General features: G+C 38.2%; 3 protein-coding genes across 4 annotated transcripts in view; 1 reads left to right on the top strand and 2 right to left on the bottom strand.

Annotated features, from left to right (window-relative positions):
- Nucleotides 1-25,870: 25,870 nt before the first annotated feature.
- LARP7 (La ribonucleoprotein 7, transcriptional regulator) lies at nucleotides 25,871-44,665 on the bottom strand. Of its 2 annotated transcripts, none has more exons than XM_046657038.1 (13): nucleotides 44,537-44,665; nucleotides 38,806-39,009; nucleotides 38,120-38,220; nucleotides 37,960-38,043; nucleotides 37,375-37,539; nucleotides 37,200-37,293; nucleotides 36,778-37,131; nucleotides 36,550-36,694; nucleotides 34,748-34,899; nucleotides 33,824-33,942; nucleotides 30,585-30,744; nucleotides 30,273-30,364; nucleotides 25,871-26,495 (listed from the first exon to the last, which is right to left on the bottom strand). In XM_046657038.1, the coding sequence occupies exons 2-13, from the start codon at nucleotides 39,005-39,007 to the stop codon at nucleotides 26,415-26,417; spliced, it is 1,749 nt and encodes a 582-aa protein (XP_046512994.1). In that variant the 5' UTR covers nucleotides 39,008-39,009; nucleotides 44,537-44,665; the 3' UTR covers nucleotides 25,871-26,414. The 2 variants fall into 2 exon arrangements, with proteins under 2 accessions (XP_046512994.1, XP_046512995.1); XM_046657039.1 differs by having other exon boundaries at nucleotides 36,778-37,128.
- A 287-nt stretch (nucleotides 44,666-44,952) lies between these two features.
- On the top strand, nucleotides 44,953-115,709 carry ZGRF1 (zinc finger GRF-type containing 1). The gene is made up of 28 exons (XM_046655824.1): nucleotides 44,953-45,051; nucleotides 48,296-48,386; nucleotides 50,020-50,100; nucleotides 53,711-53,770; nucleotides 55,235-55,420; nucleotides 55,984-58,258; nucleotides 62,596-62,669; nucleotides 65,102-65,152; nucleotides 67,511-67,594; nucleotides 69,180-69,365; nucleotides 78,433-78,553; nucleotides 79,948-80,000; nucleotides 81,522-81,660; nucleotides 82,163-82,347; nucleotides 83,581-83,777; nucleotides 84,875-85,014; nucleotides 89,718-89,861; nucleotides 91,419-91,533; nucleotides 92,884-93,146; nucleotides 94,940-95,099; nucleotides 102,045-102,122; nucleotides 102,317-102,464; nucleotides 105,070-105,197; nucleotides 106,865-106,988; nucleotides 113,814-113,990; nucleotides 114,126-114,260; nucleotides 114,970-115,231; nucleotides 115,407-115,709. The coding sequence occupies exons 2-28, from the start codon at nucleotides 48,363-48,365 to the stop codon at nucleotides 115,562-115,564; spliced, it is 5,748 nt and encodes a 1,915-aa protein (XP_046511780.1). The 5' UTR covers nucleotides 44,953-45,051; nucleotides 48,296-48,362; the 3' UTR covers nucleotides 115,565-115,709.
- Nucleotides 115,710-136,280: 20,571 nt separating this feature from the next.
- The window catches only part of LOC124237255 (potassium/sodium hyperpolarization-activated cyclic nucleotide-gated channel 4-like), an 8,432-nt gene continuing 533 nt past the window's right edge, over nucleotides 136,281-144,179 (bottom strand). The window contains exons 2-6 of the mRNA XM_046656716.1: nucleotides 143,653-144,154; nucleotides 142,210-142,384; nucleotides 141,173-141,801; nucleotides 138,378-138,496; nucleotides 136,281-136,525 (exon numbers count right to left, since the gene is read on the bottom strand). Of these exons, the coding sequence (XP_046512672.1) occupies nucleotides 136,518-136,525; nucleotides 138,378-138,496; nucleotides 141,173-141,801; nucleotides 142,210-142,384; nucleotides 143,653-144,154 (1,433 nt within the window). The 3' untranslated portion in view covers nucleotides 136,281-136,517. The remainder of the gene's footprint in view (nucleotides 136,526-138,377; nucleotides 138,497-141,172; nucleotides 141,802-142,209; nucleotides 142,385-143,652; nucleotides 144,155-144,179) is intronic.

Genomic DNA, 144,179 nt, shown 5'->3' with positions numbered 1-144,179 from the left:
GGACTTTCTATTTCATTTTGACCGACACTGAAAGTCCTTGGAGGTTTTAGAGCAGTGGAGTGATCAGTTCTGAGGCACTCTCTTACTGCTTAATGGACAATAGATTGTCGGCAACAAGAATGAAAGTAGGGGGCCAGTTAAGAGGCTATTGCAATTGCCCAGCTGTGCAGGTCTGGCAGCTCAGACTAGGATGGTGTCTGTGTGGGTGAGGAGAGAGGTCAGATTTGGGTTATTTATGAAGGCAAGGCTGACAAAATTTGAGAATGGATTGGATGTGAGATGTGGGGAAAGATAGCAGTTAAGATAGCAAAGTGGCCTGAAAACATAGGACTTTGTCTTGTTTCATTTATTTGTTCTTTCATTCATCCTTTCATATATATATTTTTTTAAAGCTGGCACCCGAGCTAACATCTGTTGCCAATCTTCTTTTCTTCTTCTTCTCCCCAAATCCCCCCAGTACATAGTTGTATATTTTAGTTGTAGGTCCTTCTGGTTGTGCTATGTGTGATGCCGCCACAGCATGGCCTGATGAGCAGTGCTAGGTCCGCGCCCAGGATCAGAACCAGCGAAACCCCAGGCCCCAAAGCGGAGCATGCGAACTTAACCACTTGGCCCCTGGGCTGGCCCCTCATATACATTTTTATCCAGCATTTCTGCAAGCTGACAGAATGCCGTAAATGTGCTGGATGCTGGAAAGGCAAGGGAGAGAAACCTTTCTGTCTAGTGGATTTGAGAAGCACATTTTTCAACAACTTTTTTTCCTAATTATAAAACTAATATTTGCTGAATATATTTTCAGAGGAAAAATTAAAATCCCCACCAAGGTATTAAAGTCTTGAAATTTTAGCATATATTCTTCCTTGAACTATTTAACATACTTAGTAAGGTTTCTTCCTGTGTTTTGATTTCTAATTTATATATTGTCTAAGATATACGTAACATAACATCCCTGGGATCATATTCTATACAGTGTTTCACACTCAATATTTCTTCACTCAACACAGTTCCCTTAGCATGTCATTTAAAGTTTTTAAAAAGAAAATACTTTTTTTGAGGAAGATTAGCCCTGAGCTAACATCTGTGCCCATCTTCCTCTATTATATATGTGGGATGCCTGCCACAGAATGGCTTGATAAGCGATGTGTGGGTCTGTGCCCGGGAACCGAACCAGCAAACCCTGGGCTGCCGAAGTGGAGCGCAGGAACTTAAAGGCTATGCCACTAGGCTGGCCCCACAGAAATATTATTTTTAATAGCTACACATTACTTCATTTTATGAATATACCAGACTTTTCTTGACCATTCCCATGTATTTGATTTATTTTCTTTGGGAGGAAAAAACCCTGGAAATGGAGTTTCTAGGTCGAAGGATAGAAATTTCTTGAAAGCTCTTCAAGAAATTGTTAAGTAGCTCTCTTGAAAATATCAATTCTGTACCTACCAGCAGATCATGAGCACTATCTTCTCATTGGACCCTTGTCCACATTGAGTGGTAATTGTTTACTAAACTGCCAATTTTCAAAGCAAAAAACCAAGAAAATGATTTTAGAATATTGCTTTAATTTGCATTTCTTTGAATACTTAAAAGTTTAAATATTATGTCACACTTCCATGTCGTAGTTTGTCTGTCATTTGTTTTTGTGTTCACATCCTTCCTGGGGGTTTCCATTGGGGTGCGCAGGAGCAATTATGAGACAAAGAGAGCCAGAGATTAAGAAGATGGGGGACCCGTCGGGCTAAGGATGCTTTGGCAAGGGCAATGCAGGTTAAAGTCAGCTCTCTCTTCAGTTTCTCTATCTGGGACCTTGATAGCTTATCCAAGGACGGCTCAAGCTACCCAAACTCACTGCTGTAAATATGATTTATTTATATAAATAAGGTATATAGCTCACCAGCAACTGAATATATGTGTCCCATTGGCAGGTGGCTATATGTCTAGATAATCCCATTGACTATATGTCTAGATAATCAGTATAATAATAAATTCAACAAGTACCTATTAAGTGCCTATTATCTGCCAGCCAATATGGGTAAGTGATGAGTGTTACACAGATTACCCCCTCAAGGCCTTGACAGTCACATGAAGAACAATGGACTCCCAGACCGCTAACTGTAACACACACACAGAATGAAGGAGCCACAAAGACAAGGCTGTGAGAAAGTGGCTTGCTGAGAACAGACGGGAAAGGGGAAGTAGCTGGTGTTTGGCTAAACCATTGTGGAGTATCCTCCACAGAGTATGACTCTCTGATGCGCCTCAAACACCCTGTGCTTCCTCTTTGAGGTCTGTAGGGTAAACCTAAAATTCTGGCCTTTCCATAGGCTTCCTGGTAATACCACTATAGCTAATGCACTGCGATATCACTATTTCTCATTTCAATGTCCTTTTTACAGCATCGTGTTTTATGTTTAGAGCTTTGAGTGCATTGTCAGAGTGCTGGCCACATCTAGAGGGGCAGGGCCACATCATGACTTTCATGGGGTCGAGGCACTTTTACTGTCATGAGCTCCTTCCACATATTGAAACTATATTTTACAACTGTGTTGGGATAAAAAAAATATTAATATTATATGCTAAAATATTTTCTTCAATCTGAGTCATTTTTTCTTTTGATTTTTAAATAAATTAAAACATTTTTTCAGGCCCCGAAGAATAGCATGGGCACTAGATATTGTGCCAGCCATCCCTAAGGGAAAAGTCAGCCCTGGGCCAGCCCTGGTGGCCCAGTGGTCAAGTTTGGCACTCTCTGCTTCAGCGGCTTGGGTTTGGTTCCTAGGTGTGGACCTACACTACTTGTCTGTCTGGGACCATGCTGTGACAGCAGCTCACGTACAAAAAGAGAAACATTGGAAGCAGATGTTAGTTCAGGGTGAATCTTCCTCAGGAAAAAAAAAAAGAAGAAAGAAGAAAGAAAAGTACCTTTACCAAGTCACTAATCTCATCAATAGCCAGTTTCTACTCAGGGCACCTTCTTTTTTTTAAAGATTTTATTTTTTTCCTTTTTCTCCCCAAAGCCCCCAGGTACATAGTTGTGGATTCTTAGTTGTGGGTCCTTCTAGTTGTGGTATGTAGGATGCCACCTCAGTGTGACTCAATGAGCGGTGCCATGTCCGAGCCCAGGATTCGAACTGATGAAACCCTAGGCCGCCTGCAGCAGAGCGCTGGAACTTAACCACTCAGCCACGGGGCCAGCCCCCAGGGCACTTTCTTATACACAGCCAATCCCACTTGCAGGTGTAGACCCCCCAGTAGTCTTTTTTTTTTTTTTTTTGAGAAAGATTAGCCCTGAGCTAACTGCTGCCAATCCTCCACTTTTTGCTAAGGAAGACTGGCCCTGAGCTCACATCCGTGCCCATCTTCCTCCACTTTATATGTGAGATGCCTGCCACGGCATGGCGTGCCAAGCAGTGCCATGTCCACACCCGGGATCTGAACTGGCAAAACCCAGGCCGCCAAAGCAGAATGTGCGCACTTAACAGCTGTGCCATGGGGCCGGCCCCTCCCCCAGCAGTCTTAATCAAAGAGAGTGACTCCTCTCCCCCTTCAGAATGCCAAGTGCCTGGTCACTCAAAGAGGGTTTGATGAATAAATGAACAGGTGAAAGAAATGAGGTAAGATGAATAAATGAACAGGTGAAAGAAATGAGGTAAGAGAGTAAAAAGAGCTCTCGTTTGTTGGTACCTATTTATGTCAGATGCTGTGCTAAGCACTCCATTACTAATCCTTAAATAATCGTACCAGACAGGTACTGTTATCGCCCCCTAGCCCCCCTCATCCTCCTTTTACAGATGAGGAAACTGAGGCAGAGAGAGGGGAAGCAACTCACCCACATTCCTGCAGGGATCAAGCGGCAGAGCTGGACTCTGAACTCTGCCACTGGTTACCTGTGCCCAAACCCAAACTCATTCTCATATAAAGTAACCCCTCTGGCTCCACCATTATTTTTTGAGTGGTAACTTTTTAGGCAATTTTTCCCTTTAAAAAACAAATTACGGGGCCGGCCTGGTGACGCAGCAGTTAAGTGCGAGAGTTCTGCTTTAGTGGCCCGGGGTTCTCCAGTTCAGATCCCAGGTGTGGACATGGCACCTCTTGGCAAGCCATGCTGTGGTAGGCGTCCCACGTATAAAGTAGAGGAAGATGGGCACAGATGTATAAATTACATTTATAAAAAACTTTCTCAGTATTTTTTTGAAAATAGGAGGAAAATCATCCCTAATCACACCCCCTAAGTCTAATGTCGGTATTTTGTATATTCTTTTCCTTGTACTTTGCAAGATGCCTGCATATTTTTGCATAATGAAATTATTAGGCATAATCTATTGTCTATCTTGCATATTCAGTTTTGCCTTTTGTCTACATGGTATTCAAAAGGAACGTTTATAACGATTGTATAGCAAAGTGTGTGCATCTCAGTTTCAATAACTATTCCTCTTGCAGGTTCTTCCAATTCTTCCTTATAAATAGCACTGAAAGTGTGTTCCTTTTTTTGGGTTGTAATATTATGTCAAAATTTCAGATTTGAACGGTTGCATCAAAAATGATGAACAAGGGGCTGGCCCTGCAGCCAAGTGGTTGGATTCACGTGCTCCACTTTGGTGGCCCGGGGTTTCGCTGGTTGGGATCCTGGGTGTGGACATGGTACCACTCGTCAGGCCATGCTGAGGACCTACAGCTAGAGTACCCAACTGTGTACTGGGGGGCTTTGCGGAGAAGAAGAAGAAGAAAAAAGGAGGAATGTTTTGTATAGCATCTTGAAATTCATCTTCATTACATCTCTCTATTCAATATCTGTGTAACATAACTTGAACTTGGTGAACATAATAATTTTATGGAGGCTTTAGCTTCTAAATTTTCAGTCAAAAATCCCACAAAAAAAATCTTTCTCAAATTATTTGATTGACATGTAAAAAGATATCTCTTCAAAAATTTTTATGAGTATGGCTTTATTATTTATTTTATTTCAAAAGTAACACACGTGACTTTTAAATGTGTATTTGACATTTTTAGAAATAGAAAGATAGAAGTAGGAAAAACGGTTTACTCATTTTCCACATCCCCATCACAGTCACTGATAGGCTCTTAGTGGATGTTTTCCAGTCTTTTTTTTATTGCTTAGATTATTCTTACTTATTTTTTTTAAAACTTATTTGTATTCCTACTATAAACACAATTTTACATCATGACTTATTCACTTAACATTTTTCCACATAAACAGTCCTCATAAACACAGTTTTTTAAGGACTGTAATGTTGTGTGGAATGTTCTTGGCCATTTACATGATCTACCTTGACTCCTGGTAAGCCGTCCATCAGAGCTGATCAGGTTGATCCATCAAGTTAAGTGGTTGTCTTGGTCCTCGCTTAGCAGCCCCTGGGGCTCCACTGAACAGCCTTGTCCAAAGAGCGGAGGCAGGCTTGCGGAAGCTCCCATGATGGACCCTCTACAGATTTTCCTCAACTATTCGCCTATGCTTTTGAGTTTCTTTAATTCCATATTGGTGCTGCGTCTGTCTTTACATAGCCTTTCCAATTTATATGTTAGTAAATCATCATATATGCATATTTTAAAATTAAACGTAACCTTCATCTTCTTTATTAAAGAAGCAATACCTGTTCACTTAAGAACGTTATAAAATAGACAAGAAGAAAAAGGTAAAAGAAATCCAAGAGCTGTAATCCCAGCAACAAGGCTAACTCCTGGCAGACACCATTCTACATCTTCCCTTTTTTTCATATGCATATGTATGTATATATGTCCTTTGCAGTTCCTCTGCACACGTCTGTATTATTTGTCATCAACAATGGAGAAAAAAACCTAATTTTTCATCTTGGAAAAAATACAAAAGCTGCACCCTTGAACTGAAGTTTCGTATTCCTGCGATGTTTTTCTCAAAGGGACTTAGGAAGCCTTACCTATTCAGTTCAGGGAACAGAAAACAAAGTGAGAGAAGGTTGGCGCTGGATGTAAAAGAAAGTAGGGAAAAGTAAGTCAAGGTCAAGGTCGGAGAGGAAGGCTGGGTCTCGGAGTCCCTGGGTCCTCAGCTGCTGTTGCTTCTCATCTTGCACCTGGCCCCCTGCCGAACCGAGTGCCTGCCCTTTACCCGCCTCCTCCATCCTGCCCTTGAGGAGACAACACGGAGACGGGGAAGCCTAAACTCGTGCTTGCCTGTGCTAACCCTGCAGTGCGAATGCCCACGCCGTTCCCCTGGTACTGAGTGCAGTCTTAGAGCTTTTGGTGATCAACATTGCCTTAGGAGACTGCCTTGTGTTTGGGCAACATTCTCACCTCCATAAAAGAAAACCATGGGAAAACACAATTTAAATAGTTTAACTATGTAGAATGTTCCAGAGAATAATGAAACTATATACAGACTGTGTGCTTGATATTTACATTCTATTTTACAAAATGTCACCATTTGTGCTGGTAAAACACGGACTGTAATGTCAAATAAACTCAAAATCTTACTCTGACTTCGTCACTTATTAGTTGTGGGAACTTCATCAAGCAATTTTAATTCTCTATGCTTCAATCCCTTTAGACAAAATGGAGCTAATAATCCCTAACTGCAGATTTAAGTGTTGAATGAAATATTATATTCAAAAAGACTAATACAGTGCCACGCAGACAGTTTTTTAAACCTTTATTTCTTATCATAGCTAGAATGGTGTCTCGTGTATCTTTTGCAACTGAATTAAATAAATGAGCGTATATAAACATGTGTTCATTCTTTGCCAGGCATCTGAGAATTTTTGCAAGGGAGAGAGAAAGCTCCTTAGTCTTTTAATGCTGCAAAGTGGTGCCCAGCACTGCCATTCACTCATGCATATCCCCAGGTATGGAGTCTACTTGGGTGCATGCCAAAGAAAAGTAAGGGATTAAGAATCTGAAAGAGTGGCCAGTAGGACGCAGACTCAGGAATTTTCCAGCATGTTGCCATAGAGCCTGAATTACTGAATTGACAGCAAAATTACACAGGACTTTACATTAGCCATGAGCTTCAGAGACTCTCAGTATAAATCTGACTGAAGCAGAAAATTTAGGAAGGAAAGAGAAGAGAAATAATTGCCCCGCATCATCCTAGAATGAACGAACTTAGGATCCAAGAGGAAAGAGCCACTCCATGCACATAGCGGTGAATGAATACGAAGGGCTAAGAGTTGGTCAGCACTTTTTTTAATGATGAGTTAGCAATGATGGGTTCCCCTCTAATGATGGGTTTACAGTAAGAATAATATTTTTAGAACAAAGTAATCTGAAACTTTTCTTTTTATTTCTTATTTTACCTCTTGTCACTAAAAGAATAGTTTCATTCTCACACGACCAGCAAAATTCAGGGCATTACACGGCTGGTCTTGTCTGTAGACAGGGGAACAGAGGAAAGGAGGAGGTTTCAAAAAGACATTCCCTGTCTAAAAATATCTTCCTCTCCCTGAAATTCTATTTCAGAATCTGCTTGTAAAATGCTTGTCACAGTGCCTGCACATATTAATTGTATAATGTGTGATGGCCATCTCTATTCCCATTATAATATACATAATATTACTTATTGTCATTCCTTTATTTTCTCTCTACAATTTTGTAGTCCTGGAAAGGACAGTACTTTAGGATGTTTTAGACCATACTGTCCCACTCAAAACCCTCCAGTGGCGTCTCCTCTCCCTCAGAATCACAACAAAATTTTTTTACAGTGACCCCCAAAGTCCTATATCCTCTCACCTCCAGCTCCATGCTCAGCCTCATCTCCTACCTCTCTCCCCCTCAGTCACTCCATACCAGCCATGTTGGCTTCGTACTTTTCCTGAGAATTGGAGGGATCCTCGTACTTTAGGGCCTTTGCATCTGCTGTTTCAGGGCTTGAAAGCTGGATTGCTCCCTACTTCATATCCTCCAACTCTTTACTCAAATGTCATTCCCTCAATAAGACTAATCCTGAGTCCCCTATTTAAAATGGTAATATCCGCACAAGCACCCCCCCCCCCCCCCCGAACTCCCTATCTCCCTTCCTGGCTCTACTTTTCTCCATAGCATAATCGCAATCCAATAGAGTGTATACATATTTTTGTATTTATTGTCATCTCCCTCTACTAGAGTGTAAGCTCAACAAGGGCAGATAGATTATTTTGTTGCTGAGGCTTAGCCTTAATAACTGCACAATAAATATTTGCTGAATGAATAAATGAATGAATCATATACATTGCCATTTTTTAGTGGAAGATCTAAGAAAATTTTTTTTTTTTTTGTGAGGTAGATTGGTTCTGAGGTAACATCTGCACCAATCTTCCTCTACTTTATATGTGGGATGCGGCCACAACAAGGCTTGATGAGTGGCATGTAGGTCCATGCCCGGGATCCAAACCCACAAACCCCAGGCTGCCAAAGCAGAGCATGTGAACTTAACTGCTACACCACTGGGCCAGCCCCAAGAAAATATTTTAATAAAAGTACAATCATGAGAAGAGGCCTAAAAATCAGGTGGGACACCACCAGGGAGATGAAGGCACAGAGTGGAGAAGTTTTGGAGGTCTGCAGATAAACTTGTCTACTCAATCATTGTGCAGAAGGCCAACCCTCTTCAACGGGCCAGAAACAACACTGCATTGATCCTGGCAATTGAGGAAAACCTAAACCTCATCTTAGAAATTCCACTGTGTATCAAAACCCTTTGGTGGCCATTTCTCATTCATATTAATAGACCTCTCCTTTTCCTCTAAGGTCAGTGGAGCCAAAAAAAATGACTTCAAGGGCCCAGAAGGGAATGACTGACTAAATATAGTCACATCGTACTGTAAAAAATAGACTGTAAGTCTGCCAAAATTAGATCCCATAAACAGGGAACACATTATGTTCTTCCTGATTTCAATCTTGAGATAGGAAAGTTTAAGCAACTAAGATGCCCAAGTCTCTATTTTTCATATAATAATCAAAAATTTCTAATGAACTGATATTTGCACCATCCTTTCAAAGTGCAACCTGGATATTTAAAGGCAGGGACTACGTGACTCCAGACAAAAATATACTGTATCACACTGGAAGCTATGTATGCTTCCCAGCTGCTGCAAGAACATTTGTCATGTGGTGACAGCATTCTTCTCACTTCTGATAGCACGCACGCTCTCGAACCAGTGCCCACGGCCTCTGCTAGAGTTTCCGTGTCTTTGTGAAGTCAACTTTCAAGAAGCATTTGAGAACAGAACAACATAAGGAAAGTCTGAAGTCTACTCCTACTTTTTCAAACCATTCCAAAGTTAAGTAGACTCTGATCCACAGAGACTACACTTCAATGATGTGCAGTGTGTGGCCAGAGGTGTGGTGAAACCAGACACTTCTTCAGGCCTGCACGGGATCTCACCCCTGTGGGATTAAACATCAGCTTCGGATGCCAAGCGAATCAGAGTCATCAAAACTTGCTCTGGAAAACTTTTAATTATAGCTCTCTCTTTCTTGGCATAGGCAAGTTAGACAGGAAGCAGGGATGGAGGGAAATTCTGTTTTAAAAGATGGTGGTCTTTTTTACATAGAGGCCTTCAGGAAAGGAAAATTAAGTATAATCAGAGAGGGGTATGTTGGAAGCTGACAATAGGTTAGTTCACAAGGGAATATGATGTGAGGCTTAAGCAAATCAAAGAAGAGGCCAAATGATAGGCAAAAAATTTGTTGTATGAGATAATAATATCCTTCCATGTAGTTAGCATCAGATAATCACAGAAACAGTGGTCCTCAAAACAAACCGTGGTCCCTGGACCAGCAGCATCAGCATCACCTGGGAACTTGAGATGCAAATTCTCAGGCTCACCCCAGATCTCCTGAGTCACAAGCTCTGTGGGCGGAGCCCAGCAAGCTCAACAAGCCCTCCAAGTGACTCTGATGCCCATTAAAGTTTGAGAAGCACTAACCAGTGGATCTCCCGCCCCAGTGCGGTAGCTCTCCAAACTAACAAGCATCCAAATCATCACCTGGTGAGAGATCGCTCCCTCCAATGCCCTGCGCAGAGCAGGCTCCTCATCAATTCTTGTGGACTTGCGGAGGAAAGGAAAGGCCGGGAGAGGAGGGGCCTACTCGTAAACTATACCAAAGAAGCTGAACTCCTCAACTTCCATCACTCATCTCCTATATCTTCATTTTTATTATACGCAAATAAGTTTACAGAAAAACATTAATCTCTCACATTATCTGCATTGTATGAAGCAAATGTACATAACATTTTACCAAGTTGAAATCAGAGTATATGTAATATTTTGCGGTACAAGTTTTTTGTTTGTTTGTTTATGCTTTACGTTTACCTATAAAGGATTTGAGGCTACTACTTTTTTCACTTGGTTTATGTACACACTTGTATGTATCAGTTTAACCCATACACTTGTCATTTTTATGCTTTACAAGCTTTCTGTGAGTTTCCTTTTCAGAATAAATATAAAACAACTAATTCTGATTTTTATGACAAGCAGTGGTAATAGCATTTGAATCTGCTACAAAAGACATCATTGAGCGCTATCATGTGCTAAGTTCAGCTCAAATAGAAAAACAAAGATTCAGGGGCCGGCCCGGTGGCGCAGTGGTTAAGTGCGCACGTTCTGCTTCTCGGCAGCCTGGGGTTCGCTAGTTCAGATCCCAGGTGCGGACATGGCACTGCTTGGCACACCATGCTGTGGTAGGCGTCCCACACATAAAGTGGAGGAAGATGGGCGCAAATGTTAGCTCAGGGCAACCTTCCTCAGCAAAAAGAGGAGGGTTGGCAGCAGATGTTAGCTCAGGGCTAATCTTCCTCCAAAAAAAAAAGAAAAAGAAAGAAAGAAAGAAGTGATCAGGATCGGAAGGCTCCTGGAAGAAAATTAATTTTTGGATCAGCATCAAGAGGAAGTGATGGTATGGACTGACAAGAGAGTAGAAAAGCCATTCCAGGTTTGGGGACTGGCTTTGAGAGGAAGTGATGGTATGGATTGACAGAGAGTAGAAAGGCCATTCCAGGTTTGGGGACTGGCTTTTCTAAGGACCGAAAGAAAGAAAGCAGCAGGTCATGTGCTGGGTGCTATCTGCCAATTAACTTGGCTCAAGAAGAAGGTCGTGTTAGGGAATCACAAAAGATGAGGCTGGAGAGTTGACAGTGAGCCCAGGAGGCTAAGCTAAGAGATACGGTAACCAGTAAACAGGGAATTTTGAAAGATTCACAGGTGAGACAGTGATGTGATAAAACCAATCAAAAAGGTTGACATCCAAAGTGAATACTGATGTAGAAGTAAAATCTGTGGGTTTATATGGTTGGCAATACAAACCATTTAAAGCAAGAATTGTTGTGCATAAGACGTGTAAGTTATCCACACTGTTATGTCTTTCTTCCATTGTTTGGCTACCTAATGTGCTTTAACAACTCTCTACCCTATTTCCCCCGGCATCACAGTATAAAACAATTCTAATGTAAATTCATGCTGGAAAAAATATTCTCTGACTGACATACCAAATTCTATCATGCACGAGTAGTTCAGGTTTTCTAGAACCAATGCCAGCACTGTATTTCTGAAGCCCCTCTGCTTGCATTGAGCTGTAAAGGCTGTGCTACTGAACCTTAGTAAAACCAGCAAAGTCCCTGCTTGCAACGTCCTTTGCACAGGCTGTCAGCTTCATTTAAGGCAACTGCCTCTATACTCACATTTCACTGTCTTTAACTGGAGCAGTAACAAGGCTGAAAATAGCTCTTAAAAATCTTGATAATTTACATATGCCAAAGATATTGAATAAAAGGGGAAAAGTGATGCTATACTGCCCAGTACTAATCTTTTTTTTTTTTTTTTGAGGAAGATTAGCCCTGAGCTAACCGCTGCCAATCCTCCTCTTTTTGCTGAGGAAGACTGGCCCTGAGCTAACATCCATGCCCACCTTCCTCTGCTTTATATGTGGGACGCCTACCACAGCATGGCTTGCCAAGCAGTGCCATGTCCACACCTGGGATCAGAACCGGTGAACCCCGGGCTGCCAAAGCAGAATGTGTGAACTTAACCACTGCGCCACCGGGCCAGCCCCAGTACTAATGTTAAATTCTATTTTTTTCTTTTTAATTTTAATATTCCACACGTATAAGAAGCTATCTATAATTGAGCTATAATTGTTTACTTTGGGGTCCGCATAACACAAGGATATTGTGATGGATTTAAGTCGAGAGCAGAGTTGATGCATAACAAACCAGTGTGGGAAATTTGCCGAGGCTTGATGGCACAGGAAGTGATGATTTTGAAGCAAAACTTTCCCCAACCTGTCAAGGACTCTAAGAGCTAGGGAAAGCAAGGTATTGAAAAGCTGAACCCACGGATTTAGTTCAAGTTGTTTCAGGGTCAACACTAACCTTTTGGCCAAGGTTGTGTGAAGTATTGAGAAGTGAGTCTGCGGTTTGGGAGAGTTAGTCAACAGGACAGTGAGAAAAGAAGCGTAAGGATTCCCCACTTGATATAAACCAAAGACTACCTCCAGGTGCGCTCCTCACTGGCGGATGCTTGTCGCTCTTGCATTTTCCCCCTATTCCAGTTCCTCGTGTGCTCCCGTGGTCCCCTCAACTGTGGTGGAGTCACAAAATACGTACATTTACCTTCAATAACAAACATGACAAGCTCGGAAAGGAGAGAGGGAGAAGAGGGAGAGAAGCCAAGAAAAGGAAGGAGGGGGAGGGGAAGAAGGAGCGTGTGATCATTCAATTAGTGTGGGAAAGTCCGCTTATTTGGGAAGTGCGAGGATGCTCTCCCTGACTTATTTTCCCACATTCTTCTCTGAGTGTGAACATCGAGGTACACTCGAGTGTGATCTAGCATTTAAAGATTCATTTGTCATGTGACACGACCCTCATATACATTGTTGTCCGCCTGAGGGAACAGGGACTACTTCTAACAGTGGTGGGAAAATTGTCTCTGTTGAGCTTAAAGAATGAATTTTTCCAATGAGACATATTCCTGGGGGATTTTTTTTTCCCCCTAGATAAATTTGGCTATTAGTGGTGTTTCTCTTAGTCGTTGGCTTTAGCACCTAACCCCAGCATCCAGGGCAGTCCACTTGTCCGGTGGCTTTGGGTACATAATTGAACACTCTAGGCTTCTGTTTCTCATCTGTAACATAAGAAACGCTTACCAGATGACGGTTGTGTGTCTTTCTTGCACATGAAACTTTCATCTGTGATCATTTCGAGTGCAGCCTCCCTTCTCAGACCTGTGATGCCTGCCTCCGAAAGAAGCTGAACTTTTGGAACCCTCTGTAGAAATGTTCAACCCATTCAGCCCATCCTCGGGTTCCCCAAGCTTATGGGAGGAGAAGAGTGGTTTTTAGTTGCTTCTTAGATCACAATGGCAAGTATATAGGGGGAAAATTATTTAGTATTGCAAACCTGTATTACAGAGATTAAAGAACTTTTCTAAATTAATTCTCAGCGTAGATTTGTGACTGAGTTTTTTGTGTTTCCATTATTGATTGTCAATGGAAACTGTTTTGTAAGGAAAACATAAGAAAAAACTTAAGTAAAATAAGAAAAATAAGGAACTTATACAAAGAACTAGATAAGAAGAGATTAAAGACATAAGAATGAGAAAAGAAAAATGAATTTAAAAAATAGGTCAAAGAAATGTGCAAAATATCTCAGAGAAGAAAGATTACACCTTTTTGCTTACAGGGCTATCAACAAGCATCTATTGCTGTTTTTCACTGTGCACTTCAAAATGATACTGATTACTGTGGGACCTAAACATTCTTTAAAAATGTTAAATAAATTTTACAAGTACTGTGGCATAGAAAGATCACTCTTCTCATATCCCTTTCTAAGAGACTGTTGTCTTTTTAATATAAATACTAGTTAGTATCTGTTAGTTACTGGTAATTGCAATATAAAAATAATATCTTTAATATAGATTAAATATGTTAAAAGGAAAGACTAAGGATTCTATTCTGATTCTGAGAGCAATGAACAATCATAAAGCCCTTGCTCCATGCCAGGCATTGACCCAAACACATCACGCCACTTAACTCACTGAATCCTCCCCACATTCTCCAAAAATAGATCCTATCCAAACCCTCATTCTACAGCGGAGGAAACTGAGGCATAAAGAGGTAAAGTAACTTACCAAAAACATGTAGCTACTGAATAGCACGATAGAGTTTTGAGTTCAGAATCATAAACATCATGTAAAATTCCCTAATTATTCTACCAAGATTGCTGTCTATAGTAAGAAATAGTAGGAGAACCCAGGTATACGGTTAATACACTTCACCCATGTGACTTCATACAGCTCGGCCTCTCAAACTAACAGAGAAAGATGCTGAATTAGATAAAACCTCACAACGAATAATTGAAAGTATTACGTTCTCTATTTTGACACATATTGTTTGGTAGTACTTTAAGACAGACTAACAAAGTACAAGAAAGTGTCACTAAATGGGAATAATTTGAAATCAGTAGCATAATTATATGTAAATGGATATTTTTTTTAAGTAATCAAAAGTAGTTTATTCTCTTATGATGATTAAAATAAGCTTAGTCTATTTATAGTCTTTTATTAAAGGTATACAACGTGACTATTGATTACATGTATACATTGTGAAATGATCAACTACTATATATATATATATATTTTTTTTTATGGTTTTTCTCCCCAAATCCCCCAAGTACATAGTTGTATATTTTTGTTGTGGGTCCTTCTAGTTGTGGCATGTGGGATGCTCCCTCAGCATGGCTTGATGAGTGGTGCCATGTCCGCCCCCAAGATCCAAACTGGTGAAACCCTGGGCCACTGAAGCACAAATTTAACCCCTCGACAACAAGGCCAGCCCCTAAATGATCAACAATATTAATCAACAACAAGATCCTCAGAACCTGCCACCATGTAACTAAAAGTATATATCCTTTGACCAACCTCTCCCCATTTCCCCCACCCCCAGCCCCTGGCAGCCACCATTCTGCTCTCTGTTTCTATGAGTTTGACTTGTTTATATTCCACATATAAGTGAGATCATACAGTATTTGTCTTTCTCTGTCAGGTTTATTTCACTTAGCATAATGTCCTCCAGGATCATTCATGTTGTTACAAATGGCAGGATTTCCTTCTTTGTGACTGAGTAATGTTCCATTGCATATGTATGCTACATTTTCTTTATCCATTTGTTCATCAACGGACACTTAGGTTGTTTCCGTATTTTGGCTATTGTGAATAATGCTCTAATGAACTTGGGAGTGCAGATATCTCTTCGAGTTACTCATTCCATTTCCTTTGTATATATACCTAGAAGTGGGATTACTGGATCACATGGTAATTCTATTTCTAATTTTTTGAGGACTCTCCATACTGTTTTCCATAATGGTTGTACCAATTTACGTTCCCGCCAGGAGCACTTGAGGGTTCCCTTTTCTTCACACCCTCCTTTTGATAATAGCCATGCTAACATGTGTGAAGGGATATGTCATTGTGGTATTGATTTGCATTTCCCTAGTGATGTTGATCTTTTTATGTACCTGTTGGCTATCTGTATGTCCTCTTTGGAAAAATGTCTATTCAGATCCTCTGCTCATTTTTTAAGTGAGTTTTTTTTTTTTTTGCTATTAAGTTGTATGAATTTCTTATATATTTTGGATATTAACAGCTTATCGGATTTGTGATTTGCAAAACTTTCTCTCATTCCATACGTTGCTTTTTCATTTTGTTTATTGTTTCCTTTGCTGTACAGAAGCTTATTAGTTTGACATAGTCCCACTATATGTTGATTTTTGCTTTTGTTGCCTGTACTTTTGGTGTCCTATTTAAAAAGATCATTGTCAAGACCAATGTCAAGGAGCTTTTCCCTGTGTATTCTTCTAGGAGTTTTAAGATTCCAGGTCTTACATTTAAGTCTTTAATCTATTTCAAGTTAATTTTTGTGTATGGTGTAAGATAAGGGTCAATTTTGTCCTCTTGCATGTGGCTGTCCAGTTTTCCCAACACCATTTGTTGAAAAGATTATCTGTTACCCATGTGTGTTCTTGGGACCCTTGTCAAAGATTACTTGACGGTATGTGCATGGGTTTATTTCTGGGCTCTCTATTCTGTTCCATTGATCTATGTGTCTGTTTCTATGCCATTTCTATACTGTTTTGAACACCATAGCTTGTAATATAGTTTGAAATCAGGGAGCATGATGCCTCCAGCTTTGTTCTTTCTCAGGATTCCTTTGACTATTCAGGGTCCTTTGTGGTTCCACATAAATTTTATGACTTTTTTTCTATTTCTGTGAAAAAGGCCATTGGAATTTTGATAGGTGTTTCATTGAATCTGCAGGTTGCTTTGGGTAGTATGGACACTTTAACAATATTAATTTTTCCAGTTCGTGAACATAGGGTATCTTTCCATTTATTTGTGTCTTCAATTTCTTTTATCAATGTGTTATAGCTTTCAGTGTACAGGTCTTTCACTTCTTTGGTTAAATTTATTCCTAAGTATTTTATTCTTTTTGATGCCATTGTAAAGGAGATTGTTTTCTTAATTTCTTTTTCAGATAGTTTGTTGATGGAGTACAGAAATGCAATTGATTTTTGTGCATTGATTCTGTATCCTACAACGTTGCTGAATTCATTTATTAGTTCTAACGGTTTTTGATGGAGTCTGTAGGGCTTTCTGTATACAACAGCATGCCATCTGCAAACAGAGATAATTTTCTTCTTCCTTTTCTATTTGGATGCTTTTTATTTCTTTTCATTGCCTGATAGCACTGCCAGTGCTATGTCGAATAGAAGTGGCAAGAGTGGGCAACTTTGTTTTGTTTCTGATCTTGGAGGAAAATCTTTCAGCTTTTCACTGTTGAGTATGATGTTAACTGTGGGATTATCATATATGGCCTTTATTATGTTGATACCTGTTCCCTCTATACCTAACTTGTTGAGAGTTGTATCATGAAACGATGTTGAATTTTGTCAGATGCTTTTTCTGCGTCTATTGAGATCTCAGACCGATGTTTCCTTTTGGATGCTTACCATGCACCAGGCACTGATCTAGGCACTGGGAGGACCTGGTTTGAAATCCTAGCTCTATTTACTCGCTATGTGGCCTTGGATAAGTTTCTCAACCTCTCTGATGCGCAGTTTCCTCGTATGTAAAATGTATCTACCTCATAGGATTATTACAAAAAGTCTGAGCTAGTAAATGCATAGTGCTTGTCACAGGGCCTTGCACAGTCAGCACCTGTGAGGATTAGCTTTTATTGTTAATTAATACAGAGATGGATAAAGTAGAAAGTGAAAATCCACACCCCAGCCTACTCTGCAGACACAACCATGTGAACAGTTTGGTTTATATTTGTCCATCTTTTCATATGCATATACAAATTTTATATCCATATGTATGCATATAACTATTTTATATAAGTGGGACCATTCTGCTCTTCAACTTGCTTTTTTTTTTAAGATTTTATTTTTCCTTTTTCTCCCCAAAGCCCCCCGGTACACAGCTGCATATTCTAGTTGTGAGTCCCTCTAGTTGCAGCATGTAGGACGCCACATCATCGTGACCTTACAAGGGAGCCGTGTCCGCACCCAGGATCTGAACTGCGGAAACCCTGAGCCGCCGCAGCGGAGCGGGTGAACTTAACCACTCAGCCACGGGGCTGGCACATCAACTTGCTTTTTCACTTAACTATATTTATTTTATACTCGGAAAGAAATGGATATCCACTATATATTCTACAGAAATAAATAGGCTATCTATAAATTAAGCAGCTCCCCATCCACGCTCATAATCAAATATGGATAGGGAAATGACTTCCAGGCCACCTGGAAGACTGAGCTAGATAGTTTCTGGTTACAGAGGTAAATGTGTAATAGAGAATATGGTCCATTGTTAAGCTGGTAAATCTGTTTTTTTACTGACATTAATTGAGGTCAGCTTTTCTTCTTTAAAAGTAATCTAAGAGAATTTGATCTATGATATGTTAAAGCTGAGACTAATGCCAGATCCATCCAAACCAAAATATGTCCATAGTGGGCCTGGCTCGGTGGCATAGTGGGTAAGTGCGGACCTACACACAGCTCATTAAGCCATGCTGTGGCAGTGTGCCACATACAAAACAGAGGAAGATTGGCACAGATGTTAGCTCAGTGACAATCTTCCTCACCAAAAAACAACAACAAAAACAAAATACGTCCATAGAAGCAGAGAACAGTCCTCAGGACTAGAATCCTGGGTAGGATCTGTGGGGAGTGCCAGTGAATAGCACGATGTGATCAGAAGATTACAGACAGTTTATTCTTAGAAAGACAGTGTTTTTAATCAGATTGCTAAAACACTGAACACACAATTGGGAAGGACCAGCATGTCTGAGTACTCATGCTGGCGTGGATAGAGAGCAACAGTCCAGCTGGTGTGCAGAAGGATCACAGGTGTATTCAGAACTAAGAAAAATTTATAGTGCCTTAGAAATGTCTAATAAGTTGTCCCTTCCTTCCAGTTTCTCCTATTTCATGTTGAAGGTGGAAAGTTAGGTTCTTGAAGGTGGTAGGAGGGAGACATGCCCAGATGACTTCAGTAGAAGACACAGATGCCAGCTCCTCAGCCACTCGGCCAATCCTGCCATGAAGGCACCCTCTGTTGAACCAGCGCAGGGGCTCAGCTTGCTGTGAGAGATCTACCCCCTGACAGAGAAGAGGGTGCTGAGTCCAGTCGCACACTGACTGGATGGGATTTGATTCCCAGCCTCCCTAGAACCTCTTGGCCTCCCCCAGGTCCGACCCACACGTCTGCCTTTGGCTCTGGTCTAGTCAGTCCTGGTCACGGTTGCGAGGTAGGTTCTTGACATGCATGGCACAAAGCATGTCAACTTTTAAAGATTTTTTAATTTTTTCCTTTTTCTCCCCAAAGCCCCCCGGTACATAGTTGTATATTCTTCACTGTGGGTCCTTCTAGTTGTGGCATGTGGGACGCTGCCTCAGCGTGGTGTGATGAGCAGTGCCATGTCCGCGCCCAGGATTCGACCAATGAAACACTGGGCCGCCTGCAGCGGAGCGCGCGAACTTAACCACTCGGCCACGGGGCCAGCCCCACAAAGCATGTCAACTTTACAGGAAGGGCAAAAACAGATTTTAGAAGTATGTAGCAGGCCCTTATTAGGAATTCACGGGCCACCTCCTTTGTCCTCTACCCTTTGCCTGCTATGAACACTTCCAGGAATTTATCCTAAGCACACATAAATAATTATAACAATCAACAAATAGAAAACTAACTGTCAAGCAATAATGGATTGATTAACAAGTTCTGGTAGATAACATCGTGGCACACCAATAGCTATTAAGAATAATGATGCTATTTTTGAGAGACGGACGGTTGATGAATGGTTACCATATGCCAAGCACATGCTGGATGGTAGAGCATATCACCACCTCTATACTGCTGATTAAAATCCTGACTGGGGGAACGTAATATTTATTGACAGAAAAATTTTTACAATACACTATTCAGTAAACAGGAAGTGATGAAACAGTGTAATAATATGCATAGAATTTTGGTGACTTTCTTTTCTTTTCTGTTCTTATGTATTTCCTAATTTTTCCCTCAATGAATTTGTGTTATTTATGTAACTGAAGTATAACACCAGGGGAAGAAATTTTTTAATTAAAAATTTTATATATTTTTTCATTTCTTGAGATAATTCAAAAATAAATCTTCATTCCTTTATTTAGTCTTTCCTTCTTACTCTTTATCAAATTTTTTGGCTTTTTTTTCCCTTAATCTAGAGACATGGCAAATAGTTGGTTTCCTTAGTAATAGCAACTAAAGCTCCCAAACATTCTTTTCTTTTTGTTTTTTCCATTACTTTCTTTTAAAACTGTTTGGATTTCCTGAGCAATAGATATGCATACTAATTATTGGTCCAATTTTATTCTAGGGGCTTGAAAATGATGACTGTGAAAATGGCCCGATTCAAAGTTTAAACCAACAATTTTAACAGCTTAAATCAACAATTTTAAGTGGGTCACCAGTTCCTCCTAGAATTTTCAGACACTTTAACACTGCAATTTAAGTCCAAGGGCCGATGTCTTATTGCACAGATGTCAACAAGGGTTCTCATATTAAACATGAAGATTGTATTGGAAGGATTCTTCAACTTTCTATTCATATTTTTTTAAATTAAAGTAACGCACGTTTGTTAAAAAATGCAAACAGGACAGAAAGACAAAGTAAAAAAGTCTCTGTCTTTACTTCAGTTCTTCACCAGAGGGATGAATGTGATCAATTTCCTGTGTATTATTCTAAAATGTGTTTAATGTATATAATGGCACATATATGATACATACTTTTTAAAAGGAGATGTATTCTCTTTAATATGTTTACCGGAGGGGCTCATGCTGTATCACTGACTTGTAACCTCTTTTCTCCCTTCCAATTGTTAACTGCTGCAGAGTATTCAATTGTATAAATGTACCACAATATAAACAACTAGTCTCTTTTTGATGATTTAGGGTTTTTCTTTTAGAAACAATCCTGGAATGAGCAAACCAATGACAGAAAAGAACATCTGAATGTTTGATTCTGTTTATGTAAAGCACAAAATTGGGTGAAACTGAACTATGCTGTTGAGAGTCCTCCCTAGGTGGAGGGGATGGGAGGGACTGGAAGAGGTTCCCAGGGTGCTTATGATAATCTGTTTCTTGAGTTTGGTGCTGGTTACCCACGTGTGTTCCTTCTGGAAAATTTCCTCAACCTTTAAACTCTAAAGTACAGTTTTCAGTATGCATGTTGTACTTCCATAAGAAGTTGGAAAGATGGTTGTTAGTGCAATTGCTATTGGTAGGAATTAACACTGTTGCTTTATGCAACATGAAGTGATGTTATGTTACTTTTATGGAGTTTTAGCTCGCGTGCTTTTGCATATTTCAATGGATAAATATATAAGAGTTTCAAATATATGACTGACACATTATAACATCACACTCTTCTCCAGAGTACAGCTCTAGCATCACAGTTTCAACAGCACAGCAATTTGGGGGAAACCCAAGTCCCGGTATTCAGCCTCTTGCTATTATTTCATTATGGTTCTCATTTGTCCAACAATCTGTAGGACATTTCCACTTAGAACTCCACCCCAAAATTAACATAGATTAAAAATTTACAATCACACTCCCACCCCATCAGCCTACCTTCTGAAAATCAACACTCATCTTAACCTTTTTTTTAAATCAACTGCTGTTTTCTGCCATCTAGCCCAAAATCTTAGAGATAGCTTTGGCTCTTCCATTTCCATTGACATTTATATCTGATCAATCACTGAGGATTGTCAGCTCTTCCTCTGACCCAGGCCTGGCATCCATAACATCCTTTTCATTTTCACTGGACTCCATTTCTCTATGACTGAAATATTCTAGTGGTTTTCTAATCTTATTTCACTGATACCTGTTTCTTCTTCACTTTGAATAGTTGACACATTGATGTTGGTTTTATTAGACTGATATTTCATGGTACCTTTCCCTTGGTTAAAGTCTTCAACAGCCTATAGGGCAAGCCTTGGGTCTGACGTTTGAAAATGTCTGTAGATGGGTCCTTATCAACCTATCCCATTTTTTATCTTTTCTACTTCCTTTTTACCAATCTTCTTCAGCTGCTGAGTTTCTTGGCTGTGCTTCAAACACACCAGGCAAGTTCCTCCTTCAGTATTTTTACATGTGCCGTTCACTCAATGCTACTTCTATAAGAGAATTAGTGGGGTACATGCTCAGCTCACAACCTTTGCCCTCTTTAAGAAATTACTCCCCAAACTGTAGCCCTAGTGTGAGTATTCAATCTACTCCTCTTGCCACAAGTGATTGATCCAAGTATGCACCTGACTCAAGCCTGGTCCATCAGATTCTGTCTCCTGGGAATTGGGAATTTTGAACTGAGAGTTCATGAGCCTGGAGAGCATTGTTGCTGAACCAACTGAACAGTTACTTGAGTAGCCTCTCTAAAAAGTCCTGTTGTCGGGAGGTCAAGAGCTGTCCAGGCTCCTGCACTTCCTAAGGCTTTATTATACATCTATTTCTTCCTCGGATTTCATGAGTCTCCTTTGTATTCTTACAATGATTTTTTCCTTTGCTTAATCTAATGCAGTTATTTCCTGCAACCAAAATAGTACTATTTCTTCCTCATTTGCTCTCGCACACTTATTCTGTAAATATGTTGCTGGGTCCCGTATTGACCTATTCTTACTCTGATTAACAGGTGAAGAGAAGTGAATCAACTATCACTGAGTGTTTACTTCACGAGCCAGGCAAGTCACAGCACAGCACAGCACAGCACAAAAGTTCTGGAGTTATTCTTGCATCCTGTGTGTGGCCCAGTAGCATGAGAACTATTGCCCCAAGTATGCAGGACAAGGGATACCTACGCACCTGGAGGGAATTCATGACTTGGGACTAATTAAGACAGTGGCCTTCTCAGATATATGACTGGAGATAAATGGGTCCCCACAACCTGGTATTGCATAAGCCTGCAGAATTCTGACTCAACTCTAAGAGAAAGGGAGAGAACCCTAAATTGACTGAGATTAAGAAGCTTTGTGGGATGTGAGGCTTGAAACAGAGATTAAGTTGAATTATAGAAAAATAAGGCTATATTTCTTGCACACCTTAGTCTGTGAGTTGAGATTTATATTGCTGCAGAAATAATGTATTTTGTTACTTCAGGTAAAGTACTATAAGATGTACATTATTTGACCATACCTATTTGGTTCAAAATCGAATTTATCAATTGCATAATGAATTCACTAGTTAACCCACAAGATAGTTGGGTAAGATAATATTTTTAAACATCCATCCTCTTTTTGTACTTATCACTTTATATTAAAGTAAGGATTAGGCAGATATGTGTTTGAATGGTTACTTTGTAATTAATTACACAAAATGTTCTTCCAGTATAGAAAAAAAACACTCCTTAAATCTTGACAATTTTTATTTAGTCACACCACTAGAGACTGATGGAAATACAAATCCAGACCTATTCCAGTCAAAAGATAACACAGCAAGCTTATCGAATGGATTCAAGACGTAACTTCTATTTTCCTGGCATCAGCTACACCTTTGGTAGCCATATAAATGTTGTGATATTCTCAGTCATTCTTTCAGTAACTGGGAGTCAGTATAAGCTATTTCCATAAATACTACCATGAATTCCAGTTGCACTGTGCTTCCTCCAAGTCAGTGCTGTCCAACTGAAATATAATGAGCCACCTAAGTAATTTTTAATTTTCTAGTAGCCACATCAAAAAAGTAAAAAGGGGCTGGCGCAGTGGTAGAGCAGTTAAGTTCGTGTGCTCTGCTTCGGCAGCCCGGGGTTCGCCAGTTCAGAGCTGGGTGCAGACCTATGCACCACTCAAGCCATGCTGTGGCAGGCGTCTCACACATAAAAGAGGAAATGGGCACAGACGTTAGCTCAGGGCCAGTCTTCCTCAAAAAGAAAAGAAAAAAAAAAACAGTAAAAAGAAATAAGTGAAACTAATTTTAGTAAATTTTATTTAACCCAATAAATAAAAAATACAGACATACTTTGTTTTATTGTGCTTAGCTTTATTGTGTTCGCAGATACTTTTTTTTTACAAGGCCCTCCACCAACAAAAAGATTATGACTCCCTGAAGGTTCAGATGATTGTTAGCACTTTTTAGCAATAAAATATTTTTAAATTAAGGTATGAATATTGTTGTTGTAGACATGCTATTGTACACTTAATAGACTACAGTAGAGCATAAACATAACTTTTATATACACTGGGAAAACAAAAAATTCGTGTAACTTACTTATTGCAACATTCACTTTATTGCAATGGTCTGGAACCGAACTCACAATATCTCCGAGGTGGGCCTGTATTACCATTTCAATATGTATTCAATACGAGAAGATTATTAAAGACATAATTGTTTCACCAAGTCTTCAAAAACGTTGATATATATTCCACACTTACAGCATATCTCAACTCAAACAAGCCACACGTGTACTGGATGGTGCAGAGCCAAGTAATTACAAATTACGTTGTTCAAGAGAAAATCTATATAATCTTTGGGACGTCATCATTCTAAAGAGGTATCCATACTTGCTTCTATATCAACCCCTACAGATAATTCCAAGAATGAAACTCATACAGAAATCTGATTATAATATTGTTTATATTATTATAATACTGCCAGTACATGCTTGGCTTACTTCTACGCACATGAAAGGACTGGCTTTGTTTCTTTAAACACATCTTATCTCTTCCTATGAGGACAGTAGAATTCCTTTCTTATATAAACATATATATGCTGAAATCATACTTGTCAGATTCCAGATTTTGTTCACTTCAAAACAACTGAAATTATATTTTTAACAGACTTTTATCAAGTAAGGAGCATTCACCGAAGACTGAGCCTGCTTCCTGCATCTTCAACATTCTATGTTATCAAAGTTTGAGATCTTTGCCAATTTAATAAATGAAAAATAGTATCTTCGTGCAGTTTTGACTTGTTTCTCCTACTGTGAATGCAGTTTGAGAATGTTCTCGCATGTCTGAGAGTCATTTGCAGTTCATTTTCTGTAAACTGTTTGTAGTACATATTCTTTTATTTTGATATTTGCCAAATTTCCTTTCAATAAAGTTGTATCCATTCACAAAGCAGTATATCATGTAACCCCTTCATCCCATGCCTGAACACACTCCATAATATCAATCTTTTCTATATTTGTCAATCTAATGAACCAAAAAAAGGGAAGGGTGCTTCATTTTATTATTTCCATTTCCTTGATTATTAGTGAGTACGCGCCTGTTCCTCGTGTTTATTGGCCATCTGTACCTCCTAATCCTTGCCCATTTTTCTATTAAGTTGCTTAACCTTTCCTCATTGATTTGTAGAATTAAAACAAAACACATCACTTTTCTTAAGAATAAGCCCTGTTTACTCAAGAGAGAGCAAATCTAAAACCTTTTTCAGTAGACACTTGGAATATAGTTATGATTATAGCTGTCAACTATTGCTACTACTGCCCTATAATAGGAGTTGAAAAATGGCAGGGAGACAGACATTGAGAGACTCCTGTTATAATTCTTGTCCCTGAAGTCCCTCTGGTCTATATTAGGGATCATGCCCCTAGGTTTGGCTCACCTCAGACCTGGACTACTTGTGATAATTACAGGAAGGTTAGTTGTTTTGTTTTGTTTCCTTCAGCAGTGCAAGGAATGCCTCCAGTACAAAACACAAAAAGCTAAAGATCCTTGTGGGCTGGGCTGCCACATATGGCGTGCAGATTGTGCACCGCACAACTCCAAAACACCATTCCCACTGTAGCCCATGCAAATTCTGCCGCAGCACAAGCTTGTGTGGCCGTGTGAACGAGGCAGCCTCATGTGTGGGTATGCTAGCTTTACTTCACGGAGAGAGAAAAATAAGGGAGCGAGTCGGTGGCAACTTGCCAAGATACCTATTTTTGGTAGTAATAAGCTGTTGTCACCCCAACCAGTGAGGCAGCCCACTCCTCAAATCTCTGGCCCACAGAAGTGAATAGATTCCTGATTGTAAGCCTCCCACAGGCATAGAAGGGGCAGCCAAATCATGCCCTGATTCCTGGACAAGGCTGACAGAATTAGGAATGGGTTTGGAGACCAAGAAAATGGACCCCATGGCTGTCCGGAGTACTTTCTTGACATTCCGATGAGAGATTAAGATGCCAGGCATGTACATAAAGGCCCCGTAGGGTCAGTTCTGGGAAGACTTTAAAGGCTACAGTTTGTGATTTTCTCGAATAAAATGAGAGACCTCAGTCATATCTCAGGCTGACTTCTAGAAGATCTGTTTTCTTTTTCTTGTGTTCACAGCATCTGCTTCATTTTATTTTGTTAAATCGAAATAAAATGTTTTAACTTCATTTATGAAAAACAAACTCAATACTTTTAAAATTTAACATTTTAATTGGAAACAGTTCATATGGAATGGTCTGTTCAATGGAAGCTCAGAGAGGCAAAGTACAATAAACAGAATGAAATATCACACATACGTTTCTGTAGAAATCAACATGAAATGATATCCAAGATACCTAAAATGGAAAAAGCAAGCTACAAAATAATAAGTACAGTGAGAGCCCACTGCTAAACATTTTTTTCTAAACTATATATTTATATTTTTGCAAATGACATTGTTTTTGCAATATAAAAACAGCAAAATTAATGGTAACATTTATTTACTAAATCACTTTGAGGGTGATTTACGTAAGATAATATCAACAAAATGAAAAAAAATGAAAAATTGTGGTATACACTGTACTTGTTTCTAGACAAAAGTCTTATTTACAAGTTAAGAGAAAAAGGTACGTCTTTTAATTAAATGCAGGTTTTAGAAATACATTCATTACACATTACGACCATAACAAAAATGGACTTCCTAAGAATGGCTCAAGTATCCAGTGACACCTTAAGATATGAACCAAAATTGTTTCTCAATCGTATTCAGAAAACCTAATGTGTTTACTTGCTTGTTGAGTCTTTTCGAGTCTAATCTTTTCAGCTTTGGTGATTAACTATAGAAAAAGAAATCAGAAATTAGAATGCATTGGATATCTAAACACAAAAATATTAACTACGACTAGAAAAATTTCACAACTATCAGCTTGAATAAAATTTTTTAAAAAGGGGGAGAGGTAGACAAATGAGATAATTAAGTTGAGGTCAAATCAATCACAGAGAGAACTGTCTACATTACAGCTTATTAAGTACAATACATATTAAATCTTCGCATTATCAAAACCCCTCCTACTGTAGTTCCAGATTACTAAAAATTTTTCAATTAAAAATAGCCACTCCGTGCCGGCAATTTTTTTAACCTTTTAGGAGGGTTCAGGACCCACATTTGTTAGTTGTTTCACATCCCCATGGGCTTGAGCATTAATTACCAAGACACTTCTTAAACGATATGTGGTCCTTAGTAATTACATTGTGCTTGAGCATTCATGCGTTATTTAAAGAAGACACCATATTTTGGGCTGAATGCTACACAAAGTTTTGCTTATAAATTTGAAAATTAAAATATTCCAAATAAGGATCTGCTACTAAGAGTACTTATTTTTTATTACATCTTTACATAAATACTTGAATAGTTTTAAAGGAGGCAAATGAAATTATATGGAATGCAGAAGACCATTTAAAATGTCTAAATTTCCCAAAAGCTTTCTTGATGGAAAAATCGAAAATATCTTCTTTAGTTTTGGAAGAAATGAAAACTGGGGCTGGCCCCGTGGCCGAGTGGTTAAGTTCGCACACTCTGCTGCAGGCGGCCCAGTGTTTCGTCAGTTCGAATCCTGGGCGCAGACTTGCCACTGCTCATCCAACCACGCTGAGGCAGCGTCCCACATGCCACAACTAGAAGGACCCACAACTTGGAATATACAACTACGTACTGGGGGGCGCTTTGGGGAGAAAAAGGAAAAAAAAAATGAAATCTTAAAAAAAAAAGAAATGAAAATCTTTTTCTCTTAAAAATACAGATTCTAAAGAGCATTCATTAAAATAGTTTCTCTTTTTTTCCCCAATTATTTTCTTGAGGTTATAATGGTTTATAACATTGTGTAATTTCAGGTGTATATTATTTAAAATAGTTTCTTCAGGGGCTGGCCCACTGGCTGAGTGGTTAAGTTTGCGTGCTCCACTTCGATGGCCCAGGGTTTCGAAGGTCCAGGGTTTCGCCGGTTCGGATCCTGGGCACAGACATGGCATGGCTCATTAAGCCATGCTGAGGTGGCGTCCCACATGCCATAACTAGAAGGACCCACAACTAAAAATATACAACTATGTACCGGGGTGCTTTGGGGAGAAAAAGGAAAAAAGTAAAATCTTAAAAAAAAAAAAGTTTCTTCAAAGTGTTTGCTGACATGTGACCATTGGCAGGAAGTCACTTTTGGATTAAACTAAAAGATATTCATCAGTGAGGTGAGTCAAAATGTATTTAAAACTCTGTCACACACATGTGCTGTTCACAAATTTTAGAATTCTGCCTTTACCCGCTGAATATTGACATATCAGTAATTTGTAAAGAAAAGACCATTTTGATAAACAAAAAATTCAAATATGCCTTAAAAGCTAAAGAGAAATGAGAAAAGCCTCATTCTGTCTCCAGCAGCTGTTATCTAATTTTACCAGGGTACTCAAAGTGAAGGATACACTACAAAGATTTGGCAGATCTTTCCTTTTGTTTTATTGATCTTTTGTGAGAGTCTTAATTTATCTATACTTGATTTTTATATGTAAAAATATCATATCTAGAAAATAAAATTTTCCTTTATCCCTTCCTTTTTTGTCTTGTAATTCTGCATAAACTGACCGGGGCTTAGGAAACTGTCCCCAGTATCCTTCTACTCTGTAATGTGAAAATTAAGAAACAGGGTTTTTTATTAGTGCTTTTCCTTTACTCCATTATGGACCAAATACAATACTACTGTGGAAACGTTGGACTGTCAAGTCAATAAAGTATTTATTACAAACTTTTGGCTGCTAACTTTTTCCTAATCCTTAACTTCCAGTACTAAGAGCCTGTTTCTAGTACTGCAGCGACACCAGCCTCCTTGTCGACACTCTCCCCTGCAGCCCTGCGCCTTCTGCTTACTCTGCCGGGAGAGCTGTGCATTGGAGCTCTCCTGGGTGGCTTGCTCCCTTCCCTGAGGTCTGCTCTAACGTCCCTCCACAGAGGGGACTTCCCAGACCACCTCGTGGATTTAAAGCTATCCCGCAATACCCTTTCATTTGATTTTTCTGCACAGCACTTGCCATCGCCTGATCTATAGTTTATCTGTAAGCTGCATGACAGCAGGGGACTTTGTGTCCCATGCCTGTATCCCCAGTCCCTGGGACAGTGGCTAACACAAAAGGGCATTCAAAAAACATTAATTAAATGAATTAACAAAAAAGTAGGTCGACAAACTAACTAGGGTCTACCCTCTCCTCTGAGGCTGTACAGTACCTACTTGGTGTGGTTTCCATTTTTTCATTTTGTGAGATGAGCCAACTAGCTACCTCCACAGGTTCCCTAGGATCCTATACTTTCAGATGTTTCTGTTTATCAAACAAATCTGATGGCAGAAGTAACTGACATCAGGATAAGAACGCTCAAAGACAGACCTACTCACTGTATCCCAGCCCAGTTTATGAAATTTCCCAGGCAATGTTTATTTCCTTGCCTCAAATTTAACTTACAGAGACGGGATCTTTCTGAAAAACAAAATGACTAATTCCTAGTTTTAAAAATATATACAATTTAAATGAAATTCCACACCAATTAGAAGGATAAGTATTAACAAGGTGACTGCATTTCCACTGAGTTTTGGATTAACGATTTTAACATTTAAATCAACCCAAGCGGACTTTTAAATTAACACCTCATCGACCTGAAAGAGTCCTTAGGAGGGAGGGAGGCCTCCCCACCACAGCAAATTGGGTCTGTACTCACAGAGAGTTAACAAAAGACCAGTAGGAAACCTCCCGCTAAATCACCCTAAATCCCAATGAATCCTGGGTGATGCAGGGCTGATGTAAAACACTTGATTTTTAAGTTAAAAAAAATTTATAAATATGACCCCAAATCAACAGACAGGAAGTATGTCTTTTCAAGTGCTAACCAATCATTAAAAAAATGCATATTTTTTAGATTTTTCTGATTTTATAATATGTATTTTAAATTTTGGTAACTAATATTGGTTATTATGTGCCCTATTTTGTTCTAAGCACTTTAAGACATACTAATCTTTACATAATTTGCTTTTAAAAGAATAAACGTGATAGCTTACTGTCAACAATTATTTGATAAATTACTCAATATAATTTAAAATAAAATTATGGAAAGAGAGGCTTGCTTTAAATTATTTAAGGTATTTAAGCTTGTTTATATCACTTGTTGACTACCATAGAGAAAACGGAATAAAGCTTATCATTGCCATAGGGAACATTAGCATAGTCTCTCCATCTTATCTGTGGAGACTTATATCTTTAAAAACTACACTCTAAATACATTGTGTTTTTACTACTAACACAATCTTTAAATAATCATTTACAATCAAACTACAAAACACAGCAGCCAGAAATGATTGTTTAAATTATATCACTAGTCAAAAAAGGGAGAAACTCTTAAATTAAAATAAGTATTCCCTCTTGATCTAAAATGCAGTATAGTATATACCATGTAAACCTTTGTCATGTATAGCAAAACCAACGTTATTTTAGGACTACCCATTACTGACTTTCAGAAGATATTCAACCTCCAAAAGAAGTTTAGGCTGCAAAACAAAACAAAACAGATACGAATTGATTACCTTCTCAGTGCCTCTTTTCTTTTCACGAGGCTGATTAAGTTTGGCCTGCCTATCTACCAAGATCTTCTGCCAATACCTCTGTTCGTGATCACCTTAAAAACAAACACAAACAGATCACTGAACACCAGGATACATATGAAGAAACATATTCAAGGAATTACACTCTTAATAAGAAAACTAGAATAGTTGTCTGATTAGATTTAATGCTACCAGGTAATGAAAAAAATACTAGTTTCATAAGCCAAACTCAGAAAATATAATACAATCACTGCACAACAAGAATTGTTAAAAAAAGATCCTATGAAGTTTTACCAGACAGGATCTCGAGCTTCCAGCACTGTTTCTTTTTCATTTCCGTATATGCCTTTATTACCGCTTGGGCGTCCGCAGGAGTTTTAAACCTAGCATGGCATTCTGTGTCTCCTTCCAGCAAATCAACATAAACAACTTCTGAGACTGCGGCCAAAGTATCCTGCATGAGAGTTTAGAAAGACTGAAAATAAATAACAAAAATCTTTTGTAATAATTCTAAAACTATTCTAATGGCTGTGTCAGAATGTATTATATAAATAAGTCATATGTAGCTTAAAATGAGGAGTAACTATTCTACATCAACAATTTCTTCTGAAATAAGCACAAATGCTCTTAAGAATCGACTTGGAGAAAGCTGAGAACCAATTTACCACCAGCTCTAATCATCATGTACTTTCTTTTATTCAAGCGCATCCTCGCGATCCTAACTGGAATGGGAACATTGCACAATGAGACCAGATCTGTAGGGCAGAATGTGCAAACACTTCCCCCAACCCCAAATCAAGAAGAGGAGTTCCAAGTCTGGGCGTAGTTGGAATAAGGAATACAATTAAAAACAAATGAACAAACCCATGACGAATTGGGGGAGGTGTGCTTCTACTCACCTGTAAAAAATCACATATGTAAAAAACAGTCAACTTTCTATAACAACTCATGGAAAAAAAAGCTTCATGGAACTTACAAAAATCCTAGGTTGGGAGTGGATCTATGGACTATAGCTCAGGAGCTCTGACTTTCTGATAAAATACCTAAGCAACCTGTTCTACACAAGTTGTGGTCACCCAGCAAAGAAAAGTTTTATCTAGAATGCCTGCTGTGAGGGCAAATTAACGAGATTCCTGCATTCCTAATCATTTTTTTGGTCACAGCAGGTTCTACAGTATATACAATGCAATTATGCAGGAATGTTACACTAATTCTTAACTCATCAACTGCCATTCATAAAGCTTAAGAAATAATTGGAGATTCCCAATGAAAAAACAGCGTTTTATCCATCTCATTCCCTTTAGTTTTAACCCCAAATTTCAAACCACAACTAATTTAGATTACTTTCAGGTGTTCGATTTTTAAAGTCTGAATTACAGAAAGAACTGAGCAAGATCTGGAAATATTATTTCGTCACAGAATAAGAAAAGTTTATTAGTTAATAATACAGAATAAGTAGTAAAATAAGTAGTAAAAACACGTGAGTCTGTAGAAGCCAGGGACTAAGTCTTATGTCATCCCAACACTCAGCATACTGCCTTTCACAAAATAGGCACTTAATGAATGAAAAAATTACAAAAGAAATGGAGAGAAACATACTTGCCAATTTGTTCCATTTCCCTAATTAATTAGTACTAAGTTTAGACGCAAAGTGAGAAAAATAATCGGTATCAAGTTGATGAAATTTGAATGTATTAGTCACTGGTAGTAGTGAGCTTTGTAATTGATTTATCAGACAGATTAGATGACTACAATTCAGAAGATATTTACTACATATCCATTATAATGTCAGGCTAATCTCCAGATTTAAAACCCTTCTTAGAATGACAAATTAGCCTGGTAATGACATGGCCAAGCCACAGGCAGCCCCTGACCATCATCATAGCTCAGTTTTTGTTCCAGCAAAATGTAAGTAACTACTAACTTGGTTAATGCAATTATCTTATGATTTTGATGATCATAAATGAAGAATTTGTAATTGTGATAATAAAAGCTTTACTTAGATAATAAAAGCTCTTTATAAATATAATTAAATCCCTACCAGTCACTCCAAATAACAAGCTTTGAGCAATTCTTCTATTAAAGCTTGCAATCTGACTAACCACAGCAGCACTTACATCCTCAGTGTTTTGTCCTTCTTATCTGAAATTGTATATTGCTACCAGACTCTGAAATGCAAGCTGGTAATACCAATTTGGGATAGACCAAACCTCTTATCAATATCGTAAAGAGAACCTAAATTTATGTGTGAGTGACAGCTACATGATTTTCGGATAGGGTTTCAAATAAAGAGTGCCCACAGATGATTACAGGGGGCAACTTCAATGGGTACGCAAGTTAAAAATGTAACTGGTTTGAGTCTGTGCAAGACAAAAAGAACATACTGCATGGTGCTGAGTGTCAGCATAAGAATTTTAAATAGATTTGCTTTGTTACAGAACATCCTACATAGTTTTTAAAAAAGCACCTCACCTAAATGGGTGACGGGAAGGGTAAATAAGATAGGTACTTAACACAAACGACTATGTCAGTGAGAAAGAAATATTGCTGCATTGGTACAAAATGCTGTAGAAGATAAACCATGAAGTGGAAAAGAACAGTATGTATAGCAACTTGTAGCAAAAATTATGGAGAACCGTGAACTTATTTTTGCACATGCATGTAGATTTTTGTAGCTTTTCAAAATACTTTACACTTTCCTGTAACTGTTCCAGTTTTTTTAAATAATTGGCATGGTTTGAAAAATACCAAAATTTTTAAAAATAAAAACTAAAAAGACTCTTTTCTCCAAAAAACTCTACATTTCTGAGAAAACAGTTTCAATTCCCAAGAGAATTCATTAACCAACAAAAATAAACTAAATCCATGGTAAGCGAAAAATATGCATACTATCCCTTTTATTCCATTAATAGTTCTGACCTTTTTTTAGGTCAGAAAATCTTTTACAAATCTACTGAGAGCTAAAAGCTCTAATGAAAACAAATTACAAATTCTGCAGCTTGCTCCTAAACCAGACAACAGCACATGACTACAATTTTAAAATAATTTCAGACCAACTCTAATGTTCATTAAATCTTTTAAAAAGTTCAGGCTCTAAGTAGTTTTCCAAAATCCATGTTTTTCTCAAAACAGAAAAAGTCGTCTAAGAAATTGTAGGGGAGGTGAACACTGGCAAAGCATTTTACTGTATCTACTCCTTTCGTTATAGTGACTACAGTATGGTTTCCTCATTCAGCTACACACCAACCAATCCTTAGGGGCAGAAATAAAAAAAGCACAAATGGCAGTTTTTCTATAGAAGGACTTTTAAGCTGTGCTCACTGTAAATCTGCTCCAGTGAGGAATTTCAGCGTTTACATTTTGCTTCAGGGCAAACGAAAGAGTCCCTACGGAATCAAACCTTACAAGCAGTTTGCCACAGAGGAACGGACTCTAATTTGATTTACTTCCTTCTCCATATTCAAAACATTTTCACACGGGGAAGTTTTGAAGAGGAAAGAGGGACAACCACCCTGGGGACTCAAAAGCATTACCTTGACTTGCTTCCTGCCAGGCAGAGGCTCCGTGCTGACGATCTTCACGATGACGCCGCTCACAAACTGCGGTCCCGTGGCAGGAACCTTCTCCTGGGGACAGGGCGCTTCACTGTCTGCTGTTGATTTGAAAAGGAAAAGACCAGAAATAAATCTCTTACACTTAATAATTTAACACTCAGCAGGCTCACTTTAGAATAACAACGATTTCTTAGGCTGATTTAAATAATTAATTTAGATTTACTTAATCTAAAATTTAATTGTAAAATAATTAAGTAATTAAGAAAGTTGTGTTGTAAGTCATATGCTTATTGCAGATTACCATGAAACAAAATGTCAATTACGCTAAATGCAAACTGTTACTGTTCCGTAGAGCATTTGTAAAACCTTAAAAAAAGAGGCCCCCTTTCCCCAAACCAACCAGCAAAGTACTTTACTTTCTAAAGTGAAGAAATAAGATAAACAGGCATAGGATAATATAAGAATATTCTGTACTCATTATGTTTCAAATGAGAAAATTTTTATTTTCAATTCATAAGAATTTAAGATATATCCTAGTATTGAAGATTTCATAAGAACTTTGTTTTATTTGTTCCTGCTTGTAATACTATGGAATAAAAGTAGAGGTGAGAAATTACAATCTCTGTTTCTACAAATTTGCTCAATTCATAAACTAGGCACTCGTTACCAAATTGAATTAATAGAGAAAACTTACGTGATTAAAAAAGATACTGTTTAAAATAAGCCCTGCAAATATTCTTATATCAAGAATAAATCACACATCTGGACTTGATAAGTCAATAATTGTTCTAATAATGACCACTGTATAGAAAGTTTTTTAAAATTAAAGTTTATCCTGTCATAACTCAAACTGCTTTTAGTATATAAGCATAATGTTACAAAAACTATCATAGTGATGTTTACTTTTTCCATTTTTCATTCCAGACTTATCAGGTACTCCATGGTCTGTTTCCATTTCTGACTCCAATTTTATTTGGGATATTGTTTTTTTTAAAGAAGCCATGCTGGCTTTTTGCAATGCTAAATACTCTTTTTTCAAATCCATCCATTCGCTCCTGTAATGAAAAAAATGTACTTTTGAAATAGTGACAAATTACTAAGTAAAAAGTAAGTATCTGAACATAGACATTCACAGTGACTTGCAAGCTCTCCTCCCCACTCTTCTCCCTTTAAACACACACATTCACACACACATTCCTGAGTTCTAAGTCCATCTAGCAAACAAGCAAAGTTACCCCAGCCCCAACATTCAGATTAAGTGTTTTAAATTTGCCAACTTGATTCTTGAGTATGCTTCAAATATCTGAATTTATAAAAATAAAAGCTTTGAATTAATTAACTAGGAACATTTACTAGAACAGCCAGCCATCTCTGGGTGAAAGAAAGGAGAGACTAAAATTTAAAGATTATTTGTTAAACTGCTTCCAATTTGAGAGAACATTCCTCAGTATTTACTTGAGTCAAAAGGAATTTCTAAGAAGAAAAAAACACCCCATGGAAGCGATTTATTTATTTACATACATTTAACATGTAGATGTTTCTTCAAATAGCTAGAGCTCCTCCAGATAGAAACACAATGCCTCTCTTAGCTCCCCAGGAGCACTCATTGTTACCCTAATCTATGCCATCAAACAAGCAGATGGGGGATTTTTTTTTAAAGAGGAGGATATCTTGTGGTAATGGTTTTAGCTGTTAACATTGACATCTGTATACTTCAAAAAAAAAAAAAAGTATCCAGACCCACCCAGGATCATACACTCCCTGGGAGCTGATACATTAGAATAACAAAAGGCTCTTGTAATGATTCTCTGAGATAAAAAGGCAAAAGGAATTCAGGGGTTAAGATTAGTATAAATACAAGTGCCTGAGGTCCTTGCCTTTTAACCTTCAAGAGGAGAACAGGACTCTTTGGAAAATATGATCCAGGAAGGTTAAGAAAATCTCTTCCAAAGGTATGCGATTTTGCCTTTTCTCCACCTTGTTCTCACCCCTCGAGTGGATGGACTCTCTTTAACTTTAACATGGACGTGCTTTCTGTGACTTGCAAAATAGTAAGTGCTTCCATGTTTTAGTAGAAGTGAATCCAAATTATTCCTCTGGATGCAACATGGCAATCCGGCTAACAGAGGTCAAGGGGATCCCCTTTGCTTTAACATGGGGGTACCTGCTGTGTAAAGCAAAAGTAAGTGCTTCCATGTTTCAGTGGAGGTGTCTCCAAACCGTCACAGTTATTTTGACCCAAGATTATTTTCTAAACTTATTTTACAGGTTAAAGAATGTTTCTCATTACAAGTTTTTCTAAGATTGGGCTCCCCACCACTTAAACGTGGATGTACTTGCTTTGAAACTATAAAAGTAAGTGCTTCCATGTTTTAGTGATGGTAGGTCTTCCTTTTACAAGACTTCAAGAGTACTTTATGTAACTGCTGTCTCTGGTGTAGTGACTGTGCCTTTTAAATCTGTTAAGGAACACCCTCTACTTTAACATGGAGGCACTTGCTGTGACTTGAGAAAAATAAGTGCTTCCATGTTTTAGTGTGGTGGTTCCTTTTTAATCCTCAACCGTGTTATACCCGCACTGTGCAGAGACCTTGGGCATATGCCATCACTGTTGCTAATATGCAACTCTGTTCAATACAAACTGGAATTGCACTTTAGCAATGGTGACGGAGTGTGTCAACTGCCAACAATTACCACTGACTTACTTCGATAGCACTCTTAGTGGTATAACTTCTTCTCCCATCTTATGCCTCTCTTTATGCTTTTTCTTATGCTTCCTTTTTGCTTTTAAGAGGGATCCATCTTTTATATCCCCAGTATCCTTTTCCTCTTCAGTAGAGACTTCTAAATCTTAAATATAAAGTTAAGAAAAGACAAGTTAAGGAATAAAAGCCTTAATTATGTAAGCCTAACCTTAAAGTTATATAAAATACCTTTGCTTTCTTTGGAAACTTCTGACGCTTCTTTTTGAACGTCACCTTTCTGAGCCATTTTCTTTACTTTTGCTCTGGGAGTTAGGCATTCCGCATCTTCGGAGCTACTTCTCTTCCTCTTCCCTGTTCTGATTGAAGGTAAGCTGGATGTTTCAGCTTTTTCCCGTTTTTTCTTCTTCTTTGAGGGTGGCTTTTGGGGTTCAGTAATCTCTACTTCGGAGCCCTCAGATGTGGTCCTGGATCTTTTCATTTTACAGGCGGCCTCCTTGCTTGTGTCCATATCTGACTCCTTGGTCTGCATGTTGTCTTCCTTCTTCACTCGGCCTTTTTTCTTCTTTTTCTTTTTCTTTTCTTCTGTAACAATGTTATCATTAATTTTAATTTTACTTCCACTACATCTACTTAAATATTAAGCTACTCACCTGATACTCTAAGGGCAGGAATGGGCTTATTTTTCACTGTCTTAGGAAATACACCAGGTTTTCTTGGTGCTTCTTCTGGTGGGTTGTTAAGAAACTGAAAAGAAATCAGCAAAATTTTGTTACTATTTCAAACACTTGCTAATTTTCTTTTTTTCTTTTTAGGTTCTGGACCTACCTCAATAGCTTTTGCTGCTTGTTCTTTTGTTTCAAATTCCACAAAGGCAAATCCCTTTGGATCTCCAGTAGACTTATAATGTGGTATACTTATATAAACAACATTGCCACATTTCCCAAAAACTCTCTCAATCCAGCTGTGATTAACATTTTTGGGAAGCAACTCCTATAAATTGATAAACTGGATTAGAAGCAGTATTAAATACATTAAGATTCTTGTTCAGAAGGCCATTAAAATGTTTGTCTTTTTTTTGTATGTGAGAGAAAGGGGTGTGAACAAGCATGTGAGAAAGAAATGCATGAGACAAAAGAGGTTGAGAGATATGTGAATCTGAGTGTGAGGGGGAGAGGCTGCATGTGAGACAGGGCTGTGTGTGTGAGCACGGGAGACAAAAAGGCAGGTGGAAGGGAGCCATCTGAGAGATGTTGGTGTGAAACTGAGAGTGGGTGTGCAGATGGAGACTGAGAAAGGAGTGTAAGACAGGTATGGTGTGTAAACAGCCCTGTTGATGAGACAGAAGTATCAAAATGTCCGTCATTCTTTACCGGGGACGTGGCTGTAAGGTTTTTGTAGGAAAAGGCTTACCACATACACTGTGCGCTCATCCTCATCCTTCGGTCTCTCACCCAGAGGCTTCTTTCTCCTGATTCTGGTGCCTTCTAAATCCAGCTTTAAAATGGTATATTAGATTAAGAAACTAAATTATGTAGTTACATGATATATAATACAGTCTAATAATTCTTACCTCTACAACAGCTGAACTTTTCAGGGCTCTGGCTATTAGCTTTCCATCAGTAGTCAATTTTTTCATTTTGTTGAAAGACACAAGAAGTGATATGTCAACGTCTAATGGAAATGCCAAAGGGAATAAATATAAATAGAAGCCAAATCAGTGGTACAAATGGAAATTGGGATGAATTTAATCTGCCCTTATATGTAGGTGTAGTCCATTAAGTTATTTGGTAAAAAATTCACTCATATTTAAGTCTTAGCACAATTTAACACATTACACTTAAACTATTAAAGGGGTTTTTGGACTAGGTAAAATGTCTTGTCTGAAATAACTGCCTAACACACATAACACGTGCTTATCTCCTCATCTCTGAAATACACAATACACTTCAGAATAAATTTGGCATAACTGCTTTGGTCTGCAGTTGCTAGAGTCCTACTATGAGTCTCTAGAAAAAATAGTGTCATAAAGGGCACAACAGTTTATCTGGAAAATACTTAATATCTAACGGATGTATCATAAAATTCTATATGTACATATATAAAATAGTGTATATTATATATTTCTAAATGTACTATATAATACTATATAATGTACTATAACATACTGTATATACTACATAGGATTTTACTTTATATTTTAGAAGTTAAAAGGCAACACACAAAAATTGGTTCCGTTACATACTGAAGCAAACTTACATCCATCTCTAGATTTTTCTATCTGCTCTCGAAGAAATCTATCCTTGTGAAGATTTGCATCTCCAAACCAGAAGTCCACTTGCTTAGCAATATCTGCAAGCACCTGTTTAACTCGAGACCGTTTCTTTTTTTCTACGTCTTTTTTCTTTTCAGTGCTTTCTTCTTCCATTGCCTTTTCCTGATTTCCACTTTCAGTTTCCATTCCTATGAAATGAAAAATGGGTGAATATTTAAGTCACCACGACATTGGTGGTAATATTAGCACTAATTTTTAAAAGAAAAATATTTAGATGAGCCTTAAATCTAAAGGGATAACGGACTCAAATTTGGCTGCCAGAAGATAAACTTTTCAGAGGAACTCTTCCCAGACGTTTTCTACAATCAGCTGAGGAAACTTTCATTGGCCTTGTGGTTTTAAAATTTTTTTAGCTTTTCCCTGTTCACTTTTCATTGGTCTTGTTTTCACTTTTAAAATAATTTACCTCCTATGCCATGGGTCATAGCTTTAGTTTTTTATGCCTTTTTAAACTGCAGGACCAGATTATCCTAGTACAGTATAAAATCTATAACTACATCTATAGCTCACCAAACTACACCTTCAAATCATGCGTCAAAATGTAAGATTCAGGGACTCAGACATTCTTCATCTCAAAAAAAACCTGAAAAAGTCACTCACATTTCTTAATACTACAACCTCTAATGAAATACTAATAACTTGATTCTTGATTTTTAAAAAGGTTAATTTCTGCTCACTAGGAGCAGAATTCAACTGGCAGGCTATAGGACAGGCCTTCTCTTTTCAGGCGGCCATCCCCTCCTGGTGTGTAATTCCTAGGCAGCAATGCCCAGCCCCTCCTTCCTTAGGTGACTTTGCAGGGCTCTTCTGTGCTCTCAGCTCCAGTCATACTGGTTTTCCAGCTGCAACTAAAACTCAGCCAGCAAACTCTAGACGGAGGGCCTCTGGAGCCTGTCGGTTTCTCTCAAGTCCGCATGCCCTGGACAATACAGCTTGCTCCCTCACTTGCTGAAGTCTTGCTCAAATGTCACCTCAGTGAGGTCTCCTCCCACAACCATATTTAAAACTGCAAATCTGGAGACAAACATACTGTTATCTCTCCTGCCTTATTTTCTCCATTGCACTTAAATCACCTTCTAACATTATTATATAATTTGTTTATTCTTTATCCTTCTTAGAATGTAAGATTGATGGAATCAGAGATTTTTGTCTGTTTTGTTTTTTGATACATCCCCAGTCCCTGGCAAGTAGTCACTCAAAAATTTGTTGAATGAGTTGTGCCACCTTAATCAAACCACTAGAGGTACGTACACAAAACCGAGTATATGAGCAAAGGCTGAACATCGGGCCTGGGATGAGGTGGGCCTGCCTGAGAATAACCTCAGTCTCCCGTAATACGGTTTTCTGGGAAAGAGGAGAGTGAAGACAAATGGGGAGTTGTACCTGTGTCTCCTGTTGAACCCGGGTGGGAGCCACTATTAGCAGGCATTGGGCCTATGTGACCAGAGTGACAGAGCTGACTGGTGGGCAAAAGGGGTAAGGCTTTTACCTATCAAGGTGACCTAAAACACTGTGCCCTTATCTGTTGAAGCCATACATGTCTGCTGTAGGTAAGGGGCACCAAAAAAAAAGGGGGGGGGGGTGGATTTGGGTTAATTGCTGGATTTGGCTAAGAGCTGGGGCTGGATAGGCTGGGCCTCCAGAGGAGATGAGGATGCTGCCCCTACTGTATCTGCTGCCTCGTATCCTTCTTTAAAGCTCAGTAAACACAGTATTAGATTAAAGCCTACTCGTGTCTCCTGAGTCTGTCAGCTAGAATCTGTCACTGCAGTGATGCTGCAGAAGTGACAGATAATGTGTTTCAAAGAGACATCTACTAAGAGAGCACAAAGCCACTGATGCATTTCACTTCAAATCCCCAACAAAACTTGCATCCTCACCAAAGGCAACAGAAGAGTATTTTGGCATTTATTTAGAACAGGTTTCAGGTGATCAGACAAGTACCAACTTTGAAAATATGTAATTCATGCAGTATTTATTTAGATGATGCTAGCATAACACACAAAATGGGGTTCCACGGCAAAAGTAATCAGGAGAAAAGCAAGCAGCTGTCATTTAACGCCACATAACCACATTCCTCACCTCATACTCTCACTTCAACCCATCCTGTCAGTCTTTCCTTCCCGCCATTCTAGCGATTCTGAAAACAATGGTCGCCACTGCCTGCCTGATCTCTCAGCCGCTCTTCCAGTTGATAACTCCTTCCTTGAAAACATTTTCTTCATTTGGCTTCCAGGAGAGTTTTCCTCCTTCTCAATTTCCTTTTCGGGACCCTCCTAGTCCGCGCTACCTTCCCGTGCTGCCGAGGACTCCATTCAGTCCTGAGTGCCCTTATCCACACACTCATCCTTGCTGAGGCTCCCTGGCTTTCAGCTCCTCAGCTCTATGCTGATGTTTCACAGATCTATGTTCTCCAGCCCTGACTTCTCTCATCAGCTGCCTATTCCAATATTCAACTGTCCATCTGACAGCTCCTCTTGTTCACCTAAAGTCAATCTCAAGCTTAAAAGGGCAAAAATTAAGTTCCCAAATTTTAACAAAACCATTTTTTGCCTAGTTTTTCCTAACTCAGGAAATACCAATTACAAAACTGCGAAGATGTCAAAAACCTTGAAATCCTCCTTAATTCTTTTCCTCACACCCCACAGCCAATTCATTAGCATTTCTATTAGCTCTAACTTTAGGAAAAATATCCTGAATATGAATACTTCTCATTTCTTCATCACAACCACCTGGTCCAAGCTACGATTGTGTTTTGCCTGAACTACTGCAAAGAGCACCCTAATGTCTGCTAGCTTCTATTCTTCCTTCATTATCAATTCTCCAAAAAACAGCCAGAATAATCATTTAAATATGCAGATCAGATCACGTCAATCTCTTACACAAAATCCTCCAAAGGTTTCTCATCGAACTCAGAATATAATCCTTCCTCTGGCCTACTAGGCCCTATTTGATCTGGCCTGGGGCTCTCCCTCTAACTTCCTCTCTTAGAATTCTTTCCAGCAGGCTCACTTCAACCACAACATACCACCTTTCTGTTTCTTAAACATGCTAAGGCCATGCCCATCTCCAGGCTTTTGCTCTCGCTGCTCTCTTTACCTTTCCTGCCACATCTATAGGGATTAATTCCTTGTTCACTCAGGCCTCTACAAATGTTACTTTCTCAAAGAGGCTTTCTCTGTCACCCAACGTAAAATATTCCCTCCCTGGGGCTGCCCTGTGGCCCAATGGTTAAGTTCCAGGTGCTCCGCTTAGGTAAATGTTAACCCCCAATGTTAACCCCACCCCCCCCCCCCCACCCCCAGTCACCACTTTCTATCCTTGTATCCTCTTATCATAACCTGGAATTACAACTGTATTGTCTGTGTACCTCACTAGAATGTAAACACTATGAGGGCAGGAACTTTAGCTTGGTCACGATCTAAGCATCTGTTGAATTAAATAAATAATGCATTTAAAAGGATCTTAAAAACTGAAGTGTTAAGCATTTAGATTCTTTTGTAAGGTGGTAGAATTATAAATGAAACACAAATGTAGCCTATGCTTATCACTAGAGCAGGATCCACTGCTAACTTTTCCTTCTGAAAAAGTACAGACTATAAAGGCCAGATTACCAGCTCTCCAATTCCTTTCCTTGTCAAAGCTGCCACCTAAGGAAATGGTGGACAGAACTGCAAAAGCACAGAAAGTCACAATTCTGGAAACCAGACTCTTCCCATCATTCTCATATCTCAGTCTAGACCTCTCCCTCATTCCTTCTCCTAAGAATTATTTTAGTGGCTTGGAGAATTAAGCTCAGAAACTCCTGCCTAGTGCGCGTAACACATATCTGCAATTAGCAATCTTAAAAAATATGTGTAACCATTATTATTTACTATCATTTACCAATCAGTCACTGAGTCCTATCAATTCGACCTTTGGACTGGCTCATATCTCCATCCACTGCTTTCTATAACTACTGTCACTATATCATGGGAACAGTTTATAAACTGTTCTAGAAGTCACCCATCCTTCACAAAAGCTGTGTAACTTACCTAAAACACAGACAATTTTGTGACTGTGATGTTAAAACTTTCAATACTAAAAATTCCTAGCCTCTTCTTGTAACATAGTATGTATTTTTAAAAAGCTATTAAATGAACCAGTGACATCTAACTGGCTTCGGAACAGGGGCTTCAAACAAAGAATACGAGTTACTGGGTAACCATGCCAGTTACTTTACATATATTGTTTTAAATCCTCACAATCCCACGAGGTGGTTTCTTCCAACTTCTTGCAGAGGCTCAAAGGTTAAGCAACTTGGGCAAAGTGAGCCAGGTAAGGAAGCTCAGGTATGTGTGACTCCCACACTGCCTATCTTTTGGTAGAATCTCTTGCAAACTGTCACCATGCATTCTATGTTCTGACTCAGCAATTATTAACCTGAAGTCCAAGGGATTTTGGGTGGGTTTCAACAATTCTTGTGAATCCCATGATACTCTTAAAAGATAAACTTTAAAGAAAAGGTAAAATCATGACTATCAGACAAATATAAAGTGAACACATATTAAAGGTTTTATTTAAGTAATTCATCAGGGAACTAATGTTAAAACTCAGTTCAAAGAAGAATTCAAAAACCAGACACATACAAATACAAGCAATTAGGAACGTTGAAATCCACTTGTTAATAAATGCAAAACTGGCCAGGGCAATAATTGCAAAATTAATTGCAAGGCTAATTTCCATTATTATCGTTTACTACAACGTACACAATTGTAAAATAACGGCAACGAAAGGCAGAGATAACCTGGAAGAGGGAGCTAGACAAGACAACCAGTATTTCTTTTCCTGGCCATTTCAAAGTCTTTCACAATTTTTCCCGACAAAATTATACACAAAATATTTTCACATGGACGTGCATTTTCCTGGGCGGCTCATCCACAGCTTTCATCACTTTTTTAAAAGAAATGGTGTGCCAAAAAGATTGAGAACCATTGTTCTAGTCACAGCCAACTATTCAACGGTACCCGAGAACTTTCCTGCCTGTGTGCCTTTGCTCTGAATGAGTCTTGTCTTCCTTGATTTATAAACCCCTACTCAATCTCAAGGCCCAGGCGAAAGAGCACCTTATGCTCTGTATCGCTTTCCACCACCACGTCTCCCCTGATTAACGGCCTCCTCATCTGCTTTCTCTTAAGTACGTCTATTAACGCACTTGGTACACTGTATTTAGCACTTATTTGTTAGCTCCCTTCCATTGAGGACAAGGACTAGAGTCCTGAAAAAGAAAATGACTTAATTTTACAACACAAGTAGTCACACTCGCTATCCATTGGCCGCCACATCTCAAATTTGCGAAGCAAGGCAATTTCCCTTCTGACTTCTGGCCCTCTCGGCACCCGTCCTTCCGCATCGACGCCGCCAGGGACGCGGCGGGCCCCAAACCTCCCAACGCCGGACATCACGCGCCCCCAGTCGCTGACAACTAGAACTACAAGGGCTGCCAGAGGACTTCTGCGCGTGCGCACAAAGAATCAGGACGGGCGAACGGACGGGTTGGTGGGAGGGGGCGGGGTGAGAGGGACGAGAGATGACAGAACGGACTGCATGAAAAACGACTGAGGGGAATTTACACCTCACCCAACCTGAGCGACCCTACGGTCCACTCGAACTTACTCCGTTCAGTGCCCAAAATACAGAGCCAGGGACTGCGTCCTTCAGCCCTGTCCGTCTCCCGATCCTTACGGTCGTGGCTGTTTCTGCGTCATAGGAACAGCGACACGGCTCTCCACTTCGTCTCGTAAAAGACCGGGCCGGAGGCGGTGCGCCGTTGCTTACGTCACAGGTGTGGGCTGGCTCGGGGGCGGGGCATCGGAGAACGCGGCCCGCCAAGGAGGCTCGCAGCCAGGGGAGAATTTGATTGGCGGTTTGAAAACGGCGGTTTTGACTGGGGCGCTGGGGGAGCGGGCTAAGTATTGGGTCCTGGTCTGGTTGCGGTCGCGGGTTAATGACGTCACAGACTTTCGCGGGGGAAATTCGAAAGTGGATTTTGTACAGTGGAAAAGTGAAGTGAACTCTTTCTCGGGGTTTCCGGAGAGTGGGGCTGGATAGGCAGCGGGATTTCAGCGAGAGGCGGCGAAGCTGATTTGGGGCAAGAGGACGAGAGAATGTGCCCTGACAGAAGCGGACCGGTAAGGGTGCTGCGTGGAACCGGGATTGGGTGGCGACAGTCACAGCTGGCTCGGACTCCCTGTGGAAAGTGGTGCCTCGTCTTCACCACTTTCCCAGCCCTTGCTTTGCGGTTCCCGCATACGTGTGAGGACCAGAGAGGGTTTTGCTGTTTGTTTTTATGACTGACAAAGGGTCGAGTCTTCATTGTCACTTGGTTACACAGGGTCATGGTAATTAGAATCTTGGCAAATGAAATATGGGCTTCTTTTTAGTTATTTGCACTGAATGGTGTCTCAACACAATGTTGGGTTCGTGACTAGAAACTGTTAGACCTGTGAACCACTTTGGGATGAGAAAGATCCTGCTTGTTCCAAAACAAAAGGACCAAAAACATCTCGTCATACCTAATGGGAAGAATGGCTCACGTTTTAATGAAAGCACCGAATTTTATACATAAATGTATAAAGCAGCAGAATAATGTGTGTGTATATATATGTGTGGAGGTATGTGTGTCTGTCTGTAATTATATAATTATCACAGAACATCTGAGGTCTCCACACCACTTTAAAACTTTCTTGGCACGTTAAACTTTTACCTTTCAGAGGTGAGTCAGCGCTTGAATTGTTTGACAGATGTGGATAGATGCAGACTTTCAGAAAATGTTTTATCCTTGCACGCTTAAATATATGATGCTGTTGACTAAAACCATTTTTCCTGTTTAATGGTAAGAAAGGCGTTTTGACTTTCCTTTGAAGGTAGAAATTAGGGCTCTTCTAAATATTTTTAAATCCAGTTAACTTTTCCTTTTTTTTTGGAGGTTTTTTGAAGTTGTAAATCTCACAAGTATTATCTCTAATTTAGAAAAACAATGGGAAATGTATTTTGCAATTCCTAAATGGCATGTAAGTAATCCTAAATTAGTAAATACCAGATTCCTAATCTGTAAATTGTGGTGATAATATCTACTCTTCAGGATTATGAGACTGATGAATATTATATGTAAAGTATCTAGTCCAATTCCTGCCTTGATGTAGTAGGTACTCAATAAATAGTCATATAATGTAGTATTTGTGAGTATGAGCACCAGAGTTTAGGCAACTTAGTTTTCAATTCTGAATCTGCCACTTATTTACTTTATGATTTTGGGCAAATTACTTACCTATTACCTTAGTTTTATTTTTTTGTAAAATGAATATGGAAGATAGTATCAACACCATAAAGTCGTAAGCGTTTGAAGCATTTTAACAGTGTCTAGCATATAATCACACAGAATAAATGATAGCTATTGTTAAAGGGATCTAATATGAATAACTGCCACATGCCAAGCACTGTGTCTGCACCATGTAGTCTCATCTATATAGAGAGAATGTCCAACTCATTGAGTGGCTGGGAGCAAGTTGCTCTAACAACAGCACTGAATGATGTGTTTCTCTGGACCTCTCTGTTATCTTCTTGGCATTCATTAGGCATCTAACAATTTCTGTGGGCTGGAGGGGAGGGATATAGGATATGGGAATTATATTTCTGAAAGGCAATGCCTTTGTAGGTCTGGGTCTTTTCCTGTGAACTATGTCATGGGGCATTAATTCATATCTCATTTGCCTGCTCCTTACCCCATGCTTTCTCCATGTGACAGCCAGAGTAATCTTTGTAAAACCCAAGTCAGATAATGTAATCTTATGCTTCAAATCCTGCCATGGCTTCCTATAGTCTTCATAGAAAGTCAGGACAATTCAGCCTAACATAGAAGGCCCTCTGAATCCTATCACTGCTCACTTTTTCAGTCTTATCTCTCACTCCTCACTGTCTTACACTTGACCCCTTAACTGTTCTACTTGAGTTCCTTGATCATGCCTTGCTTTGTCTTCCACAGGCCTTTGTACATATTGATTCATATTTGCAAATACCTTCCCTGGCATCTTCCCTGGGTTAATGGTTATTTCAGTGGACAGCTTAGACATTACGTCCTTCGGAAATGCAGTAGATAGAGTTGGGTATCCCTCCTGTGCTTATTCCTGTCATATTTTCTTGTAATTCCTGTTTGTCACCGTTATACGAAAATTCCTTGAGATTGGGGATAATATTTTGTTCATTTTACTACCTTAGCCTAGCATAATATCTGGCATGTGGTAAGTGCTAAATAAATATTTGTAATTTGTAAATATTATGTAGGTGGCCTATTTTATCTATTTTATGTGTATCAAGGAGGAATTGAATCCAGAATTGCAAATTACAGCTTTCTTGAATCCCCCCAGGTCTTTTTGGGCCGTCTTCTCAACCTTGAGCGTGTATCCCTATCACCTGCAGGGCTTGTTAAAGCACAGGCTAGTTCCCAAGTGATGCTGCTGCTGCTGCTGCAGAGAGCATACCTTTGGAACCACTGCTTTAGGAAAAAAAGTGATCATTTTCTTTGGCATCTCTATTTACTTCTTCAATTCACTATCAGTGATTTTAGATTTCCAAAATTGCCCACAATAACAGTTTTATCCAGTAGCATAGGGTAATACAGTACTCGTGGCAAGGATATTGAAAAGATTTTTCCTTGCAGAAGTATTAGAACGTATATTTGGTTCTAGATGTTCTGGTATATTGGCTTTAAGATGTTAAGGGAAAAATTTAAAACACAAAGGGGCCATCTTGTGGTAACCATAGCAATTCAGAAAACTATTTCTTTTGAGGAAGATTAGCCCAGAGCTAACATCTGCTGCCAATCCTCCTCTTTTTTGCTGAGGAAGACTGGCCCTGAGCTAACATCTGTGCCCATCTTCCTCTACTTTACATGTGGGACACCTACTACAGCATGGCTTGCCAAGTGGTGCCCTGTCTGAACCCAGGATCTGAACTGGAGAACCCCGGGCCGCTGAAGCAGAACATGCACACTTAACCACTGCACCACTGGGCCAGCCCCCAGAAAACTTAAAAAATTGCAGCTTTTTCTATAAGGAACCAAACAGGGGGGGAGGGGGTGAATCAGTTTCTGATACATATTATGGCACCTGGAAGAATGTTTGCAGTGTGATACTTATTTTGTATATTTTGCTTAGTTTTCTCTACTTGGCAAATTCTTTTTCCATAGTGTGGTGTCGCTCTTTTCTCGTGTCCTCAGGGGCAGATAATTTGATTACCTCTGTGCTTCCTTTTTTAGTTATGTGCTCTTGGAGCTCTTCAATTCCTCTCTCTGGTCAAGAGTTTGTGGGGAAAACTTGTATTTGATACTTATTCTTTTCATGAGGGTTGAAGAGTCCTTGTCATTTTTCATTTTAGGTAGTATAAATAGTTGAAGACGCACTGATTACTTTCTGGACCTGACTGGTTTATAAATTCTGAACAAATGATGGAAAGCCAAGAATTTACCGTAAGTCTACCAGTTTTCACTATTTCCTTTTTTCTTCTTTCCTTCCTTCCACATTTCATAAATGTCTTGCTAGGGTTGCCAGATTTACCCAAAAAACCCAAAAACAAAACCTAAAAGTAGGACACAGTTAAATTTGAATTTTAGATAAACGCTGAATAATTTTTTAGTTTAATTATGTATGTCTCAAATGTTGGCCTATATTTTATCTGGCAACCCTATCTCTTGCCTACTATTCACGTTTGTTATACAGAGTTCTTTGGAACAAATTCTTTGGAAGCTTGGCACCAGGAAGTAATTTCTTTCTCTTGACGAACTGGAATGCCTCTTCTGTCTAGCTCAGTGGTTCTTAAACTGTTTGGTCTGTTTAGGACCCTGTTATACACTTAAAAATTGTTAAGGACCCCAAAGAATTTTTGATTATGGGGCTTCTATCTATTGATGTCTTTCATATGAGAAATTATAACAGATATTTAAAAAGTATTTATTTATTAATTCAAAAAAACCCATTACATTTAACATAAATTACATTTTTTAATGAAAATAGCTACATTTTCCAAAATAATAACAGAAAAAAACTTTGAAAAGACTAGCATTGCTATACATTTTTTGCAAATCGCTTTAACATTTGACTTAATAGAAGACAGTTAGTTCTCAGTTGTGCTTCTGCTTTCAGTCTGAAATGGAATCTTATAATATTTCACATACGTAACCCTGGGAGGCTCCACTATGCTTGCCTGAAGGAATGAGAATGACAAGGCAAATAACATGATGAAGATAGTTTTGACCTCACAGACCTCTGACAAAGTGCTGGGGACCTCTAGGAGTCTCTGGACTACACTGTGAGAACTGCATAGATCATGAGTACTGTGTAACCCAACCCATTTTTTCTGTTCCCACGAATGACTAGGAAGCTCAAAATTATTTCTGTTACTCAGTTAACTTTTCTGTTTCTTCCTTAGATTTTACCTCTCCTTCCCTCCTTTACCTTGTACTACCTAGTTTCTTTCTTTTTTTTGGTGAGGAAGATTGGCCCTGAGCTAACATCTGTTGCCAATCTTCCTCTTTTTGCTTGAGGGAGAGTGGCCCTGAGCTAACATCTGTGCCCATCTTCCTCTCTTTTATATATGGGACACCACTACAGCATGGCTTATTAGTGGTGTAGGTCCACACCTGGGGTTGGAACCTGTGAACCCAGGCCACTGAAGCAGAGCATGCCGAACTTAACCCCTATGCCACAGGGCTGGCCCCAGTTTTTTGTTTTGTTTTTTTTTTCTTCTCCCAAAAGCCCCCCAGTACATAGTTATATATTCTAGTTGTAGGTCCTTCCGGTTGTGCCATGTGGGACACCACCTCAGCATGGCCTGATGAGTGGTGCCATGTCCACACCCAGGATCTGAACCAGCAAAACCCCGGGCTGCCAAAGGGGAGCACATGAACCCAACCACTTGGCCAAGTGGCCGGCCCCCACAGTTTTTCTTTATTGAAGTTTTCTTGTTATTGTTATGATATCTGCTTTTATTTCCATAAAAGATGTCTTAAATATTTTTTATACGTAGGAAGGTTATAAAAATGTATAACACTTAATACATATAAATAGAAACCATTTCTTTACTTTTGTACTTTTGGAAATTAGGTACTATATACTCATCAAAAGATGAAGAAGTCAAAAGTGTGGCAGGATGGAATTCTGAAGATTACTCACTTAGGAAACAAAGTAAGTCTAAGGTATTGGTTCTTGCCTTTTGATTGAATATTACGAAAACTGTGTAGATAATAAAATTTTGGATGTGACCATAAGTTGACATTATGTGAAAACAGAAGTTGTTAAATTATTTCCATATCACAGTGATTAATTTGTGCATTATAAAGGTTCAGTGAATATTATTTAATTTGTTTTGATTTTTTTAAAATTCAAATTAGATTTTCCATGAAACCTTTTAGGCATTTTGACCCATTTTTTCTTTACAGGCAATAAGAGTTTAACTGCATAGAAAAATCTCCCTATTAAACTATATTTCTAACACAATAACGCTCATAGTGAAATGGTACGTAGAGAGTTGACAAACCACTTTAGAAAAGCTGCTGATTTCTGAAATTATGTATAGAATTCTCCTCTTCTATTTTCTGATTTTCTTTAAATCTCTTCCTTTGGTTGTGATATGATCCTATCGGTCTTGAGAGAATTATATACTAGGTGATATTTCACTCTGTTAGATATGGTGACCTTCTCCATCTGCCAAATTTTAGTGTTCTCCTCTTATCACTGCTCGTGACCCTGTTGAGCACTCTTGCCCCCCCATTCTTCACAATGCCTCTTCTTCGTTTGACTTCTGTGACACCACCCTCTCCTGCTGTTGCTTCCTCATCACTTCTGAGTATTTTCTTTGTGCTCATTCTCTTCCCAAACTTTAAATTTTTACTCAGGACTCGGTCCTGTGTGCTCTTCAATTATTAGATGTGTAATCTTGGCAAGTTATTTAGCTTCTCAAGGCCTCTAGTCTCTTCTTTGTAAAATGGGGGAAATGATACTTCATAAAGTTGTCCTGAGGATTAAATGAGAAAACATGTAAACCCCTTAACAAGGTACGTGGCACATTGTAAGCATTCAGTGAATGGTAACTGTTATTGTAGTTTTTGTCTTCAAGGGAGTTTTATCTAAGCATAAGGATTATAATATGTACAGAGTTATGCTTAGGGATCTATGAGATTACAAAGGAGAGACATCAAAATCTGACTCTGGTTCAGAGAAGTCTTTCCAGATGAAGAATTTTTTTGGAGTGTTTTGTTTTGTAAACAAAATTGATAGGTTGGAAGGAGGGGAGCTGAAGATGGTGTCATAGCTGTAACAACAAGGAGGTATGAAACAGTAGGAAACTTTGGGGAACTATAAGCAATTAAATATGGCTGGAATGAAGGGCCCGTGCTGGGAAATGTAGAATAGACAGCTAAAGAAGTAGGCAGGAGCCATATCACAAAGGACTTTGTGAGCTCAGCCTGAGGAGCCAGTGAAGAATTAGGAGCAGAAGAGTGACGTTATCATGTTTCTATTTTGGAGAGATCACTTGGTAAGCAATGTCTAACATAACTCTTAAGTTATGTAGGATGAAAGTCAGATTGGATTTAGGAAGACTGTCATAATAGGGAGGCTACAGAATAATGTAGCCAAAAAGTGATGGTGGTCTGACCAAGCAGGCATTGGCAATGACAATGGCAAGAAAAGAATATTAGAAATTCTGAAAATATTATAGCATCTTAAGGTCTTGGATATGAAGGCAAGGAGGATCTAGGGTAACTTTCGGGTTTCAGTATTATACTTATGGTACTGAGTTAGGATATCTCAAAAAGAAAAGCAAGTTTAGGGGAAAAAGTGAAGATTTTGAGTTCAATTTTGAACATGCTGAATTTGTAGTGTCATAGAAACACTCAAGTAATTGGCTATAGGGATGTGGGAAAGAGTTCTGGGCTACTGATATAGATTGAAAATACTTAGCATTTAGATGAGATATTGAAGCTCCTGGAGTGGATTCCTTCATTCCTTTATTCAACAAATATTTTTTGAGCACCTGTTCTGAGTTACCCACTGTTCTAGGGGATGCAGCAGGGAACAAAACAGATAAATCCCTTGCTTTGTGGTAATATCATGGAGGAGACAGACCAGTAAATGAATATGTATGTCTAGTGGGTTAGGCAAATTACAAGGAGCAGAGTGAGCAAGGGTGAGAATGGACATAAAAGGTATTATGTGGGCCTTATTGGTCATTGTAAGGAGTTTTGTTCTTATTCTTTGGGAGCTGTGGAGACTTTGGAAGTATTTCAGCAGAAGCATGACTGATAAAGGATGGCGTATAGAGTGTAAAGAATAGAGGGAAAAAGATAGAACCCTTGGAAGCAACAATTTTTTTTAACAGCTTTATTTTATTTATTTTTTACCTTATTTTTTTTAAAGTTTTTAATTTTATTTATTTTATTTTTTATTTTTCCTTCTTCTCCCCAAAGCCCTCTGGTACATAGTTGTGTATTTTAGTTGTGGGTCCTTCTCGTTGTGCTCTGTGGGACGCCGCCTCAGCATGGCCTGATGAGCAGTGCTAGGTCCGTGCCCAGGATCCGAACTGGTGAAACCTGGGCTGCCGAAGCGGAGCACCCGAACTTAACCACTCGGTGATGGGCCCGGCCCTCTAACAGCTTTATTGAGATATAACTCACACACTTTTCAATTCATCCATTTAAAGTATATAATTCAATGGTTCTTAGTATATTCACAGAGTTTTGCAACTATCACCACAATCTAATTTTAGAACATTTTTGTCATCCCCAAAGGAAATCCCATACCTGTTAGCAGTCACTACTCAGTAGCCAACTCCCAGCCCTAAGCAACTACTAATCTACTTACTTTCTCAATAATTTGCCTTTTCAGGACCTTTTACATGAATGGAATTACACAATATGTGGTCTTTTGTAATTAACTTCTTTCATTTAGCATATTTTCAAGGTTCATCCATGTTGAAGCATGTGTCAATACTTGATTCCTTTTCATTGCTGAATAATATTCTTTTGTATGGCTATATCCCATTATATTTATTCATTCATCAATTAATGTACATTTGAGTTGTTTCTACTTTTTGGCTATTATAAATAATGCTGCTGTGAACACTTGTGTGCAAGTTTTTGTGAAGACATATGTTTTCATTTCTCTGTATATACACCTAGGAGTAGAGTTGCTGGATTATATGGTAACTCTATGTTTAATCTTTTAAAGAACTGCCCGACTGTTTTCTAAAGTGATGGGAACAGCAATATTTAAGGGGCTAGTGAAGAAACTGCTGTGAAAAAATGGCTAGAGAGAGACAAGAAGAAAGCCAGAAAGTGATAATCACCTTAGCTTCTTTTTTCTCCCTTATCCCTTTCATCAACAAGTTTTATTCATTATACCTCGTAAACAGTTGTCTTATTCCAGGGTTGATGAATTATTTCAGGCACTAATCATCTCCCCGTCCTACATACCACATCATTGCAATAATCTCTTTACTGATCTTGTCTCCTGTTTTGCCCCCTCTAACGCATTCCAATTCTTTTTTCTTCCTAGTTCAATTCCCAGATCCTCCTGGTAGAGATTAAGTTCTTGAATTTTTTTATGTGTATGCCTTTGCTCTTTTGCAGGGACTGAATAGATGCTTAGTAAACACTTTCTAGTTTAAGTTAAAGTGGGTAATTGTTTCATTATATGATTTGCTTATATAACAATTTTTGATTTGCTAGTGAAGATGTTTAAGAAAAGCAGAATTATGCTCTATTCCTTTTTTAACATTTATTTTGTTTTAATATAGGCAATTTTATATGATGACAAAGGAGGCTGTTTGGATAGTATATTTCTTAAGTGCCTTGAGGTATTTTAATGTTTTTATCTTATTTTTAAGTATTCTTGAAAAAATCTCTTTACTTCCTTTATGAATATGGCTAAATAGTATGGTCATGGTACTAATAGTTATAATTACAGCTAGTATTTATTGCATATTTATCATTAGCCAGACCCTCTGCTGAAAGCTCTTAGATATTGTTGCATTTATTCTTTACACAGCTGTGTGATTTTTATGCATGAGGAGTGCAGTGCAGACAGGTGAAGTAACTTGCCCAGCTCACAGAGCTGCAGTGGGACGGCTGGGATTTGAACCCAGGAAGTGACTGTTGTCTAACTCTATTCCATGGTTTTGGTAGGCAGAGAACTACAGTGGGAAATATTTTGTGAAATTATGCCTATTTGAAATATTTTCTCAAATATTTATTCTGTGTTTTTCCCCTGTTGGAAAAAAGCAGGAAAAGGAATTAAAGGCATGTTTTAGTGTAAAGAATAAGGATATAAGCGTTGGTCATTCTGGGTTCATTTCCCACTTTCAAATACTTCCTAATTAAGCTAACCTCTCTGTCCAGCTTCTCTACTGTAAAGTGTAGACCATAGACGGACTTTATTTGGTTGGTCTGAAAATTAGAAATAACTTATGTAAAGTGCTTAGCTGTTTAGTACAGTGATTCTAAAAGTGTTAAAATGCATATTCTTCTTATCATTGTGTTGATTTTGGTCATAGTATTTAATCTTTTTAAATTTTGTATGACATTAATAGCGGTTGTGGTAGTTTTGTATCTATTAAAAGAGGGTTTGGAAGAAGCACTATCTTAGTAGAGGTTTAATTGGGAGTAACGACTGTGATTATTTCATTTTAAATAATTTCGTTAGTAAAGACTAAGCATGTATCTGTGATATACACAGATTTCTGTATTATCAACTAGCTTGATAATCTTATTTTTATACTGTCATCAAAGATGGTGGCAAATGCTATATTTTGTTAATTAAGGTGATTAAAATGTTTTTTGGAATACGACTGTTTAAGCAACTGTAATAATTTCTAATAATATTTAATTTGTGATAATTATGAGTATGTATCTAATTCACATTAGTTTATAAAGATATATAATTGATACTTAATAGCTCTAATTTAAAAAATTTCATTTAGTTGTATGGATTCTAAGTGAACTCCTTGAGAGGCGGCACAGTTTTCTTGCTTGCCTTTGTAGCCCCAGCATATAAGGAAGGGCCTCATATAGGTCTCCACTGTGTATTGCTGAATAAACAAATTAGTGACTTTTTTTTTGTTTGGTTAACAATTACCAGTTTTTGTGCTTGTTGATAGTTAACTAGTGCATCATAGTAAATAAAGAATTGATTGATTCATTCATTCATTCAACAACTATTGAATATGCATTGTGTCTTGCTGGTGCTGGTGACCTTACTGGAACACACAAATAATCAAATAATTAGACTTATATGATTTTGACATTTATTCTTTTCAACTTAGGTGAAGCCTGGAGATGACTTAGAAAGTGATCGATACTTAATCACTGTTGAGGAGGTTAAAGTTGCTGGAAGCATCGCTGTTAAACAGGATGTCACTAAAGAAGCACCAGAGTTAAACTCAAGGAGGTTTATATCCTCTGGCCGGTCCCTTGGATGTCAGCCCGCTGGTTTAAAAAGGAAGTTTACTGTAAGTTTTTCTGTTGAAAATAATAAATCAATATGTATTTATAAAATCGTTTTAAGAAGTAGTGAATTGTGAATCTGTTGTAATCTGTCATTAAATTGGTACTTCATAGTCTATGCTTAGGTAGAAAGTACATAAACCCTGATTAGAAATTCTTAATACAAATGAGTGTTTGCCTTTTAACTTAGCAAACTTTATATCTTTTTTTTTTTTTAAAGATTTTATTTTTTTCCTTTTTCTCCCCAAAGCCCCCCCGGTACATAGTTGTATATTCTTTGTTGTGGGTCCTTCTAGTTGTGGCATGTGGGACGCTGCCTCAGTGTGGTTTGATGAGCAGTGCCATGTCCGCACCCAGGATTCAAACCAGAGAAACACTGGGCCGCCTGCAGCAGAGCACACGAACTTAACCACTCGGCCATGGCGCCAGCCCCAGCAAACTTTATATCTTAGTTATTACTTTACTGTGCAAAACAAACACACTCCTTTTTCTTTTTTTTTTTAGCCTGTTTCTTTCACATTTTCTTTATAGGTAATGGAACAGCTAATAATTATTTTAATATTTTTAGGGTTTTCAAGGACCACGTCAAGTGCCAAAGAAAATGGTTATTACAGAGAACGGTGAATCAGCTGCATCACTTGAGGCTAAGAAACCTGGCCCTGCTTTCCTTTCTCCAGTCTACAGCTCACCTTCTTTGTTTTCTACTGTTGGCAAGAGAGAGATAAATAATATGCCAGCAGACTCGGAGAACACTGTCACTTACAAGAACAGAGAGAGAAATGGCATACCTTTTTCTTCAGTTGTCTCTATTCCATCCTTCAAGATTAACCCAGAAATGCTGTGTGAAGAAAATTATTTTTGTTCTCCTATGAGTTCTGTAAATAAGCAGTCAGATTCTTTACTGACCAATGAGGCCATGAAAAGAGATGGTTTGGCATCTCACTGTTTAGGAGTTTCACAAAACATCAGAAGCACAACACAGATATTAGCTCTTCTGAAGTCCAAATCAACTAGTATTTGTAAGGAACTAAATTCTGAGATTAAAGAACATTTCCCTCAGATACAGCCACAAGGAACTATAAACATTCCTAATAAACCAAAGTGCTTAGTGGAACGGGAAGAGTGCGCTGAGGTGAAGGGCACAGAAAGGTTACACCACCAGCATCAATCAGAAAATACCATGAGAAGTAAAAGCCGGTGGGCCATGTATGTATCCTCACAGAGTTCAGCTGCACATTCTTCTGCTGAAGGTGGAAATGGTAGAGAAAGGAAACCCAAGTCCCAGGGAGAGAATATAAATTTAAATTTGAAAGAGTTTTTGGTACAAAAAAGGATACAGTTCTTTGAAACATGTGCTGAAAAGGGGAAAAAATATAATGAAGACAAGCCAGTAGATAATAATGATCAGTCCTGGGATCAGGAAGTAACATTGGAAACGCCTTCATTCTGTGAAAGCAACAGCTTACCAGTTTCCTGTAGCAATGTAGAAAGTGACGACTTATCAGGATCAGACATTCAGGAAAATGATAAAATACCTGTTCATCAGAATGACCAGATGTGTGTAGAAGGGTCAATTCTCATTAGAGAAAATGCTGAGGAGGTAAGTATATGTGGAACACCAGAAGAGGGGTATAAGCAACCAGTGTCGTATCTGCCAGGATGTGAACATCTGCAAGTGGCATCTTCTCTAAATAGCACTTCTAGGATCTCTCATAATACGACTGACGTGTTTTCTAAAAGTCATACTGACAGTGAAAGTCTTACTATTCATGAACCTGTCAGTAATGTAACACAGCCACTTGTGGAGGTGACTTTTGACCTGAACAATTTTGAAACCAGTGACACTGAAGAGGAATCACAGGAAAGCAATAAAATTTCCCAGGATTCAGAGGGTTGGGTAAGGGAAACTTTGGTTAATGATGGCAATTCATGTGTTCAGAAGAGATGTGAGGATACGAGCCATGAAGAAGCTGACAGTGAACGTCTGCCTCTCTCAGCGTCTAGTGGGAGTACACCTACAGAGGCGTTTCCTGTTGAAGAGGCTCTGCCGTCACAGTTTTGTGGTAAAACTTGTGTAGGTTTTGACACAAGACCTTGGGAAACTGGAAACACTGGAAGAGAAATAGAGGAGTGTAGTGACACATTAAGCAATTTTGACTCATCTTTAGCGTGGACTGATGATGTATACATAAATAATAATGAGGATGTGAGTAAATCTACCCCCAAAGTCAGAATTAACTATGATTTTGCTTCACTTCCAAATAAACCTAAAGGTATAAATACAAGTTTACATATTCCTCATTTTTTAAACAAAGCCAATAATCAAACTCCTGAAAATAACCTATTTTCAGAACAGGCTCAGCCTCAGCCCTTTATTATGGGAGGCGACTTACACAAAAATGATGAACAGGTTTTACCCTCCACCTCTAGCAGTGACATCAGTATCCAACTCTTGGGTGCCAGTCAGAATCACTCTGAAGAACGTATTGCACTTGATAAATCAAATTCTCTAGTTTCTGATTCTTTGTTTTACCCTCTGGGAAAAAAGCATTCTATTTCCAAAGACACAGAAGCACATATTCCTGAATCTGAAGATTTAGGGAGGATTAGAAGTTTATCCGGTGACCATATTGAAGTAGACACTGCTGGAGAAAGCAAACAATACTGGAATAGTCCTAGAAATTCTTCAGAACTTTCTGGATTAGTAAATAACATTTCGCTTCTAAAATCCTTGTCTGAACACACTACAGCTTTAGAAGGCTTGGAAATATTGAAAAAGAAAAATACTACCTTTAAGCAACAGGAAACTCTGCAGACGTATGCGCCGGATAGCAGTCCCAAAGGTGAGAACTGCATGGTGTTTTGGATTGTTCTCTGTAGCTGAAAGGATAAGAAGATATTTGCTTTGGAGGCTGTGTTAAAGAATTGCATAGTATTTAAATGGGATTTTACCATGTACTTGGTAAAATCAGTTCTAATAGAGGATAATATCCTTCCTATCACAGTCCTGTAGTCCACTTCCAGCGTATCTTTCTAGAAATATCCCATGCATATATAAACATATATAAGTACATATAAGCAAATGTGTGTGTGTGTATTATAATCCATTCTTATCCTATGTTTTTGGATACATGCTAGGATGTAGTTTTTTTAAAAAAAATCGTTAGTTCATATTGATATCTCCAATTGCAATTCTAAGCCACAGGATTCTTCCTCTCTCCTCCATTCGATAACTGTGTTTCTTTACTCCCACAGTGAGAGAGGGCCCTGGTTCCCAGCATCAGTATATTTACTTCAGTTCTATGATATACACCAAACAGTTTCTAAATTGTTACATCAATATCACTACCAGCAAAAAACTTACAAATTCGTAAAGTTCACAGATCCTTTGCTGGTTTTTTTTTGGCTTGTTTTTAGAATATATCCTACTCAGAGTATACAGCTAGAGTAGTATGTTCAAAAAACTTGGGTTACTTTTTTTTTCTTTAGTGTGATTATGTTATCATTTGATTTAAATATAGTTAAGTTCATTGTTTATATTCAGTATGAGGGCTTTTTTGCCCATCCTTTTTGATTTATTTTTGTTTCTGACTGTGTAAAATATTAACCTAGTTCAAAAGTCAAAGCTATATAAAAACATGTGCTCAGATGCCCTGTTCCTACCTACCTGCTGCAGGTAACCAGTATATCATAACTGTGTTTCTTTTTGCAAAAATAAATATCTCCAGGGGGCCGGCACCTTGGCTGAGTGGTGAAATTCGTGCGCTCCGCTTCAGCGGCCCAGGGTTTAGCTGGTTTGGACCCTGGGTGCGGACATGGCACCGCTAGTCAGGCCATGTTGAGGCAGCGTCCCACATGCCACTACTAGAGTGACCCACAACTAAAATACACAGCTATGTACTCGGGATTCAGGGAAGAAAAAGCAGGGGAGAAAAAAAAGAAGATTGGCAACAGTTGTTAGCTCAGGTGCCAATCTTTAAAAAAAAAAAAAAACTCCATGTATAAATTCTTATTTCCTCTTATTCAACAAAGGCACCATACTCTGTACATTTTTTAGCTCCTTCCTTCTTTTCTCTTAATAATAATAATAATAATCCTGGAAATCACTTCATTGTAGTTCATAGGACACATCCTCATTTTATTTGTTTACAGTTGTGTGCTAATCCACTCTGTAGATGAACCATCATTTATGCAACCAATCTCCAATATTTTGCTATTAGAAATAATGTGACAATAAGTAACCTTATATATCTATATCTGTATACATATATGGGCCTTTGCGTATTGTTGGAGGTGTGTCTTCAAGGCACATTCCTAGCAGTAGGGTTGCTGGGTAAATGTGTGGCTTTACTAGAGACTTCAAAGTTCCCTCCATTTCTAACTCCCACTAGTAATGTGTGAGGGTGCCTGCTTCTCCACAACCTTGCCAACAGAGTATGTTGCCACGCTTTTGAATTTTTACCAATCTAATAGATGAGAAATGGCATTTCAGGGTATTTTAAATTTATATTTCTATTATTGCCAGTGAAATTGAGCATCTTTCCATATGTTTCAGCATTGTTTCTGTACGTTTTTTCGTGAACTGTCTGTTCTACCCTTTTGTCCAGTTTTTTATTGGCTGTTGCTCTTTTTGTTCTTCTTGATTTGTAAGTTCTTTAAATATTGGAGATCTTAGCCCTTTATCTATGAAAAATGTTGCAAATATTTTCTTTCAGTATGTCAGTAAGTCTTTTGACTTTGCTTATGGTATGTTGCCAACAGCATTTTTAAAAAGAAAAAGGATAGTATAAACACATTAGTAAATATAGTAAATATTATATACATACAAATGTGAATGAAGAATGTACTTGATGCTACTTGCAAAGAAAAGTTAAAATTGAACTCTTATTTGAATATCTCAAGGGATTCCTGAAAAAAAAAGAATAAATTATTGTGCCTACTAAAATGTTTCTTTAAAATGTTAAATTTTATGGTAGTTCTTACAGTTTATTTTCTAAAAATTAAAAATAAGGAAAAAACTTTAATGAAAAACAAGTATGGGTAGTAGAACTATGTATTGTCATATAAGGATATAGATTCATAACATGAAAATTTAGAAATTATAGAATCTGGTTTTGGGAAATCTGCTCTTTTCTCGTCAAGTTGGAAAAGAGGGTTACAGTTGATTCTCATTATTTGCGGTTGTTATGTTCTGAAGAGTCACCACAAACACCGAACTAGTGAACTGTGAGCCATTGCTTTTTGGGGAAGTACAGAGTTCATTTCCTTCAAACTTCTGGTCAGAACATTTTTATCAACCAATCAGTACTAAACCTTGTTTTATGTGTGTTTCTATTTAAAGACCTCATTTGATATATATTGTTGATTCGTTAACATTGAGCTCACGGCCAACAGCATACACCTCCTGCCTGAGAGAAAGTCATCTCATACACATGCTTTCTCCATAACGAGCCTCACAGCCTTCTTGCACTTAGGAACACCAGACAGCACTGTACTTAGGGAGCATTTTAAATGGCAGAGTCACCAACAAAAAGCCCCAAAGCACAAAAAAATGTACTAAATAGGCCAGGAAAAGGACACTTGCTTAGAGTATGAGAGCTCAGGAAAGCAGTGTCGCCTTGTTCTCCCTCAGCTGGGAATGTGTGTGTCAGGCAACTCGTTTTTTGTAGCTCTGTGTGTCTGCGAATGACCTCAGAAACAGGATGTGGATTTGAAGGTTCCGAATAAATTTTAGCTAATAGGCGGAATCTGTGAGTAATGTGGATTAACTGTATTTGTTTTCTGATAGAAGTATATTTCTCTAGGAAGGATTAAGTTGGTTTTCTTGAAACAATCTGAGAAAATTGAATCTGTTTATTGGGATATAAGAAATGACTTCATGGAGTTTAATACCGAATTAGAGAAGAATCAGTTTTCCAACGAATTTAGGATGTGCGAAAGTGTTATAAAACATTTTCTCGGGGCCAGCCCCGTGGTGTAGTAGTTAAGTTCTCACTCTGCTTTAGTGACCTGGGTTCACGGGTTTGGATCCCAGGGTGTGGACCTAGCACCACTCATCAGCCACGCTGTGACGGGCATCCTACACATAAAGTGGAGGAAGATTGGCACAGATGTTAGCTCAGGGTGACGCTTCCTCAGCAAAAATACCCATTTTCTCAAGTATGTTCAAGTTTTTGTGAGATCATTGAATATATCTTAGAAATATTAATTTAGAATTTTTTTCTTGAGTAAAGGCAATAAAGGAAAAAACACCAATTTTCATTCAGTGCCTTTTTAAAGCTATTTTTAGAACAACATGAAGTTTCCAAATCCACTTATTTTTATTTATTTATTTTTTTGGTGAGGAAGATTGGCCGTGAGCTTACCTCTGTTGCCAGTTTTCCTCTTTCTGTTTGAGGAAGCAATTTATCTGGTTTATCTTCTGTGGGCCTCCCTTTCTGCTTTTTCCCCAGCGCCTGGCATGCTGTGCTTAGAAAATAAATTGAAGTTTTTTCCCCAAACCATAGTCAAATGGATTTAAGAAAGACTCAGAAATAGCATTAAGTGCTTTTTCCTTTTCCATGTTTGCACACAGCAGCAGTGTCATGGTGGTCTTGGCTTTTTTGCTTCTAACAGTTTATATTTCATTTTTAGCATTTCTAGTATAGGCTGTTAGCTGTTGACTCAGTATTTATTTTTTAATTAGTTTAAAAAAAAGAAAAAGAAAAGGAAGCATTCCTAATGTTGACTTAGAAAGTAATCAAAAAGGCTTTCCTTTTTTTTTTGTTTGTGAGCAGGATTGGCCCTGAGCTAACATCTGTGCCAATCTTCCTCTTTTCTGTGGGATGCTGCCACAGCATGGCTTGGTGAGCGGTGCTAGGTCTGCGCCTGGGATCCAAAACTGCGAGCCTGGGCACCAAAGCCAAACACTTGAACTTAACCACTTTGCCACTGGGCCAGCCGCGAGGCTTTCTTTTTTTTTTTTGAATTTTTCTTGTGAAAATGTTTGAACAAACACAGAGCTAATACTACAATGAATCCTCAGATACCCACAATCCAGATTCAGCAATTTCAAGACTTTGCCTCATCTTAAAATTTAAGTTGTATTCCTTGTTTCAGTCAGTTTTAGAAATGTTCAAAAAAATTTTAGATCACTACTGTCTTTATGATGAATAAGATCATTTGATTTTCTCCATTATAGCTAGGAAACTGTTGCCTACAGTTGTTTCACAAGCTATACCAAACTCTCCTCATCTGAACCAGGCTTCTCAACAGGTATATGTATTTTTTTCTATCAGTATATTCTTTTATTTCAATATAGAATGTCCTGTAATTTGTAATGGGATTATAGTAATACAGAAAGTCCAAGCTGTCTCAGTTCATGACCTGCCTTGTATCTCAGTAATTTTTTCATTGCATCCCTTGGCCAAAAGAAATACCTAGCAGTTCCATTTATTAACTAGTTAGTAGTATTAAATAGCTTAATGGGCTGGCCCCGTGGCCTACTGGTTAAGTCGGGTGTACTCTGCCTCGGTGGTCCGGGTTTGGTTCCCAGGTGTGGAGCTACTCTACTCATTAGCAGTTATGCTGTGGCAGTGGCCCATGTGGAAAACAGAGGAAGACTGGCACAATTGTAAGCTCAGGATGAATCTTCCTTAAGCAAAAAGAGAAAGATTGGCAACAGATGTTAGCTCAACGAATCATCCTCAGCAAAACAAAAAAACCCCCCCAACTTAGTAAGTATTATGTCATAGTAACTTAGTAAGAATTTTATTTTTATTTTTTCTAGTTTTATTGAAATAGAATTGACACATAACATTATATCAGTTTAAGGTGTAGGACAATCATTTGATATATGTATATGTTGTGCAATGATTACTGTAAGCATTTTTTTTTTTAAAGATTGGCACCTGAGCTAACAACTGTTGCCAATCTTGGGGTTTTTTTTCTGCTTTTTCTCGCCAAATCCCCCCAGTACATAGTTGTATATTTTAGTTGTGGGTCCTTCTAGATGTGGCATGCTGCCTCAACGTGGCTTGATGAGTGATGCCATGTCCGCGCCCAGGATCCGATCCAGTGAAACCCTGGGCTGCCAAAGCAGAGTGCACGAACTTAACCACTCAGCCATGGGGCTGGCCCCTACTATAAGCATTTTATTTTTAAATAAATACAGTTACTAAGGGAATTTGTGCACTTGTTGGGCACTGCACAACTTCTCACACCTTGGAATAGATTAGTTTTCTTGTTCCACATTGACTTTTGCATGGTAATTGATTTTTATCATAGCAATTTTCAGAAACCCAGCTTCACAAAGATATGATGTCATTGATAGAAATGACATGAAATCTGATGTTGAAACTGAACTGCCTTGAGCTATTAGTTCATTCATTGTCCAACAGGTGTTGAGTGACACTGTATTTCCCTCAAATTTAAAACATCTTGTGGAGCCCCTGTTGAGTTCTCTGTGGCACGCCAAAGTACCTACTTGCACAGTTTGGGAACCGTGGTAATAATATAAGAAATAATAGTACTAAGTAGGATGAATTGAAGTTCTAGAATAGGTTATCTAGATTACTGTTTCTCAGTGGGGATGCCACCAGCATTTTGGAAGGACAGTTCTTTCATTATATGACACTGCTCTTTCTAGCGGACATATTTGGAAGAAAAGAAAGTGAAATGTTTCACTTGCCCCCATTTTGTATCTTACTCTATTTTCCGTGTTACCAGTCTTTTTTTTTCTTTTAATAAGCTTGATTTTTTTTCCTGTTTTTTTAGGAAGATTAGCCCTGAGCTAGCTACTGCCATTCTTCCTCTTTTTGCTAAGGAAGACCGGCCCTGAGCTAACATCCATGCCCATCTTCCTCTACTTTATACGTAGGACGCCTACCACAGCACGGCTTTTGCCAAGAGGTGCCATGTCTGCACCTGAGATCCCAACCGGCAAACCCTGGGCCGCCAAGAAGCGGAACGTGCGCACTTAACTGCTGCGCCACCGAGCCAGCCCTCCTTTTTTAAATACAGAAAAAAGTGAAAAAAAATTAAAAAAACCCTGCCACCCAGACAAAATTATTATTAACATTTTCAGCCTTTTTGGGGCTGCTTAAAAAAATATGGTTAGATTGATGTGTACAAATAGTTTTTTATCCTTTCCCCTTAATATCACATTGTCTTTCCTCACGTTATTAAAAATTTGCCTAAAAAAATATTTTTCCTTAAATATATCTTTTAAAGGTTACTTACCATTCCATCCTATTGATATCCTATGCTTTGGACAAACAGTTCCCTATTTTGAACATTTAGATTATTTCCAGGATTTTGCTATTATAAATAAAAGTTTAGTAAATGTTTTGCACATAAATCATTGTTTACATTTTAAGTTATTTCCTTAGATTTGATTCCCAGAAGTGGAAGTGATATCTTGAAAGGCTAAGAACAACTTTCTTAGGTCCTTGATGTATATCGTCAAATCTAAAAATCTTACGGTTTTACAACGTGAATATTTATTTCACTTCATATTCACCAGTACTGTTAAGATCTTTTTAAATTCTTGCTAAGTGAAAATAGTGTTTAATCAACATTTAGTTTTTATTTCTTTGATTATTAGTGATGGTGTTCTTAGATTTCTTATGTCTAATAGAAATTTATATTTTCTTTTGTAACTTACTATTGTCTTTTGGTTTACCTTATATTAATGTTCTGTTTCTAAGATTATGAAAGAAAATGAAGTTGAACAAAGTGAACCACTACAGTCTTTGCAGGTGAGTTAACTTTTAAAATGTAAAGTAGCCAGAAATTATATTTGTATATATAGGTATGGCATATAATTTTATGTTTGTGTTTTGTCAGTTTTCAAACTCATTTGTAACTAGTTACCCCTTTATATTCATTTAGATGGACCTGCTGTCTTTTGTATAAATGTCTTGTGTGGTCAATAGGATTTGCTTAAATAACAAATCTTTTATCATAAAGCTAACTTTGCAAATTTATAAGCATTACCTAATACAAGAATTGTCATTGACAATTGCAGCTGCATGTGAAGCTCTATTGCCTAAAAGAGAACAAAACAAAACAAAATCCATTTTGTGATGGCTCAACCATTTTTCACCCTTCTATAATAAGATCAAATGTATAAAATGATAAATAATCAGCAACTGCATAATTTAGCTTACAAATGATCACAATCTTACTGTTTTTCTTTCACTTGAAAAAAATAGGGTTTAAACTTTTTCAAGGATAGTTATCACAAAGTATAACCTGTAAATAAATATTATCATTGTTTTTTCCTCCAGAGTGAGTTACCATTTAAAATAAATGTCATATAATGTCAAATAAACATATTTTAAAAAAATCTGTTGAGGGATGGCCTTGTGGCTCACTGGTTAAGTGTGCAAGTTCCGCTTCGGCAGCCCAGGGTTTGCCACTTCCGATCCTGGGTGCAGACATGGCACCGCTTGGCAATCCATGCTGTGGCAGGTGTCCCACATATAAAGTAGAGGAAGATGGGCACGGATGTTAGCTCAGGGCCAGTCTTCTTTCACAAAAAGGAGGATTGGCAGCAGATGTTAGCTCAGGGCTAATCTTCCTCAAAAAAAAAACAAACAAAAAAACCTGTTGTAATTTCACAGTAATAAAAAAGGTCTTAAAATCTTTCTCAAAAAAGTTATTTAAATCTTTTTGGCATTATTATACGAGTATATTTGTGTGTTTTAATGACTTTCTTACTACAACTCAGAGACAACTTCTTCACATACATTAGTGATAAAAGGAACTTTCAAAACTTTAAAGTTAGGGTGCTCTTTCAGGATACACATAATGCCACCTCCACCTTATTTCTGTAAGTATAATTAGCTACACATAGCCAAGGAGCTGTTCCAGCAGAGAGGGTACTATGCTAATTGATTTTTTAAACTCACCATATTAGAAAATTCTAATTCTAAAATATGAGTTGAATGTTTTCAAGAGCTACTTTGTTGGCTTATATATAGTGTTATTAAAGGAAGGTGACCATTATTTAAAGAAATATACTGCTTTACCTCTTCTGTCTATTGAGATTTTTTCTTTTCTTTTTTTTTTGAGGAAGATTATCCCTGAGCTAACGTCTGCCTCCAATCCTCCTCTTTTTGCTGAGGAAGACTGGCCCTGAGCTAACATCTGTGCCCATCTTCCTCTACTTTATATGTGGGACGCCTACCACAGCATGGCTTGCCAAGCGGTACCATGTCCGTACCCAGGATCCGAACTGGCAAACCCCAGGCTGCTGAAGTGGAATGTGCGCACTTAACCACTGCACCACTGGGCCAGCCCCTCTCTACATTTTTTAAACATAAAAAAATTGTTTTCTGCAGTTGAGTTCATTTCTGAGTGTGTCCAATTGATATTAGAAGTTATGGTTATTTTATGTAGTCACTTGAACTAAAAATGAGTAGCTACTGTTGTCTATATCTTCTGTTTTATGGTTGCTAGAAGATGATTCATTCTTTATTTTTTAAATTTTTTTTAAAGATTTTATTTTTCCTTTTTCTCCCCAAAGCACCCCGGTACATAGTTGTGTATTTTTAGTTGTGTGTCTTTTTGGTTGTGGCATGTGGGACGCTGCCTCAGCATGGCTTGATGGGTGGTGCCATGTCTGCGCCCAGGATCCGAACTGGTGAAACCATGGGCTGCCAAAGCGGAGCGCACGAACTTAACCACTCAGCCACGGGGGCTGCCTCCATCGTTCTTTAAATACACTGTTACACTGTTTACAATTTTTCCTTTGGTTTCATACTAATTTTTGAATTAAATAATCTGCATTAACATAAGCATTAGGTTTGATGGGTGATTTATTATGCACCCAACACTTTCTTCTAGTGTTAAAAGATTCAATTGACATTTTAGAATTCTGATTTTCTAACATACTGAGTTTTACGTTGATTAGCTTACTACCTTATGTGCTGGAGCACTGCTTTGCCGGAGTAGCTTCTTATATGTGTGTGTGGAGAGAAGCAAGATGGAGATAGCAAGTCTGTCTTCAAAGGACAAACATGGCTTTAAGTTCTGGGAGCATCTTCCCAGGAAATTCATGAACCACCTACAGAACTGTTCTAGCTAACACACTTATTGACATTGTATTCTAGTTCTTTTCCTTGGGAAGTGAAGAAGAGACTGCTTTTCTGGCTGTTATTCCTAAACAAACAGAGAGAAAAACCTGCGACCCTAAGGTAAAATTTGTGAAGAGCATTGATTTTCTACCCCCTTGTGTTTTCCTGCTGTTTTTATACAACTATCAGAGTTCATAGGCAGAAGGTGAGTGAGCAGAATGTATTGACCTGGTGTTAAGAACAAGAGAAACTTGGCGTTGAGCCTTCTCTCTATCAGCAATGAGCTAGTAATGCAGTGTATATACATAGATGCCCCAGGGCTTGGACACGAAGATGTGTAAAGCACAGTTAATGAATGTTCTGTGGAGGACAAGCTGAAGCTCTTTATAGCCTTTAACTTATTATCGTCTACTCCACACTTCTCCCTCTGCCTGGAAGTTTAGAAGCACATGTAACCCGAGCTCGCAGTAGTGCTACCTGCTCCACAGGGAAAATGGATAGAGACAACAGCACATAAATGGATGGCTTTTGTAAATAGTGATTCTATTCCTAAAACCCAACAGAACTTTGGAAGAGATCTACATAGAAACTTAGGAAACGAGGCATCTGTTTGCTTGTGGAGAATGTGTATTCCCCATCAAACAAATCAGAAATATACAGAGTCTTTACGAGTTGGGACTTTTTTTATTGAAATGTGTATGTTTTAAAATTCAGCATAATATTTTCAACAAAAGTCCTGTATAGAGGACGTTTTAGGTTTGATTTTTCCTTTCAAATGTGTGATTTAGAATCTTCGTTTTTAAATAAAAGAATATTCAGATTTATATTATTGTCATTCTGTTAATTTATCATTTAGCAATAAATGCATGCTTCATGTACATTCCTTTAGCTCTATTAGCAATCTTATTTTTCCGCATTTTGGGTCGGCTTTGTTACCTTGTGTGGAGTAAAAATCCTAGAACCCTCAAGGGGGCAGCAGAGAACGCCATTTGATGCCCGAAAGCAGACCAAGTCTCTGAGGGGATGAGAGCACCTCTCTGAGTCACACTTCTGTGTGAACCCTTAGGCCTTTGTTCTCCGAGCAGTGGGATCGTGTCTTTGGGGAGGCAGAGAGCCCGCCAGCCCTCTTGTGTTAAGCCCAATAGTTTACGAAACCCTTAAACCAAGGTGAATGCTTCCTGCGCTCCTTCCCTTTTGTCCCTCCCTGTTATGTGTTTATTGATGGCCTCCTGTATGCCGAGCACATGTTAAATGCTGGTGCTGCCCTAATGAAAGAGAAAGGTCTCTGCCCGCAAGGAGCTTACAGAGCAGTTAGTAGACAGAGAAGAAGACGTATGTGCTGTCTGTAATGGAAAGTTGTGTCATGGACAGTGGAAGCATAGAGAAAGGAGCAACTGTGTCTTTCTGGCTTAATTAATCCATTATTACTACACTTTTTATGCTCATAATAAAAAAAATCATACTTATTAATGTTGAACTTGAATTCAGTTAAATCAATACAGTTTAAATTAGCTACCCTTAACATATGTTTTAGGATAATAGGAGTATTTCCTGGTTTTCAGTATTAATCCCTTCGTAATTACTTACATTAAGTAATATTTAACAGAAAGCTGAATTATGTATTATTTTCTATGTGTATCTACATCGTGATTATATATGTCAATATATACTTATGCAAAACTCATTTTTAATAATTTACCTGTAGCCTGTTGAGTTTCAAGGGCACCAAGTAAAGGGATCAGCTACTAGTGCTGTGCTGGTCAGAGGACACAGCTCCCAGCTAGAACACAGTCAGTTTCCAGAGAGTGCTGGGTATGGCAGCTGCATGACGGACACTTGTTTTTTGACACCAAAGTTGCCTAGCACTTGTATGCAGATTGACTTCTTGCAGGTAAAAATATTTCCATAGTTACATCTTGCCAACTCATTTTCTTTATGTCAATACTAAACTTTTTAAAGAGAGTATATTTAAATCTTTGCACAGTTGTAAGTTAAAAAGGAATTTAGTAAATTGACAAGAATATCTCAAATCAAACTAAATAAGGCAAAAATGTTTTATTTGAGAGATTTGCTGCCTTTTTAGGATCAGGAATTTAAACGATTGCTTTTCCCTTCAGGGAAGACTAGGAATTCATGACAAGAGCAGATAGGCAGATTACATACAGAAAATATGATTCACAGCTAGTAGGTTTTTTTCCCTCTAATATTCCTCCCCCCCCCAAGTATGGCCCCAAGTACCTCTCATTACTATGAAATAGAGGTCATGGAGACAGAATGATATACACGTATTTGAAATAGTATCTGTTAAAGAGATTTAAAATTTTTTTTTTTGTATTAAAGCATAAAGCACATACAGAATAAGTGCACAGCTCAATATTTACCACAAAGTGAACACACCCATGTAACCTCCACCCTTAGGAAACAGTATTACCGGCATTCCAGATGTCCCCCTTCTGCCCCCTTTCAGTCAGTGCCCCTTCCATTCTCCTCAAAGATAACCACTCTCTTGACTTAGAGCACCGAATATTAGTTTTGCTTTTAAAACTTTGTATAAATAAAGGAATACACAGTGTATTTTTTGTGTGTGGCTTCTTTCGTTCAGTATTGCAGTTTTGAAATTCATCCGTGTTGTTGCCTGTGGCTGTAGTTTTTCGTTTTCTTTGCTAGTGTAGTATTCCACTGTATGAATATGCCCCCGTTTATCCGTTCTTCAGTTGTTTGGGGTGTTTGCATTCGGGGGCTATTACAGATAGTGTTCTGTGAACATTGGTGTACTGTCATGAATGTGTACACACAGGACACACTTCTGTTAGGTATACTTCCTAGCAGTCACCAGATAGGCCCATCTTTACTTTTAGTGGATGATGCCAAAGTGCTTTCCAAAGTGGTGGTTACAGTTTACGGTTCTCGTCCCCATCACTCTACGTCTTCAATACTTGGTGCTGACAGTTTTTTGTTTTAAATTTTAGCTATTCTGCTGGGTGTGTAGTGGTATTTCATTGTGGTTTTAATTTGCATTTTCCTGTCTAACAATGAGATTGGGACGTTTTTGTATGCTTATTGGCCTTCCCTGTATCCTCTTTGATGAAATGTTTGTTCAGGATTCTTCCTCAGTTTTTAATTTCTGTGCTTGTGCTTGTCTTTTTAATTGATTTTTGGAATTCTTTATATTTTGGATATATACTCGTTGTAACTTGTATACTTTGCAAATATCTTCCCCAGCTCTGACTTATCTCTCACTCTTAATGATGCCTCTTGATGAATGGAAGTTTATAATTTTTTGTTGTTTTTGGGGGTTTTTTGGTGAGGAAGATTCACCCTGAGCTAACATCTGTTTGCCAAACTTCCTCTTTTTGCTGAGGAAGATTCGCCCTGAGCTAACACCTGTGCCAATCTTCCTTTTTTTGTATGTGAGCCACTGCCACAGCATGGCCACTGACAAGTGGTGTAGGTCCGTGGCCAGGAACCAAACCTGAGCTGCTGAAGTGGAGCATGTTGATCTTAACCACTAGGCCATGGGCCGGCCCCCAATCAGTTTACTTCTTATTGGGGCTCTTGTAGTAGGTACTTTGGTTTGATTTTCTTCCATATTGCCAAGTGTATGCTCTTTCCCCATCCTTGTAATATTGTGTTGTAATTCAGGGTTACCATTGTTTCCTGGTTTCATCAAAGATAAAAGATGTTTCTGTTTCTCATTTCCTGTGTTTTTTGAGAGGTTCTCCACATTTAAAAAGAAACTCAGGTCCATTCATTCATTTTATTTCTAATTATTTTACATACATCAGTATGGTCATGTTTTATATCCTGAGTTTATAAAAAATGTTCTAGGGCAAAATGGCTAGACCCACCATAGAGATAAGAGATTTTGGAGTGAGTTTGACAGTTTACTTGCACATAGCAGTCTCTGAACTTTACAAAATATTCTGTATTTCATCAATTTCTAAGATACTATTGCTGATTGTAAGAAGCACCATTATATTATATATCAAGAGAGAAGAGCAGTCAATTAACATTAGACAATGCTTCATCACTTAGGCTTTTTTATTTTAAAAAATTTTCTTTTATTGTGCTAAAAAACACATAAAATTTGCAATTTTATGTATATCTTAACCATTTTTATTTATTTATTTATTTTACTTTATTTTTTAATTTTTTTTGAGGAAGATTAGCCCTGAGCTAACTATTGCCAGTCCTCCTCTTTTTTGCTAAGGAAGCCTGGCCCTGAGCTAACATCCGTACCCATCTTCCTCTACTTTATATGTGGGACACCTACCACGACATGGTGTTCCAAGCGGTGCCATGTCCGCACCCGGGATCCGAACCGGCAAACCCCAGGCCACTGAGAAGCGGAACGTGCGAAGTTAACCACTGCGCCACCGGGCCAGCCCCATTAACCATTTTATGTGTACAGTTCAGTAAAGTGAAGTGTATTTAAAATGTTATAAAACAGATCTCCGGAACTTTTTCACCTTCACTTAGATTTTTAATGTTATATTTATTTTGAAAGAAGGCTTGTAGACTTATTTGGACATAGATTTCTATTGTGTATCACACTGGTTTGTTTTCTTGCCTTTCTGTGAACACATACTTTTTTGTCCAATGCTAAATCATAGTGTAATATTTTTGAAGACATTTAAACAGCAAAATTATTTAACATATCTAATATTAATGCACAAACTCATATTTAAGCGGTCATTATATGAACAGTATGACTAATTTTCACATAATCGCACATAACGCAGGCAATCACAACTATGTCACAACTGTTGTCTGTGCTAGAGAGAGGTAAAAATGCCATCACTTTTACAGCACATCCCTATTTCAAAGATGTTAAGATGTGAGAAATATGAATCAGAAGAATTGATGGAAAATTATGTACTTTGCTTTCCCTGAATAGAATTGGCTTCATAACATATTTATTTCTGTTTTTCTGTCTCAAGTTGTAACCATAAACTGTATGTATGTGTGTGTGTGTCTGTATATATATAGAGAGAGAGATAATAAAAGATGCAGATAGACAAAGATATAGGTGTGCACACACACAGTTTTATTTTTTACTAAGTAAACTGGTAGATGGATCTTTGTTATCTAGTTCCCAGATGAAGAAAACTTTCCAAAAGGAAGTACTAGCTTTAACATTGAAGACAATTTTCAAGTGATGGCTGAGTCTAATAAGGGTTCGATTGAAAATGATTGTAAGTAAATTGTGAGTAAAATATAACATTAAAAAGTTATTTGACATTGAACAAACTGTTATGTAAAGAACATGCTTTTTTTCCCCACAGCAATTTTAGATTTCTCTTCTAACGATTCAGAATGTTCATATCATCATTTGGATTATAATTTTAAATCAGCAGAAGGGACTTCATGGAAAACAAATAAGGTATAATAAACAAAGTTTTAATAGTTGAGAGTAAAAAATTTTGGTAGTCTTATAAGAAAGGAATCTATCAAAAACTGAAAAGATAAAAATCTTGAGACTGGATGATTTTTTAAAATGGATCAAGAAAGTTTATCAACAACTAATATTATTTTAGTGATGAAATGGCAGCGTAATTTCTGTTAGAATAAATAACAAAATGCAAATACTGCTATCTTCTTTGTTATTCAAAGATATCTTGATTTTTGCAATATGACATGAGATGAAGAACATGCATAATTAGAAAGGAAGAAATAGAAGAATCAAGTAAAAATAAGAAGTTTAAGAACTTTGTAAAGGAGCTGAAAACAAGATAAAATTGAAAAATTAATAGTTTTCCTAAATCAGTTAGAAAATATAATAGAAAAAGAGTCCCAGCAATAGTAACAAATGATATGCAATACCTAGATATACTCTTTTTTTTTTTTTTATTAATGTTATGATAGATTACAACCTTGTGAGATTTCAGTTGTACATTTTGTTAGTCATGTTGTGGGTACACCACTTCCCCCTTTGTGCCCTCCCCCCACCCCCCCTTTTCCCTGGTAACCACTGATCAGATCTCCTTATCAATATACTAACTTCCACCTATGAGTGGAGTCATATAGAGTTCGTCTTTCTCTGACTGGCTTATTTCGCTTAACATAATACCCTCGAGGTCCATCCATGTTGTTGTCTTTTTTTTTTTTTTTTTTATTAATGTTATGATGGATTACAAGCTTGTGAGTTTCATTTGTCCATTTTGTTACTCATGTTGTGGGTACACCTCTTCCCCCTTTGTGCCCTCCCCCCCCCCCCCCCCTTTTCCCTGGTAACCCCCGATCGGATCTCCTTCTCAATATACTAATTTCCACCTATGAGTGGAGTCATATAGAGTTCGTCTTTCTCTGACTGACTTATTTCACTTAACATAATGCCCTCGAGGTCCATCCACATTGTTGTGAATGGGCCAATTTCGTCTTTTTTTATGGCTGAGTAGTATTCCATTGTGTATATATACCACATCTTCTTTATCCAATCATCAGTTTCTGGGCATGTAGGTTGGTTCCACGTCTTGGCTATTGTAAATAATGCTGCGATGAACATAGGGGTGCAACGGACTTTTGAGATTTCTGATTTCAGGTTCTTAGGATAGATACCCAGTAATGGGATGGCTGGGTCATAGGGTATTTCTATTTTTAACTTTTTGAGAAATCTCCATATTGTTTTCCATAGTGGCTGTACCAGTTTGCATTCCCACCAACGGTGTATGAGGGTTCCTTTTTCTCCACAACCTCTCCAACATTTGTCGCTCTTGGTTTTGGATGTTTTTGCCAATCTAACGGGGGTAAGGTGATATCTTAGTGTAGTTTTGATTTGCATTTCCCTGATGATTAGCGATGATGAACATCTTTTCATGTGTCTATTGGCCATATTCATATCTTCTTTTGAGAAATGTCTGTTCATGTCCTCTGCCCATTTTTTGATCGGGTTGTTTGTTTTTTTGTTGTTAAGCAGTGTGAGTTCTTTGTATATTATGGAGATTAACCCTTTGTCGGATAATTGGCTTGTAAATATTTTTTCCCAATTAGTGAGCTGTTTTTTTGTTTCAATCCTGTTTTCCCTTGCCTTGAAGAAGCTCTTTAGTCTGATGAAGTCCCATTTGTTTATTCTTTCTATTGTTTCCCTCAACTGAGAAACCTAGATATACTCTTAATGAGAAATGTGTGGAACGTGTGTGAAATAGACAATGAAATTTTACTGTGAAATATAAAATTCACGAGTAAATAGGAATTCAACAGTACTTATTGAATGCCTTCTATAGGTCAGGAACTTGTGAGACTTGGGTGCAGAGTGATGGACAAAACAGGTATGATCTCTGCCTTTTAAGGCCAGCAGGGGGAGAGAGATATTTATCAAGAGAAGAAATTGCACTGTAGGAAAGCTGTGAAAGTACTCTGAAATCACAGGGGCAATCTGCCTTGTGGGTGATTAGGAAGGCTCCTGCAGCTATGGCAGCAGTGAGGGAAGAACATGCAGAGAAACAAGTGTAAATACCCTAAGATTGGAAAGGGTTGGGTGAGAACGTGAAAGAAGGCCAGAGCAGCCAGCTAGTGATGAGTGAAACGGAAAGTGGCAATTAAATGAGATGGAAAAGTGAGCAGGACCAGACAGAAGAGTCCTGCAGGTCGAGTGAAGAGCTTTGATGTTGTTCTCTGTTTCACTGGGAAGTGACTGAAGGGTTTTCAGCAGGAAGTCACCTGACTTAATTTACATTTGTAAAAGGTTTTGCTGGCTGCTGTGTGGAGGATGGATTCAATGGGATGGGCACTGCAGCAGAAGCGGGAAACCAGTTAAGAGGAGCCTCAGATGGTAGTGACTTGAAGTAGGGACCGTGCAGTGAAAGTGCAGTGGAGTTGATAAATAAGTTTCAGATAAATTTGGGAGGTAGCAGCATGGATGTTGCTGGATTGGGTGTAGAGAGTGGGGTGAAGGACAGCGAGGAAAAAGACTCCTGGCTTTCGGACTTAACTGTTGTGTGGCCTGAGGTGGTTTGCACTGAGTGGAGTAGGATGGAATGTTAGTCTACTAGGGTTGCCATAGGAAAATCCCATAGGATAGGTGCTGACCCAACAAATTTATTTTGTCACAATTCTGGAGGCTAGAAGTCCAAGATCAAGGTTCCGGCCAATTTGGTTTCTGGTGAGGACTCTTCCTGGCTTGCAGATGGCTGCCTTCTCACTATGTCCTCACATGTCATTTGCTGGGTGTGTTCACATGGAGAAAAAGATAGAGAGACCTCTCATCTTATAAGGACACCAATTCTGTCAGATCAGGGCCCCAGTCTTAGGACCTCATTTAGTCTTTATTACCTCTTAAAGGCCCTGCCTCCAAATTCAGTCACACTCGGTGTTAGGGCTCAACATATGAATTTTAGGGGGACACAATTCAGACCACAGCAGGGAGGAACAGGTTTGGTGAGTATATAGGAACAGAGAAGGAGTGCCTGTGAGACAGTGAAGGAGAGATGTTAAGTAAGAAGTTGGGTACATGGGTCTGGTTCAGAGGAGACGTGTGTATAGTCACTGGCACGTAGAAAAGTTTACAGCTCTGAAAATGGATTTAAAGAAAGTGTGGGAGAGGAGTGTGTTATATCCCATCCTCAAGAATTGGGAAGGGGAGAGGGTAAGTTATGTCAGTTATTGTGGAGACATCCAATAAAATGAGACAGAAACATGGCCATCTGGGGATTTGGAGGTCGTTGGTGACCTTGTCAAGAGCAGTATCAATGAAACAGTGAGGGTAGAAACTGGTTTAGGGTGTATTAAGTAGTGAGTGAGAGGTAAGAAAGTGGAGCCAGTGTGTGTGGAAAACTCCCTAGAAAGATTAGCGTATTTAGTCAGTCTGTTAGTCACTCATTTATTAAATATTTTTTAAGCTACTACCATGGGCTGCACTGTTCTTGGTGCTAGAGGTTGGCCTGTGAATGAGCAGGCGAGGACCTGCCCTTGTGGAACTTACATTCTAGTGAAAGGAGACAGACAGTGAACAAGTCAGCATATAGTGCCTCAGAGGGTTGTGAGTGCTGTGGAGAACCTGCAGCTGTGTGGGGGTAGAGGGTACAGATGGGTGTGGAGTTCTAGTTTGTCTGTACAGGTAAAGTAAGGCCTCTCTGGTAACATGACGTTGGAGTAGAGAACTGAATGAAGCGAGAGAGAGCCATACAGATATCTGGAGGAAGAGCATTCCAGGCCCAGGGCACAGCAAGTGCAAAGGTTTTGAGGCAGGAGAATGCTGGCCAGTTTGTAGAACAGCCTGGAGGTTGCCATGGAGTGAGTGAAGGAGTGAAGGGAGAGGTGACAAGTGAGGGCAGAGAGGAAGTGAGGGGCCTGATCTTGCAGGGTGGCTCCAGGGACATGGTAGGAGCCTTCTAGTTCTCTGGGAGAGACTGGGAACCATTGGAGTTGTAAAGAGAGGAGGGAAATGATGGAGTTTACACTGAGAGAGTACTCTGGCAGGTTTGTAGAGACTGTGCTGTGGGGACAGGGTGTAACACTCAATAAGGATTGCCTGTTGTTATTTTTAGTGACGGGGCAATACAGTCTAGACTGCCTAGGTTTGAATCCCAACTCTGATGCTTATAAGCTGGATGGATTTAAAAAATTTAATTGCTTAACTGCTCTGTTTCTCAGTTCCCTCACTTGTAAAATGAAAATGAGAGTACCACCTCATATGGTTGTGGTAAGGATCGAATTAGTTAAAAAATAGAAAGTGCTTGGAAGAGTCCTGGGCACACAGTAAGAATCGATAATAGAGCAAAACTATTATTACGTGATGATTGAATTGTAATTTCCCATTTGTTTCGTCATTTCTTCTACTAGACTGAATTCCTTGAGTGCAGGGACCATGGGTATTCATCGTCTCATCCTTAGCTCCTAGCACAGCACCTGGAACCAAGTGGCTAGTCAAGAAAATGTTTTAAAATTTATATATAAACTTTTTATCTTTATTGTGACTTACTCAAAAAAAAATACACAAACACGTCTTAAGTTCAAACCATTCAGAAGAGTACGAAGTTGCACGTAAAAACCTTTCCCCCTTATCCCACCCCCATTAGAAACCACTCTTGACAGTTTGGTGTGTATTCTTCCAAACTTGAATTCTTTTATTCTATTCTCATCCAAATATGTGTATTAAATGTGATCATCATATTAGATTTTTAAGGTGATTAATTTCTAGAAGCAGCAACAAAATTAAGTACTATTCTAAGGAGAATAACATAGTGAATAACATGACTGGTCAGGTCTGGAATATATCAAAAAAGTTGACTGCATTTGGGAGCAATGTCTTGAAGTTTAGGTCAACTATAGATAAACCCTAGATCTGAGGACATAAGAGAGAGTTGTTCAGTCCTTGGGTCTGCAGGAAGTTTTACCTTCACAGCTTCTAAATGTGAGGTCTCATTTAGCCCGAGCCCCTTAGACTGGAAATTGATCTTCAGAACCACATCCCCATAACCCAGATCAATCCAAATCAGAATGTGGCCCATTTCAAATAAATCCAACAGGCTTTGTGTTCTGCGTTTCACTTTCTATTATTATTGATTTAAATGAGTTTATTCTGGGGGCTGGCCCAGTGGCACAGCGGTTAAGTTCACAGGTTCCACTCCGGTGGCCCAGGGTTTGCCGATTCGGGTCCTGGGTGCGGACATGGCATCACTTGTCAAGCCATGCTGTTGTAGGCATCCCACATATAAAGTAGAGAAAGATGGGCACGGATGTTAGCTCAGGGCCAGGCTTCCTCAGCAAAAAAAGACGAGGATTGGCAGCAGATGTTAGCTCAGGGCTAATCTTCCTCAAAAAAAAAATTTTTTTTAAATATTTAAATGAGTTTATTCTAACCTGTGTCTTTTGGAAGAATCTTTGCCCCACTATAACTCTACATAATCTGCTTGAAAGCATTGTTTTTACAATATAGATTACTAGAATTCATTCAAAGTGAGGGAGAAAATGCACTAAGAAGATTCTGATCTATAGCTTTGTTTCTTCTTTCTGGATAGGTGACCCCAGAACAAAAGATCTCAACATCAAGTCCTGTTTCTACTTTTTCTTTGAACTCAAGAGATGAAGACGTCATGCCAAAATTCTCTGAGGAGTCCCTGAAAGCAAGAACTTTACCTGGTGATCTTCACTCTCTCAACTTAGGCAGTTGTTACCATATTGCTCTAATATCTGTCTGTCTGCGTAAAATGAAGTTTTTTATTTGAGAGATTGTTACTAAAAATATTTTGGAACCTGGTTTTAATTTTCTGTCAGTGTTGCTTGATTGACTTGTTAGAATTACAACCTAAGACTTTATAAAAGAATACCATTGGCTTACCTACTGCTCTGCTGCCTTCCCTGGTGGTCTCCAGAGTTTATTTCCAACAAAATAGAAACTCTGTCCAGAGGGTACATTATTATAAAATAGGGAACCGTAGCATTGTCAGATAAAAATTTTAAGCTTATATTGTTCCCATGCGATGTTATTCATTCATTTATTCAACAAATATTATTGCTTTTGCATTTTTAAGAATATACCTATTACTGGGGCTGGCCCCGTGGCCGAGCGGTTAAGTTCGCGCGCTCTGCTGCAGGCGGCCCAGTGTTTCGTTGGTTCGAATCCTGGGCGCGGACATGACACTGCTCATCAAACCACGCTGAGGCAGCATCCCACATGCCACAACTAGAAGGACCCACAACAAAGAATATACAACTATGTACTGGGGGGCTTCGGGGAGAAAAAGGAAAAAATAAAAAATCTTTGAAAAAAAAAAAAAAAAAAAAGAATATACCTATTACTAACGCAGCTGACAGATAGAAGGAATTATAAAACTCAGCCAAAATCTGCCATAAGATGTTTACCAGAATTGAATTCTTCTCACATACCAAAATAAATCAAATAGATCAAAATAAAACCAATTTGAAATAGATCAAAATAAAGCTAAAAATCATTTTTACTCTGAAGGTCAACATATTAATTCATGAGTGTAATAAATATATAGAGGAAGTTACAATCACATGGTCAAGTAAATGAACCATGAACTTCAGTCTCTGGGGAGGGAATATAAAGTTGAGAAGAAAAAGCTAGTTTTGGGTTCTCGTCCTGACTCTGCTAATTGCTGGTCCTGTTACCTCTAGGCCTTGGTAATCTCATCTGTAAAATGAGAAAGATGAATCCCGTCTTGGCTGTAAAGTACTTTGAGAACTTAAGTGTTATGTAAATATAATGTAGTAATTGGGAGGGGGGGCAGGAAATCCTTAGCTAAGGGGGAGAAGAAAAGAGAATTTCAAATTCGTCAACTTTAAAAAAGTGTCAGAGTGTATTAATTAAAGCTTTGTAATCTTTATTTTTTTGAGACTAAAACTAGTAAATTTTTTGTTTGTTTTAAAAAAGGAAATAAAATTTTGTTTGCTTTTTTTTGCAAGGCAAGTTGGTACTTTTTGCATTTTTGTATAGATAGCCACTGTTTTCTAGAGCCTGGGTGATGACCATAATACATTTTTATTTAATCACCTTTTTTTTTTTTTTCCAGTAATGAGAAAATCCAGTTCTCTGGAGAATGAGAACCTTCAAAGGCTTCCTTTAGTAAGTAGAACCCGAGTTCCACTTGTTACTTTGCCACCTGCTGATGGGCCACTTGACATAGATTCTTGTTCACATGGGATCGACGGTGACAGGCGAGAGTCTTCTGGTTCCCTCATGTTCAACCTGTGTCACGCGTCAGCTGTTCTTTCTTTTAGCCTTGGGCCTGAGGACCACAGTGAAACTTCCTCCTCTAAAAAATCTAGGGAAGTGACTCCAGGGGATGTTTCACTTCTCGATAATATATCTACTCAAAGCAAGTGGCTGAAATATCAGAATGTACCCCAAGGCAGCTTGACTACTCCAAGTAGAGTTGATAAGAAAGTGACAGATGGCTTCTTTGCTGTGGCTGTTCCCGGGATGCGCTTTAGTGATGCGGGTGAGAGACAGGGTGGTGCTGTGAGTGGATGCTCTGTAGGCCCCGTGCATCTGCAAATGATGAGAGGCATGCTTCACCAACAGCAGCAGGAGTCTAGCAACCAGGATTTGGCTTCCAGAAGGGAAGTACTTTCTCTGAATTTAAAGCAGATTTCCAAGACTGAGGAAATTCAAAGTGTGTTAGGAAAGTCTGCCTGCTCCATCTACAGTGTAACAGGAGATTTACAGGTGAGAAAAGGTACCAATGTCTCAGTACCTTGTTTCCAATAGTTATTGTCAGAATTTCAGCAAGAGCATTACCAAAATCAAGCTACAGTCACATCTTTAACTTAAAATCTTTCCTAGTAGTTGTGAAGATTAAGTGAAATTATGTATTTGAGTGAGGGTGTCTGGTGCAGTCTCTGGCACTCAATAGGTATTTAATAAATTACAGCTCTGACTGTGTCCACCACCACTTCCACTACTACGATTACTGTAATTGTTTCCATTCTTCACTGTTGGCTCTGTTTTGCTGATCAGATCATTATTTGGTAAAGGTACATCTTACTACATATTGGTTGTGAACAATTCTTATTATAGTTGTAACCAGAAATAGAGATCCATTCATATGAGTTAAGTTTTTCCTAGCAAAAAGTATTTAACAACTAATTGAGTGGCACACAGGAAAAGTCAGTCTAGGGGGCCGCCACGTGGCTGAGCGGTTAAGTTCGAGCGCTCCGCTTTGGCGGCCCAGGGTTTCGCCGGTTCACATCCTGGGTGCGGCCATGGCACCACTTGTCAGGCCACGCTGAGGCAGCGTCCCACATAGCACAACCAGAAAGACCCACAACTAGAATATACAACTATGTACTGGGAGGATTTGGGGAGAAAAAGCAGAAAAAAAAAAAAGATTGGCAACAGTTGTTAGCTCAGGTGCCAATCTTTAAAAAACAAAGAAAAGTCAGTCTTATTTATGATTAATAGTGCCATGCAGAGTCATTCTTGCCCTATTTGGTTTCTCACTTAAAGTTAGAAAATGATTTTCAAGGATTCTGGAAATCGAAAGGAAAGTTTATTTTCTTAAACATATGTATAGAAAATAATTCACTCATTAGTAAACAGTATTTTTCTGGAGTTATTATAATGACTTGAATTATTCCATTTCAGGAAATAAATAGCTCTGAGCTATGCTTCCCAAGTGGGCAGAAAATAAAATCTGCTTATCTTCCCCAACGGCAGATTCACATACCAGCTGTTTTTCAGTCATCTGCTCATTACAAACAGATTTTTTCATCTTGTCTCATAGGTATGACTGTTATCTTTTCATTTTATTATGGTTGATCGCTGCCTAATATAAGTAGTATTGCTGTGAGAAAGTGTAATATCTTATATTGTGAATTTTCATATTAAATTATCTACTTGAGATTTGTTCTTTTCCTTGTGTTTGCTCCAGTTTTTGACAGTAAGTTATATTCTAGTTTCAGATCAAAATTGAGTTTTAAAAGTGGGAAATGATAGTATTATCTTTTTCAAGTTATAGTTTTTCATTTTTTTTAAGCTATAAGTGTTACAAATGGTTTTGTTAAGTTAAGTAGGAAATTTTAAGTATGGTGCATAATTAGTTTTGATGGTTTGTTTTATTGCACAAGGGCAAAACTTCCTTTTAAAAATGGATATTTTTATTAGGTTATGGTTTACTCTGTTAAAAGGCTGTTTTCAAATTTAGCTAACAAACAGCACATATGTGATACAAACAGAATTATTTTGTATTTAATTTTCATCTGCATCTATCTTTCTCTTTTTTATAGAACATCTAAATATATTGCTGTTTGGATTGGCACAAAGGTTGCACAAAGCTCTTTCAAAAGTTGACATATCATTTTACACATCATCAAAAAGAGAGAAACTGAAAAATGTGGAAAATAATGTGCCATCCTGCCACCATCATCAACCTGCAAAACTTGTCATGGTTAAAAAGGAAGGTCCAAATAAGGTATTGTTTCCTCTTCCCCTCTCGTTGCCCCAGCAAATACTTGTCTTATGAAAAGTTAGGTACCTATTGCTTTATGACAAGCTTAGTTAAAGAGTGAGTCTTGATTAGGAGCCTTCTACTTGAGCAATTAGTAGCTGACGTATAGTAAACTCTCAATAAATTGTTATTGAAAGATGATCTGTGTTTGAAGATAGAAAAATGATTAACCTTCAAGTTGCTTAGGAACTTATTGTGTAGTAGTGGATGGAGAGAGATACACTAAAGGAACTTTTATATAATACTGTAATGGATAAAGTAGGAGGGATATTCCCAAGTCACAGTGAGAACACTGAGAAAGGATCATATCCCAGCCTGAGGGCTTAGAGAATGCAGAGATGAGTCTGAAGGAAGTGAAGGTTGAAACTACTCTACTGTGTGATCCCCAGTACGAGTAACAGATAAGGCCAGGGGAATAGAAAAGGATACTGATTTAATTTTTATTGCTGAGAAGTCAAGTTAGTAAAATATATATTGATCGATGGTTTGTACTGATTTGTAAGACTGTACGTTCATTCATAATAATAGAATTTTCTTCCATTGTTTGCAGCATTCTACATCATCATTAGTTGAGTATGTAAATTTGGATTTAAATTTAATTGTCAAAAGCGAGAATTCATAAATGATATAATCATAGAATCAAATATTATAGAGTCACTAAGTCTTCTTTTCTTTTTAAGATTATTTGATGACTTGGTTGTCATACTCATAGTATGTTGTCAGGTATAAGGGTTAGGTTATAGAGTAGAAAATGTGTTGTTATCTGAGTTTTGTTGTAAAAAAAACTATACTTGTGTGTATCCTCATGTGTGTGCTCATGCACACTTGTGTGAATGAGAGAAAAGGCTGGAAAGAAATGGAAAAGGTGTTCCTGCTGGTTGTTTCTGGGCAGCTTTCAGTTGTCTATAGTGAACATTTTAAATCAGAAAAACAGTGAATTTTATTTTTCAAATAAGCTTATATTCTCAGAATAATGTAATTTTTTGATAAAGAGAAAATAAATGGAAAAGAAGGTGGTTTTAAATTTTAATTTATTGTTTAAATTAATTAAGAAGATTAAGTTGTGTAGTGACTAATTTATTGGAGTACATTAATGCCAAGCAGCCTTTATAAAGGTCTTGACATACATAATATAAAAACAGTAAAAAATAAAAACATTATTTTTCTTACGAAATTTTTCTATCTTTTTCCCCTTAGGGTCGCCTCTTTTATACCTGTGATGGAGCCAAAGCTGACCGATGTAAATTTTTCAAGTGGCTTGAAGAAGTGACCCCAGGATATTTAACACAGGAAGAATCTCTACCTAGCGTGGTTTTAACTGATATAAAGAGTATTGGCTTGTACTTAAGAAGTCAAAAGATACCCCTCTATGAGGAATGCCAGCTTTTGGTGAGGTATGTTGTATGGTACCAAATAATTGCCTCTAATTATATCAGAAAATAGTAACCTCACAGAATTATCATCAGTTTTAAAAGAGATTGAGATAGGAAAAGTATCTCAAAGATAGAGTACCTCTGTTTTTATAATTCTAAAATGGGAATAATCCCCTAGAGCTGTTTTTGGCCCCCTCTAAACATCAAGAAGTGTCAGCAATGTCAGGGTAACTGGCAGGAATACTATTTTTCTAACAATTTTTATATATAGCCACAATCCTAAGTGAAACCCTATTGAACAAACCACAAGAATAGTTTTTAATCAGTGCAGGATAATAGGTAGTTGTCCTTCACAAGCCTGAACTACACAGTTTATAGGATAATAGAATGCTGCTATTTGGAAATATGTCTTATAAAAGTGGGATTACCCAAAAGAGTAAATATAATGAGCATTTGCATGCTAATTTAATAATAACAACATTTATTAGGAGCTTGTATATGCCAGGGACTCTTCCAAGCACTTTATATTTATTTTTTCAGTTCATCTTCATAATCTATAAGATATGGAAATAATAGGGATAATTTATTATTCCAATTTTACAATTATAGAAACTGAGGTACTCTATCTTTTAGATACTTTCCTGTCTCTATCTTTTTTAAAACTAATGATAATTATATCAGGGTTGCTATTTTCTTCCTTTGACACAGTACATCTTTATTTTGTATACATGTATGAAATTATATAACATACACCCTGTTTTTCTTTTTGTGCTGTATTTTAAAATTTAAAAAAAAATTTGTACCTTCAAACTTCCGTTATAAAATAAATAAGTCATAGGGATGTAATGTGGAGCATGGTGGCTATAGTTAGTAATACTGTGTTGTGTATCGAAAGTTGCTAAGAGAGTAGATCTTAAAAGTTATTATCATAAGAAAAAACATTTGTAACTGTGTGGTGATGGATGTTAACTAGACTTATTGTGGTGATCACTTCGCAATGTATACATATATCGAATCATGTTGTACACAGGAAACAATGTTATATGTCAATTACATCTCAATAAAAAAGTTTGTATCTTAATATTCAAAGTTATTTTTGTTTTTTATTCATTTTGCAGAAAGGGATTTGATTTTCAAAGAAAACGGTATGGCAAACTAAAGAAGTTTTCTACTGTAAATCCTGAATTTTATAGTGAATCTAAAAGCAAACTCTATCTTAAGCTGAGTCGGAAGGAAATTTCTTCAGCTTATAGCAAAGGCAAGTTGATCTGATCATGTTGCTGACTGAGTCTAGCGTTGTTTCTCAGTTATATGCAGCTCTGCAAATTCTTTCCATTGAAGAGATTTGTTTAAAGTACGGTTTAATAGTATATATTGTGAATTACTGTATAATTAATTAGACTATTTGTAAAAAGCACATTTTAAAATTTTATCTTCTTAAGAAACTTTGCTAAAGGCTACCAAAAACTTTAATTTTATTTAAAAAGTCACAGTAAGTTCTTGGCATCATATAAATCAGTGTATTGATTCAACTGTACTTTGACCAATATCAAAAATAAACTGAAGATGTAATGAGTTTATTGATAACTGCTGTCATTGTCTGCACACTTTGATGACACTGGACCCCAAATTTTGTATATTTGAAAGTAAAATCCTTAAAAAATTCTTTTTCCAAGGACCTTAAGTACACTAATTTAGGTTAATCATTATCTCTGGTTTCATGACCTACTCTTGCCATTGATCTTTACCTAGTTTGCTTTAGTTATTTAATTAGTTATTTTAAATGATATAAGTGTGAGTCCACAAACCAAAGCAAAATTCAGTACCTTTATAGCTGCCTGAATTTAATATAAAGTAACCCCACTGATGGTCTCTCCTAACGTAAGGTAGTTAGCATTTTGATCCCTGTGTTCATTAACATCTTGCTTTCCTTTGTATAGAGGTGTATATAAATGAATTTCCAAGATCGTGTTTCAAATTTTAAGTTTTTAGGTTTTTTGGTGTTTTGTGAGGAAGATTGGCCCTGAGCTAACATCTGCTGCCAAGCCTCCTCTTTTTGCTTGAGGAAGACTGTCCCTGAGCTAACATCTGTGCCAGTCTTCCTCTATTTTGTGTGTGGGCTGCCTCCACAGCGTGGCTTGATAAGTGATGTGTAGGTCTGTGACCAGGGTCCGAACCTTTGAACCCCAGGCCACTGAAGCGGAGTACGTGAACTTAACCACCATGCCATGAGGCCAGCCCCAGTTTTTAGTTATTTCTTTCTTTCTTTCTTTCTTTAATTTTTTAAAATTTTTATTGCAGTAACATTGGATTATAATATTATATAACTTTCAGGTGCACATCGTAATATATTTCAAATTCTGTGTAGATTACATCGTGTTCACCCCCCCAAAGACTAATTACAATCTATCACCACACACATGTGTGTAATCACCCTTTTTTTTCTTTTTATTAAGATTATGATAGTTTACAACCCTGTGAAATTTCAGTTGTACATTATTGTTAGTCATGTTGTTTTTAGTTATTTTTTAACATTACTAAAATGATATAATTCTAGATGTAATCTTTTGGAATTTATCTTTTTCACTTAATAGTATATTGCTGCAATATATACGTATTATTGATGTTGGTCTAAAATCTAGAGTCTAGATTACTTGTTTGGATTTCTGTCTAAGACTTTATTTTGTGAATATGCCACAGTTCATTCATTCACTCTTCCATTGATGGTCATTTTGGTTTCCGCACTTTGCCTTTGGGAACAGTATGCTCTGAATCTCTCTTGTAGATGTGCAGGAGTTTTTTTCAGATATAATCCTAGGAATGAAAATGCTGTGTTACAGCCTGGGAAAATGCCCCACACAGATTTAGGCTGTAGTGCCAAACTGCTTTCTACAGCAGTTACATCAGTGTGTACTCCTGCTGTCATGTGGCTCCGCCTACTCAAATGCATGTGAAGGGTCTCATGGTGGTTTTAGTTTGCAGTTCTGTGCTCACCAGTGATGTTGAACAGCGCTTCATGTGTTTGTTAGCTATGTACTCCTTCTTACCCATTTTACTGTTGTGTTGTTTGTGATCTTATTTATAGTTCTTGTATATTCTTCATGTTAATTGTTTGTTGATCATATGTATTTTGACTGTCTGCTCCCAGTTTGTATCATGTCTTTTCACTTACTTTAAGGTATCTTTAGATAAACAAGAATTATTTTTTAATATAGTCAGATTTATTAGTCTTTTTTTCTTTTTATATTGCTTTTTGTGTCTTATTTTAAAAATCCCTATGCTAAGGTCTAAAATTATTCACCTATATTTTCTACTAATTGTCATAAAGTTTTGTTTTTTACATTTTTTTTTACTTCTTTAGAGTTTTTTAAGGTTTTCATAATGGCATAGTACATGAGAAAATCTTCAATCCCTTTGGAGTTTTTTTGTACATGGTATGAGATATGGACCCAATTTCATCTTTTTCTCTTTAATTAACAGTTTTGCTAGAATAATAATTTTTTATTGATTAATCTCTCTTTCCCTCTTGAATTGAAATGCTACCTCTGTCATATAACCAAGTTCAAAATAGTATAGGTCCGTTTCTGGAGTCATTAATTTTATATTGTTGTTCAATTTGTTTATCATTGTGCCAGTTCTACACTGTTTTAATTACTGTAGCTTCATCCATGGTATGCTTTCTCCCTGCTATTTTATTACTTTTTGGATCTTATATATTGAGGTTATTTTATTAGGTGCATATATATTTTAAATTGCTATTAGCTTCTTGAAACTTTTATCATTATTTAGAGACTCTCCATCTCTTATAATAGTCTTTTCTTAAAATCTAGTTATTAATATAGCTCTGTGAGGTTTGTTTTGACTAGTGTTTGCTCAATAAGTCTTCCAATCTTTTCATTCCAGCTTTGTGTGTATCTTGTATTATAGGTGTGTCCCTTATAAACAGCTTATGTCTGAATTTTAAAAATTTGACTGACAAATGGAATAAGTCCAATAGTTAAATTTATTATAATAATAGATATACTTGGGTATTTTTCTATGATCTTAAGTTATTTCTGTTTATCCCACTTTATCTATGCTCTTTTTAATCCTTTCGTTTTTTAAAAAAAATTGTTAGTTAAATCTTACCCTGCAATAAGACAAGAACTTAGAAAGTACTCACATGGCTTGTTTTCCCCCTTTGACCTCTTCTTTCACTCTCCCCACCCCCAGCACGTTGATGTTATCTAGACTAGTGCTTCTCAAAGGTGGTCTGCAGGCTGGTCTGGTCCACAAACTGGTACTGGTTCCCAGAAGGAGGTGAGGAGCTGCTCCCTAAATGCAAAGCGTCTGTGTCGCTAAGCAGACTGTTCAGTTGCGTTTTGCTTTGTTTTCTTTTGTTTTGTTTGCAGCAAGACGAATGAAGGAGGCATTATGATTTGTTGAATTACATTCTAGCACGAGCTTCTGGTTGCAGACCACTAACAAACTGTTCAGGGCAGGCTGCTTTAAGTAGCACAATTCTAAAATGTAAATTTTGGGTTAGTATGGATTTATTTTCTATCATTTTTTTGGATGCAACTACTTTTTAAAAGATGACTACAAATATGTGCAAAGTATTTAATTACCTTTATTTCATGTATTTCTTTTAGCAGCTCCTGGATTTTTCTCTCTTGTTTATGTATTTCATCAAAAACTGTTTGGAATGTAGGTCTTTCTATAGTAAACCTCCCGAAGCCTTCAATGTCTGAGAATATTTTTATTATATATTCATATTTGAATGATAGTTTGGTTACATATAAACTCTAGGTTCTAGCAGGTTTTGTGGTGGTGGTTTTTTTTTGTTTTGTTTTTTCTTTTAGCAAATCTTAATTTAGTCTTTCTAAATTATTCACTTGAGTTTTCTTAAAACGATTTTTTTCTTCATACTCGTATGGTTCAAATAATACATGATTAAGTTATATAATTATAATAACAAATACAAGTGTGGTATAAATAAGTTTTAGAATAAATACAATTGACTTTTTGTAAGTATAAATTCAACTGGTGGTAGAAATAGTGCACAGGTATTCTGGAAATAGCCTGCTAGCTGTCAGTGCTCACTATACTGTGGAGATGGGTAGGCCCATTATACAGAAAGAAAGGAGAACACTCATTAATCTGAAGCGTCAGTCAATTAAACGTCCATTTAGAGAACTTGTATTCTCCCATCCGAGTGCTAACCAGGCCAAACCCTGCTTAGCTTCTGAGACCAGACGAGATTGGGCAAGTTCAGGGTGGTATGGCCATAGACAAGAGAACTTGTATTCTGTCCATGATTGCCAACTTTATTTGAGCATGGAAACCATTATATGGCAGAGCATCTTTTTAGACTAATATTCTATCTTGGGTAAGTCTGATGTAGCTATAAAACTGTTTTATAAGAGAAAGATGAGTTACAGTTTGTCTTCTTTGCTTTATTTACATTGGTTTTTTGTTTGTTTGTTTTTTTGGTGTGTGTGAGGAAGATTGGCCCTGAGCTAACATCTGTGCCAATCTTCCTCTGTTTTTCGTATGTGGGATGCTGCCACGGCATGGCTTGATAAGTGGTGTCTAGGTCCACACTTGGGATCTGAACCCGTGAACCCCAGGCTGCCGAAGCAGAATGTGTGATCTTAACCACTATGCCATTGGGCCGGCCCTGACATTGTTTTTTTTTTAAATAATTATAAAACTAACTTTAAAAACATAAAACTAATAGAGTTAAAAACAAGGAAATGAAATGTTATTAGTTTGGATGGAATCTTGTAGATGATAGTAACCATTTTGTTTTTTGAGAAATAATGTAAGAGTAAGCATCTAAGAAATCCATAGTAGCTTGGGATTCAGCATAGTTCTGGGTCCTTTTGACAGTGTTTGTCGTTTCAGATGATCTCTGGGTTGTTTCGAAAGCCCTAGACTTTGAACTGGATACGTTTATTGCATGCAGTGCTTTCTTTTCAGATGATCTCTGGGTTGTTTCGAAAACCCTAGACTTTGAACTGGACACGTTTATTGCATGCAGTGCTTTCTTTGGACCGTCATCTGCCAATGAGGTGGAGCTACTACCTTTGAAAGGTTACTTCCCCTCTAAGTGGCCCACTCACAGTAAGTATTACCATGGCCATGTTACTTTATATTAAAAAAGAATGATAGACATGAAGTAGGCTGTGAGCAAGAGTGCTAACTTTGTGTGGGATTGTTTGATTAAAGCCAATGAAAACATTCACCTCTACTTCCTACTGTTGTATACAATGTGTTCCTGAAAATGTGTGTGAAAGTTGGATATATGAATATTTCTGCAGTTCAAGTCCCAGAGGGCTAACAATAGAATCAAATCTTGACCCCTCACTTAATATTTTTGATAAAGTTTTGTTAAAGTTAAATTTTACACGATATATACTTGATTTTTAAAAATGTAAACATTAAACATATAAATAAGAATTTCTCAAGTAATTTCCTACATCAAATTTTGATTCTCTTGGTTTATTGAATTCTCTTGGTTTGTTATTCTAATAGGGTACATTTAGTAGCAAATCATTTACTTTTACATTGAGAACATCTTGTAGATTTTGCAAGAGATTTTGCAAGTTGTTGAGCAGGAGGGTATGATTTTTATTTTGAGAGTAGTTTATCATCTGCCTTGAGAAATCCTTTTGGTTTTTTAGTGGGGAGGAAGAGTGGCCCTGAGCTAACTGCTGTTGCCAATCTCCCACTTTTTACTTGAGGAAGACTGTCGCTGAGCTAACATCTGTGCCCATCTTCCTCTATATTTTTTGTGGGATGGTGCCACAGTATGGTTTGATAGGGGGGCCAGGTCCGTGCCCAGGATCTGAACCTGTGAACCCTGGGCCGCCAAAGTGGAGTGTGCAAACTTAACCACTATGCCACCGGGCCAGCCCCTTGAGAAATTCTTAATAAGACAGTATAGGCTACCAGCTTTATTTTTCTTTTAGTAAAGAAGGCTTTAATAAGCTGAATCCCTATGCAGTCCTATGAATCCATAGACTTCTCTATACATTTCAGTCTCTGGAATAATTTCTGATGGTTGAATTTGGTCCATAACTAATTAAAGATACGGCATTTAATGACTTATTTCAAGTATTTTATATACATTTTTAACTTTTGATTTTTTTCTTTGAGAACTGAATAAACCTAATCAACCAGCTTGAGTCCAATAAGAGCCTAATTAAGTGAATGTTTGTCACTTTTCACATGCATATTTTCGTATTTGCTGCACTTGTTTCCTGACCAACATCAGCATTCTAACTTTTCCATATATTTCTATAAGGTAATTGAGGAAAAAATGCAAGAAAATGTTCAAAAACTACACAAATGCCACTGTACAGCACAAGGTGATACGCTGATAAAGGAACTGCTGCCTGTCAAGCAGCACACCACGCACTAACTCACAACAGTTGTTTTTCTTCATCAGCGGATGTGCGGAAGTCCAAATTTGATTTAAGTTATACAGTTTGTGGGTACCCATATATGAAGTATGAAAGAGCAGTTAGTATTGTAGCTAAATGGATAAAGGAAGTCTGTGTGTACGTGAGGGTTTATTTTATGTCATGTGATTCATTCAGTAGCTGAACACTGCGTTAGTCTTTTTTAACGGTCCATTTTACTTACATTAAATGTTCATTTTCTGCATCCTCTCTATAGTGGTGGTTCATGCACTCTTGGTTTGTAACGCTAGCACAGAGCTGACCACTTTGAAAAACATCCAGGACTACTTTAATCCAGCTACTCTGCCTCTAACACAGAGCCTGTTAACGCTGTAAGTCATTATTTACCTCCAGGTCTTTGGTATTCCAAAATGGTGACTAAATGTGAATATGAAATTGCAGCAAAAGTGTATTACATAAATTTTTGCCAAAACATTTTTAATTATCTTTTAGAGATTATGAGATTACTGTGGGTCACTAGTTAAAAATGAAAAGATAAAGGGAAATATGCATCGTTTGCCATCACTCCATCCATCCAGCCATCCATCCATCCATCCATTTATTTATTATGATTGAGACTAATAAATGTTATTGCAAATGTTTTCCCTTTGTCAAGGAGTGATTTCTTAAGGATCTTTTGAGTGTTGACTTTATTTTTCTATTCATCTGTGTTTTTCTGCTGCAAATTATTTAACATTTAAAAGAATCATTTTGCAGCTTGAATTCAGTATGTATATTGATACTGATTTTATCTCTTGACATAACCTTTATCTCATTTTTAATTTCTCAAGCACTATGCCCCCTTTTTAAAAATTGGTAGTGATATCATATTAAATTCATTAAAATGATAGAAAAAGTCTAGTTTCTAGTTTGGAATGTTATGATCTGTCTTGTGGTATTTCATTTTTCTCAACATAATGAAGTCCTAGGTAAAAAAAGTTTCTTTCTTTTTGAGGAAGATTAGCCCTGAGCTAACATCTGCCACCAATCCTCCTCTTTTTTTGCTGAGGAAGGCTGGCTCTGAGCTAACATCCATGCCCATCTTCCTCTGCTTTATGTGTGGGATGCCTACCACAGCATGGCTTGTCAAGCAGTGCCATGTCTGCACCCAGGATCTGAACTGGCGAACCCCAGGCCACCAAGGCAGAACGTGCACACTTAACCACTGCGCCACAGGGCTGGCCCCAAAATAAATATCTTTATGATTCCATTATGTTATTTATCTGCTTCCAAATGAATTCAGGCTGTATAGAAATAGAAATAAAACCAATTTATTTATTGCAGTTTTACCTGAAATAGAGGCTGTATTAATTATCTCAGTTTTATATAATAGAATGTGGCTTTAAATTCAGTACACCACTTATTAGCTGTGTGCTTTTTAGGAAAAAATTTAATGTTTCTGCATCTTTATTTGAGATAATTAACTACTTCCTAGTGTTGTTGTGAAGATTACATCAAATGCCATATAAAATGCTCGCATAGTGCCAGTGCATAGTAGGTATTCAACAAATGTTAGTTCTCTTCTTTTCTACCCTCCTCCAAATTGGGGTTTATATCCATTTGCACCCATGAAAAAGCTTCTGTGATGCTTAAAAAGTGGAAGCAAAGTTATGAATAGGTTTACTCACCTTTTTCAAAAGCCCCTCATTTTTCTTTGATTTTATTTACTGCCTTTTTACTAGGTCTTCATCAACTACAGTTAGCAACAAGAGAGTCAATAAGAGAAAATTTATCCCACCGGCCTTTTCGAATATCAACACAAAGTTTGAACTCCTCAGCCTAGGAGCAACGTTGCAGTTAGCTAGTGAGTTAATTCAGGCACACGAGTTAAACAAGGACCAAGCTACAGCTCTAATTCAGATAGCTCACATGATGGCCTCACACGAAAGCATGGAAGAAGTGGAGGAACTGCGAACCCCTACCCTCCCTATCACCATCATACATGGTAAGAAGCAAGAAAGAAACAGGCTAGTAAATACATTGTTATATAAGCTTTTATAACTCAGTCGGCTTGTTTGTCATTTCCTAGTCAAACAAGATTCCAGAATAACTCTAAATAGATTTTTTGAATCTGAACCTGTTTTGGTAAACCATTAGGTGAGAGCAGAACTGTCCACCCTAAATGGGAGAATGGGTAGGGTATCTGATGAATGAGTCGCATTGCTCATTCGTATCCAAGTGTCCAGATTGATCTAGATGTCTACGTGTTGCTCTGTTAGAGTGGACTTCAACTCTGACCAGCAAAGCCGTGTATTTCCTATCAGCTCGCTCTTCCCTCCTTCACAGCAGCTGTTCCAAACCTTCCTTCTTCTCATAACCCCATCGTTGCCCCTGCTCCACTCTCTGAAATTGGTCTTACCTCTGGAACACGAAGTGGAGTTCATAACAGCAGCTCCTTCCAATGTCCTGCCCTCCTTCTCCGATTTGCCTAAGTTGGGACCTCTGTTAGCCCTTTTGGTTCTCCCAGTGAAGGAGCTGTGCTTTCTCCTCTTCAGAGCTAATGCCTCTGTCTGGATTCTGTCACCTCTTCAGCTCATTCCCTCTCGCCTCCACTCCAAAGCTGATCTTGCTTTTTGTACTATTTTGAGGATTTACATCACATCCACCTTGTTGACCAAGCTAGACATCTGGGTGTCGTCCTAGATTATTCTTCCTCCCTGGACTAAGTGACTTTTGCTTAATCCTCCTCATACTCTCTTACTGTTGACCTCCCCCCATGAGATCAGTCCCTGAGATGTTTCCCTTCTAGTGTCTGCCTGTCTTTCATATCGATTCTCTCTGCTCAGTTCACTTGCACTGCCACTTAATCCAAGCCTCGTCGCACCTCCATCTAGCCTAGTGGGCAGAATCCTGCATTTTTATCCTGGCTGTATCATGCATTAGCTGTATGATCTTGGGCAGGTTGCTTATCTCTTAGCTTTAATTTCCTACTCTGTAAAATGGGTTGATAATAGCCTCTGTCTCGAAGGGTTGGAGGATGAAGTGAGTTAACGTTGGTGAAGGGCTTGGGACAGTGCCTGGCACAGGGCAGGAGCTTAGTGAAGTTAGCATGTTTACTGTTAGGATTATCTCACACAGCTTTCTAATTGATCTACCTTTACTTTTACCTTTCTTCATGTTTTCACTCAAGGAATTTTTCTAAAACACAATCTGATTAAGTCAATTCCATTGCTTAAAATCCTGCAGTGACTTCCCCTGGCCTTTAAGACAAAACTCCAACTCTTTAGCCATAGCAAGCAGAGCTCTTGTGATTTGTCCCCTTGTCTACCTTGTCACCTCGTCTCTTGCCTATTCGCCACAGGCTGTATGGAAATACTTAACGGCCTCGTGCGTTGTCATGCCTCTGCCCAGAAGGACCCTGTCTTTGAGCAGACTGGCTATCTTATTCTGGAAGACTTAGTTCTGCTGCTGCTTATCTTTAGGAAGCATTCCCACCTCCACCAAAGCAGGGAGAGCTGTTCTTTCTCTGACACCCTAACGGTGTTATTTAACATATTATTTATCATTGTTCCTTTACTTTGCCTATCTTCCTAAGTAGCCTAGGGTCTCATTAAATGTGGAGGTCTTTTGGTTATTTATTTATTTATCCTTTGTGCTGAGCACACAGTGGGCACTCAATTAATGTTTTTTGAATAAATAAATGGAGAAGAGAGGGAGATAGATGAAATATTTCTTGTGCTTTCAGAAACTTAATTATGATATTGCCTTTATTTTTTTCTCCTCCTTCAAAATAATTAGGTGTTTTTGGAGCAGGAAAGAGTTATTTGCTGGCAGTGGTGATTTTGTTTTTTGTACAGCTATTTGAGAAGAGTGAAGCTCCTACAGTTGGAAATGCAAGACCATGGAAACTTCTGATTTCTTCTTCCACTAATGTAGCTGTTGACAGAGTACTTCTTGGGTCAGTATGACAAGTGTATTTAAGTAGCTAATGTTTAGGTTATTGTTGAGAAAGGCAATCCACCATAGGCCCTGAGTGTCCATGCACACTTTTGCTGGGTATGCCAAAAATGCATGGCCTTTGTCTCTGACTCAAGAGGTGGTATCCAGAAACAGTAATAGGCTAACTTATTAGTTTGTAAGTAGGATAAAATAAAATACCAAACCTGACAATTTTGGCACAAGGTTGGGATACTTATGTAAAAATTTGAGTTCAGCCAAGAACATGTAGAGCTGAAAGGTGTGTTGTTGGAGGAGGCAATAAGCCCTGGGATGCTGACATACCCACCGGGATGCTAAAGACGCAAGGCCTTGAGTCCTCTTACCCAAGACATTTCTCAGGGTTGTGTTTACAACAAGCAACCTTGACTGATAAGGTCATGTCTCCCTCTGGGACAAAGAGCAGGTTTGCTTACTAAGCTCCAAGCTTAGTGTTCCTTTCCTACAGCTCAGCCCACTACATGTGCAGGCATCCATCTGGACCCTCTGCCTCTCCTCAGAGGACTTGAGGACCAAGGAAAACCAATGCAGATATATTGATGCTTATGCTGCTTCCTGTGCCATGAGTTAAAGTCCTCTGTCGCTGACCCAGGAGCCTTGGAAGTAGGCTAAAATTGCAGAACCAAATTGTAGGTCATTCTCTTGTCTACCTGCTGTATGAAAATATAGTGGTAAAATAGCTGAACAATTTAATTAAATTATGTGTTTGGTTTCAATAAGAGGGATCTAAAGAAGGCAACACAATCTGTTTGCAGGGATACAATTTTTGTGATTGTGTAAGATTTTATTAAAAATACAAAGAACTATTACATAATATTTTACCAATATTCCAGTGTTTAATGATCTGAATTTCAGCATAAATGATGAAGTTTAATTAGGAGAAATAATCCTTTACTTATAAGTGGCTTTTTAAAAATTAACTTTTATAATTACATATGTTAATATTTATGATAGAAAATATGCAGACTATACAGATAATATTATATTTCTTTACAAATTTTTTATATATATATACACACACACACATTTTGTTTTCCAAACTTGGTATTCAACAGTATATATTGTTTTGTGTCCTGCTTTTTTTACTTAAAGATTATTTCTCTATATCAAATCGTCTTAGAAAACATAATTTTTCATAGCTCTATTATATGCAATGATTAGCCTTTAGTTAAGCAATTTTTTTTTTATTGAGGTCATAATAGCTTATAACATTGTGAAATTTCAGTTGTACGTTATTTGTCAGTCACCATATAAATGTGCCCCTTCACTCCTTGTGCCCATTCCTTCCCCTCTGGTAAGCACTAAACTGTTCTCTTTGTCCATGTGTTAGTTTATCTTCCACATCTGAGTGAAGTCGTATGTAAGGTGATATCTTAGTGTGGTTTTGATTTGCATCTCCCTGATGATTAGTGATGTTGAACATCTTTTCATGTGCCTTTTGGCCATCTGTACATCTCCTTTGGAAAAATGTCTGTTCACATTCTCTGCCCATTTTTTGATCAGGGTGTTTGTTTTTTTGTTGTTTAGTTATGTGAGTTCTTTGTATAGTTTGGAGATTAACCCCTTGTTGGATAAATGATTTGTACGTATTTTCTCCCAGTTGGTGTCTTTTTGTTTTGTTCCTGGTTTTCTTTGCCTCGCAGATGCTCTTTAGTTTGGTCAAGTCCCACTTGTTTATTTTCTCTTTTGTTTCCCTGGTCTGAGTAGACGTGGTATTTGAGAAGATCCTTCTAAGACCAGTGTCAAAGAGTGTACTGCCTATATTTTCTTCTAGGAGTTTTATGATTTCAGGTCTTAGCTTCAAGTCTTTGATCCATTTTGAGTTAATTTTTGTGTATGGCGAAAGATAACCTTTATTCTTTTGCATGTGGCTGTCCAGTTTTCCCAACACCATTTGTTGAAGAGACTTTGCTTTCTCCATTGTATGTTCTTAGCTCCTCTGTCGAAGATTAGCTATCTGTAGATGTGTCGTTTTATTTCTGGACTTGCAATTCTGTTCCACTGATCTGTGTGCCTGTTTTTTTTACCAGTACCATGCTGTTTTGATTACTATGGCTTTGTAGTATATTTTGAAGTCAGGGATTGCGACACCTTCAGCTGTGTTCTTTTTTCTCAGGATTGCTTTAGCTATTGCTTTGGTTGCCCCATATGAATTTTAGGATTCTTTGTTCTATTTCTGTGAAGAATATCATTGGAATTCTGATTGGGATTGCATTGAATTTGTAGATTGCTGTAGGTAGTATGGACATTTTAAATATATTTATTCTTCTAATCCATGTGCATGGAATATCTTTCCATTTCTTTATGTCATTATTGATTTCTTTCAATCATATCTTATAGTTTTCACTGTATAGGTCTTTCACCTCCTTGATTAAATTTACTCCTAGATATTTTATTCTTTTTGTTGTGGTTGTAAATGTGATTGTATTCTTGAGTTCTCTTTCTCTTAGTTTGTTATTAGAGTGTTAGAGTGTAGAAATGCAACTGATTTTTGTAAGTTGATTTTGTACCCTGTAACTTTGCTGTAGTTGTTGATTATCTCTAGTAGTTTTCTGATGGATTCCTTAGGGTTTTCTATGTCTAAAATCATGTTGTCTGCAAACAGCGAGAGTTTCACTTCTTAATTGCCTATTTAGACTCCTTTTATTTCTTTTTCTCACCTAATTGCTCTGGCTGAAACCTCCAGAACTATGTTGAATAAGAGTGGTGAGAGTGGGCACCCTTGTCTTGTTCCTGTTCTCAGAAGGATGGCTTTCAGATTTTCCCCATTGACTATGATGTTGGCAGTGGTTTTATCATATATGGCCTTTATTATGTTGAAGTACTTTCCTTCTATATCCATTTTATTGAGAGTTTTTTTTTTATCATAAATGGATGTTGGATCTTGTCAAATGCTTTCTCTGCCTCTATTGAGATGATCATGTGGTTTTTAGTCCTCATTTTGTTAATGGTGTATCACATTGATTGATTTGTGGATGTTGAACCATCCCTGTGTCCCTGGTATCAATCCCACTTGATCATGGTATATGATCTTTTTGATGTATATTGCTGTATTTAGTTTGCCAATATATTCACCAGCGATATTGGCCTATAATTTTCCTTCTTTGTGTTGTCCTTGTCTGGCTTTGGCATCAGAGTGATGTTGGCCATGTAGAATGAGAAGACAGAAGTGTTCTGTCTTCCTCAGTTTTTTGGAGTAGTTTGAAAAGGATAGGTAGTAAATCTTCTTTGAATGTTTGGTAGAATTCTCCAGAGAAGCCATCTGGTCCTGGACTTTTATTTTCGGGGAGGTTTTTGATTTGTGTTTCAATCTCTTTACTTGTGATTGGTCTATTCAGATTCTCTATTTCTTCTTGGTTCAGTTTTGGGAGGTTGTATGAGTCTAAGAATTTATCCATTTCTTCTAGATTGTCCACTTGGTTGGCATATAGTTTTTCATAGTATTCTCTTATAACCCTTTGTATTTCTATGGTATCCATTGTAATTTCTCCTCTTTCACTTCTAATTTTATTTATTTGAGTCTTCTCTCTTTTTTTCTCAGTGAGTCTGGCTAAGGATTTGTCAATTTTGTTTATCTTCTGAAAGAACCAGCTCTTTGTTTCATTGATCCTTTCTACTGTTTTTTTTTTTAATTTTAATTTCATTTATTTCTGCTCTAATTTTTATTATCTCCCTTCTGCTGACTTTGGGCTTTGTTTGCTCTTCTTTTTCTAATTCTGTTAGGTGTAGTTGAAGATTGCTTATTTGAGATTTTTCTTGTTTGTTAAGCTAGTTCTGTATTGCTATGTATTTCCCTCTTAGAACCACTTTTACTACATCCCATATGAGTTGGTATGGTGTATTTTCATTCTCATTTGTCTCCAAATATTTTTGATTTCTCCTTTAATTTCTTCAATGATCCATTGGCTATTCAGTAGTGTGTTGTTTAGTCTCCACATTTTTGGCCCTTGCCCAGCTTTTTTTCTTTAGGAAGATTAGCCCTGAGATAACTACTGCCAATCCTCCTCTTTTTTGGTGAGGAAGACTGGCCCTGAGCTAACATCCATGCCCATCTTCCTCTACTTTATATGTGGGACACCTACCACAGCATGGCTTTTGCCAAGCGGTGCCATGTCCGCACCCAGGATCCAAACCAGTAAACCCTGGGCCGCCAAGAAGGGGAACATGCGAACTTAGCTGTTGCACCACCCAGCCGGCCCCCTGTTCTCTTTGTCTACATGTTTAACTTCCACCTTTGAGTGGAGTCATACAGAGATTGTCTTTCTCTATCTGGTTTATTTCACTTAACATAACACCCTCAGGGTCCATCCATGTTGTTGTGAATGGGACGATTTTATCCTTTTTATGGCTGAGTAGTATTCCATTGTATATATATATACCATGTCTTCTTTATCCAATCATCAGTTGATGGGCACTTAGGTTGCTTCCATGTCTTGGCTATTGTAAATAATGCCGCAATGAACATAGGGGTGCGTGGGACTTTTGGAATTGCTGATTTCAAGTTCTTTGGATAGATACCCAGTAGTGGAATGGCTGGGTCATATGGTATTTCTATTTTTAACTTTTTGAGAAACCTCCATACTGTTTTCCATAGTGGCTGCACCAGTTTGCATTCCCACCAGCTGTGTATGAGGGTTCCTTTTTCTCCACACCCTCTCCAACATTTGTTACTTTTTGTTTTGGTTATTTTTGCCATTCTAATGGGTGTAAGGTGATATCTTAGTGTAGTTTTGATTTGCATCTCCTTGATGATCAGTGATGATGAGCAGCTTTTCATGTGCCTATTGGCCATCCGTATATCTTCTTTGGAGAAACGTCTGTTCATGTCCCCTGACCATGTTTTGATCAGGTTGTTTGATTTTTTTGTTGTTGGGTTGTGTGCATTCTTTATATAGTATGGAGATTAACCCTTTGTTGGATATATGATTTGCAAATATTTTTTCCCAATTGGTGGGTGGTTTTTTTGTTTCAGTCCTGTTTTCCCTTGCCTTGAAGAAGCTCTTTAGTCTGATGAAGTCCCATTTGTTTATTCTTTCTATTGTTTCCCTTGTCTGAGAAGACGTGGTGTCTCAAAAGATCCTTTTGATACTGATGTCAAAGAGAGTACTGCCTATATTTACTTCTAGAAGCCTTATGGTTTCAGGCCTTACCTTTAGGTCTTTGATCCATTTCGAGTTTATTTTTGTGAATGGTGAAAAAGAATGGTCAATTTTCATTCTTTTACATGTGGCTTTCCAGTTTTCCCACCACCATTTGTTGAAAAGACTTTCTTTTTTCCATTGTATGCCCTCAGCTCCTTTGTCGAAGATTAGCTGTCTATAGATGTGTGGTTTTATTTCTGGGCATTCAATTCTGTTCCATTGATCTTTACACCTGTTTTTGTACTCTTTCCAGATTTTTGCCATTGTAAATAATATTGTGACAAAGATCCTTAAACATCAATCTTTGTCTTCTTTTCTGATTCTTTCCTTGGGAAAAAGCCCTACGCCTAGTATAAAAGATATGAACATTTTTAAGCTTCCTCATATGCTTTGCAAAATTGCCCTTCAGAAAGGTTCTGCCAGGGTGCACTCTGCTGAGTAATCTAAAAAAGCAGCTGAGGACATTTTTTGATTCAAGTCAATGAAGAGACATGGAGACTAGACAGGCAAGAACTTTAGATTGCTCAGCCTGAGATGAAAATTTAGCTGTAGACTATTAGAAAAGAAAAAATCAAGTAGAATGAAGAGGGAAGGTGAGCACTGAAAGTTAAAAGGCAACAAAACATTCAGTAGAGATTCTTTAATGCTTAAACCTCTGATAAGGACTTGAGTAATGTGAATGTGTAATTAGCATATATAGCTCAACTGTGTATAGGCTGGACCACATATTTCTTCACACTGAGGTAACGTTTACCTGTGCATGTGGACCATGTATTCCAATTGTAATGGACAGGAGAGGACACAGAGTTTCTTGAGAAGAAATGAAACATACTTTTTACCCTATGGTAGCAGTACAGTGAGGCTACTGCACCCTTTATTATCACAGAATTAACACAAACTGGCATTGGGAAAAATGTAAACTAGGTTTTCAGACTGAAAAGTAGCTGACTATTCTCCAAGATGAGGACTATGAAAAATGCAAAAATTGAAACCTATTCATGTATTGACATTGAACAAATTGCTTCAAAATTATTTAGGAAAACTATGTTTGGGGAGCCATAGTTTCTTTAGTTTTCTGGCTCTTTAATTCCCATTTGAGGTGGGAGAAGACGTTTTAGAGACTGGATGTTCATTGAGCTCCTGCTCTGTTCCTCGCCCAGAGCTGGAGCTGTAAGATCATAAGAGGGAAGGGCAGGTGAGGGCTGCGGCATTAGCAGGCCCTGAGTCGGGGTAAGGCATGTAGAAGAGCCGTCACAGCCTTTGCAGGTAGACACACTTGCCCAGATTTGAATCACAGCTGACTCCACTTCCTGGCTGTGTGGCCTCACTTCTGAGTTTCAGTGTCCTCTTTAAGATGAGATTTAGTGCAGAGCTGTAATGATATTAAACGAGATAGTGCACATAAAGAGGCTAACACTGTTCCTAATAAATCTCGATGCTAAATGTATGGTAGCTATTGCTTTCATATGTCTTTAGGGGCAATTTGATTAGTGATAAATAGTAACATCAGTATTTTATGAACATTTAATGAGCCCTCAACATAAGATAATACGTATTTAAAAATTCTCTATAAAATGCATTATATAAAAAAGTCTTTTAGCTACATTCCATTTACTTTGAGTTTTGGCATTTTACATTGAATTATATAACTATAAAATATACTGTTGCACGAAATTAATTTTCATAACGTAAATATTATATGAAACCTTACTTTATATTCTTCTTTCTAAATAATCAGAATCTGTTTTACCTTGTGTTCTTTAAAGGCTTCTCGGTCTTGGATTTGAAAAGTTTGTCAGAGTTGGGAGTGTTAGGAAGATTGCCAAGCCAATTTTACCTTATAGGTAAGAATGCTAAATTCTGGAAGTTGCTGAATGTTCAGAAAAGTATAATAGTTTTATGTAACTCTTACCCTAAAATTGGTTTTTGAAGAAGAGTGAAGAAAGCCTTATCTTTTTTTTGGTTGACTTAGAAAATCTGTGTTTTACTTTTTATGGTATTATGAAAAATGGAATAAATTATATAATTCTGCTTTTAGCTTGCATGCTGGCTCAGAAAATGAAAATGAGCAATTAAAAGAACTACATGCATTGATGAAAGAAGACCTGACTCCTGTGGAGAAAGTCTATGTGAGGAAAAGTATTGAGCAGCATAAACTGGGGACCAATAAAACCCTCCTGAAGCAGGTGAGGGGCAACAGCTTCCGTTGGTTTCTTTATCATTTATATATGCTATTCAGATTTATTTTAGTCCTGTTGATGGAGGATATTTCCTTTAAATTACCACAAACGACTATGATAGCTTAGATTTAATGTGCATGTCTATCCAGTGCTCGTTATTTTATTGTAAAGCATTCTTTAAATTTGTGAACAAATCCAACTCACCATGACTGAATCATCCTTTCTCCCTTTGTCTGTTTGATTATCTTTTAGTAAGCTTAAAGAGGAAAGGGAAGAGGTAGGAATCAATTCCTGGCAAATTAAATGAAACTTGGCTTTTTTTTTCTCTGGAAGAAATAGAGGAAGAGAAAGTCTGACCCTGGGCAAAATATCCAAGTGAAATTTGTCTTTAATTTAGGAGAGCTCCTAGAAAGCCAAGCCTTTCAAAGTCTGTCTATATCCAAGAATGTAGGAGGCTCCGACACTTGCTTCTGTATTAGGAGCCAAGACTGGACATACAGGATCCCAGGCTATAACAAGTAGCATCATCCCCTTTATCAGCTTCTGATCCAGGGCAGCTTGGGCATCAGCTGGTAGGGGAAAAGAAGCCAATTAGTAGCTTCCTCCCATGAAAGGAGAGCATGGGGAAAAGTAAAGGGATGGAGGGGAAGAAGCTTGTTGGCTTCTTGGACCATGTGGACGTTGGTCATTTTCTGCAAGAGATTCAGGAAAATCAGCATGCTTGGGACCCTCTATTGGTCAGCTATTGCTGAAATAATGCTGCTTAACAAATAAAATCTCAGTACTTTAAGACAACAAACCTAGGACTCTACAGATCAGTTGGCATGACTCAGCTTAAGGCTATGGGTCAGGTCTCTCATTCTGGAACAGTTGCCTGTGGCATGATGGCCTTCTCCTGATAGATGGCAGAAGTGCAAGAGAGCAGGCTAGGTCACACAAATGCATTTAGAGCTTCTGTTCATCTCATGTCCTCTAACACTCCATTTGCTATAAGAGGTCATATGGCCATGCCCAACATCGTGGGGACAGGGAAATATACTCCACCTATTTCTCTGGTGGGAAGCACTGCAAAGTCACATGGCAGAGGGTGTGGATGCGCCACACTCTCACAGAGAGGAAGGGGAAATTGGAAATATAACCAGTCTACAACATGTCCTTAGAAGGCTCCAGACTAGCTTTCTATTATCTGAGTTACAGAGTAACTGACTCTACTCCCTTCTCCCCAACCAAATCCAGAAGGGCTTGGTTTGACTGTGTTCAATTAATGCCAATTAGTCATTTATGTAAACTATTTACCATTTTACTCACTTATCCAACACAATAGTGATATGTAAGAATTAATGGTTTCTTTGATAACTTTCTAAGTGAAAGCTGAGTTACCATAATCTGCTACTCATTGGTATTGCCTGTTCACAAATGAAAACTCTTAGAGGAAACTTTTTTTACAGGTTTTCTCTAACAAACTTCCAAGGTCCGGTTAGACCTGACACATTACTAAAGTGACATATCTTTACAATGAAACTTATTTTTAAAGAAAAAGCTTAGTTCTTTAGGTTTTCGTATTAGATATTTAAGTGAAAAAATTGCTTCCTGATTCATAACTCTAGGGTTCTCATTCTAAGGTTGTTTTTGTCAGATACAGTTACCAGAAATTACATAGCAGATGGTATTTGAGAGTGGTACCAAGAGCAGTGTATATTGCTACAAGGGTGTCCTTTCCTGGATCGTTTTAGAAGAACCGAATGTTTAAAAACTGTGGAGTTTCTAATATAAATATGGCTTTAGGATTTTTGTTTTTGTTTTTAACAAAAGAAGGAAAACCTGACAAAGGTCTTATATGTGATGAATATTATTTATTATTAAAGAAAATAATGTGTTTAGAATATTTTCTTGTTTCACAGGATCTGTGGAGGCAGCATTTAATTTGTAAAGCATATGTGTGTGTGTGTGTGTAGATGTGTGCCCAGACCATTAGTAGACTGTGCAGTAGACTGCTAGGCCGATGCCCACATCCACTTAGAAAATTCATCGAGTTTCCTCTTATTTATGTTTAGTTCCAGAGATAAAATATTAGCTTTTATCAGGCCTTTTGCCTTGAGACTTATAAGATTCGAATATACTTACAGGCTACAAGTCCACTTAAACTTACTGTTGTTCAGAATTGGTTAGCCATCTTTATCTTCTTAAATAAGTGAGAATACTAGTGTGCTTGAAGTTTAAGCAAAGGACCGTTTGTTAGCGTGTTCAGTGCTCCTTGTGGAGAGCTCTGGCCTGTGTTGATAACAATGCATGTTGTGTTTATTCAGCCTCATCTAGAAGGATAAAATGTGTACATTACCTTAATGTTTTAAAAATCCTTGATATAATACTTTCCTTCCGAATATCAAAATGTGCCTTTTATTTGTTCTTATTAATGGGCTTGTGGCCTATATTCTGTGATTTCCATTTCTAATGTGGGAGTAATGAAAATGTGGAAATAAAGTGACCCATGATTTCTGATTGTCACTAATTAGGCCTAGCTCATTTCTGATTTTAGCCTGCAAGTTCTTTGGTGAAAACATTCTCTTACCTTTTTTAATGGTTGTTAATCAGTACCATTCTTGTAATAAAGGTTCGAGTAGTTGGAGCTACCTGTGCGGCCTGCCCGTTCCCGTGCATGAATGAGCTTAAATTTCCTGTGGTTGTGCTGGATGAGTGTAGTCAGATAACTGAGCCGGCCTCTCTCCTTCCTATTGCAAGGTAACCTAAAAGATTCTTTTCCAAAAGGCACTCAGATGTCACAATTATTTCAAACATTTCCTCAGCTTAAACTCTTACCATACTTTTGTGAAAATTTTTAGCAATTCAAGTACTAAACTTATTTTTTAATAGAATGTAGAGGGAAATTTTGGGGGGATTCAATGTATCAAAATTTTGTTGGGGGGCAGCCGGGTGATGCAGCGGTTAAGTGTGCACGTTCTGCTTCAGCGGCCCAGGGTTTGCCGGTTCGAATCCTGGGTACGGACATGGCACTGATTGTCAAGCAATGCTGTGGTAGGCGTCCCACGTAGAAAGTAGAGGAAGATGGGCACGGATGTTAGTTCAGGGCCAGTCTTCCTCAGCAAAAATAGGAGGATTGGCAGATGTTAACTCAGGGCTAGTCTTCCTCAAAAAAAAAAATTAAAAAAAAAATTTGTTAGATCACGGTTTAGATATTTGGATCACATAACCCTGAAAGCCTTGATAGCACTAGTGCTAGGATTCTTCTGAAACCCTGCAGATTTCTCAACTGGATTGAAGGTCCTCTTTAGTCATAGTTTTGAGAATCTAACTCTACTGAAGAATGTGCTTCAGTTCCCTTACCTTGATATAATTCCAGTGTTTAGGTTCTGAAAATAATTTAAGATTATGAAAGGATATAGAGCGTATAAAGAAAACTCAGTTGAAAATGAAAATTTGTCTGCTAAAATTGAGAACACCATGCAATCTTCTAAGCTGACTCAGCCAATTGAAACCTTGTACTTTTAAAGTATCTCTTACTGAGGAATCCTAAAGGTGGGGAAAGAGTAAGAGACTTGGACTCAGTAGGCCTGAGTTCTGGTGCTTGCTCTGTCCCAGTTAATGAGGGAGTAGGGTACCAACTGTCATGATTCCCCCAGGAGTTGGAAGCTTCCTGCATCGTGGGGCTTTCAGTGTTTAAACTGGGACAGTCCTGGGCAAACCAGGATGAGTTGGTCACCCTACTCAGGAGCCAGTGTGGAGGAAGGGTGAGGCCCTGCACGGAGGGTGGAGGCGTGACACTTGTGGAGCACCTACTCTATACTAAACACATTGCATGCTTGATTAAATCCTTCTAACAGCCATGCAGGGTGGTATTACCTCCAGGTTACCAATAAGAATACTGAAGCCCGGAGAGATTAGAAAACTTGCTGTGTCCATGGAATATAACAGAGCTGAGATTTGGATATAGGTTTTTCTATAAAACTTTGACTTTTTCCCGTTATATCCCACCTGTATTTAGAAAGACATTTAGCCTAATTTACTGAGCCTGAGAGTCTAATTTACTTCATCTCTAAAGCAAGGCTTTAAGCCAAATGACTCCTAAGAAAGCTTCCAAGTCTAAGTTTATTGATTCTAAAAATCACTGTTTCTCAAAGTGTGTTCTGTGAAATACCAATTCCATGCAGGGGCGGGGGACACTTAATAGGTTTTATGTGGAAAAGAATAAAGTTATGTAAAGGATTCTTTACTGCATAACTGTTCAAAGCCTTTTAATACACTTATTAGCACTACTAAGCCTTGTTAGTTCTCAGAACACTTCATGGTATTCGAATTCTTTGAAATAGATTTTAGAAAATAGTGCAATAAATGATGTGAATGCATGCTTTTCTCATTGCTTAGATTAATTTTTGGAATTCTGTCTTTAGGTTTGAGTGTGAAAAGCTCATTCTTGTTGGAGATCCCAAACAGCTTCCTCCTACTGTTCAGGGTTCTGATGCAGCTCATGAAAATGGATTGGAACAAACTCTTTTTGATCGACTTTGCTTAATGGTAACACTGCTAAATTCATATAGATTTATCATTTATTGTTTATATATTGTGTAGATTCCAATTTCTCTACATCTTCACCAACGCTTTTTTTTTTTTTTGATAATAGCTACCCTAATGGACATGAAGTGGAATCTCATTGTGATTTCCCTAGTGACTAATGATGTTGAGGATTTTTTCATGCACTGATCATTAGAAAAACGTCTATTCAAGTTCTTTGCCCTTTTTTTTGAGTATTGGCACCTGAGCCAACATCTGTTGCCAGTCTTTTCCTGTATTTTTTTCTTCTCCCCGAAGTCCCCCAGCATACAGCTGCACACTCTAGTTGTAGGTCCCTCTGGTTCTGCTATGTGGGACACTGCCCCAGCATGGCCTGATGAGTGGTGCCAGGTCCATGCCCAGGATCTGAACCAGCAAAGCCCTGGGCCACCTAAGCAGAGCACATGAACCTAACCACTCAGCCATGGGGCCAATTTTGAATTGGGTTGTTTATTGTGTTGTTGTTGAGTTGTAGGAGCTCTTTATATATTTTGGATATTAATCCCTTATTAGATATATGATTTGCAAATATTTTCTTCAATCCTATAGATTGTCTTTTTGTTTTCTTGATAGTATCCCTTGATGCACAGAAGTTTATAATTTTGATGAAGTTCAATTCATCTATTTTTTTCTTGTGTGGTTCATGCTTTTGGTGTCATATCCGTGAAACTGTTGCCAAATCCAATGTTGTGAAGATTTCCCCCAGTGTTTTCTCCTAAGAGTTTTATAGTTTTGGCTCTTACATTTAAGTCTTTCATCCATTTTGAGTTAATTTTTGCATATAGTATAAGGTAAGAGACCAACTTCATTCTTTTCCATATAGATGTCCAGTTTTTTCAGTGCCATTTGTTGAAAAGACTGTCTTTTCCCCATTGAGTGGTTTTGGTGCCCTTGTCAAAAATCAATTGACTATATGTGTGCACGTTTATTTCTGGGATCTCTGTTCTATTCAGTCGGTCTTTGTGACTTCATTACTTTTTATGTACCACAAGTTCTTATCTATTCATCATTACTATTGTTTTGATGCAATAATCTAAATCAAGCTATTTTTATAAGCAGAAAATTAAAATAGTACAGCCAAAAGAATTGTAAAAAATTTTTTGCCAAAAGAAAAATTTTATCATTGTTGCTAGTTTAAATTGCATTTAAGGAGTTATTTTGCTGAACTTTCAATAATCCATACTTTCTTAACAGAGGAAGAAAAACTGAAATGAAACTAAAAAAATTATTAAATCTCAAGTAAATATTTTTTCACCCATAACAGATATTATTCCCTAAAAATCCCTCTAACAAGAGATTTTGGACAGACTGGGTTGATTTCTCTGCTCTGGGAGGAAGAGACATTAGTGCTCTCATGCTTTTTTCCCCTCTTTCTCACCCCCTCCCATGTTCCTATTTTGTTACATATATCGTTATTATTTTTGTTCTACAATCAGAATTTGTACAATTATTTAGAATCAGTTCTGTATTTAAAGATTCAGTACTTAGCTTCTTCATTCAGCTGAGTGCCTTGGACTTCGTCATCCGTTTATTTTTTCAGGAATGGCTCATAGATGCTTACCTTCCTGAATTCTTTTTATGTTTAAAAGATCTATTGCCTTTAAATGTAAATGGCACCTTGGCCTATTGGATAGTTGCATGGATGATTACTGTGAATTCTAGGGCCAGCCTGATTACTTTTCTACCTGGATGCAAGAACTCTTTCTATAACCTGTGACTGTAAAGTTGATAAATTTACTATAATATATCTGGACCTGGAGCATTCTGTATCTCTTCGTCCTGTAATATAAATTTTCTCAAAGTGGAGATTCTGTTCTTTGTTTCAGGAAAGTTTTTTGTTCCATTTGGTGGGTTTTCTATCAATGTTTTAGTCAGCTCAGGCTGCTATAACAAAATACTGTAGGCTTAACCAACAGACATTTATTTCTCACAGTTCTGGAGTCTGAGAAGGCCAAGATCAAGGTGCCCTCAGATTCACTTCCTGGTAAGGGCTCTCTTCTTGGCTGTGCCCTCACATGGTGGAGAGAAAGAAAACTCTGGTCTTTTCCTCTTATAAAAAAGGCACTAATCTCATCATGAGGACCCCACCCTCGTGACCTCATCTAAACCTAATTACCTTCCAAATGCCCCACCTCCAAATACCATCTGGGGTTTAGAGGTTCAGCATATAAATGGGGGGCATAAACATTGAGTCCATAACACAGAGGTACCCCAGTTATTCTTATATTGCGTGTCTTTATCTGTCTTCCATTTATATTACTTTAATTTCATCTGCATTATCTGTGAAGCCTTTTCTTCTATGTCAGAAATTTTATTTCTGTTCCCCTTATGTTGAGTGTGAAGTTGCATTCAGTTTTGAGTTGGGTTATACTGAGTTTTGTGATGAAAACTCTATTTGTTCTTTGCTGCTTGTAGTTTATCAGTTCTTTAATGATATTTTTTTGGTTGTTTATTCTTTAGGATTGAAATTTCCCTTTTAATCTCGTTATCTTTTCATCATCACACCTTTGAGATTTTGTTTCACTGAATCATATTCTGATTATATTCTAAACTTGAAAACTTGTGGAAAATTTCCTTCTGGTTCTGGCTATATTTTTGTCTAGGCTGTGTTCTACATGTATCTGTTGCATTGTCTTCCTTGACTTTATTAATTTTGAGGCTCTATAACATTTGCACAGTTGCCGTTCCTCTTTCATTTCCTGATGTTCTCTAGTGGGCATCTCTCTCAGATTTGTGTTCTGTGTTCTCTCTGTTTTCCCAGTACCCTGAAAATATGCTGGTGGGAGACGAGGAGGGGTGGGATTGGACTAGAGCTCAGTAAGAATATGTGCTGTCTGCATTAGCTTACATGGGCTCTCTCACTTCTAAGGTTTTGTTAAATTCTCTGCACCAGAATTCGCTCCACATGGTTGGCAGTGTTGTCCCTTTCCCAGATGAGGGATGTTCTGGAGCCTCAGGTGTCCCATCATTTTGATGTTTGGTCCTCAGAGCCTTCACTTCCACCAAAAACCTCTCAGTTCACTTGCTCTGTTTCATTTTCCTTCTTAGGAGCCATTTCCATTATATGACTTCTGGAGAAATTAGGAATCTCGCTACACTGCATTTCTCCTTTCCACCCCAGAATCTTGTTTCTTTCTTGATGACAACCACATTTTAAAGTTTATGTCATTGGGTTGGCTGTAAATCCTTCTTTCGGCCTGGCTGCTGAACTTTTCCTTTGCTGTTGTTTTTAGTGTTTGTTGTTGTTCCTTTAGATATTGGAGAATGGATTCTGCAAGGTGGCTTTTCCTGCCACCTTCTTAATTCGGAAGTTCTCCCTACGTTGAGTTTCAAGTGACAGTGAGATTTTAATTGAGTTCTACTTAATTTTGTGAAGACCCAAGCTCTCAGTTGTCTTGAGCTTTTAATTGTAATTGAATTGCAAAACTTTCTACCCCTTCCGTGATAAGTCACTGTCCAGGCTCCTTTGAATCAAACTTTTTTAATGACTTCTTAAAAATCTTAATTTAAAAAATTATTTAAATTCTTGGGTCTGACCTTATGGTTAAGTTTGGTGTGCTCCACTTTGGCGGCCTGGGTTCAGTTCCTGGGTGCAGACCTATACCTCTCATCAGTGGCCATGGTGGGGTGGCAACCCACATATACATTAGAGGAAGATTGGCACGGATGTTAGGTCAGGGCGAATCTTCTTCAAGCAAAAAGAAGATTGGCAACAGATGTTAGCTCAGGGTGAATCTTCCTGAGGGAAAAAAAATCTTAAAACAATTTGAATAGGTAATTTTGTCACATGATTCAAAATTTAAGCAGAACCAAAAAGTATAGACAGTGAAAAGACTTCCACTCCTATCTCCCAACTACTCAGTTCCTCTCCCTAAAAGCAACCGTCATCCTTTTCTTGTATCCTGCTAGCAATATTTTATGCCAATATAAGCAAATACATAAAATATTTTCCCCCGTTTTAACAAATGGTAGCATATTATGTGTGCCGTTATGCCCTTCGTGCTTTCACCTCTCTGTTGTCGATGACTTTTAAAATATGAAGTAGACTTTTTTTTTAAGATTTTATTTTTTTCCTTTTTCTCCCCAAAGCCCCCCGGTACATAGTTGTGTATTCTTTGTTGTGGGTCCTTCTAGTTGTGGCATGTGGGACGCTGCCTCAGCGTGGTTTGATGAGCAGTGCCATGTCCGCGCCCAGGATTTGAACCAACGAAACACTGGGCCGCCTGCAGCGGAGCACGTGAACTTAACCACTCGGCCACGGGGCCAGCCCCTGAAGTAGACTTTTTAAGGGAATTTTAAAAGGACAAATAAAGGATAGACTAAAAAGTGATTTAGTTACAGAATGGAATACTATAAAACAATTAAGATGAATGAACCTGATCCATATAGAGAGTTCTCAGAAACATAGTGGATGTTGAAAGAAGCAAGGTACAAAGGGAGATTTACAGTAAAATATCCTTATGTGAATTTCAAAAGCCCAACAAATAATCTATATTATTCATCAATGTGTGCCAGTGCAGTAAACACGTAAAACTCACGTGGGATGCCGTAAAAGAAAACTCGGCACTGGGGCTATTTCTGGGGAAGGTGGTAAAAGACAGGAGAGGGAGGGGCTTTCACTTTCTATGTTGCATTTTATTTCTTAACAAAAGAGAGATCTGAAGCAAATATGACTAAATACTAATGTCACATTTTGTTTTTCTGTATATTTGAACTAGTTCAGAATTAGTTAAAAGCAAAAGAAATGAAAGTAATACCTACTACTCATGATAGAAAGTATGGAAACTACAGAAAAGTAAAAAGGTAAAAATACATCTATAATAACCTCACCACCCCCAAGAGAAAACCCTTTGTAATATTTCAGTGTTTTTTTCTTCCAGCTTTTATCCTAGGGGTGTATGTATGTATCAGATATATGTATTTTTATATATTTTATGTATTTTATGGTGTGTGTGTGTGTTATATATATGTGGAATATTAAAAAGCCAAACTCAGAAACTAAGAGTAGAATGGTGGTTGCCAGGGGCTGGAGGGTGGGGAAATGGGGAGATGTTGGTCAAAGGGTACAAACTTCCAGTTATAAGAGGTGTAAGTTCTGGGATCTGTTGTACAGCATGGTGATTGTAGTTAATGATACTGCGTTATATACTTGAAAGTTGCTCAGGGAGTAGGTCTTAAATGTTCTTACTACAAAAAAAGAAATGGTAGTTATGTGACGTGATGGAGGTGTTAGTTAAGGCTGTGGTGGAGGTCATTTTGCAATATATAAATGTATCAAATCAACACATTGTACACCTTAAACTTATACAGTGTTATATGTCAATCATATCTAAATAAAACTGGAAAATATATATATATGTATTTTTACATAGTTGAGATCATACCGTTAATATAATTTCTATCCTGTCTTTTTTTAACTTTACATTATAATAAATGATGTCCCTGTGTTATTACTAGCTTTGTAATCATTCACTGTTGTCATAAATATGTTTAATCACTGAATATTATGTTGTATGGATATACCATAATTTAGTCATTTCTCTAATGTTTTTGGGTTTTTTTAAGATTTTATTTTTTTTTTCCTTTTTCTCCCCAAAACCCCCCAGTACATAGTTGTGTATTTTTTAGTTGTGGGTCCTTCTAGTTGTGGCATGTGGGATGCTACCTCAGCATGGCTTGATGAGTGGTGCCATGTCCATGCCCAGGATTCAAACGAGGGAAACCCTGGGCCGCCGAAGCAGAGCGTGCGAACTTAACGACTTGGCCACAGGGCCAGCCCCTCTCTAATGTTGTTTTAAGTTATAAACAATGATCCTTTGAGCATTTTTATACCTAAAGCTTTTTGTCAGAGGTTCCCCATGCCCACCAACTTCAACTTATCCACATACTGTTGCCCTAAAGAGTACTGAGGATTGATGTTTTTCTTGCATGTTTTTCCCCCATAGAAGATACATTGTCTATGTGATCATTAATCCAACATTTTATTATGTATCATTATTATTAGAATATCTTGTAGCCATTCAAAATGTTGAAACAATACTACGGAACATTTTGCGAATAAAGAATGTGCTCCAGAAGAGCCCTAATGTAGATGGGACTTGACTTTATGAGGGCTTAACAAAATTAGAAACTTCTTTGAAGATTCAGAATGAAACATAGCTTGTACCCAAGGAGGAAAGTTAATAAATGAGTTATCAACAACACTTTCTAATGCTTTTAAAGATTCTTTTTCAATTGGTGTTAGACCAACTCCGCATAGATTACGAAAGCATAATGTTAGGTGCAAACTTCTTTTATATTTTATAATTTGGTGGTGTAATAATAGTTTACCAGGAATATTTTTAGTAATTTTTAAAAATTATTTTTATTTACAGTCTGTTTTATCATGGTTGTAATTCATTTACTAAGAGCAAAATATGGCTTTATTTTTATTTATTTGTTTGTTTATTTATTTGCTGGGAAAGATTTGCCCTGAGCTAACATCTATTGCCAATCTTCCCCTCTTTTTTTCCCTCCCCAAAGCCCCAGTACATAGTTGTATATTCTAGTTATAAGTGCTTCTAGTTCTTCTGTGTGAGCCACCACAGCATGGCCACTGACAGACAAGTGGTGTGGTTCCACAACCGGGAACTGAACGTGGGCCACCGAAGTGGAGTGCGCCAAACTTTAACCACTAGGCCATCAGGGCTGGTTCAATATGGCAATATTTTTAAATTTTAAAGTACTTTTTTTTCCTAAGGAAAAAAATGCTGTTTTAATTTTTTATTTTTCTGCATTTAACTTTCTAAGGGTCACAAGCCAGTTCTATTGAGAACCCAGTACCGTTGTCACCCTGCGATCAGTGCTATTGCTAATGATCTGTTTTATGAAGGAAACCTCATAAACGGTGTTTCGGAAACAGAGAGGAGCCCTTTATTGGAATGGCTACCAACGCTGTGTTTCTATAATGTCAAAGGACTGGAACAGGTAAATGACATTAATGTTGATGAGAGTCAACACGGTTTAGTTTCCTGGTTTAATTTCATTGTTGTTTGTATGATTTCCTTGGTCTTTCCATAGCCTTTCTGGGAAACAGAATTTAGGGTCTGTTTCTTATTCCAGATTGAAAGAGATAACAGCTTTCATAATGTGGCAGAAGCTGCTTTTACACTCAAGCTGATTCAATCACTGATTGCAAGTGGAATCTCGGGCTCTCTGATTGGGGTGATAACATTATACAAATCCCAGATGTACAAGGTTTGTATTACGTATTATGATATTTATCATCTATTAAATATTATAATTTTATATTACAGTATTTGATATTACATTTGTAGTAGTTTGGTTTGGTGCTTGAAAAACTTTGGGGACTATAGTTAATATATTAAAAAAGAAACATTCTGATTTTTGTCTGATCTGGCTTTTTTTCTGTATAATTAAATGTAAACCTAACAAGGTTTAATTAAATTCACTTTACAGCTGTTGAGGCAAAAATGCAAATAAACAAATTAGAGGGAAGAAAATGTGGTGTATGCTTTGTGTTTTGGGACAGATGGGATTGAATCTCTGTTTTCCAGAATGTTCTTTCATTATTATTACATTTTATCAGTAAATCAAAGATAGATACCAGATATTAATATACACATGAGCCAATTACTTCTAACCAGTTTTTTTTTTAGTATTTTTCATCCGTTTCATTATTAGTTTATCAACTCTAAATTAGCATATCCAAATGAGTTCTCCAGGAATAGATAAGTCATCACTTTTGATTTTGTGTCATAATTTATATTGTCATCTAGTTGTTTATCTATCATTTTAGAAACTATCTAGCTAAATCTATGTGAGTCATAAAGAAAATGAAAATTATCCACTGTTCGTTAAATTGAAATGGTCGCTGCGAGTAGGTTCAGGGCTTAAGTTCTTCAGGGTCTCTGCACTGCCCGATCCCTGTCTTCTTCCCCCACAGCTGTGTCACTTACTGAGTGCCGCGGACTTCGACCATCCTCATCTTAAAGCTGTGCAGGTGTCCACAGTAGATGCTTTCCAGGGAGCTGAGAAGGAGATCATTATTCTGTCCTGTGTAAGGACGAGACAAGTAGGATTCATTGACTCAGAAAAGAGAATGAACGTTGCATTGACCAGAGGAAGGAGGCATTTGTTGATTGTGGGAAATTTAGCCTGTTTGAGGAAAAATCGACTATGGGGGCGTGTGATCCAACACTGTGAAGGTAAAATAAAAATGTGTTGAATTCAAGCATTTTGAATTAAAACTGACTTTTAGGTTAGTGCTTGGAGTGGTTCATGTAGGAACAGCTCCGAATTTGCCACTGTGGGAGATGACTGAAATGATAAATTGGGAACCACACTAAAGTATAGTTGGCTCATATTTTCTATCTTTTTAAGGAAGGGAAGGCGGATTACAACATGCAAGCCAGTGTGAACCACAGCTGAACCATCTCCTTAAAGATTATTTTGAAAAACAAGCAGAAGAAAAACAGAAGAAAAAGAGTGAAAAAGATAAATCCAAAGATAAATCTCATTCACAAAAGGACGTGGTATAGATATTTTGTATTTATATAAATTCAAATTTATTTTACACTGTACATTTTTTATATTTTTACTACCCCAAAACACTTGTTATCGAAAAAGGTAGTTCATGATAGTTAAATAACATTAAAGAGACACATATAAAAAATTTGCTCTTCAAAAAAGTATACATTACTTATATTAAAATAGGCAGATGTTGAAGATATAAAATCTTACTAATAAAATTAAATTTTTTCTAAAAATTATGGCTTCTGTTTGCTAAGGAAATGAATTTGCAAGGGGCAGGACAAAGCCTTCCTGTGGAATGCCAATGTTACTTCAAAAATAAGTGACTATCTCGGGGTCAGCCCCATGGCCAAGTGGTTAAGTTCGCGCGCTCTGCTTGGTAGCCCAGGGTTTCGCCAGTTTGGATCCTGGGCGCCGACATGGCACCGCTCATCAAGCCATGATGAGGCGGCATCCCACATGCCACAATTTAGAAGGACCCACAACTAAAAATACACAACTATGTACCCGGGGGCTTTGAGAGAAAAAAAGGAAAAATTAAAAATCTTTAAAAAAAATAAATAAAAATAAGTGAATATCTCAAAAGCTCGTCTGTGAGAACGTGGCTACACAGTTATACCAACACACTCTTTCTGAACTATAGCTCTATCAGAATCTTTTAAAAATAAATATAATGCCCTGTCATTTTATAAGTAAAAACAGATTCAAAATAAAACTTTAAAGAAGTACAAAAGGAAGAAGAAAAACACTGAAAGCTCACTGCTGGAGATGGTAGGGCTCCACACTTGGCCGTGGTCAGTACCCAGCCCCAGACCTGGTAGAGCAGGTGCTCACTAAGTTTCTGTGGGATGAATGAACAAATGAATGAATGAAAGACGTCCTTTGGTTCATTTCCTTCTAGTCTTTTTCCTGTGCGTTTACTTGCATAATAGTTATTGGTATATATTTTTTAAAATTTGTATTATAAAAAGAATATATTCTCCTAGAAAATTTGGAAAATACAGAAGAGTATACAACAGAAGGCACCTATAGATCTGCTATCCAGAGATAGTCATTGCAAACGTTTTGCTTCTGTCCCTTTTCTGTGGTGATATTCTGTATGTATATATGTAAATAAGTTAAACCATTTGTCATATGATTTTTAGACATTATTAACAAAGGAAGATTTATTCATCCTACATGGAAAAATGGCAAGGACTTGACTATAATTAATATCAATGAAATATTTGTCTTTCCCAATTAAAAAAATATCTCAGTGACCCAAGTCACTCAGTATTCATTTAAAAGATGCCAAAAATTGCTTACTTGAATTACTTTGCAATAAAAAATGACCAGTCTACCTCTATAAAACTCTTCTTTTATGTTTGGGAGAAAAATTAATCCAACAAATGAACAAAACTTGTTTCGTAATTCTCCAAGCCTTGTCCCAAATGTGTCCTTGATTGTGACAGCAGTAGCTCTTTGAAGCATTCATCCACCTGTGAAGTGAAAGTCATGACTCTTAACAGTTCCTTACATGGGTAAGGAGTCCTCGAAGGAAGGATTACAGAGCCACGCTTTACCTTTGAGCTGTACAGTCTGACAATGCATATTTAAAGTGGATTCCTGAGTTTTGCTGCCTAAACTTCCCTATTTTTCATTTCTTAATTTTGAGTCAGTTCTTGGTCAGCTGGAGCTAAGTCTCAAGTAATTTTTTTTTCCCAAGAACAGTATTTTGATGATACATCTTCTGAGGCTCGGTGTATCTGAGGACATCTTTCTGTTCCATACACTTATGAGTGCTATCTAAGCACTAGGAGGATTGCCCTTGGCCTCCCTTCCTGTTCATTGGGATGACGGTTGAATTTCCATCTCACGTCTACAACTGATGGCAGACCGATTTTGCACAGCTCCTGGTCTAACTCTTAGTTTTCATCTAACTACTCAAAGACTCTGATAACATCTTCTGCACTTGTGCTTGTGCTATCATTAGTTCCTCCCTCCACTCTGCCTCTCATTTTGTGAGTTTTCAAGAAATTTGCATTTCTGCAGCGATGAAGGAAGAGGTCTTGATGGTGTAGAGCAGGATTTCTCAACTTCGGCTCTCTTGTCATTTTGGGCTGGATAACTCTTTGCTCTGGGGGCTGTCCTGTGCGTCATAGGATGTTAGCAGCATCCTTGGCCTCTGCCCACTTGATGCCAGTTGCATCTTCCCCCAAGTCATAACAACTAAAAATGTCTCCAGACATTGCCAAATATTGTGGTGTAGAGGGTAGGCCCAGCACCCCGGCAGGCTCAGAAAGCGGCAACTGCACTTACAAGTGTGGCTGTCCCTTTCCTGCTTGGGATCAGTCTAGTATTTTGGATCCAGGCAAGTTAATAGAGGAGAGCAAAGGGCCTTTTTATTTTTAGATGGGCATGCCCACCCCATTTCTAAGGGCATCATCCAGGCAGTCCACAAATTATGTTTTCAATCCAGTCTATCATCCTTGCAGTTTATGACTGTTCCTCCCAACTCCTGACAACAGGTCAGCTCTGAATGTCAAACGTTTATGTGTTGCCATAGTTATTTGTATGTGACAGTGCTGAAACCTTTTTAAACAGGAACACGTTGAAATCTTTAAAAGAGCTTCCCGTTCATTCAACAATATTCTTGTCTAGAACATGGTAACAGGTAAAAATGTTATGGCATAGTAGGTGGTTAAGAGATTGAGAGATTGGTTGAGAGAAGGATGGTATACTACTGCTGCTGCTGAAGGGTAGCTATATCTTATAACTTCATACCGAATTTTTGTTAGTTTCTAATTTATAGTATATTATAATTAACAAAGTTCTGAAACTAGTTAACAGAAAACAACATTGGTGTTGCAGAATTGCTTCTGGGCCAACTCAGTTTTTCCAGCCCACCTGAATAATTCAAAAGTGCACAGTAAGCGCTTTTTTACACCAGGCACTTTAGAAAGAAAAAGGAGTCACAGTGGTGTGGGGGAAAAGGGGAGAAGATGGGAGTGGCTCAATCTCTGCTCCCTTGCCTCCCCTGTTCCCTTGGCCCAGAGTGGAGATTCACAGTTCACATTTCTTCTCTGAGTGGACATGACTTACAGTGGATATGGTGCTATTGGTCTTTTTTCTCTGGTTCTCTTTCCCATCCTGGAGAGAGACCTATTTGAATTGGGTCACAGAACATCATCGCAAGGTGTAATGTCAGCTGCAGCAAGTCTGGTTTACATGCAGGGGTCAGATCTTACACAGTGCTCTTGGGCCCCATCCATCAGAACAGAAGAAGTCTTCACTCATTCCTTCTCGCAAGACTCTTACAACAGAAATGGGGTGAGGGACGGTTAGTTCTTATTTCCTTCAAAGACCCAGTAAGAGGAGCCAGGGATCTAGTGACTCATCTATTTTATCTTTCTTAAAGATTAATAAATCAAGACATTCTTCTGATTGGGTGGTGTCGACCACTGTAGAGTTGACTTTGGTTCACGATACATTTTGAGCAAAAACATACTATCAGAACCCTGAATATCAGTATGGCCTTTATTTCTATTTTCAAGAAGAAAAAGGCCATAACAATATATAGAAAAATCTCCAAACTCCAGGCTAACACTGACTTTATCTTTTTCATCCCAACTTCCAAGTTTGGTTAGACACAAACTGAATTTTAAGGAGTATTCTATTTAGTAAACAACAAATATTAGAATTTCTCATGATTTTACAATATACTCAAAGTAATAAGCCAGTTTTATATCTAGAGACATCACAAATCTATAGATAACAATAATATTAAAACAGTGTCTCCCATCCTATGTTCAGTGATAAAATTAGATAAGAATATTTTCTAGGGGCTGGCCCTGTGGCCGAGTGGTTAAGTTCGCGCACTCTGCTTAGGCAGCCTGGGGTTTCGCCGGTTTGGATCCTGGGCACAGACATGGCACCATTCATCAGGCCATGCTGAGGCGGCATCCCACATAGCACAACCAGAAGAACCTACAACTAGAATATACAACTATGTACTGGGGGGCTTTGGGGAGAAGAAGATGGAAAAAAAAAAAAGAAGATTGGCAACAGATGTTAGCTCAAGTGCCAATCTTTAATAAAAACAAATGTTCTCTAGATTTTTACGTACAGAAAAGGTCTATTAGTTTAAGCATCGCATATTGAAATAGAAGGAAATTTCTAGGCTTTAATGCACTCATCATTAATTGCCTTTGCTTTACAGGGTATGTGTGTGAGGTTTTCTCAAGGTTCTTTCACAAACATTACATTGATCCCCAGTGAGGAGAACACGTGTTTTCCCTATTTTATAAATGAGGAAGCCAAGGATCAGAGAAATTGAAGTGACCCACCTAAACTACTATAACTAGTACAAGGCAGAGCTGGAACCCAGACAAATCCAGCTGAGGCTCTTCTGCTGTACTGCACAGCCTGCATGGTGAGTCACTTCAAATTACCAAAAGGTGAAAGTCACTGAAACCACAAGTCCCATGATCATCTTTGACCCAACCAAACAGACTCATTTCCCGGTAATTTACCTGGGTTAATTTATTATGTAACAAGTTATTCACAAGGTATTTGAACAATCTATGCTTTCCTGGCAAATATATCTTACTAGAAAAATGGGATTGTTGATTTCTCTTTGAAGGTCTACGTTTGCTACTAGAAGATCCAGTCTGCTACCTAATGCAAGAAAAACTTTATTAACAAAAATGCCTTAATAGCCGAGTTGGTGATTCTTAAATTTCTTATTAACAAAAGCTGGTTACAAAATAATGTATATGTTTCATACTCTGCTCTGCAGCCAAGCCCTGTCCTTAGAAACATACATTTCAATATTTGAGTTACTTGTGAAAAATCACAAATTAAAATCTGAGATTATGAAGCCCAGCTTAAAACTTCACAATAAAGTGTAACTTTTGGTAATGTTCTTTAATACTTGAACGAAAAGAATGTTTGCTTTGGCAATGCTGAAGCAAACCCAAAATGCTGCATGCTCTTGACTATGGTTTAATTTAAAGACAGCTGTGAAATAGCTTTATACTAATTTGATTTTTTTATATTAAATAAGAATGAAATGGAAATTGGTGATTTACTCGACAGATATTGGACCTTGAAAATTAAATAATTGTTCTAAGAACATTAGCTCAACGCTGATTTGAAATGCCTGCTTTGTAATTAGTCATGAGTGAAATGTGTGTTCAGTACAAGTTGTGTTTTTGGTTTGTATTCGCATGACTTGATCATAAAGTAAAGGAAAAACACAATCCAAATCTCTCTGCAGGCCCCTGAGTTTCTTTCGTCCTGAAACACTAGTTAGGTTGATTTTTTTTTTTAACTCTTCCGTTAGTCTCTTAATTATTGGTTTTCTTTACTATTCTACTTTCTAATCAGGCAAATCTGGTCCTGATAATAGAGTAAATGAGGACGTGTGCGTGTGTGAGAAATCCGGAAGCAGTCAACTTTCAAGTCAAAGAACTAGTAGAGAAGATTTCCTAAGTGGAAGTTTTAGGGTACCTTTTATAATAAAAACTTCGAGTTCATTTATTTTATAGACTGAATTATGAACCAATTCTTTGGTTCAGGTGAAGTCAGCGCATTCAGTGAGCATCTCCTCTGTGGCTGGCCCTGTAGTAAATGGAACGCAGTCTGGGTCAATCATCTGGAACACGTGTGTGCAGCTTCTTTTATTTGTCAGCCCTGGCATGGAGTATAGGTGAACTGGTCACATACTACCCTACCCCTACCTGGGGCAAGCTAACACTCTCTCTGGTGGAGAAACTTGGGGGAATTTTGGGGGTAAGAAAAGCAGCCTTTGACCCTTCTTTTGGAATGTGTACCTCTAAACAAACCAAGAACTAACACGGCCGTGATGTTGCTGGGAGCTCAGATACATTGTCTCCTATATCCTCAGCTTCCTTATCTTCAGAGTTAGTGTCAGGCTTTGGAGTGTGAGCGAGAGGCCAGTTATTTGAGGACCAGGTAAGGCAGTGAGAAGGAGGACAGGGATGGATGGGCATGGGGGCAGGTAACTGGTAGGGAAGATACATGGTTGACAAATTCTGAGGCATGAAAAGATCTCAAGTTTTTCAGCACAGATGGGGGGTGGGTGGCGTGTGTCTGTGTGTGTAACCAGATCACATCTCCCATCAGTTTGTGGCTCCCCTTAGGTATCACAGTCTCTCTCCAGTGTTTTGAATGGGTAATGGAGACATCACGTGCGTCAAGAATCAGGGCATTCAGCGAAGTGTAACGAACAGCAGTCCAGGGAAATTGCTAAGTCTCAAGATTGTTGTTTGAGACTTGCATTTACATGCTAGGCATACCACAAAAGCAAGCTCACTGAATATAAGGCATCAAGGACACAGTAGACAACATATCACAAAGGAACTACACACACGACTTTAGTGCCACTGGCTCTCAGAATCACACTTTGTGTGTATAACCTCTGATCCGCACCAGCACAATAGGTGCTCAGTAAGTGTTTAACCATTGAACGAAGTATAAAATCTAGAATGTCCAGCTGATCTGTTTCCTTTCTTTAAAAATTGCCTTCTTTTAAAACATTTTCTTCTATATTTTTAAACAAATCAAACTGGGCTTTTTTCTCTTACCCTCTAGTATTTGTTCATACGTATGCCTAATGTATATACTTGAAGAATGAATACCTCACTTTGTATTCTGTTTTTATTCATTACATCACGTCTAATTTCTTTTTCCTTCTTTTTTGTTTAAGATAATAACACATACGGTTCAATATTCAAGAGAATAAAAGGGAATGATGTGAAGGTCTTCCTTCGTCTTGTGTCCCCAGCCACCCGCTGTCCTTCCCCAGAGCCAATTGATATGTAAGGTTCTTGTATTTCCTTCCAGAAATAGTTTACTTACATACAAGTCAACACAGATAAATGGTCTCCCCCTTTTCATGGTAGTCTACTATACACACTTTCTTGTACATCACCTTCTTCACTGAACAACGTATCTTAGAGCTCATTCCTTGTTGTCGATACTTCTAAAATGTCACCTGGGACTAGTCATCACCCTAAATTACTCCAACATACCGCTGATCACAGCCTCTCCCTCACTTCCCTACACACACTTTCTGGCTTCATCATGATCTCTCATCTCCCAGCTCTTTACTATTCTGCCAATCTGTCAGCCTCCTTTTATCTTTCTTGTCTGCCTGGATGCCACTCTCAACGGCCTTGGTGCACTGCTCTTTGCTGCAGTTTTTTCCAGCTGAAGAAATTCTAACCATGGATGAGTCTAAGCATCCTTTTCCATTTTCTTACACCTGGACTGCTGGGTGCTCTAGAGAAAATTATACTAATGTGCAGATGGGTGCCACAACACATTTGTGATAACTGATCTCACAGGTCCCACAGGCCCAGAAGTTATATGGCCCTAATAAGCTCTTCAGCTCATTGTCTCCAGTCACTCTTCCCACCAGAATGATTTTCCTAACCTGCAAAAATCCCATGAAGTCCATCCCTCCTCCACCCCAGGAACCACTCATCCACTCTGTCACCATTGATTAGTTTCGTCTGCCCTAAAACTTTGTATAAATCAAATCATGCAGTATCTGCTCTTTTGAGCTTTTTACTCAGCATGTTTTTGATGTGTATACATGTTATTACATGTATCAGCAGTTTGTTCCTTTTAATCCTGAGTGATATTCTATTGTATGACTATACAATAGTTGTTGCTGTTTTAAATCTATTCACCAGTTCTTCACTTCTAAGATAACTTCATCTTGTCTATTTTCTCTGTTCTCTCTGAAACTCCTCCTGGTCAGACGATGGACTCCTGGACTGATTCTCTGAGTATCTTATCCTTACTCTTGTCTATATCTTTGACTTTTTTCCTACGCTCTGGGAGATTCCTTTGAATTTATTTTTTTTTAAAGGACTTAATTTTTTTAGAGCAATTAGGTTTACAACAAAATTGAGAGGAAGGTACAGAGATTTCCCGTATACTCTCTGCCCCGACACGTGCACAGTCTCCCCCATTATCAACATCACTCACCAGAATGGTACATTTGTTGCCAAGGATGAACCTACATTGACACATCATAATCACCCAAAATCTCTAGTTAAACTTAGGCTTCACTCTTGGTGCTGTACATTCTAATTCTATGGGTTTGACCAAATGTATAATGACATATATCCATAATTATAGTATCATACAAAGTATTCTCACTGCCCTAAAAATCCTCTGTGCACTGCCTATCCCTCTCCCCCAGTACTGGCAACCACTGATCTTTTTATCGTTTCCCCTTTTCCAAAAAGTCATTTGGTTGGAATCATACAGTATGTAGCTTTTCAGATTGGCTTCTCTCACTTAGAAATATGCATTTAAGGTCCCTCCATGTCTTTTCATGGCTTGATAGCTCATTTCTTTTTAGCATTGAGTAATATTCCATTGTCTAGATGTATCACAGTTTATTTATCCATTCACCTACTGAAGGACATCTTGGTTCCTTCCAAGTTTTGACAATTATGAATAAAGCTGCTATAAACATCTGTGTGCAGGTTTTGTGTGGACATAAATTTTCACTTCCTTTGGGTAAATATCAAGGAGTGTGATTGCTGGATCTTATGGTACGAGTATGTTTAGTTAAACCTCCAAACTGTCTTCCAAGGTGGCTGGACCACTTTGCATTTCCACCAGCAATGAATGAGAGATCCTGTTGCTCCACATCCTCCCCAGCATTTGGTGTTATCAGCGTTCCATACTTTGGCCATTCTAATAGATGTGTGGTTGTGTAGTGATATCTCATTGTTGTTTTAATTTGCATTCCCCTGATGACAAATGATATGCAACATCTTTTCATATGCTTATTTTCATCTGTACATTTTCTTTGGTGAGATGTCTGTTAAGGTCTTTGGCCTATTTTTTAATCTGGTTGTTTGTTTTCAAATTGTTGAGTTTTAAAGAGTTCTTTGTATATTTTGGATAATGGTTCTAGGTGTGTCTTTTGCAAATATCTTCTCCCAGTCTGTGGCTTGTCTTCTAATTCTCTCGATAGTGTCTTTTACAGAGCAGAAGTTTTTAATTTTAATGAAGCCCAGCTTATCCATTATTTCTTTTATGGATTGCACCTTTGGTGTTGTATCTAAAAAGGCATCATCATACCCAAGGTCATCTAGGTTTTCTCCTACGTTGTCTTCTAGGAGTTGTATAGTTTTGCATTGTACATTTAGCTCTACGATCCATTTCGATTGAGTTTTTGTGGAGAGTGTAAGTTATGTGTCTAGATTCATTTTTGGCAGGTGGATGTCCAGTTGTTCCCACACCATTTGTTGGAGAGACTCTCTTTGCTCCATTGTATTACCTTTGCTCCTTTATCAAAGATCAGTAGACTATATTTGTAAGGGTCTATTTCTGGGCTCTCTATTCTGTTCTCTCTTTGTCTGTTCTTTCACCTATACCACACTGTCTTGATTACTGCAGCTTCAAAGTAAGTCTTGAAGTCAGTAGATTCCATCTTCCAACTTTGTTCTTCTCCTCCAATTTTGTATTGGCTATTCCGGATCTTTTGGCTCTCCATATAAACTGTAGAATCAGTTTGTCAATATCCATAAAGTAAGTTGCTGGGATTTTGATTGGGATTGCATTGAATCTATAGGTCAAGTTGGAAAGAACTGACATCTTAACAATATTCAGTCTTCCAATGCATGAAGATAGAGTATCTCTCAATTTATTAAGTGCTTTGATTTTGTTCATCAGAGTTTTATAGTTTTCCTCATATAGATCTTGTATTTTGACAGATTTACACCTAAGTATTTCATTCATTTGGGTGCTAATGTAAAAAGTATTGTGTTTTTAATTACAAATCAATTAATTTTTGTACATTAACCTTGCTATAACCATTTATTACTTTCAGTTTTTAAAAATTATTTTTATTGGGGCCAGCCCCGTGGCCGAGTGGTTAAGCTTGTGAGCTCTGCTTCGGCGGCCCAGGGTTTCACCAGTTCGAATCCTGGGCGTGGACATGGCACCATTTGTCAGGCCATGCTGAGGTGGTGTCCCACATGCCACAACTAGAAGGACCTGCAACTAAAATATACAACTGTGTACTGGGGGATTTGGGGAGAAAAAGCGGAAGAAAAAAAATATCTTAAAAAATTATTTTTGTTGAGGTCTTAGTAGTTTATAACATTGTGAAATTTCAGTTGTACATTATTACTTGTCAGTCACCACATAAATATGCCCCTTCATCCATTGTGCCCACCCCCCAACCCCTTTCTCCTCTGGTAACCACTAAACTGTTCTCTTTGTTCATGTGTTAGTTTATCTTCCACATATGAGTGAAATCATACGGTATTTGTCTTTCTCTGTCTGGCTTATTTCACTTAATACCCTCAAGGTCCATCTATGTTGTTGCAAATGGGACGATTTTGTCTTTTTTAAATGACTGAGTAGTATTACATTGTATATATATACCACATCTTCTTTATCCAATCGTCAGTTGATGGGCACTTGGGTTGCTTCCACTTCTTGGCTATAGCAAATAAGGCTGCAAATATGAGCCTAGTGGTGCATAAGTCTCTTTGAATTGTCACTTTCAAGTTCTTTGGATAAATACCCAGTAGTGGGATAGCTGGGTCATATGGTATTTCTATTTTTAATTTTTTGAGAATTCACCACACTGTTTTCCATAGTGGCTGCACAAGTTTGCACCCTCACCAGCATTTTCCCTTTCTCCACATCCTCCCCAACATTTGTTATTTTTTGTCTTGGTGATTATAGCCATTCCACTTGGTTTAAGGTGATATCTTAGTGTAGTTTTGATTTGCATTTCTCTGATGATTAGTGATGTTGAACATCTTTTCTTATGCCTATTGGCCATGTGTATATCTTCTTTGGAAAAATGTCTGTTCACATTCTCTGTCCATTTTTTGATCAGGTTGTTTGTATTTTTTGTTGTTCAGCTGTGTGAGTTCTTTGTATAGTTTGGAGATTAACCCCTTGTTGGATATATGATTTGTACATATTTTCTCCCAGTTGGTGAGTTGTCTTTTTGTTTTGTTCCTGGTTTTCTTTGCCTTGCAGAAGCTCTTTAGTCTGATGAAGTCCCACTTGTTTATTTTTTCTTTTGTTTCTCTGGTCCGAGTAGACATGGTATTCAAGAAGATCCTTCTAAGACCGATGTCAAAGAATGTACTGCCTATATTTTCTTCTAGGAGTTTTATGATTTCAGGTCTTACCTTCAAGTCTTTGATCCATTTTGAGTTAATTTTTGTGTGTGGTGAAAGATAATGGTCTACTTTCATTCTTTTGCATGTGGCTGTCCAGTTTTCCCAACACTATTAATTGAAGAGACTGTCCTTTCTCCATTGTATGTTCTTAGCTCCTTTGTCAAAGATTAGCTATCTGTAGATGTGTGGGGCTTTTTGGGTTTTTTTCTAAAGATTTTATTATTCCTTTTTCTCCCCAAAGCCCCTCAGTACATAGTTGCATATTTTTAGTTGTGGGTCCTTCTAGCTGTGGCATGTGGGACACTGCCTCAGCATGGCTTGATGAGTGGTGCCATGTCCGTGCCCAGGATTTGAACTGGAGAAACCCTGGGCCGCCGAAGCAGAGCGTGCAAACTTAACCACTCGGCCACGGAGCCAGCCTCTAGATGTATGGTTTTACTTCTGGGCTTTCAATTGTGTTTCATTGATCTGTGTGCCTGTTTTTGTACCAGTACCGTGCTGTTTTGATTACTATAGCTTTGTAGTATATTTTGAAATCAGGGATTGTGACACCTCCAGCTGTGTTCTTGTTTCTCAGGATTGCTTTAGCTATTCAGGATCTTTTGTTACCCTATATGAATTTTAGGGTTCTTTGCTCTATTTCTGTGAAGAATGTCATTGGGATTCTTTTTTTGTTGTTGTTAAAAGGTATGCTTTTTTTGATGAGGAAGATTGGCCCTGAGCTAACATCTCTTGCCAAATCTTCCTCTTTTATTTTTTCTCCCCAAAGCCTCAGTACATAGTTGTATTACCTAGTTGTAAGTCCTTCAGTTCTTCTATGCGGGATGCTGCCACAGCATGGCTTGATAGGAGGTGTGTAGATCCGCGCCCAGGATCCAAACCAGCGAACCCTGGGCCACTGAAGAGGAGCACGTGAACTTAACCACTATGCAGCAGGTTGGCCTCTATCATTGGGATTCTGATTGGGATTGCGTTGAATCTGTAGACTGCTTTAGGTAGTATTGACACTTTAAATATATTTATCCTTCCAATCCATGTGCATGGAATATCTTTCCATTTCTGTATGTTATCACTGATTTCTTTCAACAATGTCTTATAGTTTTCAATGTATAGGTCTTTCACCTCGTTGGTCAAATTTATTCCTAGATATTTTATTCCTTTTGTTGTGATTGTAAATGAGATCGTATTCTTGAGTTCTCTTTCTCTTGATTTGTTATTAGAGTATAGAAATGCAACTGATTTTTGTAAGTTGATTTTGTACCCTGTAACTTTGCTGTTGTTGTTGATTATTTCTAGCAGTTTTCTGATGGACTCCTTAGGGTTTTCTATGTCTAAAATCATGTTGTCTGCAAACAGCGAGAGTTTTACTTCTTAATTGCCTATTTAGACTCCTTTTATTTCTTTTTCTTGCCTAATTGCTCTGGCTGAAACCTCCAGTACTATGTTGAATAAGAGTGGTGAGAGTGGGCACCCTTATCTTGTTCCTGTTCTCAGGGGGATGACTTTCAGATTTTCTCCATTGAGTATGATGTTGGCTGTGGGTTTGTCATATATGACCTTTATTATGTTGAGGTCCTTTCCTTCTATACCCATTTTATTGACAGTTTCTTTCATAAATGGATGTTGGATCTTGTCAAATGCTTTCTCTGCCTCTATTGAGATGATCATGTGGTTTTTAGTCCTCATTTTGTTAATGTGGTGTATCATGTTGATTGATTTGTGGATGTTGAGCCATCCCTGCATCCCTGGTATAAATCCCACTTGATCTGGTATGTGATCTTTTTAATGTATTGCTGTATTCAGTTTGCCAATAGTTGTTAAGGATTTTTGCATCTATATTCATCAGCGATATTGGCCTATGATTTTCGTTCTTTGTGTTGTCCTCATCTGGCTTTGGCATCAGGGTGATGTTGGTCTTGTAGACTGTGTTAGGAGTCTATTTTACTCAATTTTTTGGAATACTTTGAGGAGGATAGGTATTAAATCTTCTTTGAATGTTTGGAAAAATTCTCCAGAGAAGCTATCTGGTCCTGGACTTTTATTTTTGGGGAGGTTTTTGATTTGTGTTTCAATCTCTTTACTTGTGATTGGTCTATTCAGATTCTCCATTTCTTCTTGGTTCAGTTTTGGGAGGTTGTATGAGTCTAATAATTTATCCATTTCTTCTAGGTTGTCCAATTGGTTGGCATATAGTTTTTCATAGTATTCTCTTGTAACCCTTTGTATTTCTGTGGTATCATTGTAATTTCTCCTCTTTCATTTATAATTTTATTTGAGTCTTCTCTCTTTTTTTCTTAGTGAGTCTGGCTAAAGGTTTATTAGTTTTGTTTATCTTCTCAAAGAACCATCTCTTTGTTTCATTCATCCTTTCTACTGGTTTTTTTTGGGGGTTCAATTTCATTTATTTCTGCTCTAATTTTTATTATTTCCCTCCTTCTGCTGACTTTGGGCTTTATTTGTTCTTTTTCTAACTCTGTTAAGTGTAGTTTAAGATTGGTTATTTGAGACTTTTCTTGTTTGTTAAGGTGGGCCTGTATTGCCATGAATTTCCCTCTTTGGACTGCTTTTGCTGTATCCCATGTGAATTGGCATGGTGTCTTTTCATTTTCATTTGTCTCCAGATATTTTTTCATTTCTCCATTAATTTCTTTAATGATCCATTGGGTGTTCAGTAGCATGTTGTTTAGTCTCCTCATATTTATCATTTTCCCAGCTTTTTTCTTGTAGTTGATTTCTAGTTTCATAGCATTATGGTCAGAAAAGGTGCTTGATATGATTTCAGTCTTCTTAAATTTATTGAGGCTTGCCTTGTTTCCCAACATATGGTCTGTCCTTGAGAATGTTCCATGTGCACTTGAGAAGAATGTGTATTCTGCTGTTTGGGGATGGAGTGTTCTACGTATATCTATTAAGTCTTTCTGATCTAGTTTTTCATTTAAGTCTGCTGTTTCCTTGTTGACTTTCTGTCTAGATGATCTATCCATTAATGTAGGCAGAGTGTTGAGGTCCCCTACTATTATTGTGTTGCTGTTGACTTCCCCTTTTATGTCTCTTAAAAGTTGCTTTATGTGCTTTGGTGCTCCTGTGTTAGGTGCATATATAAGTGTTATGTCTTCTTGCTGGAGTGTCCCTTTTATCATTATATACTGTGCCTCTTTGTCTCTTATTACATGTTTTATCTTGAAGTCTACTTTGTCTGATATAAGTATGGCAACACCTGCTTTCTTTTGTTTGCTATTGCCTTGGAGTATCGTCTTCCATCCTTTCACTCTGAGCCTTGTCTTTGGAGCTGAGATGTGTTTCTTGGACGCAGCATATTGTCGGGTCTTCTTTTTTAATTCATCCAGCCACTCTACATATTTTGATTCGCGAATTCAATCCATTTACATTTAAAGTGATCATTGATATGTGAGGGCTTAATGCTGCCATTTTATCACCTGTTTTCCAGTTCTTCTGCCTTTCCTTTGTTTCTCATCCCATGTATTTCAGACTTCTAATTCAGTTTGGTAGTTCTCTATGATGGTTTTCTTAGTTTTCTCTTTATTTATTATTTGCGTCTCTCTTCTGATTACTTATTTAGTGGTTACCATGAGGTTTGTATAAAAGATGTTATAGATGCCTTAATCCATTTTCTGATAGTCTCGTATTTCCTTAGACTAAGTCAATTCCATCACTTTCCTCTTCCCTTCTAAGTTATTATTGTCACAACTTATTCCATCTTTTTTTGTGAGTTTGTGGTTAAAATGATAAGATTATATTTATTTTTGATGTTTCATTTCCCTTTATCTTTAATGTTAAAATTGTTTGCTAACCTGTTCTGATAGAGAGCTGCAATTTTCTGATTTTGTCTACTGATTTATCTCCTTGCTCAAGGCTTTGTAGCCCCTTTCTTTTTTTTTTTTTTTCAGGTATGAGGGCCTTCTTGAGCATTTCTTGTAGGGGGTTGGGTCTTGTGGTGATGAACTCCCTTAGCTTTTGTTTATCCAGGAAAGTTTTTATTTCTCCACCATATGTGAAGGATATTTTCACTGGATAGAGTATTCTTGCTTGAAAGTTTCTGTCTTGCAGAATTTTGAATATATTATTCCACTCTCTCCTAGCCTGTAAGGTTTCTGCTGAGAAATCTGCTGAAAGCTTGATAGGGGTTCCTTTGGAAGTTATTTTCTTCTGCCTTGCTGCCCTTAATATTTTCTCTTTATCATTGACTTTTTCCAGCTTTACTACTATATGCCTTGGAGAAGCTCTTTTAACACTGATAAAATTAGGAGTTATAATGGTTTCTTCCACTTGTATTTCCATCTCCTTTCCCAGGTTTGGGAAGTTCTCAACTATTATTTCTTTGAACAAGCTTTCTGCTCCATTCTCCTTCTCTTCCTGCTCTGGAATACATATACTCTTTATGTTGCAATTCCTAATTGTGTTGGATATTTCTCGGAGAATTTCTTCATTTCTTTTTAGTCTTAGTTCTCTCTCCTCTGCCATCTGAAACATTTCTATATTTCTGTCCTCCAAGCTGCTAATGCTGTCCTCCACAATATCAACTCTGTTATTCAGGGATTCCAGATTTTTATTTATCTCATCTATTGTGTTTTTCATTTCCAAGATTTCTGATTGGTTTTTCTTTACAGTGTCAATCTCTTTTGTGAAGAAGTTCCTCATTTCATTGAATTGTCTATCTGTATTTTCTTGTAACTCATTGAGTTTTTTATGATAGCTATTTTGAATTCTCTGTCATTTAGATGATAAATTTCTGTGCCTTCAGGATTGACTTCTGGGTGCTTGTCATTTTCCTTCTGGTCTGGAGTATTAATATATTTTTTCCTACTGTTTGATGGCATTCATTTGTGCCTCCGCACACTGATAGTATTTGGTTGCAGCTTTCGCTTGCTGCCACTATGTGGAGGTTAAGAACTGTGTATTCTGAGCCCACGACTATCTGTGGCTGGCTCTCTCAGAGCTGCTGCTTTTCTATTGTATGTGCAGGTGCTCTGGCCCACCAGCTGAGTTGGAGCACCAGGCAGGGGAGGGGTGCTTTCTTTCCCCTGCACAATCCCAGAGGTTCCTTGCTCTGACGTTATCATCTCTCTTCTGGGGTGCTGGCTTGATGAAGACATCCCCGCAACATCTTAGCCACCTCTGAAGGGGCATTCCCACAGGCTGTGAGGGAACTTGGAGAGCAAACGTGTTCCTGTAGAGGGCTATTCCTCTCCTCATCCTCTCAGAGCTGTGCACAGTCCTAGGGTTGCTGCCATTTAAGAGGGAGAGGAATTCCTTTACCTCCTTCCACTTCCTCCAGGGGTCCAGGACCTCCACCTTCACGCGTTTGGCTGCGTGGGTCTCTCAGACATCTTTTGTGTTGTGTGAATGTCCTTTGTTGCTATATGAATGTCCATTTTGTTGCCTCTTAGAGGGGCGAGTCTAAGGGAAGCGTTCATTCCACCATGATGCTGACATCACTCCTCTTCAGTTTCAGCATTTTTTGTCCATTCTTTCAGATTTTCCACCTAGACAGTCATGACATCTGTGAACACAGACAGCTTTTTATCCTCTTTCCCAATCTGTATACCTTTTCTTTCCTTTTCTTGCCTTAATTGCATTACCAAGGACTTCCAGTACAATGTTGAAAAGGAGTGGTGAGAGGGGACATCCTGCCTTGTATCTGATCTTAGTGGGAAAGCTTTGAGTTTCTCACCATTAAGTATAGTGTTAGCTGTAGGTTTTTTGTGGATAGTCTTTATCAAGTTGATAAAGTTCCCTTCTATTTCTAGTTTACTGAGAGTTTTTATCATGAATAGGTGTTGGATTTTGTCACATGCTTTTTCTGCATCTATTATGATGACCATGTGATTTTTCTTTCTCAGTCTATTGATGTGATGGATTACATTAATTGATTTTTGAATATTGAACTAGCTTTGCACACCTGGGATAAATCCCACTGGGTCATGGCATGTAATTCTTACACTTTTTTAGATTTCATTTACTAATATTTTGTTGAGGATTTTTGCATCTATGTTTATGAGAGATATTGGTGTTTTGTTTTCTTTTCTTGTAATGTCTGTCTGGTTTGGGTATCAGGGTAATGCTGGCCTCAAAGAATGAGTTAGGAAGTATTTCCTCTGCTTCTCTCCTCTGAAAGAGATTGCAGAGAATTGCTATAATTTCTTCCTTAAATGTTTGGTAGAATTCACCAGTGAGCCCATCTGGGCCTGCTGCTTTCTGTTTTGAAAGGTTATTAATTATTGATTAAATTTATTTAATAGTTATAGGCCAATTTAGATTGTCTATTTCTTCTTCTGTGAGTTTTGGCAGACTGTGGCTTTCAAGGAGTTGGGCCATTTCATCTAAGTTATCAAATCTGTGTGTGTAATATTATTCATAGTATTCCTTTATTATCCTTTTAACTTCCATTAGGTCTGTATTGATGTCCCCTCTTTCATTTCTGATGTTAGTAATTTATGTCTTTTCTCTTTTTTTCTTAGTTAGTCTGCTTAGAGGCTTGTTGATTTTGTTGATCTTCTCAAAGACCTAGCTTTTGGTTTAGTTTACTTTATTGATTTCCTGTTTTGAATTTCATTGATTAGTGCTCTAATTCTTCTTTTTACTTTTTTTCTGCTTACTTTGGATTTCATTTGCTCTTCTTTTTCTAGTTTCCCAGGGTGGAAACTAGAGTATTTACTTTAGATCTTTCTTCTTTTCTAATATCTTCATTCAATGCTATAAATTCCCCTCTAAGAACTGCTATTGCTGCATCCCACAAATTATAGTAAGTTGTGTTTTCATTTTCATTTAGTTCAAAATATTTTTTCTCTTGAGATTTCTTCTTTGACCTGTATGCTATTTAGAAGTGTGTTGTTTAAAATCCACATATCTTGGGATTCTTCAGTTATCTTTCTGTTATTGATTTCTAGTTTAGTTCCATTGTGGTATGAGAGCAGACACTGTATGATTTTTATTCTTTCAAATATGTTAAGGTATATTTTATGGTCCAGAATCTGATCTATCTTGGTAAATGTTCCATGTGAGCTTGAGAAAAATGTGCGTTCTGCTGTTGTTGAATGAAGTAGTCTAGAGATGTCATTATTGATAGTGTTGTTGAGTTCAACCATGTCCTTACTGATTTTCTGCCTGCTGGATCTTTCCATTTCTGAGAGAGGGGTGTCAAAGTCTCCATTTATGATAGTATATTCATCTGTTTCTCCATGAAGTTCTATCAGTTTTTGCCTCCTGTAATTTGATGCTTTGCTGTTAGGTGCATACATGTTAAGGATTATGTCTTCTCAGAGAATTGTCCCCTTTATCATTATGTAATGCCTCTCTTTATCCCTGGTAACTTTCATTACTTTGAAGTCTTCTCTGTCTGAAATTAATATAGCTACTCTTGCTTTCTTTTGATTAGTGTTAGCATGGTATATTTTTCTCCAACCATTGACTTTTAATCTATATGTGTCTTTATATTCAAAGTGGATTTCTTATAGACAAGTATAATTGGGTCATGTTTTCTGATCCACTTTTATAATCTCTGTCTAATTGGTGCATTTAGACCACTGACATCCAAAGTGATTATTGACATGATGGATTAATATCTACCATATTTATTACTATTGTTGCCTTTGATATTTGTTTCTATTTTTGTCTTCCACTCTTTTCTGCTTTTTGTGGTTTTTATTGAGCATTTTATATAAGTCTATTTTCTCTCTTTTCTTAATATGTTATACTTCCTTTTTTACTTTATTTAGTGGTTGCCCTAGAGTTTGCAATATATATCCAAGTCCACTTTCAAATAGCACTATACCAGCTCACAGGTAGTATGAGTACCTTATAATAACAAAATAATCCTAATTCCTTCCTCCTATTCCTTGTATCATTGCCGTCACTCATTTCACTTATATATGAGCAGACATAAGCATATATATTCATAAGATATATATGTAGGCACACATAACTGAATACATTGTTGCTATTATTATCTTGAATAAATTATTATTTGTTAGATCAATTAAGAATAAGAAAAACAATGGGGCCAGACTGCTGGTGTAGTGGTTGAGTTCACGTGTTCCACTTTGGCAGTCTGGGGCTGGCAGGTTTGAATCCTGGGTGCGGACGTACACACTGCTCATCCAGCCATGCCATGGTGGCATTCCATGTACAAAATAGAGGAAGATGGGCATGGATGTTAGCTCAGGGCCAATCTTCCTCAACAAAAAGAGGAGGATTGATGGTGGATATTAGCTCAGGGCTAATCTTCCTCAAAAAAAAAAAAAAAAAAAGCATAGACATGGAAATCAATGGAACAGAATAAGGAATCTAGAAATAGGGCTACACAAATAAGGATAACTTATTTTTGACAAAGATAATTCAATGGAGAAAGGGGAGTTTTCAAAAAATGGTGCTAGAGCAATTAACACCCATTTGCAAGGAAATTAACCTTAATCCATACCTTGTACCATACACTAAAATAAGTCATAGACCAAAATGTAAAATGTAAAACTACATAACTTCTGGAAGAAAATCCTTGGTGTCCTTGATTTAGTTAAAGATTTTTAAGATAATATGCCAAAAGCACTATCTATAGAAGAAAAATTGATAAATATGACTTCATCAAAGTTTAAAACTTCTACTTTTCAAAACAAACTGTTAATAGAATAAAAAGAGAAGGAATATACAGAGAAAATATTTTCAAACCATATGTCTGATAGAGGACTTGTTTCCAGAATATATAAAGAAATCTCAAAATTCAATAATAAGAAAGCAAATAACCCAATTTTAAAAATGAACATGGGGGTCAGCCCCAGTGGCCTAATGGTTAAATTTGGTGTGCTCTACTTGTGGGCCTCAGGTTCAGTTCCTGGCACAGACCTGCACCACTTATCAGTGGCCATACTGTGGTGGTGGCCCACATACAAAATAGAGGAAGACTGGCAACAGATGTTAGCTCAGGGCCAATCTTCCTCAAGCAAAAAGAGGAATATTGGTAACAGATGTTAGCTCAGGGCCAATCTTCCTCAGCAAAAAAATAAATAAATATAAAATGAAATGGACAAGGGCTTTAAAGATACTTCACCAGAAAAGACATAGGAATGGCAAATAAGCACATGAAAAAAAATGCTCAATCTCATTATTTGTGAAGAGAATGCAAGTGAAAACCACAGTGAGCTACTACTACACATGACAAAAACAACAAAAACAGAGACAAAAACAAAACTGACAATGCCAAGTGCTGAAAAGGATGCAGAGCAAGTGGAATTCTGCTGATGGGAATACACAATGGTACAATAACTTTGAAAATACTTTAGCAGTTTCTTACAAATACACACTTAACCATATGAACCAGCAATTTTCCTCCTATCCTCACGTGAAATGAAAACTAAGTTCACACAAAAACGTGCACGTGACTTTTTATAGTGGCTTTATTCATAATTGCCCCAAACTGGAAACAGCTGAAATGTCCTTCTACTTGTGAATACATAACTGTGGTACATCCACACAAGGAAACACTACTCAGCAATAAAAAGCACGAATTATTGATACTCACAACATGAGTAAATCTCAGATGCATTGCACTAAATGAAAGAAGCCAGACTCAAGAGGCTACATTCTGAATGATTCATTTACATAACAATTTGGAAAAAGCAAATGCAGGTACAGAAAACAGGTCAGTGGTTGCTAGGCATCACAGGAGTAGAGAGGGACTGACTGTGAATGAGCTGGGGGAAGTTTAGGGGGTGATGAAACTCTTCTATATCTTGATTGTGGTGTTGGTTACAGGTCTGTAGGCATTTGTCAAAACTCACAGACCTGTACATGAAAATGGGGTGATTTATTTTATATAAATTATACCTCATCTAAAATAGATAAGCAAATAACCAATACACCATTTTTCTTCTAAGATTCAGCTACGTGCTTTTCTAAGTTGGGGTTCTACTTCCCTGCTCCCCCAGGGAAATGTTACCTTTGCCTCCGCATGATTCCAAATCCACTCAGCTACTAAGGGCATTGAGCCTTCTCATTTTATCTCAAGTTCTCAAAACATAGGAAGGTTGTCATTAGTGATGGTTAAATTGAAGCATTCTGCTTGCACTTGCTCAGCTCGGCTCCAGTTACACAATCTGCTGGGTATTCTAGGTGTCCTATCTGGAATTATGAGGGTCCACATAAGATGTTCCCTGGTTCACCTTCTTCTGTGACCAAGATTACCACCTTTAACTACCTAGGAATCAAGGTAAGATTGAGAGAGAGGCAAATCTCCCTCTCTCTGGTACTTTCCCCAGGTTCCGGAGTCTGGAACGTGTGCTCATTAGATTCAGTTGTGAGTGACAGAAAACCCTAAACAACAGGGGTTCAAACAAGTAAAAATTTATTTCTCTCATGCACACAAATTTGGAAAGAAGCAGTGGAGAGCTGGCACAGCATCTCTGCTCCACCGTCTCCAGACTGTGCTCTTCTTCCTCATGAGCCAAGATAGAGATCCAAATGTCACACCATGTTCCAAGCAGCAGGGCAGAGGAAAAGGAGACAGCAGGGACGCTTCTACCTTTAAAGACGTAAACTGTGAATACCACATCGTTTTACCTCTCATCAGCTAGAATTGGGTTTGTACTGACCACTCCTAGCAGCAAGGAAAATGAGAAATGTAGTCTTTATTGTAGGCAGCCATGTGCCCAGCTAAAAGATGGGAGTCATATCTCTAGAGAAGAAGGAGAAAATGGCTAGTAGAGGCCCACTGGCAGTCTCTGCCACAGCAATGTTGCATTAAGGACATTCCCATTCAATCTTGCCAGGGTACGTCTTTATCCTTGAATGTCTTGAAGGACTGAGGAGGTGGCATTTCCATCAGTTCATGGGGTAGGTCCAGTTTTGATGTGGAACTATGGATCTAAGGGCAGGTGTCTATGGGGATACAGGGTTCTTTGTGGCCACTGGTTACATGAGATTTTAGTGCCCTATCTGCATTTATGTTAGATTGTGTTGGCTCCAAGTGTGTGCTTTAATAGCTAATAAAAAATAAGGCAATTAATATATACTTTATTTGTTGACTCTAATGGCAGCCAAATGACACTGTACAAAGATTTCTCAATACATCTAAAATAGAAAAGTTGTGGGCACCATCATACAATACCTGACGTGATACTAAAGGCACTAAACTGGAAATTTCACAGTGACTGGTTGAATGAAATTTGCATTGTGGGTCTTTATGTAGTTAAAAAACACATCACATCAATCTATCACATCAATTAATATTAATTTGGATGCAATTGCCCTTATAGCTGTGCCTTTTTTAATTTGTAAACTTTGTTGGTTTTCATGGTTGTATAAAAGATACAAACATAAGGAATTTATACCAAGATTTTGTTTGTACATCTTTAGATAACATCATCATAATCATAGCCATGGTCTACCCTGAGTGGACCACAGAGAATCTTTTCCTTTTCATAAGCGTCAACACATTACTCAAGGAAAGGACACAGGCTTGGAACTGTCAAGTCTGGGTACACATTGTGGCAGGTCTAGACTGCAATCAGGATCTCCATCTTTAGGCAACGGGTGACCTTGGGCAATGGTTTCCTCATTTGTGAAAATGGTAATGACAATAATGTCCTCCTTGGGATTTGTGGAAGACAAAACGAAATAATATACTGAAAGTTCCTACCTGGTACGGTGCCTGGCTCACTGTAGGTCTGCTTCCCTTCTGCAAGAAGCAGCTTTTCCTTGGTTTTCATCAGGTATCCAATGAAATAAGTCTTTAGGAAAGCACTCCAGAAAACGGCACTGCAACCGAAACATATGGGGAAAGACTAAGTGGAGGAAAAAACTGCAAAAGAAATCATTCCTTCAGAAGACAATTTGTCAAGAGCACTGATGTTGACCTGCACAGCTGTGGATTTTGTATTGTCCAATCAATATTAATCAATGCAGAGGAGGAGGAGGAAAAAGAGATGGTCCTCATCCCTGTGGATGCCATGTTGACCTCCATTTTGACTCGCTTCTCCATAATGACTAAATTCACCCTGTGTTTTGTAGTTACAGATTTATTTCTTCTTAAATATTGAGTTAGAGAGAATCTCCAGTTGCTAGCAAATTGTGATTGAAATCACTATATAGGTATTCTTTCTTAGCCAAACGCTTGGAAGCAAGAAATGTATTACTGACGTCGTATTAGACTGCATATATATATATATGTTTTTATTTATTATTATTTTAAGATTCTGTGTGGCTTAGTATATTTCATCCCTATTTTGTGAGGAAAGAAAAAAGCACTTTGAGCTTTTGGGGTAAGAGGGAAGGAAAAGGCTGTTATTTAATAAGACACTACTCCTTAATTAGCTTACTTTAACAAATCAATTGTTTCCAAGCATCAGCATGGAGAAAAGTAAGCATTGTTAAGACCAATTTCATAAGACTGAGAGCCCAAGGGAGATTTGGAGAAGAAACCAAAACCACATGTGATTCTTTGGGAGCGGCCAGTAATTTATCCTAAGAAACAACGCACTTAGCCCCACAACAACTTCCTTAAACCTCCGATGACTCATTTCTGAGAAATAGTGTGGATCTCAAATCCAATGTAACTCAGATAATTTGCAGTATGGGGGGAGGGGAGTCACCAGATTCATGGAAATAATAAAATTGTATTTTCCTCTAATTTTTAGTGGCATATTAGATTCTCTCCAGATGGGAAATCAAAAGAAAAGGAGAAAGCTATGTTCTAGTTAGGGCATTAATAGGAGTTCAGGTTCGGGTTAATGTTGACACAGAGTTTTATTTTTTTATTTTTAGCCTATTTTATTTTTTCAGAATTTCTTAGTAGACATTTACCATGAAAAACTTTAGAAAATATCTCTTCATTTCTTCTGCACAATATTGCATTGTGAGATTATTCTTTTTCTTCCTTCAAGAAAAAATGAACTCGCAAATCCTCAAAAATAAAAACTCTGCAGAAAAAGAGAATTTGCTGAGAAGAATACCATTATCCACTTGCAAATCCTTGCCTTTCTCTTATTCTCTGTCCTGCTGTCTCCTGTCAACAATACAGCACAGTTTCAGTGGGGTGATCGGTGCTGCAAGAGGGCAGAGGGAAACAGACCCACAGTCGCCTCCTTCAGGGGGAAGACAGCTTCTGTCGACACAGAAAGCCGAAGCCTCAAAGCAACACTCAGAATTAAACATTATCTGGATCCTGATTGTTTTTAACATAGCAGCTTTAGATGCCGTATTTTCAAGCACGGGGATGAAAGAGGACAGGTTTTAATCACCGCTGAGGACAAGTCAAGAAGAAACATTTAGGAATGATTAGACACAAAAAATTTCCTGTTAGCAAGTATTATTAAATAAGGAAAAACATTACTTTAAAACATTGGTAAAAAAATCTTTCTTTGGGAATCCATCAAAGCCCTGTGAGGTGACCTCATCCCTCTGGGAAAATTAGATGTGATTTACCCACAATATGGAAATAATAGCACTGACGAGCGTTTCTTTCTCTGGCCTACCCCAAGAATGGTGATTTAACAAAAATTAAAAATTTAGAATTAGCATTGAACGTTTCGGTCCTGTGCAGCAATGTTTATATCATAGTTCAAGAACAAGTTTTTAAAGTGTTTGTTTTTAAGTTACAGAATCCCATGTCAACCCAAACGGTCAACTTCCAGGGCCTCGATTTCAACTGTGGGTGAGTTCTGTGATGTAACTCACCCCCTTTAGCCATCTCTGATCTGGAACTTACTTCCAATCTCTGAGGAAGACTGCGAAAGACCAGGCACTCTCCAGAAGACCAGCGTTTTTAAATAACAATCCTTGATTACAAATGTTCCAAAATTTACTTGGAAAACGCAGAAGAAGATTTAAATGACCACTCCCCAATGGCAAAAAGATAAGTACTATGACTATTTTTCTCTCCAGGATGTATGTGTTCCTGTTTCCCTCCAACCACTCAGATATATATATATACACACACATACATGGTCCACAAACTGGGGTCACGCTAAGCATCGTATCACGATTTTCAGAAATTAAATATCTGTCATAAATATGATTTTAAAGTCTGCGGGACTTTTTATTTGTTGCGGCAGTACTGTAATTTATTATTAGTCTCCACTGTTGGCAAATGTGGGCAGCTTAAAAGAGTCACAGGGAAAATGCTAAAATTTAAGTCCTTAAGTTACCTTTGACACTTAGGAAAGCACAATTTGCCTAACCAAGTTAAGGACAAGTACATTTTAGCAGGAAAGAGATGAAAATGGGGAGCAGAAACAGGAATTTGGGCGTCTGGATCCAGGGCATGAGGCCTAAGGCAGCCCCCTCCCCCAACATTTTACACACATGCCATCTAACTAAAATGAGCATCAAATTCCAACTCGGAAGAGAAGAAAAAAATACTAGGGGAGCCACAGCAGTCTGAGAGAGAAGCTGGAAAGGGGCTCTGGGCGCGTGAGGACAAACATTTATCTGTACCCACAGGATACAATGTACAGACGCGGTATCCTCCCCAGGAGCGCATACGAGGTCCTCTTAACAGTCTGGAGTCCAGGTCTTTTCCCCGACCGAGTCCTGGCGTCGCTTCCAGCTGCGGAACAGCGAAGTCCTCCCAACGCAAGTCCGGGGCTAGGCCGGCCGCTTGTGGACCTCGGCTGCCGCAGGCCGCCGCGGAGGGTCCGGCCTGCCCGTGCGCTCGGCTCCGCGGCGGCCGCAGGTGGAGGCCCGGAGGGCGGCCCGGGGACCCGGCAGAGGGCGCCAGGCCCTCGCCGCGCGCCCCGCGGACGCCCAGGTGCGGCGGGCGGGGAGCGGGAGCCCGGGGCGCCGCCGGCCGGAGGGGCGCCTCCTGCAGACCCCTCGGCGCTCCGGCTCCCGCGGGCCTCGGCCTCTGTAAGATCTTGTTTTGTGTTTTGTTTTAAAAGCCTCCTCCGCCCCCGGACTGCTTGAAGGCGCAAATGAGAGAGGGCGGGAGGCGAGGGAGGGGGACAAGGAGAAAAGAGGCGCTGGGGACTGAATGCCTTCTTTAAATTACTGCTGACACCTCGGTTCCAGGCCCCTAAAATCTCAATCAACAATCCATTAGAACTCAACAGGAGTAAAACGAAATCCTCGTTTAAGTGTATTTATCCGATCTCCTTTCTCTCTTTCAAATGCTAAATCCATTTCAGCATATGCCCCCTTCTTTCTCTCGCCTTTCTCTCCAGACTGGCAGCCCGTACCACTCTTGTAAATATGAAAGATGCTAATCATATGACATATCACGTCTCCGTCGGAGCCGGAATAAAGCCTTCAGATTTGGGATCATTGCCTCCAGACAACAGCTTCATCAGCCGGAAAGTTGGTTTTTTTCTCCTTTCCTTCAACTCTCAATCCCTTCTTTGTCTAGAGGAAAATGCAGCCGACTCGAGCCACCCAGGCCATATGGTTCACTCTGTATTTTCTTAGTTGAATTCTGAATTGTTTCTGTGACTTGCGAAGTTTTTTTGGAAGTGCGTATAAAGACATAGAAGAGCTACTTGTGCTGGGAGCGCTGCCCGCGCGCCGCGGCCGCCCCCTCCCGGCCTGGAGTCCCGACCCCGCGGCGTCCGCCAGCGCAGCATCACCCGCGGGACCGGCCGTCCAGGCCGCGGCCGTCTGCTCGCCGGCGGGGCGCACTCCGCGCCCCGCACGGCGCCTGGCACACAGTGGGCGCTTGAGAAATATTTGGAGGAATGAAAGAATGAATAAGTTAGCTCTTAGGGTCGCCCCCAAATGTTTTGGGCTCTAAAGTATCCCTTTGGATCTCTGAAGATAAAACCTAGCCTTGTGCTCTCCTGACACTCTCTATTATATTACAGTTTTTTTGTGTCGATGCAACACACAGTTTTCTGATTTATGTGACTTTTTTTTTGGTCTACTTATTTGAATGTAAGCTCTCCACGGGTAGGAATGATGTCTGCCTCCTGCGTGGCATCGTTCCCGGGGGTCGGTACAGGGCCTGGCATACACTGGGTGCTCATTAAGTGTATTTGGAATGTAGGAAGGAGGGATGGTTGAACGAATGAGTGAAAGTAGTAAACTGATATCCTATTCCCCAAAGGTACAGATTAAAGAATGTTCTCTGCTAAAGTTTGGAACTTATTTATCCCCCAAGTTCAGCCTTATATCAGCAACAACAAACAATAGCTTTATTTCCAGAAGAGAATTCAGTGTTTTGGGGGGTTTTGCTTTTTCCTTAGTGGAGAAGAGAGGAAAAACCAGTTTTCAGATCTGGATCCATTGCTCTCAATAAGTTTTGTGTTTTCCAGATTCAGGACTGTCCTGCGAGGGAGCAGGCTGCCAAATTTCCTTTCTCTCCGTCTAACTCCTTATACAAACCCCAAAGGGCCCTTTCACCAAATCATTAAATTCTGCAGAGGTGGTCAAGCTCACACTGCTTTTCATGAGACGGAGAAAGAAAAGGGTCCTTGAAGTTTAGAAGATGCCCAAGGAAAACTCCTTGAATGACATCAAAAGAATGAGTTTCCATAGCTGTTGAAGCACGAGGGCCGTGTATCCGCACAAAGGGGGACCGGGGCACCGGGACGGGCCCACCGCTCTGTCCCAGGACAATTGGGTCACTGAAATAGGGAATTAATTACCATTGGAGAGTGGGCAGCCCATTCACCACTGGCTGAGTTTTATTAAACGCCAATATAAATAACAAAACAACTCTTGTGGCTGCACTATTCCTACACGCCAAAGGAAGGATTATGCTGGGGATTAACATCTTAAAGTCTATGAGACTTTCTGACTCAAGGCTCGGAGCTGGTAATCGTGTTTGTCTCCTGGTTCAGCGATTAGTGCTCTCTTTCTTGCACTTTCCCCTGGATAGCCAATGTCCCTTTTTGCAGGCACAGAGTGTTGCGTGGGCGGGGGGCTTCTCTCCCTAGTGGGCCCCCAGCCCCCCATTCACGCGCCGGCTGTTCTTTTCCCCTCACCTGAGGAAAACAATCAGAAAGCTGGCTAGGATTGGCAAAATCTCCTGCAGTGATTTCTTTCCTTCGTGGGAAAGGAGAAGGGCGCTTGGGTAGCGGGTGGCACAGGGGTGAAGAGAAGCGGGCGGGGCGCTGCGTTCCCGGAGCGGGTGGGAGAGGGTAGGGTCGGCGGAAGGAACCGAGCCTCCTAGCACCTGCCTGGCAGACTTCGCCGCCGTCAGGACGACCTTGTGCGTCAAGCTCAAGTCCCCAATGTTTGGTCTGCGGCACCAAAGCGCGCTGTGCGGCCTTGGGGCAAGGGTGGGGGAACGGGGCTCGGCGCCGGGGACCGACCCTGCCGGGCTCGCGTCTCCGCTGGCTGATTCCGCCGCCGCCACCAGCCGCCGGGAGCGGGCGGGGCGGGGCTGGGCGGGAGGCGGCCGCGCGCCCGGGCTCCGACGTCTCCAGGACTCGGGGGACGCCGAATCCTCCCCGGACAGGGTCCGAGGGAAAAGCCAGGGTGAGACTGAGAATTCCGTGCAGGGCTCCAG

The sequence above is a fragment of the Equus quagga genome, chromosome 3, assembly GCF_021613505.1.
Source record: "Equus quagga isolate Etosha38 chromosome 3, UCLA_HA_Equagga_1.0, whole genome shotgun sequence".
NCBI lineage: Eukaryota > Metazoa > Chordata > Mammalia > Perissodactyla > Equidae > Equus > Equus quagga.
This window is presented reverse-complemented; position numbering and strand designations above follow the sequence as displayed.

Excerpts from the sequence above, each read along its gene's own strand:
- LARP7 (XM_046657038.1), bottom strand. The coding sequence starts at position 39,007 with ATGGAAACTGAAAGTGGAAATCAGGAAAAGGCAATGGAAGAAGAAAGC. Across the intron at positions 38,044-38,119 it reads AAAGTTCAGCTGTTGTAGAG|CTGGATTTAGAAGGCACCAG; the intron begins GTAAGAATTATT and ends ACCATTTTAAAG. Across the intron at positions 33,943-34,747 it reads TGGAATGAAAAATGGAAAAA|CAGACAGTGAAGCGCCCTGT; the intron begins GTAAACATCACT and ends TCAAATCAACAG.
- ZGRF1 (XM_046655824.1), top strand. The coding sequence starts at position 48,363 with ATGATGGAAAGCCAAGAATTTACC. Across the intron at positions 83,778-84,874 it reads GAATGCCAGCTTTTGGTGAG|AAAGGGATTTGATTTTCAAA; the intron begins GTATGTTGTATG and ends TTCATTTTGCAG. Across the intron at positions 85,015-89,717 it reads TTCTTCAGCTTATAGCAAAG|ATGATCTCTGGGTTGTTTCG; the intron begins GCAAGTTGATCT and ends CTTTCTTTTCAG.